We start from the raw sequence: 113,266 nt of genomic DNA, 5'->3' as shown, positions 1-113,266 counted from the left end.
CGCTTCTAACACGGCAAGCTAAGCCGTAGCCGTGTCCCTCCAACCGGGTCCGTACTTCTCGACGTGCCTCGGCCAAGAGTACCTCAGCTGACGTTCGCAAAAACACCAACCCGCGACGTGTGTCATCGTGCACAGCCTGCCAGCCAGGCCTCGTCCACAGGATCTAGACGTTTCTCCTAATTTCGTTTCCCTATGCATCAATGCCTTCCTCTTTAATCCCTGTCGCGAGGAGCTCGGTCACGATCAGAGTTGTACTATTTTAAATATACATCGTAGTTCAATTACGTAATTTAATTACATTGCATTTCATATACACAGTATTTTAATTACATTGTAATCGCATTACATAATTCGAGCCTTTCAACTGCTTTCAAAATCCACAAAAATTTCAGGGAACTTTTTTTTCACGATGAAAAATCATGAGACAGTCTCCAAAATATGACGCTTTCAATACTGAACGATTTTTAAAATTAAGTCTTACATTTAGGTGCTGAGAAAAAATTCCCGAAGCCAAATATTGTCTGAGCGCAATCCCTTAAGGGATTTTAACGCACGAGGAATTAGGAAAATTATTTACTGAAGTTGAAAAATTAATTTTTTTCTAATTCCTCGTGCGTTAAAATCCTTTAAGGGGTTGCACTCGAACAATAGTCAGCTTGAAGAATTTTTTTAAGACTTAATTAAGAACACACAATTTCCCAAATGCAGCGAATAAGGCACAAAATGGTGACTTGAATTTCAAGTTCGTAACGAGTGCAACGAGAGTGCAACGAGAGTGCAAGATTCTTCAGAGGTATTTTTAGTAAGCCAGCAAAAAATCTGTTTTGTCTTATAAATAGACGGCCGGGTACTTAACGGGTGAAGCGCGTCGTGTTGCTAGTTCGACGTATTGATCTCTTATGCAATTCATTCTGTTTTGAGGTTCGTGCCGATTCGTTCTTCTAATTACGTGCTGCTTGAGTACCGACTGCGACGTAATTAATAAATGAAGTACTTCTCGCGCAGCTTCTTAGTGGTCGGTTAATATCGTGGTCCGATTTCATTTCGGCCGTGTGTGGTCCTGTAAATCTGTTCTTCTCGAACCTCGTCCCTTCATTAATACCGACGACGTTTCTACCACAAACGTGTCAACTGTGCCATGATCTCATTCGAATCCTCTCAAACCGCGAATCCCTCTTAATTCTCTGTTCTTTCAATTTTAGTCATTCGGTCTTAGAAGATTTATCAGTTTACTTTAAAGCGAGATTTTATAGGAACTTTCAATTGTGTTTAACATAAAATCGAGACACCCGATCGTTGAGTGACGTCACAGAGTCTTTGACGTAAATGCTTCGTTGCTGGTGATCGAAGAGAAGCTGACAACACTTCGGCCACTTGAGACGAGTTCGATTTCTTAAACGTTACCCCCGCGCCCTTTCTTTACCGCGTCAAATATAGATCTTTCAATTCGATAATACGATGATCCTGCTCCGATAATCTCTTTTTGTTATCTGGGGGACCTTAACCTAGTACCGGAAAGAAATCTGACAGTGCAGGGACTCGGTGTTCCTACCGAAAAAGGGGGTGGAAATTGCTGTCCTTTCATGTCAAATATAATCATTTTTGCACCACTATTTTTTCCTTCTTATTTTTCATTGTGACAATCGTAGTATTATTTTGAGGGGACCAGTGGTCCTCGAAAATGTAAGGGGGTTGTCCACAACGCCGAGCAACCCCCAGTTCCTAAGGAATCGATCTCGAACAGAAAACTGCATATTATCGAAAGAAGCGACGACAGGCGGAACACTATTCAGTTCTGGAAATACCGCAGACATCATCCTCGTATTGGGGGGGACTCGTGGTAACGAACCATCGAGAGCAGCTTCTTTTTACCTCGACAATCAGGTCATTGGGCCTGTAACACCACTGGGAATAGCAGAATGCCGCGAACCACTCGAACCGCTCCTTCAGCAATCCATTTCTCGGCTCTTTCCTTTCTAACGGCAGCCAGCCGCAGTATCGACGTCAGTACTACGAAAAATGACGTCATCAGACGCATGGAAATATATCAGGTCATCCGATAAGCGATTTCAACGGTTTTTTCCCCCTTTTGTTCTACTGGAACTGACCAATCCTCGAGTAAACTGTACCTGAAAATTTTCTTCGCACAGTCGTCTTCTTCGTCTTTCCAGAATAAATTTAATATTTTGTTCCAGGATCTCTCAAATTAACCATATTTTGAAAATTGCGCGAGTTAGATTGGCAATTTTGAAAAGAAAAGATTTTTAATGATTTGTATCTATACTTGGATTCTCGAGGAGGAAAATGGAGCTGCGTTGTACACCGTCTGGATGCATCGAAGCTGTTTTTCATTTGAGAGAATTCTTTTCGGAACAGTGAAAATAATTTTTTATTAACAGTGGTTCAAGTGGAATTAAAGAAAGAATGTACATTATCCGTGGAACAGTGTCTAAATGTTTCTACAATTATAATTCCGATGGTTTGTCCTCCGATGGAGTCGTCGCGTCACCGTATCAAGCACTCGACAATTAGAAAGGCATTGTTGCAACGTGCTTTTCAAAGAGACTGGTCGATACTACGACTTAGAATCAGTGAAGGGAAAAGGAATTCGTTCTTATCATTCTCAAGGTAATGCCACCGAGGTCAAGGTAAAAGTAAATACATTCACCCTGAGGGCGTATTACTAGATTAGCTTCCCACAATCTCTGTTAATGCGCCTTCGAGACTCGATGTCAAGGATTTTTAAAGTAAAACGATTCCTCTTGGCTAAATTCTCGGAACATTAGTAATTTTAACAAATTTTCAATTAGTTAGGACATCTAACTTTTAGTTAGTTGCTAGGGGCGAGTATAGGTCGAATCTACGCGGTGTCATCCGACGGTTCTACGTAAATTATCAAGAAGGTTCAAGGGTGGTAATGTTATTAATTGTGCCGGTACTAATGAGAGCGTCCGTGGCTTCTTTCTCACGTGTCACGTGGTAAAGGAGTGTCGTTTCATGAAAAAAACACTGATTTTCAGTTATCCTCGACCGCTTCTGTATTAATGATATTTATCCGCGTCATATCTTTAACGAGGCCAGTTAATTCCGGTAACGAATACCGTCAAATTCAGAACAGAAACAAAACTGTCACCAATGAAACCGGTCGATTTTTCAAAACCCAAATATACCATAAAAAATACCATAATTGTCTTTCATCAATTTCATTTTTCTTAGAATTGAGAAATGCAGATTTGGAGTTAAATCTTGAGTACTAAATTGTGAGCTAATTGGTAGAAGTAGTCACGTCAGTTTTGTTAAGGTAGAAGGGTTGACAAAACGGACAATAATAATTAACTCTTGTTACATGCTCGTGTTCATTGCCTCGCAGTTTACCACTTTTCATCCCTGTCGGCTGACACCGTCATTGTTCGACAGTGTTAGAAAGCACCCTCTTGTCACATAGTGTCCCTCGTGGCTACACTTTCCTCCCTTTTTGCGGTACGCGGCCACGTGTTCGTGGAACCGCACACATGTGATTTAGGGAAGCTGCACGCGTACGAATCGATGGGTGCATATACCGGATGACTGTAATCCGAACTACCGTGAAAAAATATTTTATCCTCCAGAGCAACCGAATCACACCGACAAAATAAAAAAGTAGAATGTGGTAAAATATAGACTACAATATACAGTACAGATCAGAGTATATTGAATCATGTGTGATTAGCCTAATACCTAATTCAGAAGAATGGTCTCAAAAAAATCCCAAAAACAAGGAGCCATTGTAGGATATTTTGGGTTCAAAATAAAAAAAAATGGATGTAGCATGAAATATGGAGTAGAATAATACAGTACAGATCAGAGTATAATGAATCACGTGATCAGCCTAATTCTTAATTCAGAAAAATCTTCGCAAGAAAATTCAAAAAATAAAGAGCCATTGTACAATATTTTGAGTTCAAAATAAAAAAAGTAGGATGTAGTGTAAAATACACAGAATATACAATACAGATCAGAGTATAATGAATCACGTGATTAGCCTAATTCCTAATTCAGAAAAATTATCAAGAAAATCCCAAAAATAAGGAGCCGTTGTAGAATATTTTGGGTTCAAAATAAAAAAGTAGGATGTAGCGTAAAATATAGAGTAAAATATAGAGTAGAATATACAGTACAGATCAGAGATTATATGTATTGAATCACGTGATTACCCTAATTCCTAATTCAGAGAAATGGTTGCAGAAAATCCCAAAAATAAGGAGCCATTGTAGAATATATTGGGTTCAAAATAAAAAAAGGTAGAATGTAGCGTAAAATACATAGAATATACAGTACAGATCAGAGTATATTGAATCACGTGATTATAGCCTAATTCCTAATTCAGAAAAATGGTCGCAAGAAAATTCCAAAAGTAAGAAGCCATTATAGAATATTTCGAGTTCCATTTTGAAAGGTCTTGTTGCCCCTAAAGCCGTGCCAGCGTATACCTGGAACACCCTGTATAGGTTCTCGAAGAGCGGCCACTTCAGGATGCACGAGCACCGCGTGAACACGTAGCATTCTATTCGCGGCACAATTTTCGAGGATCGATATATCGAGCGGCGTGTCCCGTCGGTCGACAACGATGTCTTCAAATAGCACGGTAGTTAACGTCTCTGAGAGTCACCCTCAAGAAGGGTGGCGCGAGAGCGAGAGGAGACACTGCAGGATTCTTTCTTTTCCTCCTCGGTTCTTTCGTTTCCTCTTGCTCGTCATCGGTGACGTTTCTCTCTCATTCTTCCTTCCAACCCCTAGCCGCGACGCCGGCTATTGCCATAATCTATCCCCCCAGGTGGAGATCGTTTCACCATTCCAATGCACCGTGATTGCATGGGCTCTGAAGTCGAGGGTTGTAAGTAGCAAAACGACCGCTAAATACTTCGTATTTGCATCGATGATGGTCCGCGGGCTCCGGAGTTGCGGAGAATCATGGAATCAACCCTGGGAAAATGAAAATTCTCCAATAACATCACCTTCTTCGCGTTACATTTTCAAATGTCACTCAATTTGGTCGTCATTAGTCTCATTAATCTAATGAATTGCCCACGATCTCTTACCCAAGGTCAAATTCTATCAACCCGCTACCCTCAACTTTACCAAACGCTCGAATAAATTACGAATCATATTTTCGCATAGATCACACATAATAAATGCAAATAAATTCTTCGCGGAATGATGACACTCGGCGTTAACCGCATCGGACCGGTTCTCACGTACCTGCCCCGTTCTCTTTCTTTTCTTCTTTCCGCTAATGATAGCGGTTGAACCACGGGAGAATTAGTTTTCAGCTGCTTCAAGATTTCAGTCGCGAAGATCAAAGGGACCTACTGGTACACTCGCCTTGATGTTTTGTTCGTTGTTACTCGTTACCGCGTACCCTCCCTGGAGGGTTGCAACGTTGCAACGAGCACCACACGTGTCCGGTGCAACGTGCACCCGACATGACGTAGAGAATTAATTCGACGGCTTCATTCACGCTATCATTCTCCTGTGAGGAAAACTAGCCTACTTACCTCCGCTGAAAAGACCACGACTCGTCGCACAGTGGGGTGTTTGGCCGAAAAGCCGGAAAAATGAAGATCATTTTGATTTTCCAAATGTTAAAATGCATTTTTTAATTCAACGATCTACTACGTTATGACTAGACCGCGGATCTTTATGTAAAATAAAAATGTTTTGCAACGATTCTGGGCAGCAGGAGTTAAATAAGAATATTCTTAGATTTTTCTAATCTTTTGCTGTCTTATATATTTCAAACAGCTAAAATTTCTTGATAAACGCATCAAAATCCGCAGTCTAGTTATGACCATGTCAATGTCAAAAATGTCAATAACAACAAACAAACAATCTGCAGACGAATACAACACCCTGATACAAAGTTCCTCGACGATGTCCTCCACGTTGACCTCGAAAAATCCACCCAGCTACAATTTCTCGCAGCGTCCCTAACAAATCCGCCGATCCCACCCCTAATCAACAGCCAACCAACCAAATAGAAGAAGTTGCCCACGTGCAAGGTGTCTCTCTAGCCCGGTTATTCTTCCTAGCCTTGATCGTCGCAATTAGCGTGTGTCCGAAGTGGTGGATTACGCCAGCAGCATGAAGATGCCGCATTGGGGGGTGAGTGAGTAGCTATAGTAGTTATAGTGGGCACCGTGTACGAACCCGGAGGGATTACCACCACCATTTTTCCTCGACGACGACGACCACGACGTTCCTCCGCGATACTCTCGACCCTTTCCCAAACCTGTCTTCGTGTACGTCACGAGCGTGAGTTACCCCTTCTATATCCCATTCTTCTTCCCTCTGTATCGAGTTAAGAGGGTAGAAGGGGTTGGGAAGAGGAAGAGGAACGCCGAGGGGGTATATCGATGCTGGACCACCACCTCTATCGCCACCACCACCGCTACCAACTTTGCCACCACCTCCACCTCTCTCTCTACCTCTCTACATCGGCGACGATGAGGATTCTGCAGCTTCGGCAAAGTCGTTTGAAGAAGTCAGTCGACGGTCGTACGTCCTCGCGATTCGGGGAATAACGATCTAGAAGAGAGAGAGAGAGATAGATAGAAAGAGGGTTCGGAAAGGTTCGAGGGTTACCTGGAACCCTTTTCTCACTGCTGAAGAACAAGTGAAGAGAACTTGTCGAGCTCTTTTTCTACGGTCTTTCTCCTCCCCGTATCGTCTTCTTGTTGTCTGGTGGTCTCTCTATTGGTGATCGTCTAGGTGCATCGTTCCTCCACTTCTGGTACCAAGAACATGCATTGAGAGACATTCAAGAATGTCGATGGACGAGGCGCATGGGGCCGGCATGGTCTCCGCAATCTTATCCTCGGGTGTTCTCCTTCTGCTTCTTATGGGACGTACGGCGGACGCTCAGTAAGAATTCTTAAAGAGAGAATCATGATTTTCGCCTTTGCGACTCGATGACCGAGGCTTCGGCCATCTTAGATCCACACGGAACTCGTCGTGCTTGGATTTATCGTGCTGTGCGGTCCGCACTTCTCTACCGTGCGTTCGGTTTTCAAGTTTCATTTCGGAGTCATTTCTGTTCTATAATGATTAGCTGAAGGAGGCTTGATAGAGGAAAAGCTTTATTTTTGGCATTAAACATTGAAGTTAATGTTGAGGATATCTTCTGAGGTATATTTATGTTTACTTTTAATTATAACGTAGGGAAAGTTAATTGGAAAAAGATCTTTACAGTATTTTTGATAAAAATTAAATTGAATCAAAAAGTTCAATGTACATTGAATCGAGTCCTGTCCACAAAATGGAATCACCACGATTTCCAAATGTTCTCATAATTTCACCAAGATGTAAACATAAGAACTAACAACATTCAACTAAGTTCTATACACTAACTACCAATAGAAGCGTAGATAACAATAGTTTCCACGAAATCACCCAGAAACAGTGAAGATCGAAGTGTGGTAATCCAGAAATCAAAATGGTGGCCGCGACGTGCCAGTGTTTCTGTTAAAGGAATATCACAGTGAGAATTTTCTTGTTAAAGTGCAGTGTATTAATCGTGACGAAGTTCTCTCTGTTAAAGTTCTGTTTCAAGTTTGATGTTCGTCACGTAAATTGCTATTGTTCTTCGCATAAACGTCGCGGAGATGTGTCGTTCTCGGTGAGTTTCCGAGAAGAATCAACGAGCTGTGACAAAGGAGAGCTACGTTTTGTTAGATGAGCTACCGTTCCGGACTTTTGTGATTTCAATAGTGACTGGATGTATTATGTGATTCGTGGGTGGTGCGTTATTTGAGCAGAATGAAACACGCACAGTGACACTCCTTTTTTGTCTTTTTGCCTTGACGAGAATGAGTTGCACGATGAAAACTGTGGTTGTCGTTGTTCCTTATGATACAGCTTTAATATTGAGAAAGGAACATTTTCTAATTCCTAATTAATTTTGTATAAAAATGACGACTGCAAAAGTCCATAGTAAAGACTGTAACAATGTGTTTCTAGATTCTAGAGTTGGAACTCTTCGTGTAAAACGAGTTAAATAAATGATTGTAAATATCTAACCGTAGTTGACAAATTTTCCAAGAGACTATATTAAAATTGCATTCAATATTCATGGTTATTGTATTTTAATACTTCTTAAACTTTAAATCTTTACGAGCTACAAACGCATAAAGATTTCCAGTCTGTTCGCAAGGATTTTCTTTAGTTTAAAATTGTTGTACGATAAGGTGCGTCAAGGAGCAATGTGCAATTTTAGGAGGAGCTTGGAGTTCTATGATCTCCTGCCAGAAGACCCTAAGCTCTACGACAAAATGCGGCCGCCGAAGAAAGATGGACAGGCAACCGTCGTCTACTTTCATGTTACCGTAATGGGTCTCGATTCTATTGACGAGACTTCAATGGTACTAACGTTTTACAAAAATATCCAGCATCTAGACTCGTTAAAATTAGAACGATTAGAACCCAATCTAGAAACACTTTATCTTTACCGTTTCATTGCTTGCGAGTAGCGAAAAATTTAGATCAGTCAACAAACTCGTAATTTATACAGAAAGCAACCGATCGTAAAATTACCGTGACACGTTTTCCGTAGACTTATGCAGCCGATATATTTTTCGCTCAAACCTGGAAGGACAACAGATTGCGATTGCCAGAAAACATGACGTCTGAATATAGGTATGTTTCATGAACTAGAACGTGAAGAATCGTTTTTATTTAAACTTGATCGGAGGAAGATTATTGTGAACTGTGACTAGATTACTAGAAGTGGACTGGTTGAAGAACATGTGGCGGCCTGACTCGTTCTTCAAGAACGCTAAATCCGTGACCTTCCAGACGATGACCATTCCTAATCACTACTTGTGGCTGTACAAAGACAAGACTATTTTATACATGGTCAAGTAAGAGTTCCTTCATTAACCGTTCCTTTCGTTACTCTTTTGAAATATTCGAGAAACAATCAACGAGCTTATAAACATTTCTGTTAAACACAAATATGTATTTTCCATGTTTCAGACTAACACTGAAACTGTCCTGCGCCATGAACTTCCTGATCTATCCCCACGACACGCAGGAGTGCAAGCTGCAGATGGAAAGCTGTGAGTTCTCATAAATATTTTTCATAAATCCCCAGCATTTTTATCATTTTTGCGCAGTAACCATCGCTTGGCACATTCTTGTTATTTTTATAAAGTAGTGTAAAAGCACTTTTACAAGGGAAGAACCCCAAGTGTCCGACTTCGATTTTGATAATCTTTTGTGAGATGATGGTATATGGATCCCTATTTCCCTAATGATGTCTGCAAAATATTAGGTGTAGTTAGTCAATGGTTTTAAAGATATAAACAATTGATCTTTCACCCAATTTGCTTACACGGCTAATGGAACTTGGAAAACTACAGCTGAAAGGTATGAAACTTTAATTGTTTATATCTTTAAAACTATTGAGTAACTACACCTAATATTTTGCATACGTAATTAGGGATCCATATACCATTACCTCACAAAAAATTATCAAGTTAGTGCCGTGTATTAGGATGTCCCAAAAGTTTCTTTCACTACGTGCACATTCCTGTCTTCTGTTCATTAATGTTTTATTATTCCTTAAGCTTCCCCTTTCTTAATTAACCATGCTATTGGTTTTCTTAAAAACTACTCTGAATCTGCACTGAGCACATTCATTGAGAACGATACGAGCTTTCGGGACAACCTAATATTCTCAAGAAAGAGTGTGTCTGATAAATTGCAAACGAAGGTTGAGTCTCGGAACGTCGAATTTCACGTCGCGTCCCACTGTCAACCTAACAATGTTCGTTTCCGACCCGCTGACTACGATTGAATGTCAATCGTGTCCCCTCGGATTGAAAAGTCGATGAAGCGGTCGCTCGCATGAATGTCCCTGGTTCGGTGGTGGTTCCCCGGGAAAAGCGGGATCTTTAGAATCCTCTAGGCAATTTTACGAAGGACAAAATAACTCGGTCAACAGTGTCGCACACGACGGACGAGATGATCTTCCAGTGGGATCCTGATGTGCCACTCGTCGTCGATGAGAACATCGAGCTGCCGCAGCTGCAACTGGTTAAGAATTACACGGCCGACTGCACGCAGGTCTATTCGACTGGTGAGTCACTAAAGAGAGTCACTTTGTTCCCACCCTTAATTAATTGAATCTGCGAGCGAACCCATTCGCGAATCGTTTCGCGCCCGAACGATTCCCGAAACGATACAACGGTGACGCAAACAACGTGCTTAATTCGCCGAGACTCTAATTCAGGACTTCACTAAAGCTCGCGCGACGGTTGTGATGAATAGAGTCTACAGAAACTCCGAACAGGGTCGATGCCAATAATTAGACGAAATTAACCCCTTGCCGTATTTTAACGAGCCAGACTCGTCATAAAGATTTGAACAAAGTCTAACAAATATAAATGTTATGTGTTTCTTTTTAGATGAAATAAAATTTAGCATTCAATTAAGCATTAAGATAAATGTAGCCATGCAAAGAATATTTTTCATTTCCCTTCTTCTCGACATGTTTGGAGATAAAGACGTTTGAAGGGAGTCTTCCCGGAGTTTCTCCTGGATTGCAAGGGTGCGGGATTCGCCTTCTCATTTCTCGATAATACAAACACGGGGTCTTTTAGTAGTGAAAAACGCTAGGTAAAAGATCGATCTAGGGCGCTATCTCCCTCAGAAGTCCTATTTCTTCGTTTACGAGGCGTAATTTGCATTATTTGGCAGCACACTATAATTTGCATTGTTCGAAAGCATACAACTGCGCATGTAGCCATGAAAATAGCTGCCGAATAATGCAAATTACGCCTCGTAAACGAAAAAATATAACTTTTCACGGAGATAGCGCCCTAGATCGATCTTTTATCTAGCGTTTTGTCACTACTGAAAAACCCCGTGTATGCAATCCTGGAAAAAGGAGTCTACCCCTTTAATCACTGCAACCGTAAAGAAAATAGTACGTCAAGGGGTTCCGTTCGAGGATGATGAACCCTTGTGTTAAGGGATGCTGTGATTTGTTTATTATTTTGCAGGTAATTTCACCTGCCTCGAGGTCATCTTTGTTCTCAAACGTAGGCTTGGCTATTACTTGTTTCACACCTACGTTCCTACTTGCTTGATCGTCATCATGTCGGTGAGTGAATACGCGTCTTGTATTCTTCTTCTTTCAGAAACGTTGTGATACGTTCAGATACATCTTTGTGTCTTCGAGATGAATTGAATCCATGTTTTTCTGTGCAGTGGGTCTCCTTTTGGATAAAACCAGAAGCAGCACCAGCAAGAGTGACGCTAGGTGTCACTTCATTGCTAACCCTTTCGACACAACACGCGAAAAGTCAAGCGTCCCTGCCTCCAGTGTCATACTTGAAGGCAGTGGACGCGTTTATGTCTGTCTGCACGATATTCGTGTTCATGGCATTGATGGAGTATTGTCTGGTGAACATCGTTCTTGGAGATTCAGATGCTCCAGCTGCGAAACCACCGCCTCCACCTCCACCTCCTACTTGCGGTGGTCCGGATACTGCGAAATTGGATAAAATATTCGATATCGCCACCAAGGTAACGCTTAGATGAAGATTATTGTATCGAACAGACACCTTCTGTGTCCCGGAGACAAACTTTCAGCAATACTCCAATTTTCTCAATGTTTATCTTCTTCGGTAAAATGTTTCTTGTGGACGTAGCTAAAGAAAATGGTTTTTATCTCCAACAATGTCGTAGAAGGGAAAGAAAATTTATATTTTTCGTATGGCTACATTTATTTGAATGCTTAAATATTGATCGCAAACGAATCAAATGTCATTTCACCTAGAAAGTAACGCGCAACATTCATATTTGTTAGACCTTGTTTAAGTCTTCATCACGAAGGGGAAAGAAAATTTATATTTTTGGTATGGCTACATTTATTTGAATGCTAAAATATTGATTGAAAACAAATGAAATTTTATTTCACCTAAAAAGAAGCGCGCAACGTTCATATTTGTTAGACCTTGTTAAAGTCTTCATCACGAAGGGGAAAGAAAATTTATATTTGTTTCTATGGCTACATTTATTTGAATGCTTAAATATTGATCGCAAACGAATCAAATGTCATTTCACCTAGAAAGTAACGCGCAACATTCATATTTGTTAGAGCTTGTTAAAGTCTTCATCACGAAGGGGAAAGAAAATTTATATTTTTGGTATGGCTACATTTATTTGAATGCTAAAATATTGACTGAATACAAATCAAATTTTATTTCACCTAAAAAGAAGCGCGCAACGTTCATATTTGTTAGACTGTGTTAGAATCTTCATCACGAGTCTGACTTGTTAAAATACAAGGCAAGTTAAAATATGAATCAAGATAATCGATCACCTGGGATCCGATGATCCTGCCACCCAAGCGTCGAAGTCTCCGAGGCACGGAAGCTCGTGCCGCCCGCTGCGCTGTTCAAGTTTCGATCTCTGTCACGCAGGAGAACACAATACTGTTGACCGGTCGATCGCAGAATTCGTCAGCAGGTCCAGCACCTCCGATCCCAGGTCCTTTACCAGGTCCAGCACGAGGTGTTCCACCTGGCCCAGCAAAAGGTCCTCCAGGCCCTCCACCGGGCCCTACACCCGCGCAAAAGGCTCGAATGCGAGCGTTGAACATCGATCGAGTTTCACGGGTCTTCTTCCCATTCCTATTCGCTTTGCTAAACGTGACCTACTGGATAATGTTTGCCGAGTACATTTAAAACTGCGGACCGGAAGCTGACTACCCCCAAAACCGGCCTCTCTATCAACTAGCTCGAAAAAGAAGAAGAAGATTCGATAGATCTTCGATGGATCTTGAATAAATTGTCGCACTCTCGCGAACATTGGATTGTGGGCGACTCGACGTCCTCCAGGATGTCCAGAGTTATCATTATTAATAAGGTTGTTTTTTCAGACCGTCGTTGTAATTAATCGAACAGTGATACAGAAGATAGAAGACGTTGAAGGGTTTCGGGCCGGTAGATCGGAAAGTCTGGTACAATCGGATTGAGAATGATCGAGAAGATCTTGGATGGTCTCTGTTGAATGGAGGAAGAGTTTATGATGTTGTTGTTGCACTTGTATTCTTTCTGTACAGTCTGTAAATATGAATTATCGGATATATTGTGTTTCGTTGGGTAGGAACAACGAGAGTCACGTTTTCGAGAAGGAGTATTCTGAAGATTTCGGTTCGATCGTTTTGTTTGTAACATAAAGCACTAGTTTTGTACTAGATCGTTGTGATATATAGAATCGGACGATTTCTTGCATTGATTATTGGTGGATCGAACGAGAACGATCGTGCGATGACGGCTACGTAGGAATAAAATACCAAATATTGTGTTTATCCTCGATCTGAAGCAATAAGCGTTTCGAAAGAGGAATATGTTCATCGTTTGATTTCCTTATAGTTTGTATCGAGGAGCAATAGTTTTGTACTAGATTGTTATGATTAGACTGCGGATCTTTATGCATTTATAGAAAAATTGAGCAGATGAAATTGAAAATTGTAGGAAAATTTTGAAAATTGAAGATGTCAATATATGATTTCTCTTGTATCAAAATTATTAAGGAAGGAAATAGTATTCTATTCGGTTTCTATTTCTAGCAATCGACGCAGACCATTTTTATTTTGCATAAAGATCCGCAGTCTAGTTATGATATTCAGGATTTAATTAAACAAAAACATACTCACGATGAAGGAAACGTAGGAATAAATTACAAAGAAAATTGAATTTGTTCATCAGAAGCAATATAAGCGTTTCGAAAGAGGAATATTCTTTAAATAATTTACATCTACTAATTGATTTAGTTGCTACAATGATTGTTATAATATTCAGAAACAGCTGTTTGTGTTAACCTAATAACGGAACGTAATCGAGTGAGAAGTAAGAAATAAGAAAGAACTGATAAATGGAGTTTCAATATGAATTGAAAGAATGACAAAAATAAATGACAGCAATACGATAATCTAGTCACTGTTCCTTGACTGTACCATGATTTTCAATCTATCTCGACAAAGCAGCGCGACATAGTGCTCGCATAATAAGTTCGTTTTCAGCTAACTGATTTCCGCGAGAATTCGAGCGTTCGAATAGGCTGCGAGTTCCAAGTGCGAAATAAATTGAATGGAAGAAGATAAGTTCGATGATTGAATCATCGAATGTACAATGCTAACTGCCGACTGTGGTGGTCGATTCTTTAGTTCCCGATCGAATGGAATTGAGGTGTTTAAAAAGAAAGAGAAAAATGAGAGATGCTGCACCGAGCAAATTGAATTCAGCTTGATTGCACCCGAATGAGTAATTACTGTAATAATGATCGTAACAGAAGCTTGTATCGTTAGTGAAGCATAAGAAAATCGAAGTATCAGAACATTTGCACGCATGGTTTGTTACCTCTAACAAAGCGTTAGGCGATTGAGAATCGTTTCATCTTTCGTTCCGACGAACAATTTTAAGCTTACTGTGGGTGACAAAATATTCCTACACCTTTCAAAACCGAACAACTTTTCCAAAATTGGACGCAACAGCTTGAGTTTTTTTGTGACGTTAGAAATAATTAATTTCTCGTCTTCGTTTAATTCATTAAAAAGGAATTATTTACACATTTGCTAGTAAACGAACCCTTCTAACGCCTCAGGAAAACTCGAGTTACAATATCGAAAAAGTTATTCGTTTTTATAAAAGTACGAATACTTGGTACACTCGCTGTAAGTACGTTTGATCACTTTAATCGAGAGCTATTACGAAACGTTACTATTAAAGAATAATTCGATTTGGTTTGTAACAACTGTATATTGATTGTATATAATTTCTTTAAAGATTTATAACTAACTGCTAATTTTCCGAAATAAACGATATAGTTCGAATAAAGCCGATTCAATTGTGTTGTCTGTCTCGAGCGTAATCGATGTGTTATTTTTCGTTTTCGAACAAAGTTACTCGCTATGATACTTCCAATATCGTTACTAACGGCATTTACACGCGAAACTAAAAATATTTTAACGTATATGTACAAAGATCTCTATAATGATCGACGAGATCTGACAAACTAAATAATTACGTATGTATACCACGCTATTCGTTAAGTTTGTTACGAATTGAAAATTCCAAACCCGCAGATTTTTGTAGTAGCGATTTAAAAACATCATTCCGAAATTCGACGATGACTATGTGCGACGAGTAAAATGAAAACCGGTGCACCGCTGCACATTAAATCGTGTAGGATATTCAATTGATAATTTCGAACGAGAGTTGGAGTAATTTTTGGATAATTGTTAGCAATGGGATCGAATTAATTTCGATTATAATCGTATAGTTAACGCTGGTTCGTTTTCCAATCGATTTATTTTAGTCATAGTATGGTTATCGAATAAAAAGTACCCGGTCCCATTGTTAATAATTATTGAATATCGAGTGGAGGGCCACGTGTACAGCTAATAGATAAAGTAGACACATGTTTCGTGTAGAGAGAATTATAGCAAAAAACTATATGTATCTGCGAATCCGAACGAGCTTTCGCGTCGTCCATGAACGAATGTGGCAAATTTCAATTACTCTTTTCTTTTCCCTACACTTCTTCGCCACCATAAATCTCTTTGTGAAATATTTTAGATCTTCTATGGTGTTACATTTAAATATTAAACGAAAGTGATTGAAGTCTGTATGCGCTTTGTGGATATTCGTCTAAATTTCACCCCTATGCACTCTCATCTATCATATTTAGACTGCGGATTTTAGGCATTTATGGCAAAAATAGGTACGTACAATTTAAAGCAGTGAACATATTAAAGTGTATATTAGTTTCAACTGTATAAGATAATTAGAAGAAGAAGAAATGGTCTAAGTGGCCCCTGTTATTTTGCATAAAGATCCGCAGTCTAATCATATTATATAATTGATTTCCTCGTTTTAGAAAACTATAATATAGTTTGTAAACTTCAGAGATTTAAGTTTCCCACAATGTTGTTCGTGCCGCCATCTTTCTGCTCACCATCAAACCACAGACGAGGTATATAAGTCTAGAGTCTAGATGTCAGTACAGGTTTTGTCTATAATTAAATAACAATTATAAATGACTGCAGAAACTATCCTTAATTTGTGTTAATAGCTTTGAGAAATAATAACAATGTTGTACACGAATGAATTAACACATAAATTTAATACACAGATCATTGAAAATATTTATAAAATATCCGTTCGAAGATTCTTTAAACAACCAGGAAACTATAATAAGAAATTCTTGATTATCAGATAAAATTTTAATGAATTTTGATAGAAATGTTATAAATGTCCACTGTAAAATGCATTGATTTTGCCTGAGTTTACGAGATACAAGAGGGTAAACCATATACGAGGAAGTATGTTATTATTTCCTAATGAAAAAATACGTACCCTCCACAATTTAAAATAAACTTTGTTTCCCATTTTTCTTATATTATTTACTAATTTGGTCAACGTTAATTTCTTATCAATTTTATATTCTTTCAGTATTGCATTAGTCAGAGTCAGAGTAGTCGAGAATAACCACCTGTGGAGATAAGATTTCGTGATAAATAGACCGGATGTTTATGCGAAATAAAAAGTTTGTGCATCAATTCCGAAGCCTAGCAATAAAGATAACAACAATGCGCAATATAGAGATAAAAGCGAAAATCAGTGATCCAGAGAACGTAATTAATTTAACTAAACAAATTACAGACTCTGAATGCAAAATCATAAAGCAGCATGACACGTTTTTCAAAGTAGCAGAAGGTCGGTTAAAATTGCGAGAATTCGAAGTAAGTTAATATTTATTTTCCAACACGTACTGCTTTTTATTTTACTCATAATTATGTGTACTACTTCTATTTTATTCATAATTGTATATACTACTTCTATTGTATATATATCTACTTTATTTATAGTTGTATATATGTTACAATTGTTTATGTATGAATGCAAAACACATGTTGAGTTTGTGTATACTCTATTTAGTATTAATGTTAGATACTCAAGAAAATAAATGTGTTACAGGATGGATCAGGTGAATTATTGTTCTACAGAAGATCCAATACGCTGGGTCCAAAGTTATGCGACTACAAGAAGACGTCTTTAGATTCTGAGGCTTGCACCGGAGTTAGAAATATTTTAACCGAGTCAAACGGTTGTTTAGGCATTGTGAAGAAGACTAGAAAATTGTACATGGTTGGTCAGACCCGTGTGCACATTGATGAAGTCGAAGGCTTAGGAAGTTTTATGGAATTGGAGGTACCAAGTAGCAGAATAATTTTAGCTGCTGTTCTTATATCAACTAAATTATAGACACTAATTTATATTAATGGATTGTTAATGTTTCAGGTTGTGCTGACTGATGATCAGGATATCAAGGCAGGAGAAAAAATTGCCGAGGATTTAATGACCAAATTGGACATACAGAAAGAAGATTTAATTGCGAATGCTTACATAGACTTATTGCTCAGTAAATAAACTTTGTAATTGCTGAAATATATATTTTGTACACTTGTATCCATAGCATTACTTTCTCAGATGGACTGGTATTGAGATTTCAGAACTGTTCATGTGTGGTGAATAGAGAATTAGTTTTTGTATTGTAAACTAGCTTTAATTAACGAATTAAAGAATAGGTTCTATATATTGTAATTTAAGAGAGAAGGAAAAGGAAGGAAGACGCGAAAATGAAGAGGCAGTGGTATTCTATTATCGTAACCGGGATACGTTATAGTGATAACGCTGCCCACGCTTCTCTTCCTTCCTTTTCGTTGATCGTATTCGCTGGTTACATTTCGCGTGTGCGAGATTTAATTTAACGCTGTCGACCATAAGGACGACGCACTGTAACTCCTTCGTTACGAATTTTTCCGCATTGTCTTCATTTAATATTGAATTTAGTTAAATACTTTAACATAATTTATTTAAATTATTTGTTTAAATGCTGTTTCTTGCAATCGAAGCAGAAAAATTTTATGTTGATTATGTTGAAAGCTATTGTTGAAAGACGTTCCGGAATTTGAAGAGAAAATTTCCGAAATATGACCCGAGGGAACTGGTCAGTTTGAAAGGCGTGACGTGCCTGCTATAAACCATTCTGAAGGGACCCAAAGGAAAATGTATACAAGTGTTCTGCACGTGTGACGAACGACCAGCCGACCAGCTGGCTGTTTCAATGGACATCGTGCAGCTTCAGCTTTCGAGTATTCTGTGAGAAACAGTGCAATACTATCTGAACATTTCTTATTGCACAGAAATCGTATTTTTACGCATCGACAATCTTTTTAAACATTTAATGAAAATCGATCAATTCAACCCCCTGTGAAGCACCAATTTCAATCTTCGAATTAGAGCAATTGCTTTAACAAATTTAATTCTTCAATTCTTCCGTAATTCTCTTCTTTTTTCGTAACATAAGACTAAAAAATATTTGCTTTAAAATTCATCTCTGAATAAAATAGAAGAAACCGCTAGATTTTTCATTTGATTTACGCAAGACGGCCGATTATACTTAAAATACAGGAAGCACGAGAAGGAAAAAGCAAAGATCAATTTTTAAACAATTACAGTACATTTATTTGAAACCCCACCCTGACCAGTGTATAAATTATGCGATTACGAACTCTAATAACAATTAAAGACTATACTAAATCTCTAGTCCAAGTTCATCCGAGCAAGACCGACATAAAAAATAGGAAATCCCAAGCAATCAGTCGTAAACGGGAAAGCGGAGCGTAAGAATGAAATTGCGGATCGTTTGAAAACCTTTTCATAGCGTTCGCCCCCGCATCGTTTCATTTCGTTCCCCTTCTCCATGGTTCTGGTTGCCACTGCCTTTCCCCTCGGCCTGAATCAGCACCCTGGTTCTCTCTCGAGAAGAAAGGAGCCTCATTCTACGTACGGCACTGGCCGTTTGCGGAGGTTCTCCTTACAGAGAGAAACTGTGCGAGGGACGCGTCATCAGTCACCAGGCGTCCGACGGCGTCGTTCTCGTTCATTTTTTATCTTTGTCTCGTCCGACGGTGCCGTACCGTCCGACGTCGGTGATCGACAGTGTCTGTGGATCGTTCGATCGATCGGTTTTTTTTACCTGTGCTGGATCACAACCCTGCTGGAACCTCTTAGCAGTTGCATCGCGAAACAATCTTCGATCTACCTTTAGGAGATACACACACTGGGTTAGGTAAGAGACTGATGATCTCGTGGCTTGCTCTCCAGGCATTGCTATGCTCGTTTTGCATGATAGTGTCGGCTGCACCGTGCATTTCGAGCGGATGCAGCCGGCGAAAAGTGCAACGGTGCAGCATGCGAACGGCCTGATCGATCTTCTAGCTATTTAGCGAGGACTTTGACAAGATACCGTGCGATTTTTGCGGTTAGGCTCGACGTGATCGCTGTGATTTCTACTCGTTTAGAGCAATTTTTCACGAATAAACAAGCTGGATTACTTTTGGGGGTGGTCCTCGAACGGAACAGTGGATGGAGTCTGAGAGTGTACAGATTTCCGAGGAAGAGATTTAGGGGAAGATCTATTTGGGGTGGTCTTTTATTTTTAATTTTATTACATGGTCGAAATATACAGCTACGATGTACGTAATTTATTGCAATGTTTTATATGGAGTAGAAAGAACAATTTTAAATAACTGGTTGTAAACATTATCTGGCAGTACAAAATAAACATATAATATTAATATTTTCAAATCACTGCTCTTCTTTCCAAATGCACTTAGCCGTGTAATGCAATTATTCATTTTTATGTCAACCCTCGGAAAGTGAAATGTAGCAACACTTAGATTTATTCAAAAATATTTTATCAAGTCCAGATTAAATTAATTATCAGTAGACTGCGGATTTTATGCATTTACGACAAAAACGAGTATGTGTAATTTAAAGCAGTGGACAGATTGAAAGGATTTAAAAATATCAATGTACTTGTGTGTTTCAGCTAATTAGAAAAAAATTATTAGAGAAAAAATTATATTTCTATTTGGCTCCTATGTTGTACAATTTATGAAGACAATTTTTATTTTGCATAAAGATTCGCAATCTAATTATCAGAAATCCTAAGTTTCTGAACGTTTTTATGTTTTATGTAGAACAGTACTATTGACAACTAGGTCGTTAAACTGCAAGCGATAAACATTAGATAACAGTTAGGTGCGGCACGGTCTCGAGTACAAGAATAGAGAAGCAAACGAAGAATGAAATAGTATTTCCAGAAGTTGTCCCAATGCAACAATAGATTTGATCATTTGAATAAAGATTAGCTACTGTTTCTGGTTCCTCTTTCGAGCGGTAATAAATTACGAAAGAATAGCAAGCTTTTAACGACCGAACCCTACCTTTCTTCGAAGTGATTGCAATATTAGGGATCATTCAGGAGGGTCAATAAACCGGACAATGGCAACGGTTACCTTTGTGACTCATTCACTGCCGGAAACAATAGTAAATCGTAGATCTTGAATTTATTTGTGGCAATTCATCATTGCTAACACAATTTAGCCGTCAATGTTTCGAAACTTCGAGTCGTCTTAGGATTAGCTTGATGATTCTTGAAACATCGATAAGAATATCAATGTTGGAACGAATGTATACTACCATTCATAAGATTAGAGCTTCTGTTTAAAGTTGAAGTTGCATTTTTCCAACTGTGATACATTTTATTCGATTTATAAGTAGAAGAGAATTGTAACTAATAAATTTCAGAGAACAATATCTAACAAAATGATATCTTTTCGCTTTCAGATGGAACATCACGCCAATGGCTTAGCTTCCGTCCGATAATTTCAACCGAGGGGAGGAGAGTAAAATGGCACAAATATTTTCTTGCGAGACGGTTCTCGCGGCACTTCTATTTTTATTAACTATTGCATCCAGTAAGTGTATACTTCTAATTTTATATCATCCAGTTTTCACGCGCTCGTCCAGTTATCTCTGATGTTACATCACTTGACCATCTAGGACATTAATATCTCCGACAAAAATTCCGCGGAACTGCCCAACGCAAAAGTATAATTGAACAACTTTAAAAAGCACAATGTACTCCGGAAAATTTAATTTATGGCAGGACTCCATTTTTCAAATATAGCGTGCTTCACTTCTTCATTGCGCCTTTCAATTGCGAAAATAAATTTTGCTCTATTACGCCTTTTCATTGTTTTTTCAAAAATGATGGAACACAATTTGCAACGCTTTCGAGCGTCTTCGAATTGAATGCTGCGAGAAAGGAATTTCGTTGGAAACGACATAGCTACGGCTCATCTATCTACGATCGCAACGTGCTTTCCATTCATTCCTCTTACGAGAAGACACTTTATCCATTACGATTAGATAGCGATTCGACCCCTCGACCTGCCTCTCTTCGGAACTCCTCCAGTTTATTTCGGTCTCCAAAATCTAAGCGCCTTAGAATCTTAAAACGCGAACACCCAGAAGCCATTAAAAACATTACTCGTCGTACATTTCTACCAAATTTCCAATTCTATCGAACAAATTCTCTACTCAAATCGATTTGTTCAATCTCTTCGATCTCCGATGTTCCTCGTTAAAACAATGAATGTTCAAAATCTGTTGTACGATTCTCCTTTTAGTTTGGATTATGTTTTAAAAAATAATTTCCGTCCAGTTTAGGGGTTCCCATTCATTTTAACGATTAGATCCAGAAACGCCACATCATAAACATCCGGTTGTCCTCGCGATAGCCTCTACCGGTAGTAGAATCGAGCTTGATAACTACACATTCTAGATTCGGTTAAAATTTTCATGAATTACAGTTTCCTCGTCTCTAAAAAAAAATCTTGAAATATTCCTGCCCGGAGACCGCTGGATCCCAATCAATTTTATCTTTCCAACAAAATTGTGGACGACGAAGAAATTCTTCCAGTTCGATTAACATTTTAAACACCTCCTCCGTCTCACTAAAAAAGTTTAACATATTCTCGCCAGTCCTCAGATAAGTAAACAGAATTCTATTTTTAGATGCTGCGGAACCGCAATATGGCAGGGATAGACATACGCTTAGGGGTAAGTTAATTAATTAAACAATATAGTATAGAAACACGTGCGATATATAATCTGAACAAATTACACTGTCCAACAAATTCCAACTTTTTTTTTGTATTTCGATTCGTATGGTGTTTTTCGCGCTGATTCCGAATCTGTCCTTAATTTTTCTCCTAGACGTACAGTTTTTGAGAAAATTGAGTTTTAAAAAAAGACATATTTTCCAACTTTGAACAAATATTGTGATGTTATTATAAAACATGTTTAAACAATCATTAAAGACGGAGAGACACCGCTTTTGCACCAATTTTTGCGGATATTTTTGAATTTATCTAAAAAAATAAGGGTCTAGCGAAGAATCGAACTATACCACGCGATACAGCAGACTTTTATCTTGAGGAATCACCCTTTCAAGTTTGCGTGGTCGCCGTTTTCTTGGAATCAGAAAGCAAAATATCTTCGCCCGACATGAGTTACCGCCATGCCAGTGGTGCACAGGGGGACCTTTCGTCCAAATCGGAAACAAAATCAAAGAACTTCCGATAGAAATGAGATAGAGCGCTGAAATTTTTTTTAATTACAGCTGAAACTTGACAGAATATGGGAAAAATAGGGAGATTATGGTACGAACGTTTGTTAACCTTGAAAAAATGCGTCAAACTTGCACAATGTCAAGAAAATTGCAGTTTTTTCAATACCACGTGCGGAAGTTTTTTTTTAACATGCTACACATCATTTCCTGTAGATTTTTTCACGCTGATTTCAAATCTGATCTCGAAATTTGTCTACGATCTCAGGATTTTGCAAGAAATCGATTTTTGTGAACAGAACTAATGCAATAATTTTTTCGTTGAAATGATTGTACGTCTAGGAGAAAAATTAAGGACAGATTTGTAATCAGCGCGAAAAACTCTATAAGAATCGTATAGTGGGAATCGAAATACTTTTCGGCTGTTGGACAGTGTTATGTACTAGACTGCGGATTTTCTGCATTTATGAAGAAATTGGTTGGGCGAGAAATATAAAACAGTAAAAGATTTGAAACATTCTAGAATGTTGCAAGTCCCATGGCATATGTCTTTCGTAAGCCTAGGTATGTGTGAGTAAGCATTCGAGATAAAAACGGGGGTGTTATAGGATCAGTCCAGAGAGGAGATATGTCACCCATGGAGGTGACGGCAGAACGCCATAATTGGCCAAGGCTGACCGTTCCTAGTTCAAGAGGTAGCATTCTCGTCGGTTCAATAAGAAATATCAATAAAAAACAACCTGATAACGAGCATGACGATGTTACACGATATTAAAAAATTAATCCACCCTTTTCTTCTTCCGCTACGTGCATTCGATGTGTTAACAATACCGCTCGAAAATATAAAAATCGGTAGCTAAACTGTTCGTTCCTCCAGAATGTTCGTCGGAGAACGCGTCTACTCCGTTTAACACTTGGACGGCGGACCTCTTATATAACTATAATAATTACAGCTTCAACTATTAATTTTTCCAAGTACATACATCTTTAAAGCTATTTCTTGTAGTCACGCTAGTTTTTCTGTTATTCCCGACATACATTTAGAGTTGAACCTACTACTACAAATTATAAATATCTTTCTTCCCACATTTTTCGAAAATGAAGACCCAGGCACCGCCGTCGGAGGGTTAATTGATTTAACGTGGTTGAGGTGGTGTCGATCGTGGTTTCTGAGAACTAACAACGGCCTCTGGACGTTTCGTTAACTGTTACACCAGTGTAAATAACAAACATTCACCGTCGTAGCTGGTACTAGTAAAAATACCGAAGCTGGCTGAAGGGAAAGGAGATACTATAATCAACCGTGGCTAACTCGATAATTACACCTAAGAACAATTCTCTGAAATCGTTCTTCACGTTCCTTAGGTCCGAACATGAAGAGAAAGCATCCTTGCGAACAGAGCTCTTGTTATCCAGCGACTGGGAATCTGTTAATCGGTCGGAAAAATCGATTAACAGCTTCGTCGACTTGCGGTCAAACCGAACCGGAAAGATATTGCATCGTAACGCATCTGAAGGACCGGAAGAAATGCTTCTTCTGCGATGCGTCGCACCCGAAGCAACAGCACAATATCGAGAATATCGTCAGCGGGTGAGAAATAATGTTTAAAAGATTTTCAAAAACACGCAATATACCAAAGCATGTCCGTTCGGTTGATTAAACTTGAAATAAAAATTTCAGGACATGGTGGCAGTCGGAGAATGGCGTGGAGGACGTGTCGATTCGTTTCGATCCCGAGTCGGAATTCCACATCACTCACATCATCATCAGCTTCCAAACATTCCGGCCAGCTGCGATGCTGATCGAACGATCGTACGACTTCGGCAAGACCTGGAACGTTTATCGATACTTCGCGCACAATTGCGAGCAATATTTCCCTGGTGTCTCGACGGAACCACCTCAGAGACTGACAGACGTTATCTGCGAGACGAGATACTCTGCCGTGGCGCCGTCAACCATGGGAGATGTTATCTTCAGGTATGTAAACATTGATAAACAGGGGGGTCTTATGGTCAGCATGCGTGAGTGTTATAACTAGACTGCGGATCTTTAGGATAAAATAAAGATTGTCTGCAGCGATTACAATAGAACCGAAATTGATCTTTATTTCTTTGCTTAATGATTTTAACACTTGGTTTACGAAGCACTGGGAATAACTATTTCACATTATTTTATAAACATAACAAATATGTGCCTATCCAAATTTTTTGGCCATTTTTCAGGGTAAATAATTCCTCAGGGAAGCATCGTTACAATCTTGTTAATCGCAAATTAAGGCGGTAGGATACCCTTGGATTGTAACTAGCAAATAACTAGAATCGTACTAAAAAAAATGGGTCGAAACATGGGTCTGAGCCCAGACATTTTTTGTCCTTATTTCAACAAATTTTGGGCTAGGTGAGGGCTCATTCTAAAGAGGAAGGTTAGATGCAGTGCGCTCTGGTCATGATTTTAACGAGATTATGTTTACATCTAATAGTATGAGGGCCCAAAGTAGAGAAAAAATCTAGGAAAACAACCCGCACATTTCAATGCATTTTTCTCTCTCTAAAAGACTTTTTTGACTTATATGATGACCAGAGCGCACTGTGATGAACCTTCCTCTTTAGAATGAGCCCTCACCCAGCCCAAAATCTGCTCAAATAAGGTCAAACAACCGAAGCGCGCAAACCCATGTTTCGACCCAAAATCTAGTAAGATTCTAGTTATTTGCTAGTTACAATCCGAGGGTATCCTACCGCCTTAAGAATATTAGTACCTCGTAAACCTATTAGTGTTAAGTTCAATTTTTAAGATTTTTCGACAATCTTGAATATCATCTTGTCAATTTTGCCATAAACCCAGGATCATTGACAACGTCACACCAACTGAGCTGTTCTTTCTAACTTCCCTCTTCATCTTTCCAGAGTACTACCCCAGAACCTGGAGATCGACAACCCCTATTCGAAAGAGGTGCAGAACCTGCTGAAGATAACGAATCTGCGTATCAACATGACAAGATTGCACACACTAGGAGACGATCTCCTAGACGATCGTCGTGAGATTCGCGAGAAGTATTACTACGCGATCCAGAACATGGTGATCCGAGGATCATGTTCCTGTTACGGTCACGCTTCGAAATGCGTCCCCCTACCCGGAGTCCCTCATGAAGACGGAATGGTACACGGCAGGTGCGAATGTACACACAACACGACAGGTCTGAACTGCGAGAAATGTCAGGACTTCTACAATGATTTACCTTGGAAGCCAGCGGTGGGAAAATGGACGAACGCTTGCAGGCCTTGCAACTGCAACAACCACACAAACTCCTGCCACTTCGACGAGGCCGTCTACGAGCGATCCGGCAGAGTATCTGGCGGAGTCTGCGACAACTGTCAGCACGATACCACTGGTCAGAATTGCGAGCAGTGCAAGCCTTTCTTCTACCACGATCCCAGCAAAGACATCTCCCACCCTGAAGCCTGTGTCCCCTGCGACTGTGACCTTGGAGGGACGTTGGACGACGGCATTTGCGACTCCTACACCGATACTCTAACCGGTGAAGAGCCAGGTCGCTGTCATTGTAAGAGCAACGTCGAAGGACGTCGTTGCGATCGCTGTAAAAATGGTTTCTGGGACTACGACCCTGAGAACCCTGAAGGCTGCAAAGCCTGTACTTGCAACACTCTCGGCACAGTCGATAATCGAGGATGCAACACGAACACTGGCGAATGCACCTGCAAGAGATTCGTCACCGCTCGAGACTGCAACCAGTGTCTACCAGAGTACTGGGGACTCTCTGAAGATCTTGATGGTTGCAAACCTTGCGATTGCGATCCTGGAGGCTCGTACGAGAATTCCTGCGACGTTGTGACAGGTCAATGTCGCTGCAGACCTCACATAAGCGGAAGAACCTGCAATCAGCCCGAACAGAATTATTATACTGGCTCGTTGGACTTCTTGATCTACGAAGGAGAGCTGTCAAAAGCTACTGACAATTGCCAGGTGGTTATCAGGGAGCCCTATCGCGACCACAGGAATAGTACATGGACTGGCACCGGGTTCATGAAGGTTCTAGAAGGGTCCATGCTAAATTTCACTATCGACGATGTCAGGAAAACCTTGTGGTACGAGGTGATCGTTAGATACGAGCCGGTGCAGCCTGGACCCTGGGAGGATGTCCAGATTATTATCGAGAGAGATCCTATGGATCCCGTGGATCCTAATGGATTATGTAGGGATTGGAGACCTGAGAATGATCAGCTGTGGGCACAGCTGCCTGTTAGGTCCAGGAGCGTTGTTGCTCAACCTGCTGTTTGTCTCGAGGCTGGAAAACGGTACAATGTTGTTCTGCAGTTCAGGAAGTTCAACAGTCACGTGGACACGCCCTCGGCGTCCATCTTGGTTGACTCGGTGAGTGGACACGGAATCATTTTCCCAAAGTTTTTGATTTCGTTTAGAAATTGATTTTCGTCTGATGTTTGTGGTTTTTGTAGATTATACTGAGGCCAAGGATAGAGGCCATTCCTTTCTTCAGCACACCAGGTGTCGGAGAGCTTCGTCGCCAGGAATACGAACGATATCGCTGCAGCGATTACTTTAACGACATCAATACTGTTTGGCCCAACGTTCCTGATCTTTGCAAGAACTACCAGAAGAGCATCGGGTACTACGCTTACGACGGGGCTCATTGTAAGTGGTCAAATTAATGCAAAAAAATCGTTCATAGTCAAATTGATCGATCTCCAATGGATAGAAAATGCTTATTAACCAGCAACAATTAATTGCAGCTTGCGAGTGCAACCCAACAGGATCGCACAGTCTCCTCTGCGAGAACTATGGCGGCACGTGTCCTTGCAAGCCTAACGTGGTCGGAAGAAGATGCGAGCGTTGCGCACCAGGAATGTACGGTTTTGGTCCCGAGGGTTGCATCCCCTGCGATTGCGACAGCGTCGGTGCATTGGACAATTTCTGCGATGTGGAAACCGGTCGTTGTAAATGTCGTCCGAACACTTATGGCAGGACCTGTGGTCAGTGCGAGCCTGGTTTCTGGAATTTCCCGCATTGCCAACGATGCGAATGCAACGGTCATGCTGAGAGCTGCGACTCTAAGACTGGAGCTTGCATCAATTGCCGTAACTTCACCACTGGACACAACTGCGACCGATGCGTCGAGACTTACTATGGAGATCCCAGGATTGGCGTGGATATCCCGTGCAGGGCTTGTCCTTGTCCAGGTGAGATCATCTCGATGTCTTCTCAAATCCTGAGTCTCAACTTTTGCTTTATCTTCTAGGAACCCTAGATTCCGGCCACTCGTACGCTAACAGCTGTTCCTTGGACTCAGTGACCCACGACGTAATCTGCGAGTGTTTCCTCGGTTATACTGGTTCTCGCTGCGAGAACTGCGCCGAGAACTACTTCGGTAACCCCGAAGTCCCCGGTGGAACCTGTGAACCTTGTAACTGTAACAACAACACGGATCTACGAACACCTGGAAACTGTAATCCTCACACTGGTCGTTGTCTACAATGTCTACACAACACCGACGGTGCAAACTGTCAAATCTGCAAAGCGGGATTCTACGGAAACGCGTTGCAACAGGATTGTCAAGAATGCGAATGCAATCCTCTGGGAACTGATAGCGAAGCTGGAACCTGCAATCATCGAAGCGGTCAGTGTCCTTGCCTGCCTCACGTGATTGGACAATTGTGTGACTCCTGCGAGGAGAACCATTGGAGGATCGCCAGCGGGAAAGGCTGCGACGCTTGCGAGTGCGACGCTGTTGGAAGCGTTTCTGATAGGTAATTGTTCTTCGATCATCTTATGAAGTTCAAGTTCAAGTTCAAGGTGCCTACATTTCCATTTATGTTTCCAGGTGCAATCCATTTGACGGCACTTGCGAGTGCAAGCCAGGCTTCGGCGGAAGGCAGTGCAACGAGTGTCAGACGAACCATTGGGGCAACCCTAACGTCGAGTGCTATCCTTGCGACTGCGATTTGACCGGGTCCTCGAGCCAGCAGTGTAACAGAGAGACCGGGATGTGCGTGTGTAAACAAGGGATCGGCGGTGAAAAATGCGATCAATGTTATCGAGGTTACTATGGCAACGCACCCCAATGCAATCCCTGTGGAGAATGTTTCGATAATTGGGATTTAACATTGTCCGGTTTGAAGAACAAGACAAACCTGGTGATCCAGGAAGCATCTAGAATCCAGAAGGTCGGGACAACAGGAGTGTACAGCGAAGAGTTCGATGACATGGTCAATGCGTTGGATCAGGTGCAGAGTCTGATCAACAGCACATCCATCAGGACCCAGGATCTGGATGAACTCAGTGATTTAGCTGCCACGATGATGCAGAACGTCTCGAACTCTGCCAAGCAGCTAGAGGTTGCTAACAATCTTTTGGAGGCGGTGAATCAGCGAGTGAATTTAGGAGACACTGCTCTCAAGTATCTGAAGAATAAAACGAACAACTTGCATCAAGCTGCAGCGAATCTGAAAGAGAATGCGACCAGGCTGCAAGAGGAGAACGTTCTAGGAGCTTTGAACGTCACTCAGCAAATGGCGGAGCAGTCCAGGCAGGCAGAGAAAATGGCAAACGATACTAGCAACGTTTTAGCTGATGCGGAAAGGTTCAGCAAACACACGGAGAGTCTCCTGGCTAAGAATAGAGACATCGTCGAGGAGGTCCAAGAGGCTAATAAAGACGCCTTGGCTAGGATAAATGATAAATTGAAGACGTTTAATAGCATCATGCCTGAGTTAAATCTTCAGATGTGCGGTGGCAATGTTACCGATTGCAGCAGCGTTTGCGGAGGAGCTGGATGTGGATTCTGTGGAGGCTCGTCTTGCGATGATGGAGCTGTGACCAAGGCCAATCAGGCGTTAGATGTTGCCACTCAACAGGCTGCGAAGATCAAGACTTACAAGGACGAGGCTGAGCAGCTGTTACGCAATGTGAGTTCGATGTTTCTCGGTGCGGATGCTTTTCTTTTTCACTGTCCAACAAAATTAAACTTTATTGATAGACTACTTTTACTTTCGGATTTAGTTTTAAAATGACAAACTCAAATTGCCGAATGTTTCTAGCAATTTCCCTCCACTAATAAACAAATCATTGTTATCTTCAGCTGGCCCAGGTGGCTCGGGACGGGGTCACAGCAAGGTCGAACGCTCAGGACGCCTTCAACTTCGCCTGGAAGGCTCGCAACCTGTCGGACAACGTGACGAAGGACCTCTCCGACAACAACAAACGCATCAAAAGCACGTTGGACGAGGATCAACCAACCCCAACGATGGTGAGAGACCTGGCGAACGAGGTTCTAGCAAAGAATATCCAGTTAAGACCTGATGAGATCAAACAGTTAGCGGAGAAGATTAACAGTATCGTCGGCTCGTTAACCGACCCTGAAAAGATCCTCGCTGACACTAGGGACGATCTTCACCGAGCTATGCAGCTGAAAGAGAGAGCAGACAGAGCTAAGGAGTATGCTCTGGGAAATCAAACGCAGGTTAACGACGTGATAGTACTTTTGAACGACGCGCAAAAGGCGCTGGACTTGGCGCAGGTGGCGATCGATCAAGCAGAGAGGGACGTGAAGAAGTCGGAGAAAGATCTAGAGGAGATCGCCGAAGTGACCAGAGGAGCCTTGATGCAGGCAAATAGCACCACTCAGACCGTGGACGATCTGGAAGCCCGTTTAGGCTTGTTGCAGAAGCAGCAGGTCAAGAACAACTTCGTCATGAACCAGGAGATCAGCGACCAGGTGAAGAAGGTCGTCGACAAGGCGCAGGATGTTGATACAAAGACCAAGACACTTGCGAAAGAGTATCGCAAGGTGGATCAATCTCTAGATCTCAGCGTGAATAAGAGCAAGGATAATATTCAAAGGGCCAAAGAGCTTCTGCGAAGGGCTACAGAGCTCACTGTCGACACGTCCACCAAGTTCAAGGATCTTGATGGCATGGAAAGCGTTTACAGGGATAACGAGAGGATGCTGTCCGAACTGATGAACGAGGTTGACAGTCTATCCGAGGAGATGCGGAAACATCTCACGGAGATCGATCAGAAGGCGATGCGCTATCGACAGTGCACCTCCTGAACACCGAATTTTTTTTTATGGATTTGGATTTTGATGGAAAATGGTTGATGGTTTTTTTTTCGTCGGAATTCTTTTAACGCGTTGACTGCCGTGTAAATTATACACGACTTTGGGTAATAAGTAGACAGCGGATTTAACGCATTTATGAGAAAAATGAAACACAAAACATTTGACGATTTTAAAAATACGATAGGAGAAGGAATAAATGTTTATGTAGCTCCTATTTCTAGCAATTGACATGGAAAACTTTTATTCTGCATAAAGATCCGCTGTCTAGTAATAAGATTGAATCTGCTCGGCACAATGATTTTATTTTTTCGTTAAGGTAACATGAATTCTCCTGAAATTTTTTGTGTTACGATAAATCACATATACACATGGCCGGTAGTTAATACAGTGATCGTTTCTTTGATCCTTCTAGATTCTACTAGTTCGAACAACTTTCATTTCACGCGACTACATTCCTACAAAAATTAATTTTAAAACATAAATGGTCAATTATTCTCTTATAGAATCACCCAGTTACTTTTAAAAATTCATTTTTGAAGACGACAACCGGCGTTACACGCATAAAACTACAATGGCAGTCAACGTGTTAATGTTAGGGGTTGATCAACCCCCAAATGTGTACATTAACGAGCGTCGGTTTTGTCGGCGCTGAGCTTACCATGGCGTAATCGTATTTCGATAGAGTAGGAACGATCGAATTTAGAAAATAGGTAATTTAAAGGATCTTAATCGAATCGGTGACTTTAGATTTGACAGGGAGCAATTGCACAGTGCCATAATTGTAACGATGGGGCCACATAATTGTTAGAGCGTATCTGTAGATATTTGTAACATTTTTACAGGACGGTCAGGGCCGTCTCTTTTTTTGGAACTTTTTGAATATTGTTACGGAACTCGATATATTAAGAGGATCAGCCTTTTTCTGCATTTATTACAAGATAACGAATGTCGATTGTTATAGCAATAAACGAGAAATTAGAATTACGATTCAGACATTGAGAACCTCTTCGGGAGCAGCCGGGAGAGGCGGACAAGTATCATTGATCTGATGAGTCAGAGATGCGTGTACAAAACGAATTGATAAGAGCATGAATGCCTTTCCATCGAGAACGTAGCGTGTCGTTTAACCGGAGAGACGATTTTGGTAGATTGTTGTTAACTATCCGACAGATATCTCAGCCCAGCAATGTTCAAAATAATTCGTAAGGATTTAGAGATAGACTTTTTTGTAATTAAATCGGTCGTCATTTTTTAATACGCAACAGTTTTCTTTTTAAACGATAACATTGCCAGGAATTGATCGAGGACTTTTTCAATTGTTCTAACGCTTGCTTACCGATCTATTTTTCACATTAAGTTAGCACTGCAGAATTTTTATACTACTCAAGAGAGATGACTGAACTTAGTTGTAGCGCAGAGATAAGCCATGAATATATCGATACTAATTGCGCAATAGAGTTTTTGTACTTATTTTCGATATATTTACGATTCAGTTATTTTATTCGACACGGTGCAATAGTTATTACTATAGAGTTCTTTTTTTTATCTTCGGTAGCCTGTAAATATACCACTATGCCTTCTCATAATTATTCTAAGATCATCCATAATTGCAGCAACTATACGGTCTTTTATAATATTCGAATTTCGAAATTCGAGAGCGCATTTTTTGATAACGTGCAAGATCTACGAACAGCTCGGATAGTTTTTGAAAACGGAGAAAACAAAAATTTGTACCGGGAGGAGCATGGGTAATTTCTAGCGACGTGAAAAAGAGAATTGTTTAACGATTATAGTAAGTTAAAGATCTATATGTATATTAGACTACAATCGAGGCATTGATATTGTCAGCGGTGGCCATTGACGAAAAATGCCGCACCGCTATAACCACACCAAAAGTTTTCAATTGTATTTAACGACTAGTTATGTTTATGCGTTGATATAGAGAATTATATATTAGATAAATAAATAAACTGAAACAGTTCACGTCGAGTTATTTTCTTATATCTAACTCCATTCAAAGCCCGAAGAAGAGGAATCTTATCCAAATGATAAATTTTTGATAGTGAGAATATACAACAAACGTGGGTTTGGGTCCGATAACAATATTTCCTTAGAGTCAGCTTTATCGTTGGTAAAAAGACGGAAAAAGCCGGCCGGAAATACATGGGAACAGGAATGATAATACGTTCATAGCATTTCCTGTTAGAAGCTGTTTTAACGAAAATTGTTGACGGTCTTCCATCGTTCTCGTACTTTTCACAATATTTGTGCGATAAAATTGGAACGAAAACAAACAATTCGTAAGAAAATAAACAGTCTTATTGCACGGTGCGGCGAAACGTCGTCGCTAAATAATGACTGAACTGCTTTTTTTGTATAATATCTTTGATCTTTCAAACTCGCCCTAAAAACATATTTTTTCCATTTTACGATTAAAATCGGTGATTTAGAAACACAGATCCCTTCTTTTATAGACTGCCCAGTAATTCGAGAAGCAATGTGTCAAACGAGGGAGAAGTTGCTCTACAGCGAAGGTATATTTTGTTTCAACCGAAACAGCTTCTGTAGACAGCGCACCTTTATAAAAATAGTATTTATAGTTTATTATCGTAGAGTCTGGTTTCGATCTACACGTGCTTCCCCATCGCGTTCTATGCCCTTGTCAAGAAGCTTGACGTGTCCTGCAACGCTAGCAGCAACTTCCTGAACCAGCTACTGGTATCTATGGAGCAGAGATCTCCGGCTGATAGATCTGTCACAGCATTAATCATCGTACAAAAGGATCTGTTCGTTGACGTAGAACGAAACAAGCTGTGTGAAAAATTTCTTGAAAAATTTCTTGAAAAACACAGATAAATAAAAAAGAATTAATTAGAAGATTGTAGATAATTAACTTTTAATTCACATTTAATCAACTTTTAACTTAAAATATCTATTGGGTTGGCAAGAAAGCAATTTCGGTATTTTAAGGTGAAATAGAGCTAAATATTTTTGTTCAAGCAAGCAACTTTAATGAACAAGATATTTTCCATTTTGTTCGATGATCTTTTGCCAAAAAGTACAAATAAGAATTGATTGATTAACGCTAGGTTTATATCATGGAAAAATGGCCAAAAAACATTCTTGTTACGTTTCTAAAATAATGTGAAATAGTAATTTCTAGACCTCCGTAAACCTAGTGTTAAAGTTCACTGCTTGATTAAAAAGCTGGGTTTTACTTCGCCTTAAAATACCGAAATTACTTTCTTGCCAACCCGATACATAGTAAGAAGCTTCCGGTAGCGAAAGGGCAAGAGAAGTTGAAGATCCCTGGGCAAGGGAATTCTTTTTTACTTGTTACTTCACCTCCGCCCTTAAGTCGCCCTTTTGGCTTTCAGTGGCATGTACAGACGCCGTAGGGCTTCGTGAATAGACAGCACTGTTGAATCGAAATGGTGTATGGGCTCATGGGTCTATGCATAATGAGTTCATTCAGGACAGCAGACAGTGGTTGTCCAACGAGTGACTTTGGTGCAACTAGAATTTCGGAGTAGATCGCACAAAAAGAATGAGAACCGACACTTAAAGAGGCTGGGAAAAATTCTGGAAGAACGGAAGATTGTGAAAATAAACGTTGAAGAAAAGATCTCTTCATGAACCGCTGTTAACAGTACCTGAAGCGTTTATGTGCGTGTTTCGTTAATTGGACCATAATGTGAGAAACATATAAAGCCCCCTCGTTATTATTTATCGTTTTTCCATGCGTAATTCAAGGTCCTTATCTTTGCCTCGGCTGACCGCCGAGATTTATTGCCGACGGCCATTTTTATTCGCCGAAGATTAGGGTATCTGGAGAAGTGTATTAATCGATTCCACTCGCGCGCTGATTTTTCGTGTTTCCGGTCGAAATGTAATCGCGGAGGAAATTGCTAATTAAACATGTGTCGTTAACTGTCTCGTCCTGATTCTTATCGGTTCTCCAACACCCTTAAATTATCACCGAGAGAATTGTATATATTCACATAGTTTAAACTTAAACCGTAAGGAATTTACTAATCCAGTAAAGCAGTGAAGAATTTGAAGAAAATACGAAAGAAAAGTTTCACAGGAAGTGCAAGAAAAATTGTGGAACATTTGTGGCACAGTGTTTGTAGACACGGAAACAACGTGGACCAAACAACCGGGCTATGTAAATCGAGGATTGTTTTCGAAGGAACAACCGGCAGATAACGAGACGAATTTTCCCTCGGAAAGATGAAATATTACCGTGACGATTAGGCGACGAGGTAGAAGGGCCTCTGTGTGCACAGCCCGATTACGCGAACCTTTCCTCCCAGGAAATGTTTAGGCCTCTGTTGTCCTGAAGACCGTCGAAGAATGCTCTTCTTCTCAACGGTGCATTCCTCTTTTCCACGAGCAGGTTACACGAACCGGTCTGAAACGGGGTTGGTTATGCAAAGCAGCTCGTTGTTGAACACTTTTGGGGCCATTCGTGGATTTAGAAACTTCCCTGTCACTCTGTTTAGGAGACGTAAACGATTTAAACGTGGATGGAGACAGGAGAAGTAGCGAAGAAATACGAGCTAACTCTTAAGAGTGCTTCAAGATAATCGGAGATTATGTTCGAAGAGTTTTAGTGAAAATTGCTGGGCTGGGAAGGAAGAAATATCTTCGTCGCTTTCTGCAAATTACAGCAGCGACGTTCATTCCTCGAGATTACGTTTAATCGCAGGGTTGGAAGCCAGGTGAAACGTATCGTAGGGATGAAAGGGGGGACGAGGGGGTTAGTTTTGTTTGTTGGGCCCTTCCTTTCGATTGTTGGGTCGTGGCTTTGTGCCAGGACTTGCGACCACGTAGGCCAGCTGCTGGCAGCAGTTCTCTCTATGGCTATCTTCACAATTAAGCATCGACAGGGGGTTGACTCGCATTCAGAATTATTTCTGAAAAACGTCTTGCTGTAATGGAATTTACTGTGCACGACTGGAATCACAATATGCAAACGTCTGCGTTGAAAATTCATTAAAAATGCGACAAATTAAACAATTCAAGTACGATTTCGCGTGGAACGACCCACAAGTAAATTAACAATTAAAGTACGACTGCGTACTTTCTACATCATGCAATTTTAATTTTGAAAAACGTCGTGCTACAATGCAATTTACTGTGCACAACTGGAATCTCAATATGCAAACGTCTGCGTTGAAAATTCATTAAAAACATGACAAATTAAACAATTCAAGTACGATTTCGCGTGGAACGACCCACAAGTAAATTAACAATTAAAGTACGACTGTGTACAAGTGTCTGCGTACTTTCTACATCATGCAATTTTAATTTGGAAAAACGTCTTGCTATATTGCAATTTACTATGCAGAACTGGAATCCCAATATGCAAACGCCTGCGTTGAAAATTCATTAAAAATACAACAAATTAAAGAATTCAAGTACGATTTCGCGTGGAACAATCTACATGTAAATTACACCAATTAAGTACGACTGTGTACAAGTGCCTGCATACTTTCTACATTATGTAATTTTAATTTTGCAAACAAATTTAATTTGCAATTTTAATTTTGAAAAACGTCTTGCTAAAATGAAATTTACTGTGCACGACTGGAATCCCAATATGCAAACGTCTTGCTATAATGAAATTTACTGTGCTCGACTGGAATCCCAATATGCAAACGTCTGCGTTGAAAATTCATTAAAAATGCGACAAATTGAACAATTGAAGTACAATTTCGCGTGGAACAATCCACATGTAAATTAACAATTCAGGTACGACTGTGTACAAGTGTCTGCGTACTTTCTACATCATGTAATTTTAGTTTTGCACAAAAATCCACAGTTGTGGGTTGGTCGTAGCTGTAAATGATTTCCTGTTAGCGAAAGGGGAACGTTCCCACTGGATCCACGTGCTGCAGCCGTGTTAATTGTTAATCGATATTGATGAAACCGTTCGATTGGCCGGTCAATTGAAGAATTAATGGATCGCAGGGAAAGAGCTGTCTGTCTTCACCCCCTTCGCACCCTGTCGACGAACATTAATACGAGCGCGTGCCAATGCTGTTTCGACCACCGGGCCATCGACCATTTCTAGCATTTCTATACTCACTACCATACTCTCGGAGGAACAGCCGGCAGTCGGCGGTGCGTGTGACAAGGAGAAGGGCGTACCTGAAGAATCACAGGGTGCAGTATGCAGTTCCGAGTGCAGCTTCGCGGAACTTTCAAATATTGAAATTGCCGGAGCCGTGAAAATTAATAATTTCACTTGAGAAACTTTTCCATCGTCTCCGGAGCAGAATAAATTGATGGGAAATTGATGGGGCGACTTCTGAGGGATGAATTTGGCTTGCAATTCAGGTAGAACATTTTTATTTTGCGTGACATTTTGTCACTGAAAATAGTTCGTTTATCCTTTACTTTAATTTATATATTTCTACTTCTGAGTACTCGGTCGCATAATGCGAGTTATGTCTTATGTTTCCATGGAAGATAAGAGGTCCTGGATATATGGAAACCGCGATGAGACATCGAGGAAGCGTTGAAAGGATACGAAAATTCCCACAGTGTTCGCCCGGCGAACAGGAGTATCATTTCGGCCGATTACACTCGAGTCTCGTCTTAACAATGATCCTCTCAATGAGATTAATTAATTAGGATTCCTTGGTGGCCAGTGGTGCTTGAGAAGGTTGGATCGGCCGGCTGGTGATCGAGGCTTGTCGGCGGAATATGAAAGAGCTGAGAAAAAGGCAGCGGGAGAGGAAGCGGGAGAGTTAAATCAAGAAGTGGCAGATAAGAAGGCTTCGTGTACGATCGTTGTAAAAGGGGAGCGAAAGATCGACGAGGAGAGTCCCGTCAGTCCCCGAGGAGCGCTCGTTGCGACAGCTACTGCTCCTGTACCCTTCTAGAAAAACTGACAAGGATCCAAATCACCTCGGACACTCCGAAAAAGATTTTCTTGTACTCGAGAAAAATTCTAAATACACTTTTCCTTAAGAAAGTACCTTCTATGAATATATCAGAAACATTAATAACACGGTTGTAATGAAGAAGTGGTCGCGGGATCAGCAAGGATGAAGAGAGAAGAAATTCGGTAGTTGTTTCGGAGAATTTCCTGTCGAGGTAATCTGTTCCCGATTAATTATCGCGATGCATTTTTCAGTTCGACGGTTTACTTGTGATTTGTGATCCGGTTCGATTTTCTGTGCGTCCAATGGAATAATGAGTTGAATAATTGCTAGAAATTCGGAAGATAATTGACGTAGCAAGGAACTGGAACGAGCGGATGATAAATTGGAACGTTTTTCAGGGCATCGCGTACAATCTGAGTGATTAATTAGTGCACTCTGGTTGGTCAGGACACAGTGCTATGGTTTTTTCGTTCGTAAATAAGTGAGTGAACAAGTAAGTTTCCACGGGGAAGAACAAGAAGACGAGAGTGACGTATTAAATGAATCGACACGACGAGCGAAGAGGAAAATTTTAATTAATCAACTCTGCGAACACTGTGTTAATTAGAATAAATTCATCAAGAGCGGAATACAAGACCAAAATGATTCGAGATAGATCGGGATCTACATCCAGTCACTGTAGATTCAATTAGGACCATTTTCGGGCGACTAAAAATCAATTAATATTAATAAAGCAGGACGAAAACCTTTGTACAGTGTACAGATGAAATTGGGACACTTGGGGCCACAAAGAATCAATTAATTCCAATGACGTCGTGTCAAAGTTCATCAAGCTCCTGATAATCCTGAGCCACAGTTATCACTGGAAGGTCCCGAATGGTTTTTCCGAGTGAAAGGTCAAAGCCCTTGAGTTTTCAAGAAAATTGCAAGGGAAATTTTTTGGAAATGAGAGAGGCGAGGTTAAAGGTCAGGATTTCCTGATTGTCGCAACAAGTTCAAAGCTCATTGGCCGATAGCTTTTTTCCTCGCGGCAGGGTACGACGAGAAGGAGCTCTCACGCAGAGAGGAGAGAGGAGAGAATCTTATGTTTTTTCGATGTCGCGGGAGATCGTGGTCGTCGCAAGAAAATCAGAGGATAGACCGCTCTGCAGCCACTAACGAACGGGCAAAAAGAAGAAACGAAGAGAGAACGAATTCAAGTGGCTCGCTGGATACGGAACCCTCGTGTATTTAATCGTTCCAGACATTGCCGGGGATCGTCCGACAGACGAACGCATGTAAATCGCGAACGGTTCGCTCGCCGATGAAAGATTTTCCACGGCGGATTTGCGGAATCCGCTTCCCGGGACACACGTGGTCGCTCCGATAAGTTTGAATCGAGTAAACGAAGATTCTTGATAGGCGGATTTTCTGAATGAATTTTATATGTGCCGGGTCAGACTTGGGTCGATTTGTTAAAATTCTCCCGTAATCTTATCTCATCTGTGTAATGTGATTTGATGCTCCGGAAACTGGGTGGTAGTGTCTTTAACTCTTGTTTCTTTCTGTGTCTAGGTGTCGATAATTGAACGGAGGATCGTGAAGAAGAACACAGAAAGGAACCAATGTAGTATTATTAAAAAGGTTGACGACACGGAGAATCCTAAGGGAATCATTATTTTGAAGGATTTACACGATGATAGATATCAGGAGGACGACGTAAGTAATTATCAAAGTATTTAAATAAAGTATCAAAGTATTTAAAGAAAAAGAGAACGTTTGTAAATTTCGAGCGACAGGTTGACGTTCGATTTCATTGACGATTTAAACGAGTTAAGATTGGAATGTGTTCTTGCGTAGAGCACGTAGTAAATAAGCTCTCGTTATTAAGCGCAGGTGTTCGTTAATGACGTCTCGTTTTCACGGAAGCGTGCCCGCCCGGTTTTGCATTTCACGTGCTGGAAAGGAGCCGCGACGAAAGAGTGCGTGAACATTATAAAAATGGACGGATCTGTGACGAACGACACAATTATCGGAGTGGCATTGGGAGGCGAGAGTGTGAAACACTTTCCTCGATGGGTCACCATCGTTGCAGCTGTTTGCGCGATTATTTTCAGCGTCGTTGGAGTCGCGGGTAAATGTTTATTTCCATTAGTACAAATCCATTTAGGGGAGGATACTCGATACTCGAGGATTCCGGAGACAGTCTCTAGTTTCCCTAACAATAGGCTATATTATTCATGATTCAGTCCATCAAGGAATTAGAGTACGCTTGTGTGCTCGCGATGGTTGATTCTTTAATTAAACGTTCCAATTCTGCGGTCAGACTAACTTCTGTTGACCCATGGCTATTAACACCCTTAACTCGGGCCACTGGAGTGTCAGGAATTGGGATTATTAATGTCTCCTTTTTAAATTATCCACTTGGGTGCAATTTGTATGCTCCTCCAAGGTGCTGGCTACTCTTTAATTCTTTGCGCGATCATTAAAACGCACTGTTGGCTTATTAAGACAGAAATGTTGTACAGGGTGTCACAAAATTATATGTCGCGGACAGCATAGCGCGATTCTACACCCCCGATTTAGTCGAAAATGACATAAGGTACGCAAAATTGATATTTAACGTGAAAAACAAGGCAAAAAAAGAACAAAAAACTTTTAAGATTAAAGATTTTTTTCAATTTAAGATTTTTAATCGTAAAATAATTTGGTGTTCTTTTACCTTGTTTTTTCACGTTCAAGGTCAATTTTTCGGGGGGTTCCTTATGTCATTTTCCGTAGAATCGCGCTATGGTGTCCGCGATATATAATTTTGTGACACCTTGTACGTGGACTGCAGATCTTCATACAATTATAGATTCAGAAAATTTTCAAAAATACTGACAATATCAAATTCTACCGAATGTAGTACGATTTTTAATTATTTCAGATCTGAAAAGGCTGCTGCCACGGAAAATAAGATTTTGCTTGATTCGACTTTCTTAAAAGTCGTCTACAAAAATTGCAAATTGCAACTTGTAAATCTACTAATAAAATTTTATACAAATAGCAAATTGCAACTTGCAAATCTACTAATAACATTTTTATACAAATTACAGGTAATCTGGTGACAGTGATCGCGCTGCTAAAATACACAAGACTGAGAAGACACGCGACAACAGCGTTCGTGATCAGTCTCAGCATCTCCGATCTAATTTTCTCGGCAGTGAATCTCCCACTGACTGCGAGCAGATTTCTGCGAGAGGCCTGGGTGTTGGGCGAAACACTGTGTAAAATATTCCCGCTATTGTTTTACGGGAATGTCGCTGTCTCGTTGCTCAGTATGGTGGCGATCACGGTCAATAGGTTCGTATGTAAATCTTACGATGTTTGATACCGTGCACGTGTTTATAATTTCGCTTACTTTTAAATACGCTGACTGAAATTTTTCCGCAAGATCCATTACACGAACTCAGCATATTCTTTTCCTTTACTAGGAACCTAATCACCCTCTGCTCATCCCAATAGTATCAAATGCGCGATGAATCAGGTTCGATGATGCGCGCTGATCGATCACGTGTGCTCGCTCATATACATAGATCAATACCTAATAAGCTATGTCCTTGTGATGTAGCATGTTCTCAGATATTTTCGAACAAATTTTAATCTCTGCCAACTTCTTCTCTTGTTTTTTAACACTAAACCTACCTTTTAGCTTACAAATATGGCAAGGCTCTATTTATTTCGATTTTGTGCCATTTTCAAAATTAATTTCCATGTAAGCAACTTCATAATTTGAATCTCCGGCTGATAGATCTGTCACAGCGTTAATCATCGTACAAAAGAATCTATTCGTCGATGTAAAAAGAAACAAGCTGTGTGACAAATTTCTTGAAACACAGAAAAATAAAAAAGAATTAGTTCTTAAATCAACTCTTAATTCATTTAATCAACTTTTAATTCGTTAAATCGAATGACACGGCAATTATAAAAAATCTATTGGGTTGGCGAGAAAGTAATTTCAGTATATTTTTAATCAAGCAATAAAATAATTCAATAATTGTAAGATGAAACATATAAAATCGTCTAGTATAAAACTAACTTCTTAATTTTTATTTTGCATAAACCCGCAGCCTGTTAACGCCACCGTTTCATTCCAGGTACATCCTAATATCAAGATCGGAGATGTACGCGCAATTGTACACAACGAAGCGCATAATAATCATGTTAATCACGATCTGGACCGTCAGTTTCTCTATCCTCCTCCCACCATTGCTAGGAATCTGGGGTCAAATGGGCTTAGACACGACAACCTTCTCTTGTACGATCCTGAAGAAAGATGGTCGCAGTCCGAAGAAGTTCCTTTTCGTTCTAGCGTTCCTCGTACCTTGTGTAGTGATTAGCGTGTCTTACCTGTGCATCTACTGGCGTGTAAGAAAGAGCAGGAAGAACCTTGAAGCTCATGGAGGCATTTCTCGAAGAAAAACCAACGGTTTCCAGCGAAGAGAGGACTCCAGAGTAACAAGACTGATGCTGACTATTTTCCTCTGCTTCATTCTTTGCTTTATGCCTCTGATGCTGGCGAACGTGATCGACGACAAGATCCACGTACCGATTCTCCACGTGATCGCCTCGATCCTCGCCTGGGCATCATCTGTGATCAACCCTTTTATTTATGCAGGCACTAATAAATTGTACAGAGAGGCCTACAAACAAGTTTTGTGTCCAGTGTCCAGCAAAACGCCCACAATCGGACCTAAACCCACCCATTCGCATTCGAGCAAGATTTCCACGCCTCAGGGAACCTGAGATCGATTATGGTTTCGGGATTTCAGTGCTGAGAGTGTCTTTCTAAAGGCGTGCAAGTGTTTCGCGAACTTTGAACGCTTTCAGACTTATGTGTCCGAAGATTTTTGCGGAAACCGAATGTTTTGTTTAGTTTAGCGTGAATGGAGAACTTACGCGGTTTGCTGTTGTATAATCGTTAATTAAAATAATAATGAACGTGGTTGTGAAATTGCACGGACAATGTTCAATATTGAAAATGAGAAATGATAGCGAAGAAGTGACGGGATCTATTAATTTATAGCGGACTATTAATTTATAGCTCTGTTTTAAGTAGTGGATAAATAAACTTTTCTATTCGCCTTTAGCGTACAATTATTCGACAATTTCTGTAGAAAAAGGTACTTACGCTCTGCAGTAGATTGGGATAGATATTGTACACGTAATAAATGATCCATAATTTGGTAACTACGGACACCGACGAGATACTATTAAGCACCCGTCAAAGGCACGGACAATTATGTATATACCTCATAGAGGCACTTTGTTCTGGAAAGAAATATTAGATAGAGTTGAATTAAAAATCGAAAAGCGCAATCTGCAACTTACGCTCGTTAACCTAAGTCTACTGACCGCCTATTTGGGTCCTCCCCATGCGTAGGGGTGACTGGGCACGGCGTGTATTGCTTAGTAAAGCTTATTAGAGCTTATTACTATGTGCCAAATGTTGGCTACATACCGTTCTACTAAAGAAATGGCAACGGCCCGGTAATAAATTAATAATGGTACAGTAAAAAAGAAATTACTGAAAAACTACCAGGTGGTCGATTGTACCATAAAGTCATTCCAAGAGTAAAATTCGCGAGAATGTAAGAGGAATTTCTGGATCATAGAATGTTTCCCCGTAGGAATGTTTAAACGTTCCACGACTCATGGATACCACCACATGAATAAAACAATAGAATTCCATCGTCAGCTCGAACAATATTGACTCGATAAAATTTTTTACGAAATAGAATCACAAGCCTAAAAGAAAAAGTTGGAAATAGTGTCAAACAATTGTTCAATTTTTGCAGCATCTCCGCTGATCGTTGGGGCGACGAGGCCTGCCCATGTGTATCTGCAACTAACTATTTCTACTAATATATCTACAGACGAGTATAGTGACAAGGTAGTAACGAATGAAATGACTTCGCATCCGAAGATGCGTGGCCATTGTAGTTGCCCTCTTGAGCGACAGTTTGTCGAGGCCACTTCGGCATATAGAGACGTATCACAAGTCTCGAGAGAAGCCGATTGTTCCGCTGGTGCAATCGAGCAGGTGCGCAACGTTTCGAAACCCTAATTCGCGCGCGTTCGCGTCCACGTCCGCGAAAAGCTACACGACCAGGAAGAATCGAGCCCGAAGCATCAATTCGAACGTCATGCCTCGTTCTATTTAGCTTCGAGTCGAAACTTCCAGCTCTTCCGGTGACTGACTACCGCGCGAATCGCGGCCTACCCGAAAGAGAAAGCAATAGCCAGCCCCGGCCCCTACCTATGTACTTAGAACGAACAGTCACACCAAGAAGGTAAGCTACCTACCTACCTAGCCCTGCCCTCTACTAGACGCGGTTTTCTTACCAATGGTGGTTGACTTTTCTTCAACTGCCGAACATTTTTCATGAAGCGCATTGTACAACATTTGTGCTTCATTTTTATTTCCTATCATTTCCGTTATTTCTTCCTGCAAAAATAAGGAACGTGTAAAAAATAAGAATATCCGTTTGTTATTATTAGACAGCGTGTCTTTAATTTATTTTCTTTCTTAATATGTTTAACAAGTTGTGAAAATAATATCAGATGATTGCATAAGTTTGTGCCCGATATGTATAGTCACCATTCTTTTCTACAATTAGAAAAGAATAGTGTCTATATAATTTTTTTTACTGAAAATCGGGCACGAATTTATGCAATCATCTAATATAATAGTATTTTAAAATTCTTCTAATGCGTTTACTGTTTTAAATTACAACCACTCATTTTTGTCGTAAACGCATAAAATCCGCTGTCTAATTATTTTGCGCGAGTTGTTCGCTCGAATATAAAAGTATATACAGTAATTTCTCGTTCGTTGCGAATAATGTACTACGCGCTCGTTGCGACGTGCCTACCCACTCCACTGCCTGTCAACGCCGAGTAGGCGGAGTCGCTCCGCACGGCGGCAACGACTGTCCGCTGTCTCTTTCTTTCCCATACGCTCTTCTTCGTTGCGTTCGAAACTTTCATCGTCGATTAAACCACTAAATTGGCCAAATTATATCGTGTTTGGTATCATTTTAATCAGAAAAATGCCAGAAATGAGTTAGTGAAAGTCCCATAAAAGCCTAATGGAAAATTAACAATTCCATCACTGCCATTACATACATTGTAAGAACTCACGGGCCTTTAAATTGTGCCGGCGACGGCGACACGCTTCGGTCACCCGATCCGTATTTCATTCTGTCCTTCTCTATGTCCGGCTCCCTATTGAAGTCTCGCTCGGCGCGGTCGGCGTGTGTCTGGACGCAGTCATAAATCACAAAAGGCTTCCCTATTTGCTCGTTGCGAACTCAAACCCCCGGCAGTTTCGCAACGAACGAGAAATTACTGTACTTTTGTAAGTTTGTTAAGATGGTCTAGCGATTGTCCTTTACTCAAAATTGAATACAAATTTTTAGTGGTCACTCCCGGTAGTTTCGCGATAAAATCGTGAATGTACGAATTAAATTTGTCTGTATCTATCTGCTTGTTTTCTTCAACTCCGACCTGGGAAGCTGTAATCGAGTTTGGTTGGGGTCTTCCTTGATGCAATATTTTATGGAACATTAACAAACGCGATAAAATATGTTTATTATGTTTTATGAGATGTTTGCTTTATTACCTTCAACTCGAGCTGTTGCGTGAGGTCCTGGCGACCATATAAGTTCCAATCGTGGAAAATGTACAGTCAACAGTTGCAATTTCGAAGTTATCGCCATGTTTTGTACATCTAAGCTGGCGTAATAGTGTCCCTGTAATTAGATAATTCATTTTTTCAAATGAGGTAACAATAGAATAGAAAAACCTTCTTTACAATTCCTACTACTGGCTATTCTAATAATATTTCTTATCTGTAAAATGCAGAAATCAATCTACCTGGAAACAGAATGCTTTGTTCGGATCAAACTCAATTAAAAGCATCGGTTGGGCATAATGTCTTGTCATGGAAACAGCCTGATTGTATAATCTGCCGCTGATTAATGAACCAATTAAATCAGAAATACTTTTCCTTTCCACGCATATTTCCGGCGACAAAATATAATCGCCAACCTAGAAATTCAAAATGGGATTTAGGTTCAATAATATATTCACCCCTTGCTGTATCCTTTTCTTTCAAATATGTCTTAAAAAAGAACATTTATATTTTTCGTATGGCTACATTTATTTTAAGGCGTAACAGTCATATTTGTTAAACTTTCTCTAAAACCTTCACACGAGTGTGACTCGTTAAAATTCTCGATACCAGCAACGTTATAGGTTCAACTTTTATCCCCCTCGTATAAAGTATCGCAGAAAGTTCACTTCTGAATTCCCTTATATCAACTATCACATAGTGTTGGTAACTTCAGACGGAGCAGATAATCCACCTTTCTGTGTATTCTCTTCAGTATTCGCATCTGTTTGCACTGAAAGATTGAAACAATCTCCAGTTTTACCATCTTGGTCTTCCGGTACAACCGTTATTTAAAATCGGGCGAAAACAGAATATATTAATGCACAAACGGACAGAGTAATATACAATAAGTATAACATTACCTTTTTGACATTGATCAATTTGTCGAATGCTTCCTTTTCTCGGCGCAACGATGTGAGATATTCTTGTTCTTCCACAGCACACACCTCCGTAGATTAAAAAATACACTTTCAAATCTATCGATGGATTATCATTTTGGTAGACCTACAGAATATTACTTGTTCAGACGTGTAACTTTGTTTAGAAAGTAACAAAATCTTTTCTTTTATACATACTTCGATTTGCCGCACAGCAGAAATGTCACCTACATACATGATAATATTTCTTGGCGTATGTACTTCTAAAGCACGCTGCAAAAACATTGGATCATCGTTCTTTTTCAAAGACTGTATTAAAACAATGGGTGCGTCCACTGTCCTGTTGGTTAAATCTAATTCTCCGATCTGTTGAAATATTACGATACATAACGATCTAACAATGTAAAATACATTACTCGATTTCCAGAAAACAATGTAGTGAAATATTACTTGCGAGCATTCTTCAAATAAAGTTTGATGACCGTCCCTTTCTTCCGCTGAATCCGTTGACTACCTTTGGAAACTTTTTGACTTAATGTTAACATGTAAGTATCTTGCTCGTTCTCGTCTGTATCGTTGTTAGCGTTCTCTTCCGATGTGGATACTTTCTCAGCAGTTTTTTTCTCTGTTTGTAATAATTATAATGTATAATTATAATAATTAGACTGCGGATCTTTATTTATTCCGGAACTACAAGACTACTACCACTGAAAATAATAATTTTAATATTATTTAATCTTAAGATTCTACATGATTCTACTTTCTTAAAATTTGCCTACAAAAATGAAAAATTGCATAACCGTCCGCAGTTTAATAATTAGACTGCAGATCTTTATGCATTTATGGCTGAATTTTGTAGAATTTTTATTTGGTTTGGATGGAGAAGGATAAGGGAGTCGAGGTATAACGGGTGGTATAAGGTGATAAAAGGTGAAGGTATACCAGGGTACTTGAAGAAAAATTGGGAGGAAGAGAGGTGGCAACTAGTAGCGGGGCATAGGTTGGGGAGTAGAATGAAAGGGGGAAGGTACTGGGAGGAGGAGGATAGAAGGAGATGTAGAATATGTGGAAGAGGGATAGAGTCGTGGGAGCATATATGGGAGGAATGTACTGATTGGGGGAGAGATAGAGGGTGGCAAGAAGTGGTGGCAGAGGTGTTAGGGGAGGAAGGGGAAGGGGAGGCATGGATGAAGAGAGTGGAAGAGATGAGAGAAAGAGTGAGCAGCGGAACCGGGGGTCCAGTGTGTGTGAATGTGTGAGGAATGAGTGAACGGTGTGCTCTCTCTCTCTCTCTCGATTAAGTACAAAGTAAGTTTAAGTTAAGTTAAGTATGAAGAGTCAGGAAAGGAGAAGCTTGTAAGCGGAGCGGAGGTCCGCGTTTGTACTCCGAAAAGAGAATAAAATATTATTATTATTATTATTATTATTATTATTATTATTATTTGGTTTGGATCTCCAAAGGCTGTTTCGATTAAAAATAGGATTTTATTTCATTCCGCTTTCTTACAATTGAAAAATGCTTATTATTACCTTGTGTTTTGCATTTGCTTCTGGGAAAGTTTCTTCATTGACTCGTACAGCAAATACTCGTTAGGACCCATGATTAAGTAATTTTTTAATTGGTGGCATGTATTACGATCGTGTACCACAACAAGAATTTTCTCACCATTTTCGTTGTCTTTTCTCATTTCAATTTGATTTTGAATTTCCAAAAGTATTTCGGTCAAGGCAGCCCATTTAGGATTTGGCTCTGGTTTCAATTTTATTTAAGAGCGACAGAATTATCATCGCATTCAATCGATTTCGCATGGAACAATCCTGTTATATCTATAATCTGTACACAGTACACACTTACCACCAGTTTCCTCATTGTAAACCCTATTCTTTGCATTTTTGAATACATAATACGTCCACAGCATCTAAGATTAACCAACCACTGTTTTTCACAGCATACTCCATGGTGCGTAGACGATTCAACATCGAATAAAATGAGACGCAATCCTCGTATGTCAAAGCGAGCTGTACAGTTTCGCACAATATTCTCTCATTGATCAAATATTAACTTGTTAGATAATATTTTATATATAAATACTTACGCGAGAAGAGCTCTTAAAGTTTTCAAGTCGGACAACAATTGTTTTGATGTTGGACTAAGTTGATGCCAAATAGGATCTAAGTTGCGATTGCAGTTGTTTGTGGAACTTTTTAGCGATTGCATTTTCAGTGTTCAATTCGTCTAATTCTAACTGTAAAAACACATTATAATTGAATTCTGATGGTAATACATATATGGTACACACACACACACACACACACACACACACACACACACACACACACACACACACACACACGCACGCACGCACACACGCACACACACACACACACACACACACGCAATGGTAGATAATAAATAAATTCAAATTCAACTTTCATGTAATATGATACGAATCAATACTTACATATTTATTGAGTCTTTTCAATTCTTTCTCTACGTAATTCATTAGATCGAGTAAACAATTTTGTATACTCATCATTTTTGGTGTGATCTTTGCATGCAATTCAATCACCTCAGGCTGCAAAATGTAATTAGTAGTTGTCGTTTACAATGCACAGTGTGTGTTGCGTTAAAAAATCATAGACTACATAATTTAGTTACCTTGTGTTTTCCTAAACTGCTATGTACAAGCGAATGGAAGCGTGGCCATAAGTACAACTTCTTAACGAATAAAGCCTTCATTATGCGTTCTACTTGCATATACCCGACAGTGAATGCTAATGCTGAAGTAGTATAAATGCCTTGATGAAGCCTGTCTAGAAAAATTCAATAAAATGAACAATCGTGCTTCATTTTATGTTGTACAGGAATGTATTATGTTTCATTGTTAATACATACTTTATTAGTTTGTCGATATGAACGTAGAATGTTATGCGCTCTATATACAAGAATGCCAGTAATTAAATTTAATGGAACTCTATTTTTCAATAAGTCCACCACAAAAATTCGACCCGATATAAACAAAGCTCCACCTTCTAGATACATTAATGTCCTGTAGTACATACAAAGATTAAAAAGAAATGAGAAGAGCACGTAAAGAAACAAATTTCTATGCTCGAAATGAAAAACTGATTTAAACCCCTCGTCGGAATTGCATTCTGCGGTTACAACACAGGGTAATTGTTCTACACCAAATTTCTTCAATCTATCGATAAAGTACTGTTCGTCGCGTGAGCTGTATAGTTCCTAGGACTATGACCAAATTTCCTGGGTCTATGTAAGCTCTTAGTACATTCGCAAAGACAGTTTCTATGCCAAGTCCCCTAAAATAAATAAGAAATTAAAATGTGAAGAATATTTTATGGTAAAAGCCGAAAAGTGAAAATGTAGTAGGTACTTTGCTGTAACAACGAGACCATCCTCGTGCAGTATTTCTAAAAGCATTTGATTCTCGTATTCCAACATGTTTGCTTTTTAAATTGTTCACTATAATTATTCATTCATCAAAACAGTATTTGTAAAAGTATATCTAAAAGTTGCCACACAATGAACACTGAAACCGGTGAAGTTTGGTCCTGAAAGAAAGCTTTTGGATAATTGGATACTTCAGAAAACATACCTTATTGTTATCGTCTTCTTGGGCATCCTCTGAATTTTTATTGTAAAATATAGTTTCCGTATTCTCTCTGTTTCGTACACTAAGAGAATATATTTACTAACTTCGTGAGACGGATGTCCATAAATTCCTACGCTAACTGGTCTCTGAAAGCTAAAAATTTCCAATTATTAAAATCTTTTGTCGTATAGATGATTTTACACTAATTCGAACAATTACCTGTCAGGTATAACAACTGTGTCTTTTCCACAAGTAGCGGATTGTAGACAATATTAATCATGCTCGTAAGTTGGTTTTGTTGTTATTTGGGAAGCATATATATATCTGCATTCCCAGTGCTGTAAAATGTAAAATAGAAACATTTTGTTCGCATGGAAGTCAAGAAATGTGCGTTGATAAACCGTGCAACTATCTCACTGATGTGTTCGATTATTGAAGTTTCAAATTATTTATCTTGAAGGGGTATTCTCCTTTCCAGGATTGCAAGGGTGCGGTCTGTGCCTTCTCATTTCAGATCGTAGTCGGAAGCACTAGATAAGAGATTAATCTAGACCGCAGTCTCCCTCAAAAGTCCTACTTATACATTTACAATGTGTACTTTGCATTATTCGGAAGTATGTAACTGTCGCAGCTTTACGATAGCTACGTGCTGCCGAATAATGCAAATTACGCGTTGTAAATGTAAAAGTAGGACTTTTGAGGGTGACAGCGGTTTAGGTCAATCTTTTATCTAAAGAGCGCTTTAGCGCTTTTGACTACTCCTTGGATTTCGACAATGCTGGAAAGTGATGAGAGAATGCAATGTGTCTTATATATAATTGAATTATTAAGATTATACAGTATTACTTACTCAGACGTTACTATTATTTTGATGAATCCATCATGCGTTAGGCTATATACTACTTGTACGAACCTCCGGTAACCTCATCAGGTATGTAATGCAGTAGTTTTTCTTGAAATGTTAACACGCAGGGTATATACCAGTATATACTTGCTACAAAAATGATTGTCTTGAAAAAAGCTAACAAATCATCTTACCATCGTCTTATTAAATCAACTTTCTCGTTAATGTCAAAACAATTCGTACTGTGTTACCGATTGAGGAGCGCGATTGTTTGTTTTGTTTTTGTTAGACATTTAGAGTTAGCGAATATATTGTATATATAAATATACATATATATGTATTATCACATAATTAACAACATCATTATCAACATCATTGAATGATGAGAATATATAATATTTATATATATTGTTTATAGTAATCAATAGCCATGATTTATAATTGGATTTGATATTAATCGTAATTTTCTTAATTGGATTACGTTTGGCCCAACTCTGCTGGAAAGTAATTTATATTACTGTTTTATTGTGATATAGCAACTGCTATTAGTTGGGGGGGGGGGGCGGAGACGACCATGCATACTATTGCCAGAGAGTATATCTATTGCATACGAAAATCCAGGAGTAGTATTTCAAGATTGAAATACTACTCACTCTATATTCTATATGTATATATATATATATGCTCGGAGCAACTACGGCCGCTAAGGGGAGCGAGACGCGCGGCCGGGAGAAGTGGGGGTATTCCTTGAGAATCCTTAGCTCGCCAGCTCGCGTGCACGCGTGCTATTGCGTGCTATTTCTGTCCATGCCTGCCCTACTCTCAATGTCCACAGCGTGTTTAGAAAAAAAAGTAAACAGACGCCGCGCCGAAACAGGCTTATTTACATTGTCACGGAGCGTGCATAGTAAGGGGACACTTTTTTTGTGACAGCGTCAACGCACAGTGATCGATTCCTCGATTCTAGGTGGACAAAATTCAAATTTTTGTGTTCTCTTGTAGTAATAACGCTTCATTTCTCAGAAATCATGACAAGTGTATAAAAACTACATGAATTTAAACGAATTATATCATTTATTTAAAATGGACAAATATAACAATTAATTGTAACGTTTGTGAAAATAACATAAATTAAATACTGTATAGTTTTTGTATAAATACGTGAATAAACAATACACAAAATGGAAAGAATTAATCTTAACTCATATTTAAAAATTAGATAAAGTTCTACAAAAATATAATACAAAATTACAAAATTATGATAAGGAATGTGCATGACACAAAGGTGGATATTCTAAATTATTATAAATTATAATTGTCATATGTAATTCTCGCAGTCTGAAGTACATATTTTGTAAACTTTCTATCGTCAATTTCAATACCACATGGAATAGTAGCATACTCCATGTCTTTTCTAAAAAATGATATAAATGACAAACGGGGCAAAACGGGTCAACGATATTTAGTATCATTGTTTTGAAATAAGTATTCTTCAAAACTATCAAAGAACCAAGTCCGGCCGAGTCCGGGAAAACTAAGTTATACTATTTGACCTCTTCTTAAATAATATTATTAGTTAACCTGTTGTATATAATTTACACGGCAAAATAAAATTATACCGATATGTAAAAATGAAATACTTACCTTCGCTTACGCGCTCCATTTTTTACATAATAATTTAAACAACAAACAAGTTATACGATGAAGAAGAATTAGCTTATTTATAGTATTTCGCACAGGCAAAACTTTAGCACCGTATTATTGTCGTAATAACCACGTGCAATGGAAATATTACGTTATATATCGAATAAATTAATATTCGTGAACAAAATAGAACGGCAGCGAAGATATCTGAAGTTGATCAAATTTACCATTTTGTCCACCTAGAATCGAGGAATCGATCACTGTGCAACGTGCCGAACGTCGAGCAATCACATCGAGCGAATGCTACGAAAATAAAACAATTCTTCGACATGATTTCCAACTTTTTCTTTTAGACCTTGTTGTTCGAGCTGACGATATAGGAGTCTATTGTTTTCTCCATGTGCTCTGCTCCTATAGCAAAGTACCAACCTCTAATGAATCTTAAAATTTAAGATTCAGATATTCCAACTGCGCAGAAATAACTTAAGTAACAATAACAACACAAAAAAATATAAACATAGGTTTTGCCGATGTCGCGGATGTCGTTACAATTCAGTCATATTGTAATTTATAATTCTAATTCTTCATTCAATTCAATTACAATGTAATTCGTAATTGCAATTGCAGTATACAATTATAAAACACATTGTAATTAAATGATGTAAAATGTAATCCGTAATTGCAATTGGAGTACAATTATAAAATACTTTGTAATTAAATTACATTAATTACGAATTGCGATGTAATTAAGTTAAAATTAAAAATTAAAGAATAATAAAGTAACAGGTTAGAAGAGGTTGGAAAATCCATGTGAAGGTTTCAAACAAAAACTTCTACGTTACACATTTTCCAAATTTCAAACATAAACATGAAATAGCGTTACGTATTATAAACGAGGACGAGAAATAGAAACTACGCCGCACAGAAAGCAAACAAGTATATATATATGAAAGAAAAACATAAAAATATATCGCACTTCTTCAAAGTTCTGGGTTATAATTTGGAGAGCTGTATTTCAATTATATTGTATTTCAATAGCACATCTACATGATTAAAATACTTATTATTGGTAATTGAATTAATTGCAAGAAAAAAGAAAAATTTTCGAACCTTTTTTTAATGCAACGTATAGCCAATCGAGAACTGATCAACTTTTGTTGAAAATATTTTTTTGTCAGATTATCGCAAGTACTTGAGAAATCGTGAAAAGTGTTACGTGGGACACCCTGTGTATTACACAGAATACAATTCTTCTTTCTCTTAAATCGCATTTCTTAAGTCAAACAATTGCTTTTTCCAATGTAATAACGTTAAAAATTACTTGATATACGCACCCGTGGTAAAATCAACAAGTGTATAACTTTCCTCCTCACAGTAGAAATGTCGAAAAATTCGGTTTTTATTGTTTTTGACAATTATATCCCACAACAAAAATCTGAAATAAATTGACGGCACTGCCTGTTATAGTACTTTATCAGGGAGCCAAACAGTAGAATGGCATGTTTTCATATTTTCGAGAAATCTGCATTTTTCCGATATTTTGGGGGGTTTTTCAATTTTTACGATCACAGTTTGCAACAAAAAAAAATCTGAAAAATTCTCTAAAACGCGCATTAGCACTGTGGGTCGTCAGGGGCGGCCATTACAGTATTTCACGCGTAGATCCGAAGCCCGAGGACTATTCGCGGATTAGGATTCGCGCGTGAAGCGCGCCAATGAGGATAAGTTGTGACTATGGCGGCGGGGGGAAATAGGATCGACGCTCCGCCGCGGAGCGTTACCGAGAAGACGGGATGGCAATTGATGGCAATGTCGCGCTGGCTTTCGTAACGGAAGGTTGTCGCGGTTGTAAAGTGTTGTAATTCATCGATTGAAGAGATCGTGGCCGATTCGGGATTCTACTGACAACGTAAGTACAGACATCTTTTTCTGTAACCATTCTGTACTTGTATCCTTCCACTTTCGTATAAAAATAGTCTTATTACACTATATACATATACACTGTTATGCAAAAGAATGAAGCACCCGGCCATATTTAGTAGAAAAGCGTTAAAAATCAGATAAGAACACAGTAAGCTTTGAAAAAGGATTCCGCTGTTTAATTGAATAGTTCTGAGAATATATGTGTTATTGTGGATTATCTAATACTCTCTTTAAATGCAATAAATCAATCATTGTACAATACAATTTCTATATATAATGATATTATTTGTCATTGTGTCTTATAATTATACTGAGTGCTTGTTTCTTTTGCACAGTGGTGTATATACTTATAAGAAGAATTAGACATAGTCGGTTTATACATATACGTTGTTGTCAAATGATGTTAATATTTTAATATCGAAATGTCTCTAAAAGTCGTTATAGTTAAAGTTGTTGTAGATCAAAGACGTTAACGGTCAAAGTCATTGCAAAAACGCAAGAATTCGGGCCATTTAGATTTGTTATTCCCATAACAGGCGTCTCGGCTAGGGGGAGGTCACCGCGTCCGGCAAGTCGCGTAAATAAATATGTATACCGTACCGAATTCGTGTTTCTAGCCGTTGAATTATTTATTTATTATTAATTGTGATTTAGTTTTTAACTGTTGTCTATATTATATGTAATTGTTGTTGTAATTATAACTATTGTATATGTAATTAATAAATTTGCTCTTTCTGTTGCAGATTCCGAAGAGCAGCTTGGTAGCCGAGATCGCTGATTTCGAACATTGAAAGCGAGACGTAGCGGCAGCGTCGTGTCGTATTTTCTTCAAGGAGGAAAGGACGTGAGCGTGAGTATTTACCTATTATGTACCTTCCAAATTAAATTGTGTTATTGAATATCCACTAATGAACAATTTATTAATTCCATTTAAATTCTTTACTTATTATTAATTCGGATGTAGCCAGAGCTGGGGAAAATAGTATTTTAAATAGTAAATAATCCTATTTATTTTTTAAAATATATGTACAACTCTGAAAAGAAAATATTTTACTTGATGCAGTCATTTTTGAAAATAAAATAATTTATTCGAGGCAGTAATTTTTTTGAAAATAGTATTTCATTTGAAGAATATTGAAAATATTTGTATTTTGTCTTTATACATATATCTTCAATTTCAATTTTTAATATTGCTGAAAATAATGGTACGAATTCTATTGTATTTTATCTTATATCTTAAATAGAAGATTATTTAATATTTTGTTTCCTTTTTTGATCCCAGGACTTCACAACAACTTCACATCAACCCCAACGCAGCTTGACACCAACCTCAACGCAGCTTGACACCAACCCCAATGCTGCTTGACACCAACTCCAACACAGCTTCACTTCACCTCAACAAGTAGTAAGTGAACAAACAACTGTCTTTCTTACTGGTAGATTTTGACGAGTACAATGACTAATCACCGGATCAATCATATTTACCATAACATATATATTTTCTGTCGAAAATCAGATGGACTCAATATATCCCGATGGAATTTTACAATGATTTTTTAATACCTTGTTTCCTTTTTTATTCCAGGATTCTACGCAGCTTCACTTCAATACCTACGTAGCTCGATACCCACTCCAACACAGCTTCACTTCAACACCTACGCAGCTCGACACCAACTCCAACACAGCTTCATTTCAACACCTATGCAGCTCGACACCAACTCCAACACAGCTTCACTTCACCTCAACAAGTAGTAAGTGAACAAACAATTGTCTTTCTTACTGGTAGATTTTGACGAGTACAATGACTAATCACCGGATCAATCATATTTACCGTAACATATATATTTTCTGTCGAAAATCAAATGGACTCGATATATCCCGATGGAATTTTACAATGATTTTTTAATACCTTGTTTCCTTTTTTATTTCAGGATTCTACGCAGCTCGACACCAACTTCAACACAGCTTCACTTCAACACCTACGCAGCTCGATACCAACTCCAACACAGCTTCACTTCAACACCTACGCAGCTCGACACCAACTCCAACACAGCTTCATTTCAACACCTATGCAGCTCGACACCAACTCCAACACAGCTTCACTTCACCTCAACAAGTAGTAAGTGAACAAACAACTGTCTTTCTTATTGGTAGATTTTGACGAGTACAGTGACCGTGGAAACGCTAGGCGTTCCTGCGGTTAATAATCTGTTTCTTAGCTAGGTAGGGTCGCTTTTTGTATGTCGCGTTTGTTTTTATAAATTTAACAATTTCGATAATATGATAGATTCTCGAATTTGTTAAAATATAACAATCTTCCTTAATTTGGTGCATAATTATTAGAGTCGTTTTTTATCATCAAGAATATCATTTGTATTTTAAAATTATTTTAAATTGATCGGAAGCATTAGATATCAGGTACAAAAAGATAATTCGCGACGGATAGATTCTTTAGACAAAACAAGTTAAGATATATTACTTTTATAAGTACTTTATGTTTAGTACTTTTTCCATTAGTTCGAAACGTTGCTTTGTCCAAAGGATCTTCCGAGGGTTTTTGAAATACATATTTTTATAAAAATTGAGAACAAATAAATCAATAAATTATTGAATATTTTTATTAAAATCTTTCTTAGTCTCTTTTCGCTCAACAATTAAATTTTCCTGAGCATTTTCATTAATTTAATATTTGATTTGTAAATTGAGATTATATTTTGAGTTGAAAGTAGAGTCATTTTGCAAAAATGCATGAACGTTAGCCCGTACAAAATCTAACGGATTCTTTTAGTTAGGATTTTCAGAATAATCAGGTTCCCTGCTCGTTGCCCGAATCCTCTCGCGTGCCCAGGTGCTACTCAGGAGGATGACAGCAACGGGCACATGGAATATTATTTTTTAATCGTATGTGTGGCGACTGACAATCGTTAGTGTATCGTGCACGACGCATTTTCCACTTCTGTGTGTGTGTGTGTTAGGCAGTGGAATTGCGTCGGTTTCTTAAACTAGATTCGGTAGCGCATATTCCCGTTAATCTGTGATATGCTACATGGCTTCTCGTGGAATGTGTGTGCGCGTAGCTTTCTCATTTCATTAAAAAATAACATGCAATATTAAAACTTACGCGCGTAATTAAATTCAGCGTTAATTCAGCTGTTATTTCGATTTATCCCGCAATGATTACTAACATTGTCAGTCGATTTCAGGAAAACTGGTACGTAGTACCTTAGAGTGTGCTTGTGATTCGAACGTTAGGGTGTCGGAGGCGTCCCGGGATGTTCTCTCTAGGTGTTAGGCTGTTGCACCCTGGCGTCTGTGTGAAGATCGTGTTGCGAATGTGTTGGAGAGCTCGTCTTTTGCCATTTTTTAAATATAGGGCTAGGTAGGTAGGTAGCTTACCTTTTCTTGGTGTGATTGTTTATTGTAAGTAGGTAGGGGCCGGGGCTGGCTACCGTTTTCTCTTTCGGGTAGGCCGCGATTCGTACGGTAGTCAGTCACTGGAAGAGCTCGAAGTTTCGTCTCGATTCTTCCGGCTCGTGTAGCTTTCGCGGACGCGGACGCGAACGCGCGCGAATTAGGGTTTCGAAACGTTGCGCACCTGCTCGATTGCACCAGCGGAACGATCGGCTTCTATCGAAACTTGTGATTTGTCTCGGAAGTCGTCGATCGTTTTCGCTGTGAGCACGTTTAGGGTTTCAGTTATTTGGTGGAGCGCCGAAGAAAAAGAAGAGGCTATATGCCGAAGTGGCCCCGACAAACTGTCGCTCAAGAGGGCAACTACAATGGCCTCGCATCTTCGGATGCGAGGTCATATCGTTACTACCTTGTCACTGTACTCGTCTGTAGAAATAGTAGTAGTAGAAGTAGTTAGTTGCACATATGGGCAGGCCTTGCCGCCCCAACGATCAGCGGAGATGGACACGTCCGCGATTTGCAGTAGCGTTGCGAAAAAATCACCGAGATCAAAGTTAGCGTTGCGGTTATGCTCGCGATTTCCATTCACTTCAATCAAGTATATTCAATTAACTTCAATTTCCATTGTATTCAATATGTAGCGTTGCGAATGAAATAGTCGCGATTCCCTTTTCCATTTTTACTGTTACTTGAAGCAATTTTGAGATATTCCAATTTTGTAAGAGTAAAGTTTGCATAGTTGATTTGCACAAAATTGACAGTCATCATTTGGATCTATGTGTATGTTCGTTGAATTAGCGTTGCGCAGCAGAAGAATCGCGTTTGCGTTCGAATCTTTCGACATTTCAGGCGCCCATGCTCCAGCTGCAACGAGCCACTGCAAAAGCGGTCCACGTAGTCGATGTGGGAGTCGGGTGCGGTGTAGGTATTTTCGATTTCGGTTAGAGTTGCGAGAAAATCATAATTTGTTGTCGCGAAAAATACCACCGCGTTGTCTATAGGCGGAATTAAAGTGGACGCGATAGTTGAACGATCGCGTTTACACGCATATTGAAAAACGCACCTAAACGATTCGATTTAATTATAAGAGTCGCGACCTCGTATGAGAGTAGAGGATCAAGATGGCGGAACCAGTAGCGCACGGAGCATACGGCCATTAAATTCCAGAGATACTTAATATTACTAGAGTTTTTAATACCGCCAAAAAAATGTGGAGCATACGCCCACCGGACCACTACGTAGAGAAGAAATGTATTGGTACGTTCTCAGGCCAGGTTGCCGTAAGCAGTTAGCGCAAAATCACGGTGCACGTTACTACGTTCAATTCCCCGCGGTGTGCCACAACACGACACGTTTGCCGTTCCAGCAATGGAACAAGTGTTTCCGCTGTCGTTCGACAATACCGTACGCAAAAAGAAGACGTATTAAGTTACGTCACCTGTGGCGGTATGCACGACAATGCCATGGTGAGCATCGTATTAGCATCTAATGCGGTGCAAGCCATGGTGTTGGGCGTGACTTGCGATGGCGGAAAACACTGTAGCTTACCTGAACGTAGCGACGCGTGCCTTTGGCCATTTGATGGTGTGTGAGCGCTAAATGCAGGGAACGGACCACTGCGTTTCACCAGCATGTATACTTTTCGGACTAATCCCCCACGACGTAGTGGTTCGATCGCGTTGATAGACATACAGGATGTGTATGTAAAACGCATCGAACGCCTCGTCGGCCCGTAAGGTAAAAGACGAGGTATCATTGCGGTAAGCGAAGTAGTTTTATCGATGGAATTTCATCGCGCCACTGGTTTTTGCAATTCTGCAATAATATTCGAGGTCGCGAAGTATTGTAGTCCCCTTCTCGTATGTTACTGTGAGAATTTGCAGAATCGAATCAGTTCAATGTGTCAGTTTTCAATAAGTGGTAGACAATTCTGCCTCCTAGAGTTGCAATAAATCAAATGCCGCACTGCACCTCAACACGCGACTGCTTCTAAAATAGAACAGCAATAGTTGTTCCGTATCATCGTTTTACTATATTTTTGTGATTTAAAGGTGCGCCTCTCCCTTTATTACTGCGATATTTACTGCGATATTTACTGCATTCGCATAATGGTAAATACACATCTGCGTACAGTATGCAGCAAAATGTTTCAGAATCATGTGCTTTCTCGTACCGCGGGCTAATCAGTCGGGAGAATCGCTTAAGTAATACGAATAAAGCTATATGGACGCTTTTTTTTAATGACAAAGAGAAAGGAAAACGACAGAACTGTACTAAGGTAAGGGAAGGGGGAAGAAAGGAAGCGAGGAATATATACACACACATACATATATGTTAAAAATTGAAAAAGACTCGCCCGCTTCGAAGGTTCTGGGGTAAGTGCAGGTAAGTGCCGTGGGGTCTAACACAGTCCTCTCACCAAAAGGCACCCTTGCCTTCCCCACTCCGTGGCCAGATCCTCTTGGAACAAAGTCTCAATTCTTTAGGGCAGCGTGGTCTTGGGTTGCATACCCTCGGCAAGTTTCACTCGTCACATCCTCATAAACATGACCTTCCCGAACGATAGCTGGATGGCCCAAAGTGCCCACCCGCCATCGTCCGAGGAAGGTTCTGTTTATTCTCATCCGTCTCTATTCAGGGCATCACGTACGCCCAGGTCCTACCATAAATCCTTCCAATCTTAAAGGTCGCCTCGATATCAGCCCTTGACTTTGCTTAAAACACGTTGACGCTAACATATATATATATATATATATATATATATATATATATATATATATATATATATATATATATATATATAATCAAAATTTATTCGAACGGCTAGAAACACGAATTCGGTACGGTATACACAGGCCCGGCTTACCTTTTGCTGGTCTCGGTTCAAAAATTTTGCGGGACCAGAATACACATTCAAATACTATACTTAAATTTCATAATAAGGAATTATTTATTACAAATACAAAGAATGTAACATATATATATTTTGTAAGATGAATATTATATAATTTTTCTTGCTTTTTTCGCCGCAAATTCTTGGATTACGTCATCAAAATTGATTGTGTTTGCTAGTTCGCATTCTATTGAAAGAATAGCCAGAGATGTAAATCGTTCTTGGCTTATTGTCGATCGAAGATATTTTTTGATTAGTTTCAATCGCGAGAAACTTCATTCAACTGAAGCCACGGTTACTGGCGTAGTTAACATTATTTGTAATGCAATTAATAAATTTGGATACGCTTCCGAAAGATTGTTTTTTATAATGTATCTCATCGCATCTAGAGCCGAATAATTGGCTTGCGTTATCGATCGGAACATCTTAATCTCTTCATACATTTCAGTTCCGTCGATATCTCCTTCCAAATGTAAGTGAAGATCTTGACAACGTTTTAATAAATATTCGTCATCTAAATTCGTAATCTCATTCATATATAGAAAACCAAAAATATTCTGGTGATTTGCATATATTGCATAAAAGCGAATAGCCCTTACACTATCAAAACGGCATTCCCACCTAGTTTCCGATAATGGTTTAGGTGTAATTTTTTCAACATGATTTTTTAAAACATCTCAACGTGATGTTAATGCTGCAAATATGGTATAAATCTTTTGTAAAACACCAAAAAAATGTAGTGCTTGGGTTGATGATTTTGCTACATCTCCCAGTAACAAATTCAAGTTGTGACTACCGCATGGCATATAAAACGCTTTATGATTTTTACGTAATATATTTATTTGCTTGTACTCTCCCTGATACGTTCCCCTTATATTGGCACCGTTATATTATCCTTGTCCGCGACAGTCAGATATGTTTCGAAGATCCGAAGGGCCGCTCTGAAATAGTTCCACCAAGCTTGATTTTGGTAGCTGAACCATTGAGAGCATCATGAACCCTTTCTATAAGTCTGTTGTTTAGACAGAACCTTCCTCTTCCACCGAACGCGTCATTCGTGATGCCGGCGTCTTCTATGTAGACACGCTGGTCCGTGGAAAGTTGCGTAGCTCTATTCCAAACCAGAAGGTTGGCAGTCGGAAGCCCTGGTCGTACTAAACGATCTGGGTGCGCTGGATCGGGTGCAAATGGCTGAGGTCTTAATGCCTCAGGAATGTCCCAATCACGCTGGTTGTCAACACCAGATGTATATCTTAGGTCCTGGACCACGGCTTGTGCCAAAATTCTTGGAGCCGGAAGCGCCATGTATTGCCAATGTGTATTATGGTCAACACGTCCGTAGTCTCCAGTGGCGTTAGGCCATACTGGAATTTCCAATTGATGATGTTTACCATCTATCTGGAAGTCACCGATGCACCGTAGATATGAATCTATTGCTGGTGCTGTAGAATAATTCTTGTCTTTAAGATAGTTTAAAAGACTTTGCTCCTTCGGATCAAAATGACCCCTGAGGTGCCTTATTTGTGCGTATCGGGCATACAAATGCATGCACATGACATATCGATAACAAGAGCGTGATACTACTGTAGCAAACCGTTTGTCAGTGGCTGCTCTTAAATCATACTCCTTATCAACAAGTGGTATAAACGACTCGTTTGTTACCGTAAATGTACGTCGTGCTCTTAGCTCGTTGTAGCCTGCGAAATCGTCACAATCAAATTCTATATTCATCGGATCGTTTGACAATGGACTTGGCTTTGTACTTAACTTCACGTTATCCTGCGCCCTCCTACCCGCTTCGGGCCTAGGCAATGGAGAAGCGACTGCTGGTCTAAGACCAGTTTGTTTCTGAAAGTTTTTCTTCTGAAACGGACCTTTCGGTTTTAGTTTTACATCGGTTGTACTTGATGTTTCTGTTTCGTCTACTTCCTCTTGACGGGCTTTTTCAGTGTGTTTTGACATTGTGAGAGTTTTGTAATTGTTGCGTATCTTCGCGAGTTTCACCAAAGTAAATTTGGGTCCCAACGGATCCAGAATAAGCATTATTGTTTCGGATAGTCCTTTTCCTGTTGTATCGTGAACTATTTCAAATTTGATAAAACGTTCTTTTATTTCTACGTCATCGTCTGTTATGTTAACATAACGAAGGACAGCCGATAGTTACTCTTGATGGCTCACATCTGGTGTACAATCCAATAAAATGGAATAATATTTTGCTCTCTTTATTGCATCGATAATTACTCTTTGTACTTTATTTGCCATTGCACTTATTAATTCGTTTTGAATTGAATGAGATAAATAATGATGCCCTTTTATGGCTGTTTTGTTTAAATGGTCATTTAGAACAGAATCAAATTTTGCAATTAACTGTATTAAACCCAAAAAATTACCATTTTGCGGCGTGTACAAAGTATCGGAACTTCCTCGGAAAGCTAAATTGTGTTGCGCCAAATATAAAATACTAGCAGATATTCTTTGGAAAACTTGTTCGCAAGGTGCCATTTCAAGTTTTAAAAGTTTTTCTAACTCTTTATCGATTAGATTGCCAGTGCGAAAATTTTGTTCAGTCTGAAGCCACATGTTTATTGCTTGTAAATGTACCGCAGATCGTTCGTGCATTTTGACTCGCTGTGTTAAGTGACGCCAATCGCAAAATCCATCCCAATGAAACATCAGTTGTGGAAAATAATTTACAAGCGAAACAGTACACCTTATCTTTAGATTTAGAATAAATTAGCCATCTTCGTGATTTCCTTTGCCCATTCGCCAGTATTCTTGTAAAATATGTTGCAGAAAAACTCCTTTTATTTTCGTTCTTAGGGAAGTTAAATTGATTAACTTGTACAGGACCATATGTTGAACTATTAAATTTACTGTTTGCTGTATTTTTTTAATTGGCCACGTGCTAGGATCTTCAATGTCGAAATTCCTGTTGTCTTCTTTTTGTTCTTCAATTTCCATATCTTCAATGTCTTTTTCTCGACGAGTTTCACAATCGCTCGTTTTCCTATTGTTTTCATTTTCGTCCATTTCAGTTTCGTTGGTGTCTCCTTGTTTTTCCTTCACGGGTGTATTCAACTGTTGCTTTCCTTCTTCCAAAGGGATCTGATACATTGCCGAATGTTCTTCATCTTCGTTTGGCTGTCGTGAATGACCAGTAGTTTCAATTACGTATTTCATAATATTGTTTGTTTGCTGCTTAATATAACCGTCTCGCTGCTTCTTCCTTTTCAGTTTTTCAGCCTCACTCATATATTTCCTTCCACGATCTCTATCTCTGCTAGCCATAACGGTTCTTTAAAAAAAAAAAACATATTTCTGTACATAAAAGTTTATGTCTGTTACAAAAATGAATAAAACCGCATGCAAAAAAAACAATTACTGCAAAAAGATAGGATAAACTACATATTTCATTAGTTTGTATGTAGTTAAAACATTTATATGTTATTGCTTACTGTTCGGCGGCGACCGACGCGATGCGACGGTCGGATGCGCCTGAGGCCGGGACCGCTCAGAGTTGAGCACGCGAAGTCAAGAAAGAAGTCAATAAAGAACAGTACACTGTTCTCCCGAATCCTCTTACTGCTTTCGGCTTATTTGTTGATCACCCTCATTATTCATTTCCCTTACGATTATCCGCTGCTTATAACTGTATCATCAAACTAAATATGAAGGATTTTAATAATTTATTTACGTCAATTCTCGTTAACGTACAGAAGACAACTGATTATTTATAAATCATTAGAAACGAAAGAAAAATTTAATTCTCACGCACATTCACACGCATTCACACATCTTCACACACATTCACACTCAGAGATGCCGCTGTTTCGATTCTCGATTCTCCCCCCCCCATTTCTCGATATTCCCACAAATACATATAGTTCATCTGTGGGCGCCGCGCCGCGCCGCACAGTGTTGCGAAATGGCCAAAAGGTGGCAAAAAATCCGTAAAGGTGAAACTACGTTATTCATACCGTAGAACCATCACTGGGATTTCCCCGCAATCTTCTCCTAACAATACTTGGAAATTCAGAATAACTGGATTCTTGAATGTATCACTTTCAGGGAGTAAAAGTTCATGTTTTAGGTGAAATTTTTAAGGGGCATAACATAAATAAAAAAAAAATTGTGAAATTCATAATTAAAAGAATATTTATTCTTTCTTTTTTTAATATTGTTATTACAATTTTTTGTTAAATAAACAAAGTTCTCGTTTAATTTGCGACCACTGTCACAAAAAATTCAATAGGCATTTTTCTGACAATATACATATAGTGACCTCTATAAAAATAATTTATGTAATTATTGGAAATATGGGTTAAATAAACTGAACTATGTTTAGAATCAACAAACTATCATTTATTTGATATGCAAGGAAGGACGTCTTGACACGTTGAATGACAGAATGAAAGTGAAGCATGAAACAAAAATTAACTATGAAGTTGTATTCAATTATATAAAACAAATTTATTTTTGTTTTATTGATTATATAATTTCAAATACACCAACAGTAATACAAAAAAATTGTTATTAACATTTTTTATACAAAAAGGATTAATAAATCATATACATTTCACATTTTTCTTTATTATTTAGAGGTTGATATTTAAACTTAAATTGCGGCCAAGGTAGCCGAAGTTGGCCGAGATTTTTTACACAAAATTACTTCAATATAACACCTTACTAATACAAGTAGTGCCATACCGTAGCTCCTTAACACTTTTAAGATTTGCTTCCATAAATAAACAATGAGCGTTACGCAAAGATGCTTCCGATTAATGCATATTAATTAATGTTAAACAACTTTATTGAAAAATTGTTTGTGCCAGTTAATAGTTTAAAGCATGCATAATAACCCCTATAAATTGCAGAGCTGTAAGTATTCACTTATAGACGCAATAATTAAATAACTATGGCATTGAAAACTGATGATTTCCCAAGAGAGAAAAATAGGTTACTTGCCATGCGTATATCTCCGTAAAAATTTTTTTTTAAAAATCGGACTTTGGCACATTATACATTCACTATTTGGTAATACAAAAATAATATTTTTTTTTTAAATAAAAAATTTATAAAATCGATTTTTGGCCGCCTCTGTACCACTGTGCGCCGCACCGTGGTTATCCCAATCGCTTACATGGGACATTACCCAGCTTGAAGACACCGATTTTACTGACATTCTTATAGAATATTGGTATCTTAAGGAAATGAAAGTCATATTTTTTCGCATCCATAATTCGCTTTCAAGGGGCAAAAAATTCAATGAAAGTACAAAATCTGTAATTATATATGACTTTCGCTGGTTATTGATTCGTTGGTTATTCGAATGAAATCATTCGGCCAGGATTGTGGCGAAAACGTGGCGAGAACGACTTGTGCCGAGATCGTGTCGAGGCAAAACTACGAGCCCTCACGCGCAAGTATGGCGTGGCCACAATCTAGTCATCGTGTGTTTAGAACAGCTGCGAGCGACGTTCGGCCACTGTAGTGCCCGTTAGGTGGCCTCGGCCCGCTGGGCTCGAGATGTGGCTATCGGCACGCTTTGCTGTATGGGGGGGAGTCCTGAAATAAAAAAATAAAACAAAAACATATTAAAATCGGTTCGTACAATGTCATTGGCATATAAAAACATTTTAATTTAAATGCTATTTAAATGATTTCCGGAATAGAACTTGTAGGATGTACAATTTTTCAGTAATACTTTGAAAGGAAATGTTCTATAATAAAGATTAATTGTAAAAATGTGTTGGTAGTACCAAGTTGGTACTCACATTCTCTCCCCCTTGAAGACAACACAACACGTTGCTCTCGATCTCAGTATCGATGTCGTTTTTGTTGGAATTTATATAGTAACAAAAATAATCTACTATTAGTTAGAATGTTATACTATTCCTTTACTTTCGAGAACGCTCGAATGGTACATTGTATCTATGCGGCTCACGCCATGAGACCCTCAACCTCCAAGTATTTCTGAGATCGTCATTCGTTTTTCAGAACGATTCTCACTCGTGTTCTAAATCTTGTAGAGTAAAGACGTGCCTCTCTGCGTAGCTTCAAATATAAAGTTGAATAAATTCCATTTATAGTTTATTGTATAGTCTTTTAGTTTATTTGTTTATACCCATATTCCAATAGTTTTTGGTCGTCAAGGTAGGCAGAATTAGACATCCAGCATTAGACAGCATTAGGCATCCACCATTAGACAGCATTAGACAATAGGTTCAAAATATTTTGTACCCTTAGGGCTCTGTAACAGAAAGAATAAATCCATTTAATCTCAATAGGAATTAAATAATTGAAGTTGAATATTTATTAATTGTACTTACGCTCGCGTCCTCTCTTGCTTGAAGAAGACACCGAGTAGCATCGAGTAGTCTCGTTAAACGATATTTTAATATCGAATAATACTGCCGTATTATAGTGTAATAAGACTATTTCTATACGAAAGTGAAGGATGCAAGTATAGAATAGTTAAAGAAAAAGATATCTGTACTTACGTTGTCGGTAAAATCCCGAATCGGCCATGATCTCTTGAATCGGTGAATCATAACACTATACAGGGTGTCCCAAACTAAGTGGAAGTCCCGGAAATGGGAGGTTCCTGAGACCATTCTAAGAGACATTTTCCTTTGCACCAATGTCAACTTCGGCTTTGTTTAGGAGTTATTAACGAAAAACACGGACCAATCAGAGCGCGCCCTGGGCCGCCGCGCCACGCCGTGTCGCGCCTTGCCGGCAAGCGAGTGTCGGTGGTACGCCGCGACATCGCAACGAACAAGAGTTTCTCGATTATGTGAATGCTCTCCGATTTCAATGAGCTTTGGATATGTGGTCAAGATCATTATTCTGAACAACATTTCTCTGTAGACTTTTTGGCGATCGGCTTTAGTTTACGAGATTATCGCGAGAAACTTTACTTGTAAATCCATGGGATCGATGTACTACTAGCTTCTATCCGATTTCGATGAGCTTTGGATATGTGGTCAAGATCAGTATTCTGAACAACATTTCTCTTTAGACTATTTGGCGGTTGGCATTAGTTTACGAGGTTATCGTAAAAAAAGAGAAGAAGCAGAAACTGATTGTATTAAAAACTCACGTATTCAGCCGTAAATCCATTTGCTGCTTCGAAATGTGTGTCTTGAAATTTCTCCACACTCACAACCACTGTTCACATTTGTCAACACATAGTTATGCACTAATAATAATTGCCATATCCCTTGTACTGCTGCACAAATCACAACAATCAGGTAATGCAATCACTAGACCGCGGGTTTCATGCATTTGTAGCAAACATGAGTAGGTGCATTTTAATACAGTAGAGAGATTAAAATAATTTCAAAACACCATAGTATTATTTTCAACTTCTTAAAATGATCACAGTGAGAATCAAATATCTGTCTGGCTCCTGTCCCTTGTAATAGCGGCAGCCAACATTAATTTTCATAAAGATCCGCAATCTAGTGATTAGTTTAAATATCACTATCAAAAACACAGCTAATAGCAACCGTTAGCTTTGAATTGACAAGTCTTTGGAGATGTTCTCTCTACCGTGGCTCGAACGACACTGATTTTCCGCAAGATTTTTCTAAAGAATTTAGGAAGGGCATTTAGAGTGTCGAAATTCGAAATGCACGCTGTAGCACGAGAACGACGGGACGGTTAGACGAAAAACAGAACGCGAGAAGGACCGCTGTAAGATTTACGGCAAACACATGTTTAGTTTTTCCTGCAGATTGGTACGCAGAGTCGATGGGTAACCGCGCGTTCGAAAACGTCATCCGTCCTTTTACCCAGCAAGGGGTAAAAATGTCAGGTCAGCGTAGCATCCCTATTGTCGATTATCGAACGTCGAATGGTTGACGGTCGGCGTGAATGCCGACCGATTTCAATGAGCTTTGGATATGTGATCAAGACCATTATTCTGAACAACATTTCTCTTTATAATTTGTGGCTGTAGGCTTTAGTTTACGAGATTATCGCGAGAAACTTTACTTGTAAATTCATTATGGGTGTTGTTTGAAAATGTTGTTTGAAATATCGATCGCAAGATAATGAAATGTATAATATTCAAATGTTCTCGGCGCAACGGTTCGATCAGTTAATAGGAAAAAAGCAAAATTTGCACGTTAGTTAGGAACTTTCAACGTTTCGATCTTCATTCAGATCATTTTCAAGAAAGTAGAAAAAACTGCGTCTGAAAAATATATTTTCACAATGTAAAACCAGAAACTTTAAAATATCTGCGTAACCAGAATGTAACAATGTAACAAGATACTGCAATAATTTACTTACATTGCTTTATAAAAATTATAAATACGGAATTGAAATTGTCTTAGCACATGCTGCTTTCATGTCGTCAGACAGGATACTGGATCATAGACCATCAAAGTCATTAGACACAGAACGTAACCGGTCGATCGATCAAAACAAAGTCAATCGTCGATCGATGTTTGGCGGTTATTTCAAACCGTGAAAAACGTCAAAAACCCAAACTTACCACATGTTCGTGACCATATGATGAAAAACTTTTATTAAATATATGATAAAGATGTAATTTATATAACATGTAATAGGAAAATAGTTGTTATTAGGAAGTGATTCATCATAACACACTACTGATTCAGTAGTGTTGCGTAATATTCTTGAATCGTAGGAGTTTCATACCTAAGATTCACGCTATGATGTTTAATCATATGAATCGTTTCCAGTAAAATCCTATTGTTCAAATTACTTTCTTTCTCAATTGCCTTAACATTTTCAAAGTCAAAGGCGTGGTCATACTCCATAGAGTGTTTAGTTAGTGCCGTATGTTGTGTTGGGTTAAAAAAAATGTTACGTTTATGTTCTTTTATTCTTGTCTCTAATAACCTAGATGTCTGTCCTATGTAAACCTGACTACATCCCTTACATGGAATTAAATATACTACATTGCAGTTTTTACAAAGTGGTAGTTTATCTTTAATTGGTGGAAAAAATGTTTTAATATACTGAGGTATCTTGTAAATTGTATGCATTCCTATTTTTCTAAAAATCCTCCTTATGTCTTCAGATATGTTCTCAACATAAGGGACGACAACAGTATTCTTCCAGTTTTTTGGACCCGCATTTTTGAATTTTTCCTCTTTTCGTTTATCGACGAGAAGAGGGTGATAAATATCAACAATGCGTTTCTTGATTATACGAGAAGTAAGTTCAACCGGGTAACCGTTTCGCCTTAATACATCCTTAATAATTTTTAAATTATCAGATCTAAATTCTGGATTAGCTAATAGGATAGCACGATCAATCAACCCTTTTACCAGACCAATTTTATGTTGCAAGGGATGGTGAGAATGAAAGTTGACGTATCTCCCCGACCAACTAGTTTTGTGAAACCAGTTCGTTTTGAGTTTGTTACCGTCTCTCAACACGCTAACGTCAAGGAAGCTCAGACATGAATCGTTCTCAATTTCGTGTGTGAATTGAATTCTATCATGAAAACTGTTGAACGTGTCCAACACAGTTTGCAATTGTTGTGGTTTTAAACATGTAATAACGTCATCGACATATCTCTTATAAAAAACTAATTCAAATGGTAATTTTGAAATAGAAGCCTGTTCTAATTTTTCCATCACAAGGTTTGCAATTACAGGAGAAATGGGCGATCCCATGGCAGTACCAAATACTTGTTTGTAGTATGTACCGTTAAACATAAATACATTTGCCTCCAGAACAAATTTAACCGCTTGAATGAATTCCTCACGTTTAATGGTGGTATGTTCTTTGAGTTCATCCCACCTGCTATCTAAAACTTCTAACGCCAAACCTATTGGAACGTTGGTGAATAAAGCTGTCACGTCAAGTGAAACCAGCTGCATGGAATCCTCAGGGATTACAATTGTCCTAATCTCTTTCACAAATTGCCAACTATCCACGGTGTGAAAAGGGGATTTTCCAATGATTTTAGAAAGAATACCGGCCAGGAATTTCGACAGTTTGTACGTTGGACCACCAATAGATGAAACAATGATCCTCCAACTCAAAACAGATTTATGTGTTTTTGGTAAAGCATATGCTCTGGGTACTATCGCATTGTAAGTTTTTAAACGTTTCCCCAATCTCTCATCAATTTGTTTCTTTTTTACCAAATTGTTAACGATGGAATTGGCTTCCTTTTCAAAAGTACTGGTATATTGGAATTTACTAACCTTGTATGTGTTATTGTCATTTAACATATTTATTACTTCATTATTATACATGTCCCTATCCACCAATACCGTGGTATTACCTTTGTCAGATTTAAGCAATAAAAGATTTTGGTTTTCTTTCAAAAAATGTTTTGTTTCCTTGATATCAGTTTTTGATACCGTTGCATCGTTAGTAAACCTTAAGTGTGTAGTGTAGTTCAAAATTTTGTTAACTAGTTTAATTCTAGTTGATGTTTGTAGGTTACCAATATTGGTGACTTTCATTAAACCTGTTTCCAACGATGCAATGAATCTGGGGGACGAGAGGTAATTTCTTGGAACTTCAAGTGCAAATTTGGGTCCCAGTTTCAAAACTTTTTCAACATTCTTTGGTGCAAATTTTGCTTTTTTCCTATTAACTGATCGAACCGTTGCGCCGAGAACATTTGAATATTATACATTCATTATGGGTGTTCATGATAGCGGACACGGCCTGCTAATGTCTCCGAAACTAAAGCCGACCGTCAACCATTTCAAAGGAAAAAGATATTTAAAACGTCGAGATTTATAACATTATTTCAAGGTCATTGAAATCGATGACGACCCGGATCATCCTTACCCGACTTACGGCAACTTTACCCGAACGAGAAAAGAGGCAGAAACTGATTGTTTTAAAAACTTACTTATTCAGCCGTAAATCCATTTGCTGCTTCGAAATGTGTGTCAATGGGTCAGTCGGTGACGAACTGCACAGGTGTCTTCAGGTATACGACAGCACCGCAATCCAAGGGGCGTACAGCCAAGTCAACGAACTGCACACCTGGTGGTAGATAGCAGGTATACGACACCCTGACGGATACGCGGTCAACGATCTGGACTTTTCACTTCCACTTTCAAATCGATAAATAAATCACATGTCTTTCTCACACAGATGCACTAATAACAATTGCAATATCACTTGTATTGCAGCTCAATAAAATTTAAATCACAACTTTCTAAAAGAAGAACATCCCGAATTTTTCTTTCACGTTTCTCTGTACGGTCAAACGTACGTCTCCACACTGGGAATATTTCACGGCGACAGTCGATCGTCCAGGTCAACGCACCTGTCACTTCAGCACGTACCAGGTAGTTCCTACGTGATTCCTGCGTTAAATATTTGGGGCCCTGAAAAGGGCCGATTACAATTGGACTCAACGCCTTAATTGTTCGAAATGTCCTCCGTTTTGTTCGATACATAGTCTGGCTCGCCGGATCGTCTCCCGCATGACGCGGCGAAGGGTGGCCGGCGTTATGTTCGCGATCGCACCGTGAAGTCGTGCCACCATCTCCTCAGGCGTGGTTAACGGGCGCTTGTAGACCTCGTCCTGTGAAATGATATTTATAAAAGAAAAACAACACGTAAGTATACACGTATACGATAACGATTAAAAAATACCTGAAGAAATAAATGAAAATTGAAATTACCTTCAAGTAGCCCCAGAGGAAAAAATCCAGCGGATTCAGATCAGGTGACCGCGGGGGCCACGCAACAGGACCACCGCGGCCGATCCACCTGTCCTGGAAGGCTTCATTCAAATGGGCGCGGACATTTGCGGCGTAATGCGCTGGCGCACCGTCCATTTGAAAGTACATGTTCTGCCGGATCGCATAAGGAACATCGTCCATGAGATCCGGCAGAGCATGTTCTAAAAATGTCAAAAACGCCGAGCCGTCCAGTCTAGCAGGTAGCATGTACGGCCCGATAACATACTCGCCACAAATACCGGCCCATAAGTTGACCGACCAGCGGGTCTGTGATGCGCGTTGCCGAACTGCCCTCGGATTCTCGGCGCTCCACATATGCAAATTGTGGCCGTTGAAGCACCCTTCTCTTGTGAAGAGTGATTCGTCGGTCCACAATATGCACGGGAGGAACGCCGGATTTCGTGACAGTTCATCCACCAGCCACCTGCAATACTCAAGCCGCCGGTTGAAATCCGCTGGTAGCAATTCTTGCACCCGCACAAATTTGAATGGGTGCATCGATTCGAGCCTCAAAATTCTGTGTACGCTCGACCGGCTGATACTGTGTAGAACGACAACATTATTTAAATAACATTTCTTTTCGCTTTAATGAAATATCATAGCGGTGTACTTTGACTTACCCTGTTTGGCGACTGACGTCGCGCACGCTTACGGTGCCATACTCTTGCACAATTTCGCGGACACGATCCACATTCAGCCTGGATCTCGTTATTCTTCCTGTTCCGGTGTCCCGTGTACGGCGATCGAAACACCCCGTCGAATATAATCGGTTCGCCAAACGCCGGATGTAATTCGCTGACGAGAGTCGGATGTGTGGCCGCTCTCGCCTGATACGCCTGAACGCGGCCTCAGCATCGCCCTCGCAGCGGCCGTAAGTGAGAATTATGTAAAAATTGTCTTGCGAACTAAGCATGATACGACAGAGACTTAGACTTTAGACTGACTGCAGCTTCCCAAAAAAGCTGCGAACACCCCCGAATATCCCCACCACGAAGGAAAACTGAGGATAAAGGAACATTCTAAAAAATCACGTGTTTTGCAGGCGTTGAAAGTGCAGCAGTGTGACTCTTGCCTTTCCTCCACGATAGAAAACAGGCATCCTCGTCTCCGCGGAAGGGATCGAGTCATAAATCAGAAATGTGCAGTTACTCGGGAGTGTCCGCTGGATACCGGAACGGAAAAATTTTCTCCTGCACATGTCGAGTTTACGAATTCTTTTTCGACCGTGCAATTAAGTCCTCAAAGATTTCTGGTGTGCGCCGCTTGATCTTTACCCGCGACGTCTGAGGCACGATGCAGGACTTTCGAACGATAGAAAACAGGGATCCTCGTCTCCGCGGAAGGGATCGAGCCATAAATCAGAACTCTCCAGTGTCCGTGGGACACGGTAACGGAAAATTCACCAACAGTGCAATTCGACATACGCGGAGGAACATTTACGAGTGATTGCGAATATTGAATAATGAAAATGAATAACGAGACTACCGCCTATTGAAGATGTCAATATGATTTCTCCTCTATTAAAACTTACGAAAGAATTAACATTCAATTTAGTTTCTATTCTAGCAATCAATGCAAATGTAATGAATAGACTGCGGATCTTTATGCAACTAAATTTAAAAAACTAAATTGAATGTTAATTCTTTCGTTAGTTTTAATAGAGGAGAAATCATACGTATGTATTGACATCTTCAAGAGGTGTCATCTTCCGCACGAGTAAGTGATTAGCATTGCGGTTGATATTACGAATTAGAAAGCACGCGTTCCGTTCTGCTCTGCTTGCACGCCGATCGGGATCGGGGAATCCGATGGCTCGACTATCAACGACGAAGCGCAGTCGCCACCGCTGCCGGCCCCGTCGCGTCGTCGCTGCTCAATACGATCGTACCGCCGCTGCTGACGGTGATGACACTGCGTCCGCTCGGCGGTGTTCTGGACGATACCATCAGCGACTCGGTACTGCTCGACTGATCGTCATTTCTGCCGAGAAGGTTGTGGTCGCGAATGCTGCTTCGGCCGCTGCTTCGGATGTTGTTCGAACGCACCAGCCGCGACCACAACCTTTTCTTCTTCCTTATGTCCGAGGGTGTCGACGTTGTAGGCGCCATTACATCAAGCCTAATGTGAAAAATAGTCAAAACAAAAAAAAGAGATCAATTCATTTCGAAAAATTTCATACGCGCTATTCTACATGTGTGTATGTATATACATATATATATCAATTAATTATCTTTTTTCAACAATGATAACAGACAGTAAATAGAGAATAAAATAACAACAAATTACACGTGTTACGTCCCGGGTCGGAAATGATCCGACGGAATGAGGCGGACCGGGCGGGAACGTAACCGAGTAATTTAATGAGACGATCTTAGATCCACGTGGCGCGTAACGTCCACGTCTGATCAGGGACCCGATACCGGTGTTCGTCGTTAAAAGGGCGAAGAGTGAAACGGAGGGCGAAACGCGGATGCCGCTGACGATCTGTTGAGTATGGGGGGGGGGGTGGGGTCAGCTGAGGAAACTCCAATTCCAACGTCGGACGACGTCACACCTTCCTCCTGGGGGCGGCGGCTCTTCGGGCGCGATGGCCTCCTAATTGCTGGCCGAAGGCGGGAGCGGGCCGTTGGTTCGGTAACTGGGCGCCGGGTTGTTGGCTCTCGGTGGGAGCAGCTATTGCCGGAGTTCCTCGTGATGGATGGGGGCTGTTTCTGAATATGGTTTTGGCCATGACTATATTCAGCCTTGCCCCACATTCGTAGCAGTCCATTGGGGATTGCGTGTGGAACAGTGGCCCCTTGCAGCTCGAGCAAGTGTTCTTCATCCATCTTATCCACTGGATGGAGTGGACATGGAACGCCTCTCCGGTCCCCCGGATGTGCAGGCTGCAATGCTGGCAGAACTCTCGGCCGTTGATGTCGGAGTAAATGGTCCCCTGGTAACACAGGTGCCAGTCGAAGGGAGAGATGAATCTGACCGCTTTCTCCCTGGCGGTGGTGCGTGGTTTTGTTTGAAGACACATGTTGACTTGGTGATGGGTCTTCGTCAAGTGCCGGGGTGTCGTCGTGTCGAGGGCACGACGACCAATCGGAGGGGGGTATGAAGTGGTAGAGGTTTGGGGGGTGGGAGGGAATAAGCCATGGGAAGCTGGGGGAAGGGCGAATCAGCCGCAAGATTTATTGCGGAGACGAAACGGGAGGCATTTCGCGGTGTTCCATCGCCCGTGGAACGGTTCTCGGAGTCGGGGCCTCCCGTCCGGACGCTGGCGCGGGCGGGAGGCTGGTCCCGTTTCCCTGCCTCAAATTATTATTGTACTCCCTCTTACGACATTCGTGAATGTCGTGGCCCGGGTTTTTGCAGTACCTGCAAAATTTTGCCGGCTCGGAGGGGAAACGGTCGCGAGGTTCTCGAGATGGGGGCGTCGGGGCCCGGGCAACGAGAGGAGTCGGGGGTGCGGGGCGTCGGACATCCTCGCTCTGACTTCCGAAATTCGGAGCTCGCCAAGCAGATGGCTCGGTGTAGGAATGGCGTTCGGGTGTACGGTTTCGAGGTTCGCGGTAACCGCGAGACTCGTAAGGGGGGAATCGTACCGGTCGCGATTCTCTGGGGCGCGGCGTCGAGGTTCGGGGGAGTAATGATCGCGGCGATCGGACGTGCTAGGACGCGCCTCCGTGTAATGTACGCGGCGATAATCGTCGCGAGGGGTTTCCCTATATCGTAGTTTGTCGAGTTCATACTGTTTGTAGGCGGAGATGGCCTCGTTGAAAACGACTCGTAACGGTTCGTTTCGAAATGGTCGGACCTCGGCGCGTAAGGTGGGGATGAGGCCGCGAATGAAGCTGTCGATGGTGAGGGTATCGACTTCGTCGACATTGTTCCCGTCGCGGTGACAGTCAAGGATAGCGGTGCGTAAATCCTTTACGCGGCTAATGAAGTCGAGCATGTGCTCGGCGGGACCCTGTGAGATGCTCGCCAGTTCACCTCGGTACTGGTCGACGAAGCGATGGGGGCCCAGCACGTCTTTAAGACGGCTGCAGAGGTCAGAGACCGTGGAACAGTCCTCGTCCTCCACGGCAGCATAAGCGCGACCGCGGAGCTTATTACAAATGAGCTTTATCAGCGTGCGTTCCGCGTACGCGGGGATGACTTCGCGTGCGCGTTTACACGCTCGGACGAATTGAAGGACAGATATGTTGCTGCCATCGAAGGTGGGCACGAATTCGACCGGTTGTTTAACCGTGAAATTCACGGGATCGGGGCGAGGAGTTTCGATGAGGGGGGTCGAATCATAACGGGGGCGGAAACGTGTAGCATTCTAGTCGATGCTGTTCATCCGCATGTCGTGAAGCTCGCGACGCATTGCCAATAGCTCGTTTTCCCACGCGCGTTGCTCCGATTCGCGTAGGTTCGCCGCGGTTTCAAGGGCGGCGGCGCGCATCTTGAAGGGTGGCTTCCTTCTTGGCGAGCTCCAATTGGAACGCGAACAGGTCCTCCTCAGAGAGGGGCGAGGGCACGTTAGAACTTAATTTTGAGTTCGCGGAATCCATCGTGAAGAGGAAGGGTTAGGCGATACAGGACCGCCAAAGGGCGGGAAAGAAATAGAATTTCGATTAAAGTTTCAGCAACTAGCAACCGGTTTTACTCGGCGATCGTCGTGTCCTACCGACTGCGCCAAAATTCTCTCCTGTTACGTCCCGGGTCGGAAATGATCCGACGGAATGAGGCGGACCGGGCGGGAACGTAACCGAGTAATTTAATGAGACGATCTTAGATCCACGTGGCGCGTAACGTCCACGTCTGATCAGGGACCCGATACCGGTGTTGGTCGTTAAAAGGGCGAAGAGTGGAATAAATGCGAACCGAGACGGACGTCGTCCGTCGTGAACACCGCGTAGAACTAACACACGTCGCGGTGGTAGTGGCGGTTCCCAGTGGTCGAAGTGTCGCTACGTGGGTGTGTGCAACCCTTTCGAACGCGCGGGTTTGCTCGATTCGTGGCAGGAGATTTCGATCGAAGGGAATTAGTGTTCTCTCGGTACCGAGCACCCGCTGGGCTCAGACGTACACGATTGAAACACCAATTTTAGGGTTAGAGGAACGAATGTAGAGTCTGAGGAATTTGAGGAATAGGTCGGAGTCGAACAACCCGATGAACCACCACACGCACACACACCTTCGCGATCACTTTTAACCGGTCACTGGGAACGACACTTTAGAAGTACCACCGTAGAGTGAGGATTCTCCGGACGACGTAGCGCTCGTACCGCGGGTCCTCTATACAAATCTTTTCCAATGGAGGAAGACTCGGGACGATCTGAAGCGGTATCAACCTCCACGGAGGAGGAGGCGCGGAGTCGGACCGTTCGATGGCCGTTTCTTCGCGTCGCGGGGATGCTCCGGTGCTCCGATTGTCCACTACGGTGACTTTGCGCGAAAAGGCGGTGTCGCGGATGACCCTGGGTCGCTTGGCGATTCCCAGATAGGGATTATAGACGGTACCCTCGCCTTTGGCTTGGAGTTGTCGTACCAATTTCCCGATTTGGTAACTCCTACCGGCGCGACGAGGCATGAATAGTATCGAGGAATAGGGTAAAAGCTAAATGAAGTAGAAAAGAATAGAGTTAGACAAGAAAGTATAATTGCCAGAATATATGAGCCAATTTGACAGAACTGGCAAGCCAGTACAAAGAACAAATGCGTATGACGAAATAATATACATATGTGGAACGTAAGAAAATACGAGCGAACTCGAACAAAATATATATAACAATGTAATATACGTGAAACGTAAGAAAATGTGAGCGAGCTCGAACAAAATATATATATAACAAATAATATATGTGAAAGATGAGAAAGGCACGAGCAAGCTCGAACAAAAATATATATGTTAAAAATTGTAAAAGGACTCGTTCGCTTCGAAGGTTCTGGGGTAAGTGCCGTGGGGTCTAACACAGTCCTCTCACCAAAAGGCACCCTTGCCTTCCCCACTCCGTGGCCAGATCCTCTTGGAACAAAGTCCCAATTCTTTAGGACAGCGTGGCCTTGGGTTGCATACCCTCGGCAAGTTTCACTCGTCACGTCCTCATAAACATGACCTTCCCGAACGATAGCTGGATGGCCCAAAGTGCCCACCCGCCATCGTCCGAGGACGGTTCTGTTTATTCTCATCCGTCTCTATTCAGGGCATCACGTACGCCCAGGTCCTACCATAAATCCTTCCAATCTTAAGGGTCGCCTCGACATCAGCCCTTGACTTTGCTTAAAACACGTTGACGCTAACACGGCCAATTCTGACCTGCTTCACGTTCTCGGGAAGCAATATTCCATAGTTTATAACATATTTTAGTGTCCCTTGTTTTACGATATTAGTAACAATCAGTCCACAGAACAGAATAGCGCTGCGCGCCAGAACAGTACGAATGTTTCTTTTCAGACGTAGCAAATCTCCATGACTAGTAGTCACCAATAACAGACAATATTAGAAAATACTTCTGAGCAGCGCCACACGCAACAATGTTCCAATTGTTTTACAGACGTAACACGTCTTCATGACTAGCAGTCATCAATAACAGACAGTATTACAAAATACTTCTGAACAGCGCCACACGCCACAATGTTCCAAATGTTTTTCGGTAGGAAGTCTATTATTAATATTAAATAACTTCCATGTTAGAACAATCCTTTTATTACGTAATATTAGAGGAAACAATTTTCCTCTTCTTCTCTCCTTACAGTAACAAAAACATAATTAGAAATAGACTGGGTAGAACAAAAACATTATTGCATCGCTAACACGGTTCATTCGGATCTTCGTCATCGCTCAGCATCCCGTCACCAGTCCATTCGCCCTTCCACAAACGTAGCCTATCTTTCGGTGCTATTTGAGGTCTACCGGTTTTTCCTACAATTTCGTATCGATCATTAGGTAAGATTTTTGAAATCGTATAAGGACCAAGGTATTTTCGGTCTAATTTAGCACGGCGTGTAACCGCGGGTTTCAAGAATATAGTGTCCTTCTCCTTAAAGTCAATGTTCGTTCTCCTTTTCTTATTAAATCGTTCATTTTGTTTTTGCGCATTTTCTAACAATCTTTTATGAGCGATTTCTCTATCGTGAGAAACATCAATTTTTTCGCTTAAATTTGGTAAATCAGACTCGATTTGAACTGCGCTACCTGCACTTCGTTCTACGCCGAACAACAAACGAGTGGGCGAAAACCCAGTCGTAGCTTGTAATGTAGTGTTCAATGTATCTTGAATTTTAATAAGTTTGCTCGGCCATTCTGTAGTTTTTAACATTTCTACGGTTAATAAATTGGTTACGGTTGCAACATATCGTTCGGCTTGTCCGTTCGCTCGTGGGGCACCCGTGGCAATGTAATGCACTTCCACATTTTGCTTTTTAAAAAACTGCTGTAACGATTTAAACGTGAAATTTGTACCACGATCTAATACTACTACTCGTGGTCTACCAAATAACGACAAGCGTTCCTTAAAAACTTGTAAGGTTTCTTCTCCCGTTAAAGACGTCAAAGGTACGAGGTGAACGTACTTAGTAAAAGCATCCAAAATGATCAAAACATGCTGATAGCCGGTTTTTGTTTTAACGAATGGACCAACACAGTCACAATGTATCGTATCAAATGGAATTGGTTTCTTTTCTATAGAGTGAAGTAAGCCTTGTTTAGGTCCCGTTTGGCGTTTCGCGACAATGCAGGTGAGGCAATGGTCGATATATTTTTTGATAAATGCTCTCATTCTGGGGAACCAGTATTTGCGATTGATACGATCCAAAACTTTATCTGGTCCTACATGGCAATTTTCGTCATGATACAATCGCAACAACCCGATACGACTTCCTTTTGGCACATAGAAGAGAGTCAATTTCTTTCCACTAGGATTACACAATTTACGACATAATAAATTGTTTACAACTACGAAATCACTACTGATCGAGTCGTTAGTGTTAACTTTTTCAATTATGGCTTTTGTCTCTACGTCGTTGCTTTGTGAAATTTCTAACCAGGAGTTTTCGCAAATAACATTTACGCGACAGATCCTGTCTTTAGGGGGGTTACGACTCAAATAATCGGCGTGTTCGATGGATTTACCTTTTCGATATTCAATTGTGTAATCGAAGTCTTGGAGGTAAACCCACCACCTGGCTACTCGAGGCAGTAAATCTCGCTTGGTATTTGTGGCTTTCAGAGCATTGCAGTCCGTCACTATTTTGAATTTTATACCTAGGAGGTAGACGCGAAAATGTTTCAAGGCATTTACAACGGCCAACGTCTCAAGTTCATAAGAATGGTATCGCGATTCCTCCGTGGTTGTTCGACGACTATAATATGCAACCACCCGTTGTTCTCCCGAATGTTTTTGGAGTAGGATGGCCCCGTAACCGATGGCGCTCGCGTCCGTGTGTAACTCCGTCTCTTTGTCGGGATCAAATACCACTAGTAACGGTTCAGAAGTGAGTTTATTAATAATGTATTGTCTAGCCTCTTCCTGTTCGGTACCCCAAACCCAGGGTTCATTATTTTTTGTAAGCTTGGTGATACAGGCGGCGCGAACTGCAAATTCCGGCACGAACTTGCGGAAATACCCGGCAAGTCCCATAAATTGTCTTACTTGTCGAACATTAGATGGTACCGGTGATTCTATTAATGCCTGGACTTTTGCTTTCCCAGGTTTAACACCTTCGCTCGACACTACTCTGCCTAAATATTCTATTTCGGTTTCAAGGAATTTGCATTTATTAATGTTCAGAGAAAATCCTGCACGATGTAATGCCTGCAGCACGCTTTCCAACTTATCTAAACCTTCCTCTTTCGTCGATGACGGAATCAAAATATCATCCAAATAAACTAGAGCCACATTATTGCGAAGATTTCCAAGCGCGGTATTTATTGCGCGCTGAAAGACTGCAGGAGCATTAGCTAAACCAAACGGCATGCGTTGATATTCATAATGCCCATCTGGGGTGACGAAAGCGGTTTTGGCAATTGACTCTTCCGCTACGGGAATTTGATGAAAGCCGGAAGCCATATCGAGTATCGTGAAATATTTATTTATACCTAAACGATCTAGTTGATCTTCAATCAACGGCAATGGATATCGATCCTTAACAGTTATTCGATTTAAAGCGCGATAGTCGACACACATTCTGTCTTGACCATTCTTTTTCTTGACGAGGATTACTGGACTCGCGTACGGTGAAACGCTTTCGCGTATAATACCGTTTTGTAACAATTCGTTAACGATGGAACGTACCTTCTCGCGTTCAAATATTGACAAACGGTAGGGATGATAATTTACGATCTTGTCCTCTTTAAGAATAATTTTGATTTCGCCTGTGGTTACCTTTTGTCCCGCAACGCCGTCGCTTAGTATCATGGTTTCAAACCGTCTTAGCAGCCCAGAGAGTTGCTGCGCCACGGTTCCGTCGACGCTCGTGAAGGTGTAGTTCGCCTGCATCCTTTCCGTTAACCCTCTCTCCTTCGTCGAACTTCGCTGCAGCTTGGAGATTCCGTCTTCTCCCGTAACCATTTGCAGGTTCCCGTCCACCAACACATTTCTTCCGATGATGACAGCATACGGGGTGTTCTGGTCCGGAACCACGAGCAAATCCGTTTCGAAAGTTGCATCCTCCGTCTGTACTATTGCAGTCGTTATTCCGGTGGATGTCATCACCGCACCTCCAATGCCTTTTATTAATACCGATTTCGGTTCCACTTTGCAGTTTGCTCGTCTCGCCACAGATTCTTTTATGAGAGAGCACGTTGCGCCCGAGTCAATCAAGCACTCCCGTACAACCAAATCACGCAAAATAATCGGTGAGAGATGATGCGGAAGCGAATAGCACGCATTGACTTCGGGTTTGCCTTTATGTGATTTGCCAGAACCGTTACGGGGGTGATTCATAGAAGCGTTGGTGTTATACCGCTGAGCACGCTGCTTCATCCAACAGTCGGTTTCCGCGTGACCTCGTTTAGCGCAGTAAGTGCAGGTCGTGGAATGTCCAGGTGTCGGTTGCGCACTTGTCGATGCCATCCTTCGGCGTTTGGGGCAGTCAAGCTGCACGTGATCAGCACTGTTGCAGGTAAAACAGCGTTTTACAGCACGAGGAGGGATTTGAGGACGTTTCGCTGAAAATTTACGACGATCTTCTTCCTTCTTTTCCCTATGTGGCTTCTCATAATCCGCCATTCCTGCTATTAGTTCAGCTGTAGTCGAGAATCGAGCGTTTGTCAATGATTGACGGGTCGTAGTGTCGGAGATATCCGTAATTATCAGCCGTACCAATTCCGTTGTCTTAAACGACACTTTTGTCTGTTGCAAATATTTTAGTTTCGTGCGAGCATATTCTGCATAGCTGGGAGCATCCTCACTCGTGTACAAAACTGCTCGGCGAAGTAATTGACCGATGCGGTCGTCCGTGGTGAAAATAGAGCACAGGTCTTCTCGAAACGTCTTCCAGTTCCTTGGGTTTCCTTGCCACGTACGGTACCACTCTTTGGCCGGTCCTGCGAGAGAGTGGGTAGCACAACACAATCGCTGCGACGCACTAAGGTCCTTTGTAATGTTTTCCACTGTGTCACACCACGAATCCGAACTTTCACCGAGTTCATCGCCACGAAAAGATGGGATCATTTCCACTAGATAACGTGTAGATCGATGGCCCGCCAATAGTTCACTCGCGGCGCGCTCTTCTTCGAGTTTTCTTATGCGTTCTAATAAATACGTAATGTTCACTGTATCTAGCTGTTGGTCAGTCATAGCGATAGATTCTTTATTTTTTTTTTTTTTTTTTTTTTTTATATTGTTTGTTCTAATAGCCTTAAACGCGCGACGATTCACTTTGTGGGCGATAAGTGATGAAAAGTAAGAACTTTTCGCGTATCCCAGTTCTGATGTTAAAAATTGTAAAAGGACTCGTTCGCTTCGAAGGTTCTGGGGTAAGTGCCGTGGGGTCTAACACAGTCCTCTCACCAAAAGGCACCCTTGCCTTCCCCACTCCGTGGCCAGATCCTCTTGGAACAAAGTCCCAATTCTTTAGGACAGCGTGGCCTTGGGTTGCATACCCTCGGCAAGTTTCACTCGTCACGTCCTCATAAACATGACCTTCCCGAACGATAGCTGGATGGCCCAAAGTGCCCACCCGCCATCGTCCGAGGACGGTTCTGTTTATTCTCATCCGTCTCTATTCAGGGCATCACGTACGCCCAGGTCCTACCATAAATCCTTCCAATCTTAAGGGTCGCCTCGACATCAGCCCTTGACTTTGCTTAAAACACGTTGACGCTAACATATATAATAATTAATATATGTATGAAACGTAAGAAAATACGAACGAGCTCAAACAAAATACATATAAATCAATATAATTAGAAATGGTAAGATGCAATACGACCTGTATCCCGTGGATAATTCGTAAATGAAACAGAGTCTGAAAACGCGAGGAAATGATTGAACTGAACTCGACTGAAGACGCTAGAGAACTGGAAGGTAGAAATTCCGAAACTGGAAGAGAGCGATTCGCGCGATTTCGTCTTATTTATAATGAGAGCGCGGACCATAGGGATTCGGTGAACCGTGAAGTCCTTTGTCTAAATCGTACGAGGTACGGCCGAATATGTTATTGCCGAATGTATACTTTTCGCTGTTTGAACAGGACAACGGTTTAGATGTACATACGTACACCTGTACTCGCGGTTGCCATGCTGGCGTTCGCTTGTACCGGTGGCTATCGCGCGTCTTTTCCGATTCCCTATGTTCGCGCTCGCGGGGATATGTGTATTTGCTCGTTCGAACAAAGCCGACGCAACACGTCGGTACGACGTTACACTTTAATGTACACGCGTACACTTAATCTTACAAGTGAAAAGGTTAGAAATTCATACACACAGTTTCAAATAAAATTAAATATTTATTATAAAGTTTTTTTTTGACGTTTACACGCACGTTTCGCATAATAATTACATGCAGCGTCGAATAGTAGTGTTCCTGAGTTTTTAACATTTTTCAATTTACCAGTTACTATCTGGTTTGCATGATGTATGTACATTTGTAAAATATACTGAAAAATTCACTGGGATTCACTTGGATTCACGTGGATGCGTAGCTGGTAGCAATCGTAGCAATGCGTAGTGATGCGTAGACATTGGTAGACATCAGTAGCATCAGTAGACATTGTTAGACATGCGTAGATCACGTACGTACCGCGTTCTGCGCGTGCGCCCCCATCACGTGATGGACAACACCAGCGCCGCTGGTGTCCGGAGGCCGAAAAATAGTGGTCAAGCTATTTCCATTATAGCTTAAGCCCCCTGAGTCATACCCGCGAGGAGACACGCCGCCTCACCGGAGATGGTGCGATAGCCCCGTATGGTCCGAATGGCCAGCCGTCGTTGCACGCGGTTTGCGTGCAACATGTTACGCCGGCTGGCCAGTAGCTGTTCGGACCACACGGGGGCTCCATAAAGGAACTTAGCATGCACCACCCCCGAGTAGAGGCTACGTATCCGATCATCGGGCCCCCCGATATTGGGCAGCAGCCGTCCTATAGACCGCGGACTAACCCTAACCCAAACCCGGTTAACCGAGCGAGGTTTTTCTAACCCACACTAACCCAGAGAGACCGGGCCTTAGAGCCCAGAGAATGCCGGTTAACCCCGCTCGGAAGCGGGTTAACCTGCACGGAGCGGGTTTCACAGCCTAGAGACACCGGGTTAACCGGGTTACTATTGAGATAAGATAGATACTTTTACACAGTTTACTTCAGAGTTCAGAGATATACGAATATATGTACATGTATTATGGAAAAAAGAGATCCCTCAACAAAATTAATAATTCAATTAGTCTTATAATGAACTTGATTATTACTAAATATATTTACTTATACTTCGTCATCGTGGTACGATCGCTTCTGGTGGTAAAGGAACATTTGGCAGCTTTTCTTTTTCTATTCTATGTAAGTCGAGCTTCCATGAATATTTGTTTTACAGAAGCTATGTATTATACTTTATTGACCAATGGAAAGTGCATTCGTATTTCCTCCGCTATTCTGTGCAATTCATGTGCTACACATATTATACGTACCACACACATATTGGGATAAAATAATCATTATTATTAACGATATAATGATATTATTAACTGTTTCTTAGGCCGTGTTTATACAGAGAGCAACAAGCGGCATAGCAATTTATTTTTGATTATTGTTGCATGAGAAAAATGCAAAAAATATGCACTATGCGCAAAATAAAAAATACATTTTTGGAATCACCTAATTAAGACATAAATTTCTGTCCAGGTCCCATTTGTCTACCCATTTTTTATAAAAATATGCATTCGCATAAACATCCTTTTTTTTAACATTGGCCACGACCACACGGGTCGCACCTCGTGGGTCTCAATTTCCTCTTCCACTAAGAAGAAATTGGTTTGTTCCTGCATAAACGTGACGCATAAACCGTTGGTTTGTATTTAAGAATGATGTCCGGGACTTAAAAATGATGTTTGAAAATCACTTAATTGGGGGTACATCTGGAAGGTCTTTGGTTTATAACGTTTTATTACGGACACAGTAGATACATTGTCAGTGGAGAGTTTACGACAGTTTACGTACCTGAATTCGGATCCGCGCTTATTCCTTCGCGCGGAGGCGCGGTGGGCTTTACGGGTTTTACGAAGCGACGTTTTACCTTTTACTATTTATTAAGTTGTTGTTATTAGACCTTATCCTTGCGAGTGTTAACTATTTCGGTTTTTTCCATTTTGGCACTATTTCGGTTTCAATATAGCAGCATACTGTCGAGCGGACAGTCGTTGAATTTCGGGGGTCCCATGGAAATCACCGACACAGATTTCTCCGACACGGTTTTCACCGACAACATTTCATTAATTTTTTATTAATTAATTAATTATTTAATTAATTAATGTGGATTGAATGAAAATCAGTGGAACAACGAAATATGAAACCTAGTGTTCTTGAATTAATTAATTAATAAATAAAAAATTAATGAAATGTCGGTGAAAACCGTGTCGGAGAAATCTGTGTCGATGATTTCCATGGGACCCGAATTTCGGATGGTGACCGTAGCAGGCAATAAAATAACGAAGCGCTTCGGTCCTAACAAAAAGCATACTGACAAGGGAACATTTTCAGTTGGTACAAGTCGATTTTGATGAAACTTATGTGAGATATAGTTCTTGATTGGTTGATTGGTTCATTTGCGGCACACGAAATTTGTGGAACGTTCATCAGTCGACTAGTTATCCATACCTGACAAAGTTGCGGCTCCGTTGATTTTCAAACAGCAACACGACGGAGGCGATCCGACGACTTTATTTGTAAACACGCGTTTAGTTTAGTATCGTGTAGTTCATAGTTTAACAACTAGATCTCGAAGTTGTGACAATTATCCCGTTTGTTGCATTGTGTTGATTTGGAATTTTTACGAAAATGTCTGTGCCGGTGATGTGGATTAGAAAAAACATACTGACCTGCGACCAACACGTAAGTGTTTGTTTAAATACTATTATTACACTATGGATTTTATGCATTTATAATAAAAATTGGCAGGTCTAATTTCTCACTGTAAAAAAATTTGAATGATTTAAACGTACTACTATACTAGTTTTAACCTATTAAACATATTCAACAAGAAATTAAATATTTACAATTTCACCCCAGCTTGTTGCAATTCAGATAGAAAGTTTCTATTTTGCATAAAGATCTGCAGTCTAACTATTGTAAATGGACTGCTACATTTGTTTGTTAATTTTCACCTTGATACTCATGGTAATTTTATATTTTCCTTTCTAACAATAAATGAACTCATTTTTGCGGGATTAGTCTTTTGCTATTGTAGCATTCGCAATCATTTAACATTCAGTTACTCGCACTCCACTTTCTACACAATTTCTATTAAATAGAATAACTTCTTCAATGCGCAAAATGAATAGTTGTCAGTGTAGTAGTCGACATCTTTGTTCACGCTTGTAACAAAGGTTGTGAGGCTAAAAGTATTTTACGCGAGTAATTAAAAGTTAAATATTCGATATACTATGTTTATTATAACAAAATTTAGCGTGATTTCGAAGTGAAATTATTTCCGGCTAACCTCAAAAATGAGTATTTTCGTAAATTCTGGATGATCGTTATACTGATTATTGATTATGTTTACCGGCGACTATCACACCTGTATGAAAACATGCTTGCGAGGTTCAACGTATTCGAGAGTTACATGGCAAAGAAACAAACAGTGACACTGCCTTCTTAGACATTGTTTTTATTAAAATAACTTGTTTTTATATTTTATACCCGAGCTCATAAGATTGCCATTTAATCAAATAATATTTTCATTCATGATTTGAACATGGAAACAATTGACAGAGGCGGAATTGAAGGTTCAGAGATCTCTAGATAGTCTTTCCATTGCGGAGTGGTATCTGAACAAACGCTCGAACCCGGCTAAAATTTTAACCAACATCCCGGTTGATTGTCGGCCACCATCTTGGAAGCATCCTGATTGGAAAAGAACTTCTATGACGAATTTGAACACATACAAGATTCAACGCCACCAAAAATCTCCGAACGCGAAACAGCAGAAACCTCCATCAACAGGGACAGAAAAGATGGACACAAGAGAGAGAGAGAGGGAGAGAGAGGAGAGAGAGAGAGAGAGGAGAGAGAGAGAGAGAGAGCAACCGCGGAAGACAACATCCAATCTCCAGAGCCGATCTACGCTCAAGTAACATCACAAACAAAATCGAAATTCAGAGTCCGCACGGCTTCGACACCAAAATTCTCTCCGGGTAGCCTCCTCTCGTCAACAATCCTTGAAGAATCTCCAAAAGGAAAAAGACGCCTTCCGAGGACATTCTGAGGAAACTCTCAATCTTCGAGGACAGCTGGAAGGACACATCGATCCGCGATGACTGTAAGAAGGCCTCGCAGAGTATGGAACATAGAACTTTGACTTTGAAATCAGAGTGTGATAAACCACTATCGGTCAGCTACGAGGAAACATGTAAAGGTAACCAGAGACTGAGAAACTTGTTAGACAAGAACATCCGGTCAATCGAACCAGTCCTCTTCGAGCCAGTGGCCTCTCCTAATTCATCAACTTCGGTTCGAGAGATCGTGAAGAAGATGGAGAACATTAGTATCAGCGAGAGCACTCCTGTGAAGCGATCCCATCTGGAATGGAAGAAACCGATGGTTCCTGAAGATTGGAAGAGCATTGAAGAGGTTTGGTAACGAGGCTTGGTAAAGAGGCTGTGGAAGGACAAGGAGATGGAGAAGAAGAAGATGGAGTCTTCCAGTACTAGAATCTCGAAGGCACTGTGTATTGGAAATGAGTGGTAGTATAAACGAAAACAGCGTATACTGTTAAAACTCTCGTGTATTTGACTGAGCTCGGAAGGACGTCGTATCGCGTTGAAGGCTATACTCGAAGTGAAGAGAAGCGAAAAATGCAACGTGGAAAAGTCCGTTGTCCACTTGAAATAATGGACCAGGCCTGTGTTCTGCCTTTTTCCCAGGCGGTTAGGTATGCTGAGAAGTCACAGGCCCATGGGTCCAAAAGCCAAGAATATGAGTGGCGTCACTCGGGAATGCGCCGAGGGGTGAATTGAAGAAAAGGCCTCCCTTGACGTTCCGAGTAAGCTGGAGTTGTTTCCTGTTGGAATGAAAAAAAGGCCCATGGGTCCGCTGACATCTGGTTTATTGTTAAAGCCGGTGATTCTCACACGAAACTAATTTCGTTTTTGCATTTGGACTGACGCAGTGTTACAAACAATCCAACACTGTGGACGTTCTCCGAGGACTGCGCAAACATATCGCAGATCTGCGGTGTACCTTACAGCTCTACGTACGTTACATTGGCCACGTTGATCTCTGTAGATTCCAACATCCCAATTGCATAATAATGGAGGACATAGTCACTAGCGGTAGCAGTATTATAGAGACCGCACAAACTCTAAAGAAAGAGGGCTTGAAGGTGACGGATGCTTTTGTGGTGATCGACAGAGAACAGGGTTGCAAGAAACACATCGAAACCCATGGTATAAACACGACGAGTCTGTACTCGATCACTAGTATCCTCGCTCACCTCCTGGAATGTAAGAAGATCACACCGAAAGTTGTGAAGAAAGTAAAAGACTACTGGTTGGAGTTCCAAGCTCCTGTTATGCCTGCTCAGGGTAAATACTTTGCAGAATATTTTCTGTTTTGAGAGGATGCTGGCGCAACAGAGGAAGGAGATGGAGAGAAGTAATGCAGACTCTCCCGCTACTAAATTCTTCAACTCCAGAAGAACGTCATGGGGGTCTCCCTCTCTCTCTCTGTCTCTTGCGAGATAAAGAACATTGAAGAGTCCTCGAAGGGGAAGAACACTGGCCAGGATCCTGATCGGGCAAACTATCCGAGCACCAGGTTCCTGAACTCAAGGAGGAAGTCGATGGATCTTGAGAATTTGGTGAGGAGCAAACAGCCTCCTAAACAGAAGAGCGTGGTTCGAGAGATCATCACAGCTATGACAGCGAGGGCTATCAAGAAAGCCCTGTTGCGAAAACAGCACAACGTTCCTGGAGCACAGCAGAATTTTGTGAAGACCGTGGTGGACGCTTTGGAGAAAGGGAACTCGTCGCTCTTGGATGACACTATTGAGGAATCGTTCACTTCGACGATCAGAAATGAAGACGATTTAGAAAGTGCTAGCGAGTCAGATGCCAAATTCTGTTCAATGGCAGTGTTTTCCAACGGCACCGAGAGCAGCGACTCTGAAGGAAGGTCTCCAATTTTGGTGGAAACCGATGACAGTCGCAAAACCTTCGACTTCGATATGTCTTTGGACACCGGCAAGGCTTCGGAGCAGAAATATCGCAAGCAGAAATATATCAGCAATATATTATCTACTATTAAGAAAACAGACTTTTAATGTTTGTAATCTTTGTAATGAGTACCCTCCTGAGAATGAGGGTAGTAGAAGACTATTTTTAGATCTATAGATCATTGTAAAAACCAGAATCATCCCCCACGGGGCAATGTTTTTTCTGCGTTCGCGTTTTGCGGTTTTTCTGCGAGTTTCTTGTAATATTAGATTTGCTTGCGATCGAGTATTGATAGATTTAGAAACGTTCTTGCAAGGTTTCTAAGCTGCGTTTTGCGTTTCGTCGTTGAACGGACCGCTGATTATCATATTTTAATCCGCCGAGGACGAGTTAACTCGTCGATTGTCATCGACTCGGACTTCCTAGATATCATTGATGTTATTATATGCTAAAACAAGTCACACTACAGTGGCCGAAATAATGATAGGTTCACTTCAATTTGTTGACATAATTTAAGGGAGAACTGTACCCTCAGATTTTGGGGTATTTATCAATGTTATCAACCTCTGTGCAGAAAAATGTTTGGTAACATTGATAAACACGCAACTGCCTAATGAACACGAGATTGAGTTACTTGCTATTTCCATATTGTATTCAGCTCGTCGCGAATGCTGTTATACAGGGCATGATTTTGCTATGATTTCACGTTGACAGCAGTGCAGCAGTGAAATGTTGCACCATATCGCAGTTCTGATTGACAGTCTTCCTGACTAGGCGCCATCTCGCCTAAACTAACTGAACTAAAATTGGCTCTAGACTGGCTCTGCATCAGAAAGGACCTCTGTATTCATGAACGTAATATGGGGAAATCTCTGCTATGTGAATAAAATCACGCGCCTCGGTTTTTTCTCCTTATACGATCATATTTTGAGCTGCACGAAGTTTCATTTAATAGAGGAAGGTTCATCGCGGCGCGCTCTGCTCATCACATCAGTCAAAAAAGTCTTTTGGAGACAGAAAAATGCATTGAAATCTGCGGTTGTTTTTCTCGATTTTTTCTCTACTTTGGGAACTCATATTATTAGATATAAACATAATCTCGTTAAATCAATAGCAGAGCGCGCTGCGGTTAACCTTCCTCTATAGAACGAGCCCTCACCCAGCCCAAAATCTGTTCAAATAAGGACAAAAAACCGAGGCGCGCAAACCCATGTTTCGACCCAAAATCTAGTAAGATTCCAGTTCCTTTCTAGTTACTTCATTAGGGTACAGTTCCCCCTTTTAATGCAGCATATTTGATTTTACTTAACAAAATTATTATTATTACTTAACAAAATTAACAAAATACACAGCTCAATTGAATAACACAATGTTAATTAATGTTAATTACAACAGTCGAATTTTTAGTTGCGAAATAAACATAGGTTCATTATATATTTTTACATAAAAAATTTAAAAAATCCTAATGAAGCGACAACAAGATCAGGAACAACTAATAATTAATAATGAACGATCAAAATTTGCGATGCAAAGAAGGAGAGCATATGGGAAATGCTATGAACTATGTCTCTTTCTTTCCCATACGCTCTTTTTTGATCGTTCATTTTTTGAAATGAAACTTTTTCTATGATTTTTTTCGTATTAGTTGTTCCTGATCTTGTTGTCGCTTCATAAGGATTATTTACCATTTCCAATCTTAATTTACTTCTAAACATTACCAGACTGCGAGAAGTTTTACTTCTGCCGTGCGTGGTTTTCCACGCGTATGTTTTTTATTTTTCATTGTCTTTTTATGGGTCTTTAACCAACATATTCGTAATATTTTTCTAATGAAAATGATACCAAATATGATATAATTCCAATTATATTTTACATACTTTCGATGAAAGTTTCGATGAAAGTTTTGATGCGAAGAAGAACAGCGCATAGGAAAGAAAGAAATGCGGAGAGACGCAGCGCACCGGCACTGTTCAAAGTATAATATTTCCCATATATGCTGTTCTTCCTTGCGTCCGAAACTTTCATCGTTTATTACTAGACTGCACAGATCTTTATGCAAAATAAAAATTCTCAGCATCGATTGCAAGAGATGGAAGCTAAGTTTAAAATGTCCCCATGTAAAAAAAAAAACAGTGTGGTATAAGGGAAAAGAAAATTTATATTTTTTCTATAGCTACATTTATTTTAATGCTACAACATTGATTATACGCGAATTAAATTTTCTTTCATCTGAACAGAAACGCAACAAAACTAAATACACCAATCATGAATTTCATCTATTTAATTTTAAAGTTATTATATTAACGCGCGCGGTAGCGCGCGCACCAAGTTCCCCTCCCGCCACCTCTAAGCTGCCGAGTAGTTATTCTCGTACGATAGTTTAGCGCTTTTTAGCCATATTGCCACCGCCACTGCCGCTCTCCCCGGTAACCGAGGTCAACCAAAACTTTTAATGCAAAAGCAGAATTATATAGGACCGCTGATTATGTAGCAGGCTTATTAAAAGGTGTTATGAACCAATATAGTATAATTTATTTTCAGTACAATGTATTAATTCTTGTTAGCAGAGGAGCTACCTAAGCGACCGGAAAGTGGACCAGCAGCTGTAGACTATAATGTTACGTCCCGCGCCGGATATGATCCGACGAAACGAGCCCAGACGGGGCGGGGACGTAACCGACCAATTTATTTAAGACGATCTTAGATCCACGTGGCGCGTAACGTCCACGTCTGATCAGGGACCCGATACCGGTGCGTGTTGCGAAAGGGGCGAAGAGGGAAATGAATGTAAACGGGACGGACGTCGTCCGGCGGGGATGTCGCGACGGAGCGACGAACTGCGCGATGACGGTGACAGCTCCCTGCGATCAGAGTGTCACTATGTGGGCGTGTGTGTTACTCGTCCGAACGCGTGGGTTGTTCGATTCGTGACAGGATTCTCGACCGAAGGGAAATTAGTGTTCTCTCGGTACCGAGCACCCTCTGGGCTCAGACGCACACGATTGAAACACCGATTCGGGGTTATAGGAACGAATGTGAGGAATATGAGGGATGTGAGGAATCGATCGGCGGGCCGATCTGGATTGAACAACCCGGAGACGCACACGCACACACTCGCGATCACTCCACTCGGTCACTGATCGACGAAACTTTAATAATACCACCTTAGGGTGAGTATTCTGCGGACGACGTAGCGTTCGTAACGCGGGTCCTCGATGCTGATTTCCTCTAGTGGAGGGAGACTCGGAAGGAATCGGATCGGTATCAACCTCCACGGGGGAGGAGGCGCGGAATCTGGCCGTCCGACGGTCGTTTCTTCGCTGCGCGGAGGCGTTTCAGCGCGGTCAGCGGTTCCTTCTTCGCGTCGCGGGGGTATCGCGATCTTTCGACGGTCCACTATTTTCACCCGACGGAGAAAGGGGACGTCGCGAATGATCCTGGGCCGTTTGGCGATTCCCAGGTACGGGTTATAAGCGGTGCCTCTTCCTTCGGCGCGTAGCTGTCGCACCAATTTACCGATTTGGTAGCTTCTACCGGCGCGACGAGGCATTGGAGATAGCGAGGAGCAAGGTGTTGCTGAATTAAAGCTGCTAAATAATATGTTTAACAACAAGGTATAATGAGCCAGAATATATACAAAATAACGGTTTGCGAGCGAACTCGTACAAATCAAAATGGCACCAAAAATAAGAAATTACGAGCTTGAAAGATGATGCGAGCAAGCTCGTACAAACAAGATAGCACAAAAGTAACAATTGTAATATGAAAGGTAGTGCGAGCGAGCTCGTACAAACAAAATAGCGCAAAAAAAGCAATTATAATGTGAAAGATAATGCGAACAAGCTCGTATGAACGAAAATAGCGCAGAAAAGGCAATTATAATATGAAAGATAATGCGAGCAAGCTCGTATAAACTAAATAGCACAGAGAAAGCAATTATAATACGAAAAGTAATGCGAGCAAGCTCGTATAAACAAAATAGCGCAGAGAAAGCAATTATAATATGAAAGATAATGCGAGCAAGCTCGTATAAACAAAATAGCGCAGAGAAATATCTGTAAACTTGGTATAAATGTCTACGAGCAAACTCGACGGATAATTTAGAACAATTGAGATATAACTGTAATGAAAATGGTAGAAATGGTAAGATGCAATACGACCTGAGTATCGTGAGCGATTTGGAACAGAGTCCGAAAACGCGAGAAAATGGACTAAACTAGATTAAAGTCCGAAAACGCGATTTGAACTCGACTGACGACGCTAGAGAACTGAACTGTATAAATTCCGAAACTGGAAGAGAGCGATTCGCGCGATTTCGTCTTATTTATAATAAGAGCGCGGACCATAGGGATTCGGTGAACCGTGAAGTCCTTTTGTCTAAATCGTACGAGGTACGGACGAATATGTTGTCGTCGATGTATACTTTTCGCAGTTTGAACGAGACGACGGTTTAGATGTACGTACACCTGTACTCGCGGTTGCCATGCTGGCGTCCGCTTGTACCGGTGACTATCGCTTCTTTCCCGATTCCCTATGTTCACGCTCACGGGGATATGTATATATATATAAATACGCGTAAGATATATATACATATCGCTGTGTACGGATTTAAACGCGATTTCGGTTTGGATTTTACGAAGGAGGTATACGTATACCATATATACATATATATATATATATATATATGTATGTATATACGACGAGAATTTGCTCATATGAACAAAACAGACGCAACACGTCGGTACGACGTTACAATAACTAATCGACAAGAGCATGCGCGTGGTTTCGGGATCGAGACAGGGATTCGGGCGTAATACGAACATTTGGTCCCCGGATTCCCACCTCGATCAATAGTCGATGTGTAGAGGGCCGGTCCATTGACCATCCATTGAGTTTAGGTGTTTAGTGGGTATGGGTACGCCGACGAACCGCGGCCCGAGACCCAGCTTGCGCGGAAGCTGCCCAATATCGGGGGGCCGCAGTTGAGTGTCTGCCGCCTCTATTTGGGGGTGGTGCGGTCCATTGATTGCCCTGTATGGGGCCCCCGTGTGGCACCGCTCCACAGTGGGACGGATGGCCATTCTCGGTGGACAAAAATCCTACACATTAGATGCGGCTAGTGATATCAACGTATGTGGTGTCGTTGTAAAGAGGAGATCTCAATCTTTATGTTTATGGTAATTTTAATCGAAAAAATTTTTGAAAAATTTTTTGAATTATATGTAATTTTTTATAGATAAAGTATCATCAATTTAGCACTCGATTTTTAATATAAAGGAAATTTTAAGAAAATTGAACTTGGTGGAGAAAAATCATAGATCACGCTTCTTGAAACCGATTCAACTTTTGTGTTAGGCGAAGAAATTAGATTTAACATATATACAGCCTTTAAAAATAATATTTATGTAAAAAATATTATATAAATTACATAAACAAATATAAAAAGGGATAAAAAATGCAATAATAATATTAAATAATAAATAAATAATGTAACAGTAATATTAAACAAGTATAACAATAAAATCTAAATATAACAATATAACTACAAAAAAAATATAACTATAGTTCTTTGGTAATATCACTGTCGCTGTAAACTAAGAATACTATCACTATTACTACTATTATAATACTTCGGTATTAGACGGTACTTTAGCTGGTATATTTATTTACAAAGATATTCTTCTTTCTGTGGCAAGTTACCCATTTGTTCTTAAAGTCACGAAATAATCTTTCCAATTTACATTTCATTGAGCTTTCAGAACTATGTGTGACATCTTTGATATCAAATTTATTTACGATATAATTGTATATTGAATTTATATTTTTGGAATGTCTATCCGATTGTAAGATAATAGCCTACTAACTAGACTATTTTAAAGGTGTGGGCGGTAAATGATACAACGATCGACGGTGAAGCCGTCCGCAAAGGTGCGTGCGATTTATTAAGAGAATCTTTCAGTACTTGACACTCCGAGCGTCACTGGAAGAGTGACCGCTCAGGTAAACTCTAGTCTTAAGGACACCTTGTTGCCAGCGTGTTTTCTACCTGCACCCCCCAATGTGCACTGGGTTTTTACCTGAAGGGTACGCGTCGCGCTGTCGAGCCGCACGCTGTCCGCTCTCGACATTCGCAATTTCGATATTCCTTACACGATATCCATAATTCAAAAATTTCTAGTTTCGATACTGAAACAGTTGAATCTAAAAAATAAAATACAAACAATGTAGAAGATGTCAGCAGCTAATTTCTGTGGGAATTTGTTTTAAACAGTCTAAAGTAACTTCTATGCAAATTTTATGGCAAGATCTTTTAGCATTTTTCAGTTATTCAATTTTCAAGTGGGTTATATGGCATACAAAAATGGTATTTGTAAAACCAACAAAATCTTTACGAAAAACATTATTTAAATAACTTATATATGATCAAATAGGTACTTACGGGTAGTAACATTCTGCATGGCACTTAGAAAAAATGTTTAACGGAAAATGACTTGCTTAAAGGCAAGTTTTCTAAGCAAGCTAGCTGAAGAAAATAATTTCGATCGCTGCAGTCTAACAAAGTGATACTTTCAGTTTCACGTCTCTGAAGGCACTAAATGAATTTCTTCTATGGCTCTTAGAAGAAGTAAACATTTCTGAGTTATCTCTGCGTGTGTTTATATGACGTTTTCCCGGCTAGCATGCCCATTCAGTCCACTACTGCAGCGCACCGTATGCACCGTACGCACGCGGCGCGCACGGTGATACAGAAATTTAAAAAATTGTAGCAGGCGGATCCGCAGCATTCCGCAGGGTTTTTTTGTCAGAATCTCTTTAGTATAGTTTGAACTTTAAAACAAAAAAAGTTTCACCCCGGCTATCCCTGGCGGTTTTTAGTTCTGCTCCGTTAAAGTCAAGTAAATTACGTAGAAAACTGGTACTTAAACAATGTCTAAAAATTATTAGTAAAGGACTTTACTAACAAACTTTGTGAACATTAATGTAAACTTTTATATTAATATAGAAAATCGTGTATAGAAGCTTAAAGAATCTTATTTATTGCTCTGACACAAGTTTCTTTGTAACGAATATAAACGTACGATTTCGCCGTATTACGGTTCGGAGTTTTCACGTATTGATTTCTATGCTTATATCACTGTTAAATGAATTACTATGGGTATAATTAGGGTCAGTGAACATTCCCAAAGAAGTATACATATATGAATGTTATATCTATTTTCTGACATGACTTTTTTCCACCTAAGGGTACGATCACAGTGGGTCCTACATCAGACAGACTTGGTGACGTCAGAGCCGTCTGGCAGACATTTCAAATGTGTGGGTAGGCCCAGGTAGGCCCGTCTGTGAGACCCTTCTAGTTTCGTCCTACATCGACCGACAGGACGGCCCACAGTGGTCGGAACGTATGGGAAAATGGAAAAAACTCCATAACTTCGGCAATTCTCAATATTTTTGAATAATTCTTTTTTTATTGCTTCTCTCAATCTTCAAACTTCTCATATTATTAAACGAAATATTAAACAACGAACTTAACATAATTGTTTATACATAATATTGTTTATTACATTACGAACTCTTATTTCAGCATACTAAAATTGAATACTTGAAATAGTATTAAAACAAACAGACTAGAAATAGAATTAAACAAAAAAACTTCAAATAGTATTAAACAAACAAACTTGAAATAGTATTAGACAAACAAACTTGAAATAGTATTAAACAAAATAATATTATTAACGAATAGTATTATATTAGTATAATAATATTTACATAATATACATGAACCCTATTTCATTAGAGACTGCGCTTGTTCACTAAGTGGCAGTGATTTGGTCTTCGGTTCTGGTCTCAAAAGATTAATATATGGATCCGAAGTTATTAAAAGCATGTGTAACATGTCCTCATTTGTTGCTAAACGAGAGCACTTTCTGGTGTGGTGTATTCTGTAGTATCTGTAATCTTTATTCCTACCCTCCTGGGCCTCTTCCGATAGCGAACCCATAGGCAAAACAGCGTATTCGATTATTTCCTTGCCATGCATTAAAATTTTATGCACAGTTGCTGGCATGTAATACCAAGGATACAACGATATCGCTAAATTAGCTGTTTCGCGAGCATAAATCTCAAATTTATTTGCATCAATGGTAAAGTTGCTAGAAATAACTTCTAAAATAACAGCTAACCTTTTTATTAACGTTTCGTCAATCTTTGTTATTTGGGCTGTTACAGCTGGATTTTCAAAAAACCTTCTGGAAGTGTTGCCAGTATTTGTTGTGCCCATCCCTTGCTTGACCCTATCGACCACTATTCCTATTTTGTCCTTAAATTCCGTCTGTATCCGCTTCTTTGTTTCTTCCTTGATGGCTCGGGTTGCTTCCGTGGTTTTCCAGGTCTTAAAAGTTAAATTATAAGCCACATGTAAAATGTAGTCCATGAACCTTATACGCGCATGTAATGGAGACATTCCAAGTCGTAGCGCTTCTTCATTTAATGATCGCTGCCCATTTTTAATACTTGAAATGTCGTTCATTTGCGATGGTTTGGCTCTGCAAATGACACAATTACTTGCCGATGTCGTATTAGTCACAACTTGAGCAACTTTGCCATCTATCATGGTAAAATAAAGCGCATGTTTAATTTTAAAAATGCGCCCATGCAGGTGTATCTGTGTTTCCTGCAACTTTTCTATTTCGTTATCGACGCGAGATTTCTCCTCTCGTATTACGCCTGGAGTCTCCTGGATAAATTCAAACTTTAAAGGTCTACAATACCTCGTTGAAGATGGTCGACAGTTTTTCCAGACGTCTTTGGTGTTGTTTTTCTGCAGTGTCATCTTCAAAGATACAACTGATGTCATGAACAAATAGCTGTCAGAAGTATCTTCTTCTGGATCCGAAAATTTCTGCATAAATTCATTTTGATTCGATGCACCATCACAGCCCCATTTCGAGTGCAGTACGAGATCTTCTTCTTCCAATTCTTCGATTTCTGCTTGACTTTTAGCTTGAAAGATCCTTTTGGCAGTGTGATCAAGCAAGTCCTGTAGACTGGTTTGTGCCGATTTTTCCGTAATAACCATATTACAGGGATAACATTTTTTCTTAGATTCTATTATTTTCTCATAGCTTGGATATATATCATGTCCAATACCTGCAGCAGCTGTCCTGATAATATTGTATTGATCCTTTGACAGTTTCTCTTGCGTTATTAATGCCAGACTAGAATCAGCATCAAAGGTCGTATTGTTAACCGGAACAGATGAAGCAGCAGCATTAATAAGGTCCTGAGAAAACGACTCCTGGTGTTCACGTACTTTATATTTCTTCGCTCGGTCACAGCAATCTTCAAAATTTTTCTTTGGCCTGCCTCCACTACTTTGCGATGACACCACAGGTTGTACATCAGTGCTTTCTAAATTTACCAAAAACACATGTTCTAGCCAATCACGATATTTTTCATTAAACCTTGGTTTCATGTGATGTACAGCACGAAATCTTTTATTAAATTGTGGCACGAATCTTTTATTAATTTCACCCACTATTTTATCAATTTGCTCATCATGCAAAACTGGGTAACTCTCGCGCAAGAATTGTTCTAATGATTTGCTTTCTTCAAAGAGAAAATCACAAAGAACTTTGTACGAAACCACGAAATTGTTCATGATGCTAACAGAAATCAAAACAGAAATGAGTGAATACTAGAAATCGTGGTTTTGTACGTTATTTTGTTTGTGCAACATTTGTTATGACAAATGAAATGAAATTAAATGAAATGAAGACGACAAATTATATATGTATACAGGGTGTCCCAAAATTTCTGTTAGACGGGATATCTCTATCCATCGTATTTAGAAAAAAATACTTCCAATGAAATTTGTATGGTTTTCAAACAGCTAAGACGCAGAAAGTTAAACATCTTAGACTTGTAGAGAACCGGCAAGAAAATATTTAAACATATTCTAAGAATATGCTAAGAATATTGGTATCCCAAAAAACTCGTTTATTGTTAGAACATTAAAACATCAGATTCTTCTCTAATACACTACATGATTACATTTTTTGTAATTGGAGTGGTTTTCAAATTAAATTTTGTATCTATTTTATATACCCACACTTTGCTTTCGAAAATTAGTAACTGTATCCTAAAAATTAATTCGAAATAAAAAAAAAATAATAATAATAAATAAATAAAAAAATAATAATAATAACAATAATAATAATTCCTATGAGAATAACAATTCGGTACAGGGATCATAATCCTTCGAACCGTTTAGCGAAGTGCCGCGCTCTTATTCAGGAATCCTGCTTCGTTGCTGAAACTTCATGCGCTCTCAAACTTTAAACGTTAATATCAGCTAAACGTGGAAAAACGTGGCGCTGATTTTTGCAGGACTATTGTGTGATGGTGTCTTCTTTCAAAAGATGCCACTCAGAGAATGTAGGAACGTGTAGCTTTTTTTGTACAGCTACAGAAAGCAGCTGTAATATGAAATTATACGTATCCTACTTTCGGGCTTTATACTGTTATTTTGGTTGTGAGTTTTCGAAAATTATTAACATCGGGCATAAGCTGAGACTATATACATTTATAATATATAGCATATATGGTTATAAATGTCCCCAAAAATGAAAGAATAACGTCGAACGTGTGGTTAGAAATCTGTAAGATTCCAACTAGAATCTGAGAGGTCTACTTTAGATCTATTTTTCTCCGTTATTAAAGAGAAAAATATAGATCCATTTTCATAGCAAGATACATTGGTTTATGGAGTATCAGGAAATAGTGGTCGATATTTTAAATAACGACTTTCATAATTTAGGGTTTTTTCCTGCTTCCGACCACTGTGCGGCCCTCGTTATGGAAACTCGGAGTTTATTGTACCAGCATTTGCTGGCCGTTCCCGGGGTTGTTCTCTATGGAGAGGTTTATGACAGGTCATTACTATTGAGCTGGAAGTCGACACTTTCTCGGACAACGCGTGTTGACACAGTAAAAAATTATGAATTGGACGCGCTACAAACAGCTTTTTGAAAAATATCTTTGCCGTCGATCGCCCAATAATGCAAATGACCCGTCCATTTGCATGCCCAATGTTTTATTGCACGTGGCGATAGCCGCTACGCTATCGTACGTCGCACAGTGGTGCAAAATCCCCAAGACGTGGCAATAATTCGTTTATTATGGCAATGTCATTTTGAAAAATCTATGTGTATTGAAATACATTGCAGTATTAATACGTTACAGTATTAATGCAACGATTGTAATAAATTATAATAGAACCTAAGCACAAACACTGACATTGGAAACAACTGCGACATATACTATTGAAGAAAAAAATTTTTTCTCATTTCTTTGTTGTTTTTGTGTACATGCACTCCTTGATTTTCAAAAGTTTCATAGTGTAAATTTTATTCAGTGCGGTGAGTACATTAACGCCGGACCTCGTTCAGCGAAGCCTTTTAGAAACTCGGGGTTTATTGCACCAGCATTTGCTGGTGTAGCAAAGTTTCTATTTTCTACAATGACCATTATCATAATGTTTTTAGCGCGTCCAATTCATAATGTTGGACAAAGCATGCTCCGTTCTTTACAATAGTTTGTTTTCGGCTGTACCAGCAAATGCTGGTACAATAAACTCCGAGTTTCCAAAAGGCTACGCTGAAAGGCGTGCCAGGAAAAACCATTTGCATCTTGTATGATTCATCTTGAATCAAAGTAACAAAAATCAGATTGAAGCACTATACATATGCCCCCTAGGAACCATGCAACATTTGTTTGAACATTTTTTTCGCACGAGAAATAGCTTGCGAATTATTTGAGATCGTCGTGTTGTCAGGCTCACCCTGCAAACTACAAACAGCTGTTAGATTTGAATTGTTTGTTATTTTGAGTCCATAAAATTGCTGAATATTCTCTAGGCATGCTGAAATAAGGGTCTACAGCGTTTGTCCTAAAATTACACCTTTCACGTAGTGAAAAATCATTTTTAATCGGTTTATGTTCAACAAGTAGTCGAATACACTGCCCCGTACGAGCGATTATACCGTTACCGCCCACTACTACGCGATTGCAGGGGGTGGCAAGGCGCCATCTCGTATGGGTCCGAACTAGTGTCATTGTATTCATGCGAGCCTGAGAAGAAGCTGTTCAGGGCAGGAGTACGGTGACGTGTCTAGGTTTGAATGCGCGGCCGATTGGGTCAGAGTGGAGGAGGCAGGCCTCGTTTCACACGCATTTGCGGCTGTGTCGTCGAAGCATTGGCTACAGCGACCACACATACCATGTAGCGTGCAACGTGGAAGCCAAAACATTGGGACTACGGGCGCGGCTGTGGTGGGGATAGGCAGACCTAGCAATGATAGGCTCGATTTGTTTATGTGCCGTTCCCGGGGCTGTTCTCTATGGAGAGGTGTATCACAGTTCATTACTATTGAGTTGGAAGTCGGCACTTTCTCGGGCAACATGTGTTGACTGTAAAATAATTTGTAGGCGCCCCGACTTCTCCGGAGGAAAATAAATGTAAAAATGCTACATACAGCGACTCCCACTAATATTCGGACGCTCAAAAAAAGACGATGACTTTTTAAATATTCTACTATACGATTTTAACTTTTTTGTGAAGCTAGAGCAATTAGTTTACTACAGGATGGGAAAAGAAATTTGTTAAAAAATTGCAATTGATCGGAATTGTAGAAAAAATACTAAAAGTTGCATTTTACAATTTTTTTATGTGGGCCTATATTGAAAATTTAAAAAGTACGTTTTGTAGGTCTGTGTCAATTGTGAAAGTTTCATCGAAATCGGTTAAAATTCGTGAAAAATTAAAATTTTCAACATCTTTGAACGTTTGCAGCTTATTGCAACATCGACTGATTTTGAAGGAATTTTCAGAATTGACACAGATCTACAAAACGTATGTTTTAAATTTTCAATATAGGCCCACGTAGAAAAGAAAAAATTTCCTTTCGCGTCATGTAGTAAACTAATTGATCTGGCTTTCCAAAAAAGCTCAAATCATATAGTCCAATATTTGGAAAGTTATCGTCTTTTTTAGAGTGTCCAAATATTAGTGGGAGTCATTGTATGTAGTCTTCGAGAATACACGTAGAGGGGAGTATGCACAGGAAAGTAGTAAGTAAATTGTTCATTTTACACTGCGACACTTTGCAACTTGATTGACCTTGTACACACCGTTTAAAAATTTCATACGGTACACATGGAATGTGAAACACCCCAATAACTACAAACAGCTGCACATAGAAGGTGTTCTCCTGTTCGTCCGTTACCTTAAGTCCATAAATTTTATTACAGGTAAAGACAGGTATAAATGAGGGTAGCGTAAAAATAAGTTTCGTTGACGAGCATAAATTACTTTATGACCACCGTCCGACAAAAGCACGAAGGAAAACACGTGGCCAACACGTGTTGGAAGGGACTTCCACATTCTAAATTATAATGTACCAGCTCAAAAATCACACCAATAGATTGCAACGTTGCCCGAAAAGGCGTGTTGTGTTGCTCGCGGATTTGTTTATGTTCTGACTAGTTCAAAACACTGCCCCGTACGAATGATAGCGGGACAGCTGTGGGCTAAGATATGAAAACCGCTACCCGCGAGTTTAATTTTTTTGAAAAGTTAGTACAATTAATTGACAACATGACGTGAAAAAGATTTGTAGACAATTGCAATTGGTCGGAATTGCAGAGGAAATACTAACAGTTGTATTTCGCAATTTTTTTGAGGTGGCCCTTTATTGAAAATTTGAAGAGCACGTTGTGTGGATCTACAGGTTGTTTCACACTATTCCTGGCCAGCGTTTTTCTTGCAAATTATTAGAAAAACATGAAAGAGGAAAAAGTAGTATATACTGTTTTTTATACGCACAACGCAACGACATATGTAATTTTTTTGTGTTTATGATATTTTGTTAGATATGAAGGTGACCTTCAATTTTTTAAAATAGAATGCTTTATTATTTCTTATGTCACATGAGAGCGCGTGTCTAGTCGAATTCATTCTGTACATACTGTGCAGTGACCCTCAAGGTCATGCAAGGTCAGAAACGAAAGAAGCATTTTGAAATACTTGCAAACACATTGGTATTAAATATTCAAAATGCTTCTTTCGTTTCCGAGCTTGCATGACCTTGAGGGTCGCTGTACAATATACGGATTTACATCTAACAAAATATCATAAACACAAAAAAATTACATATGTCGTTGCGTTGCGTATAAAAAACAGTATGTACTACTTTTTCCTCTTTCATGTTTTTCTAATAATTTGCAAGAGAAACGCTGGCCAGGAATAGATCCACACAACGTGCTCTTCAAATTTTCAATAAAGAGCCACCCCAAAAAAATTGCGAAATACAACTGTTAGTATTTCCTCTGCAATTCCGACCAATTGCATTTTCCACAAATCTTTTTCCACGTCATGTAATCAATTAATAATTGAACTAACTTTTCAAAAAAATCAAACTCTTTGTTATAACGTTTAAATTCCTTAACAACGTATTCGCCACCTATTGACACGACAAACTCTGACAAGTTCTAGTCAATAGCTTTTTAAATAGTTACAGCATGTTATATTCTGCCTGTGCCACGCCGGAGCGGCGGCCGGAAAAATTTCGGAGAGCTTGGAATTTCTCCGGCGACGGACCGGCGACGGACCGGCTCTAGGATAGGCATCTCCTGAGGTGTAGAGGGGAGTAAAAGATTCAGGGAACCCCTGGGGTTTGTCCGCGAACCCCTGGGGTAAGACACGATCCCCAGCGCTTGGCCTTTGTGCGAGCCTCACGAATTACGACCAGCCCACCGGACACCAAACTAAATGGTCCAACATGTCCGCGCGCCGGAGACGGTGCAAACTAAAGGGTCCTTAAAGGATTTACGCACCGCTATCCTTGACTGTCACCGCGACGGGAACAATGTCGACGAAGTCGATACCCTCACCATCGACAGCTTCATTCGCGGCCTCATCCCCACCTTACGCGCCGAGGTCCGACCATTTCGAAACGAACCGTTACGTGTCGTTTTCAACGAGGCCATCTCCGCCTACAAACAGTATGAACTCGACAAACTACGATATAGGGAAACCCCTCGCGACGATTATCGCCGCGTACATTTCACGGAGGCGCGTCCTAGCACGTCCGATCGCCGCGATCATTACTCCCCCGAACCTCGACGCCGCGCCCCAGAGAATCGCGACCGGTACGATTCCCCCCCTTACGAGTCTCGCGGTTACCGCGAACCTCGAAACCGTACTCCCGAACGCCATTCCTACACCGAGCCATCTGCTTGGCGAGCTCCGAATTTCGGAAGTCAGAGCGAGGGTGTCCGACGCCCCGCACCCCCGACTCCTCTCGTTGCCCGGGCCCCGACACCCCCATCTCGAGAACCTCGCGACCGCTTCCCCTCCGAGCCCGCAAAATTTTGCAGGTACTGCAAAAACCGGGGCCACAACATTCACGAATGTCGTAAGAGGGAGTACAATAATAATTTGAGGCAGGGAAACGGGGCCAGCCTCCCGCCCGCGCCAGCGTCCGGACGGGAGGCCCCGACTCCGAGAACCGTTCCACGGGCGATGGAACACCGCGAAATGCCTCCCGTTTCGTCTCCGCAATAAATCTTGCGGCTGATTCGCCCTTCCCCCAGCTTCCCATGGCTTATTCCCTCCCACCCCCCAAACCTCTACCACTTCATACCCCCCTCCGATTGGTCGTCGTGCCCTCGACACGATGACACCCCGGCACTTGACGAAGACCCATCACCAAGTCAACATGTGTCTTCAAACAAAACCACGCACCACCGCCAGGGAGAAAGCGGTCAGATTCGTCTCTCCCTTCGACTGGCACCTGTGTTACCAGGGGACCATTTACTCCGACATCAACGGCCGAGAGTTCTGCCAGCATTGCAGCCTGCACATCCGAGGGACCGGAGAGGCGTTCCATATCCACTCCATCCAGTGGATAAGATAGATGAAGAACACTTGCTCGAGCTGCAAGGGGCCACTGTTCCACACGCAACCCCCAATGGACTGCTACGAATGTGGGGCAAGGCTGAATATAGTCATGGCCAAAACCATATTCAGAAACAGCCCCCATCCATCACGAGGAACTCCGGCAATACCTGCTCCCACCGAGAGCCAACAACCCGGCGCCCAGTTACCGAACCAACGGCCCGCTCCCGCCTTCGGCCAGCAATTAGGAGGCCACCGCGCCCGAAGAGCCGCCGCCCCCAGGAGGAAGGTGTGACGTCGTCCGACGTTGGAATTTGAGTTTCCTCAGCTGACCCCCCCTCCCCCCATACTCAACAGATCGTCAGCGGCATCCGCGTTTCGCCCTCCGTTTCACTCTTCGCCCTTTTAACGACGAACACCGGTATCGGGTCCCTGATCAGACGTGGACGTTACGCGCCACATGGATCTAAGATCGTCTCATTAAATTACTCGGTTACGTTCCCGCCCGGTCCGCCTCATTCCGTCGGATCATTTCCGACCCGGGACGTAACACGTGTAATTTGTTGTTATTTTATTCTCTATTTACTGTCTGTTATCATTGTTGAAAAAAGATAATTAATTGATATATATATATATGTATATACATACACACATGTAGAATAGCGCGTATGAAATTTTTCGAAATGAATTGATCTCTTTTTTTTGTTTTGACTATTTTTCACATTAGGCTTGATGTAATGGCGCCTACAACGTCGACACCCTAGGACATAAGGAAGAAGAAAAGGTTGTGGTCGCGGCTGGTGCGTTCGAACAACATCCGAAGCAGCGGCCGAAGCAGCATTCGCGACCACAACTTTCTCGGCAGAAATGACGATCAGTCGAGCAGTACCGAGTCGCTGATGGTATCGTCCAGAACACCGCCGAGCGGACGCAGTGTCATCACCGTCAGCAGCGGCGGTACAATCGTGTTGAGCAGCGACGACGCGACGGGGCCGGCAGCGGTGGCGACTGCGGTTCGTCGTTGATAGTCGAGCCATCGGATTCCCCGATCCCGCTTGGCGTGCAAGCAGAGCAGAACGGAACGCGTGCTTTCTAATTCGTAATATCAATCGCAATGTTAATGACTTACTCGCGCGGATAAACCGCTCTACCCCCGTCGCACGATTAATGTTTCCGGAAGCGGCCGATTACTAGCGACAAACGGTTATGGCGCGGCGTGGAAGACGATACAGGCTGCGATACCGACCTGCATTCTAGTTTTTCACGATGTGATTGCACGCCGATCATGCTCGCTTTGCGAATCCAGTTCTCGATAGTAGAAATGTTAAGGATGTGCGGGTACCCGAAATTTCAGGATCGGATCGGGATCCTGAATGTATAGGTATATTGTAACAATTAGCTATTACCAATCTACATTTCAAGAACCGAAAATATTGAGTTGGGTCAGAACCCAATTCATAAAATTTTCTCCGGTAATCCCGACATTTTTATGTCGCGTTGAGACACCCGCCTAAGGTGGCCCGACCTGACTTATTCGATCCAACGAGAGTCCGTATAGCTAAACAAAACAAGTGGTTACAATTACGAATTATTTCTGATAATTAGACTGCGGAGAAAAGTTGGGTCAAATCGAAGCACAAACAGCACATTCCCTCTACATCAGCAGCGACATTCGTCGAGGAAAGAACTCGAGTTGATTTTGACAGGTATGAAGAAACGTATTATAATTATTATTATTTATTGAAGTGAAACTTGTTTTATAAACGGAATGTTTTTATTTTTGTAATAGATTATACACATAAAACCAACATGAACGCGGGAAATGAAAACGATGTTACCCAATCGAGGGAATCAATTTATTTGAGCTGCGAGGATATCCATTTCGCGGATGCAACCAGTCAAACAAGTGAAAATGAAATCATAAACTATGATACATTATCGCGCCGGGCCCACGGAATGTTCGACGGCGCCATGCTAACTGGAAATATGTATCGGCGTCGAGGTTCGGGGGAGTAATGATCGCGGCGATCGGACGTGCTAGGACGCGCCTCCGTGAAATGTACGCGGCGATAATCGTCGCGAGGGGTTTCCCTATATCGTAGTTTGTCGAGTTCATACTGTTTGTAGGCGGAGATGGCCTCGTTGAAAACGACACGTAACGGTTCGTTTCGAAATGGTCGGACCTCGGCGCGTAAGGTGGGGATGAGGCCGCGAATGAAGCTGTCGATGGTGAGGGTATCGACTTCGTCGACATTGTTCCCGTCGCGGTGACAGTCAAGGATAGCGGTGCGTAAATCCTTTAAGGACCCTTTAGTTTGCACCGTCTCCGGCGCGCGGACATGTTGGACCATTTAGTTTGGTGTCCGGTGGGCTGGTCGTAATTCGTGAGGCACGCACAAAGGCCAAGCGCTGGGGATCGTGTCTAACCCCAGGGGTTCGCGGACAAACCCCAGGGGTTCCCTGAATCTTTTACTCCCCTCTACACCTCAGGAGATGCCTATCCTAGAGCCGGTCCGTCGCCGGTCCGTCGCCGGAGAAATTCCAAGCTCTCCGAAATTTTTCCGGCCGCCGGTCATTACATTAGTTAAACATGTTTAAACAATCATAATGTAGTAGTATTGCACAAGAACAATACAATATCTTTTATAATAACATCACAATATTTGTTTAAAGTTGAAAAATACGTTTTTTTTTTCAAAACCATTTTTTTCAAAAACTGTGCGTGTAGGGAAAAAATTAAGGCCAGATTCGGAATCAGCGCAAAAAACTCTATAACATCCACCCAACAGTTATGTGAACAAAAATTTGGTGTTGGACAGTAAATAATAGAAGGGATTCCTTTATTTTTGTTGTTGTTTTTTATTTCTCTTGTAGAGTGTAGTGTATGGAATACTATAGGCCCGTGCAGCCTCCCGTATTGTGGATGCATTTCTGAAACACGGAAACGGTACGCATAAGTATTAAAAGCCGATTCCTTCCTCGATTTTAATTTAAAATAAAGTATATTACTTTATGGCGGTTAGCGCCTTCATCATCGTCTCCTCCTTCCATACGGGTTTCCTACCCGGTTTGGTGGCTTCTGAAACCATATAATCAAACATAAATCCTAGATGAATAAAAATAAATTTTTAAAAAATACCACGTTTTTAAAAATCAATTGCAAAATTTGCCACCGAACAAACAAACAAACAAACAAACAAGAAAGCGAGCTAATAAAAACGTGAACCAAGATCATACCATTCTTTTTTTGTGTTGCGACGTTCGGCGTAACGGCGCGCGGCGTAACGGGGCGTGGCGTAACGGGGCGCGGCGTAACAGGGCGCGGCGTAACGGCGCACAGTGGGCTGGATCGAGAAATTTAGTGACATTTCACGAAAGAGTCGACTTTCTCATATCGATTTCTAATAAATTCGTATTGCTTCCTAAATGTCCATCAACATCGAAGCGGAAAATATTAATGTTCGTTCACAAAAACTGCAGTTAATATAAATTGACAAAGACAGACATTTGGGATGCAGTATTTTTCAGCGAAAAATTGCTTCTTTTCATCGAGGTGTCCTGATTACCCTATTTAATATTTCTTCTGGGTCTTTTGTGTAAATGAAAAACAGTCCTTTGCGGTAACAATTAACGCTGTTAGTTGAGGATGGTTGCTCGCAATCTATTAACAATTAATATTTAATGAAATGAATAAAATCTATATACTTTCTTAGAATTTGCAAGGTGTATCTTTTAGGGAACCTAACGGAACCTAATCGGATAAGTCAGATCATTTTCATTGGACCTTCCTCTACATATCCCCACAAAAATCATATCCGAACCGATCCGATATTGGAAGTTATGATTGTTTAAAGTTATCGGGACGTGCCACCTGACGCATAGCAACTCACATATAGTACTTAAATACCATCCAAATATGAATATTTTTGCAATTGCATTGAAAGTTCGTACCTACCTAAAACAAGTATGTAATTTTTAACAATTAATTAAATAAAAAAAAAAATATTGTTAAAAATATAATGAACGGTAATAATATAACTAGACTAAGAGTTTCTTAAATAAGTATATGTATAGTTTATTAAGTGTATTTAAGTATTATTAAGTTTATTAAGTGTATTTAAGCGTTATTAAGTTTATCAAGTATTGACACATTTGTAATATTAATATACATAATACATAAATATACATAAATATATAAATTTGGAAATTTAGTAAGTACAATGACGTTTAAGCATTTGTTATAACAAAGACGATAATATGCTCATGCATAGTGCAGATATTGTAAAATATGCCTTAGTACCAATTGGCCAACTTAGCGAAGAAGCACAAGAAACTCGGCACAAAGATTTTAAGAAATTTAGGAGCAGAAATAGTAGGAAAAATTCAAGAACAAATACAAATAAAGACATATTTTTATTTATTTTTTTTTTAATTTTTTTTTCTTGTTTTTTTTATTAGTGATACTCACTAAGAAAAACTAAGAGACTCTTAGTCTAGTTATATTATTACCGTTCATTATATTTTTAACAATAAATTTTTTTTTATTTAATTAATTGTTAAAAATTACATACTTGTTTTAGGTAGGTACGAACTTTCAATGCAATTGCAAAAATATTCATATTTGGATGGTATTTAAGTACTATATGTGAGTTGCTATGCGTCAGGTGGCACGTCTCGATAACTTTAAACAATCATAATTTCCAATATCGGATCGGTTCGGATATGATTTTTGTGGGGATATGTAGAGGAAGGTCCAATGAAAATGATCTGACTTATCCGATTAGGTGCCGTTAGGTCCTCTAATTATTATTATTATTATTACTAAACAAATTGACCAAAAGTTTACCAGTTACCATCAATTTAAAAACGTTTTGGTAAGATAATTGGATTATCTTTTATATTTGTTATCTTTTTGTTGATATTTTTATCTTTTATAAACACATTACACATACATGAAATAATACGACATAACAAAGGTCGTAATATATAGAATAGACATGATTTTAAAACAATTAAATTGAAAAATTATTTATAATTATTATAAATTATTATAAAAAATATCTTTTGACACGCTTGTGAGACGTTTTTACCTCCTCAGTACATTTTGTATGCGTTGATTATAAAAAGATTTCTTGAATTTATATTTTACGTATTCTATAAAACATTACATGTATGAAATGTAAATATAAAATACATATTTAGTAAGTAAAAAATAGTTTGGAAGATTATACTTAAACAATTTTATTTTAATACAAAAATTCAATGAAAATTAATTAACAATTATTGTTTAACAAAATAGAAAAAATTTTATTTGTTTACAGTTAAAATTCACTATTTTTTTAATGAATTTTAGTGCAAATTTCATCCCGATATCTCTTATGGTTCAAGAGTTATAACAAGATGTCACTAAATTTCTCGATCCAGCCCACTGTGCGGCGCGCGGCGTAACGGGGTGCGGCGTAGCGGGGCGCAGCGTAACGCGCGGCGATTTATGCGACGGTAAACGCGGCCAGAATAGGTCGCGCGGCTGTATAATACACGGAGACTTCGTGCTAATAAAGCTCGTGATGCATTCCTGCAACAAAAAAAATAAATTATACTTTTACAAGTGATCATACGGGATTGTTGAAATTTGAAAGTTAAATCTCGCGCCAACATGCCATAGGCTCGAAATGGGTGTTTAGTATTAAAGCAAATAACAATATAAAAAATATTCCTCGCTTCAAGGCAAGATTGTGTGCTAAAGGATATGCACAGAGAAAGGGTGTTGACTACACTGACACTTTCTCACCAACCGCAAGATACGATTCCATAAGGATTTTACTAGCGCTAGCGGTACAACAAGATTTAAAAATGAAGCAGTTTGATGTTAAAACCACATTCCTCAATAGGGAACTACACGATGAGCTATACATTAGGGCTGTTCGAGTACTCGCAAAATGCGAGCCGAGCTAAGCTCGACTCGATTGGTCGAGTCGAGTCGAGTACTCGCACGAAGCGAGCGGCTCGCACCGATGCAAGCTACCCGCATCGAAGCGAGCTACTCGCGCCGACGTCATCGGCTCGCATCGGTGCGAGTTACTTGCATCGATGCGAGTACTCGACCGGCTCGATCAATCCAGTCGAGCTTAGCTCAGCTCGCACCGATCCACAGTGCGCCGGAATGCCTGTTTCTTGGACAAAATTCAATAACTTTTGTTCTGTTTATGATAGAGACATGAAACAAAGTGGTTTTTTATTTATATTGAGAGCAATCACAATATGATATTATTATAAATATAGTATTTATTTAAACATTAAAAAACGATATTTGTTCAGTTCTTCCGAAACTGAAACTTCGTTTTAAATTAAATTTTTTTCATAAATAGCAACTGATCGGAATTGTGGAAGAAATACTAAAAGTTACATTATACAACTTCTTCATGTGGACCTATATTGAAAATTTAACAAATACGTTTTGTAGATCTGTGTTAATTGAACAACAAACGTCTACTATTTGATCTTCCTAAAATTCGCGTACAGATTCGCTTGTAACTAATTTCCTACTGAATTTTTTAAATCTTTTTCTCAAAAACTGATTTATTTTGACATAGTATGAACATTGTTTTAAATCGATATGAAGCAGTGACTTTTTCGATTTTTGTCAATGGTTCGGCGCACTGTGGCGAGCGTGCGATTCGTACGAAACGAACGGCATGCATGAAGGAATTGATTCGAAATAAATTCAAGCGTAATACGACATTGAAGTTCTCGCCGTGCCACGTTTAAATTATTATATTGTACAAGCTTTAAAAAACGCAATACTCTTAAAAAAATAATTTTAAAAATATTTTATTTGTCTATATTTCAATATATGAACAATACTTCCAGCAGATACGATTAGAATCCCACACCGAATGATTTTCTTTTTCGTTAAACACTTTTTTTTCTTCTTTCTTAACCATATAATTGTTGTAGTGATATTTCTCAAATATATTGTCAAAGCAATATTTATATTGCATTTTTACGTTTGTTAAAAATGTTCAATATTACATAATACACATACAAAAGGTAAAGAAATATCGAAAAAGTTGATTTTTATTTTTTATATATATATATATATATGGTATATATAAAATTCTGAAAAACATTAAGAAAAATGATTTCGACAATATCCCATTACTGAATTTTTATAAAACTGTTATCTCCCATACTTCAATAGGAAATATGCATTTTTTTCGAATGTTTTAAAATATGCAATTTTTTAAAGACGTTCGCATAATTCGAAAATCTGAAAAGCATATGCATTAATAATCACGATGGGACACAACTAACATATTAATATAAATAAACGAGTTATGTACT

At 40.2% G+C, this 113,266-nt stretch overlaps 5 protein-coding genes and 1 pseudogene across 11 annotated transcripts; 4 read left to right on the top strand and 2 right to left on the bottom strand.

Moving 5' to 3' along the window:
* The first annotated feature begins 4,754 nt into the window (after positions 1 to 4,754).
* On the top strand, positions 4,755 to 12,740 carry Ort (glycine receptor ora transientless). 2 transcript variants are annotated; one of them, XM_076433374.1, is made up of 9 exons: positions 4,755 to 6,900; positions 8,252 to 8,396; positions 8,588 to 8,670; positions 8,751 to 8,894; positions 9,010 to 9,092; positions 9,980 to 10,114; positions 11,040 to 11,140; positions 11,248 to 11,565; positions 12,498 to 12,740. In XM_076433374.1, the coding sequence occupies exons 1-9, from the start codon at positions 6,803 to 6,805 to the stop codon at positions 12,726 to 12,728; spliced, it is 1,338 nt and encodes a 445-aa protein (XP_076289489.1). In that variant the 5' UTR covers positions 4,755 to 6,802; the 3' UTR covers positions 12,729 to 12,740. The 2 variants fall into 2 exon arrangements, with proteins under 2 accessions (XP_076289489.1, XP_076289488.1); XM_076433373.1 differs by having other exon boundaries at positions 12,465 to 12,740.
* A 3,636-nt stretch (positions 12,741 to 16,376) lies between these two features.
* LOC143213495 (uncharacterized) lies at positions 16,377 to 17,516 on the top strand. The gene is made up of 3 exons (XM_076433403.1): positions 16,377 to 16,789; positions 17,025 to 17,258; positions 17,349 to 17,516. Exons 1-3 carry the CDS (start codon positions 16,574 to 16,576, stop codon positions 17,475 to 17,477), a joined length of 579 nt encoding a protein of 192 aa, XP_076289518.1. The 5' UTR covers positions 16,377 to 16,573; the 3' UTR covers positions 17,478 to 17,516.
* Positions 17,517 to 18,883: 1,367 nt separating this feature from the next.
* Lanb1 (laminin subunit beta-1) lies at positions 18,884 to 32,607 on the top strand. Of its 2 annotated transcripts, XM_076433367.1 has the most exons (12): positions 18,884 to 19,182; positions 20,745 to 20,875; positions 21,978 to 22,022; positions 23,139 to 23,225; positions 23,896 to 24,121; positions 24,212 to 24,508; positions 25,438 to 26,923; positions 27,007 to 27,202; positions 27,301 to 27,747; positions 27,807 to 28,314; positions 28,389 to 29,472; positions 29,646 to 32,607. In XM_076433367.1, the coding sequence occupies exons 2-12, from the start codon at positions 20,809 to 20,811 to the stop codon at positions 30,615 to 30,617; spliced, it is 5,415 nt and encodes a 1,804-aa protein (XP_076289482.1). In that variant the 5' UTR covers positions 18,884 to 19,182; positions 20,745 to 20,808; the 3' UTR covers positions 30,618 to 32,607. The 2 variants fall into 2 exon arrangements, with proteins under 2 accessions (XP_076289482.1, XP_076289483.1); XM_076433368.1 differs by lacking the exon at positions 23,139 to 23,225.
* Positions 32,608 to 37,072: 4,465 nt separating this feature from the next.
* Tre1 (Trapped in endoderm 1) lies at positions 37,073 to 44,128 on the top strand. Of its 5 annotated transcripts, none has more exons than XM_076433386.1 (5): positions 37,073 to 37,733; positions 39,077 to 39,220; positions 39,393 to 39,635; positions 40,600 to 40,846; positions 41,641 to 44,128. In XM_076433386.1, exons 3-5 carry the CDS (start codon positions 39,503 to 39,505, stop codon positions 42,287 to 42,289), a joined length of 1,029 nt encoding a protein of 342 aa, XP_076289501.1. In that variant the 5' UTR covers positions 37,073 to 37,733; positions 39,077 to 39,220; positions 39,393 to 39,502; the 3' UTR covers positions 42,290 to 44,128. The 5 variants fall into 5 exon arrangements, with proteins under 5 accessions (XP_076289501.1, XP_076289496.1, XP_076289500.1 ...); XM_076433381.1 differs by having other exon boundaries at positions 37,075 to 37,733; positions 39,398 to 39,635; positions 41,641 to 44,104; XM_076433385.1 differs by having other exon boundaries at positions 37,075 to 38,748; positions 39,398 to 39,635; positions 41,641 to 44,104.
* On the bottom strand, positions 44,031 to 50,849 carry LOC143213501 (DNA repair endonuclease XPF-like). Its single transcript, XM_076433405.1, is given in 24 exon segments — positions 44,031 to 45,087; positions 45,168 to 45,297; positions 45,422 to 45,595; positions 45,789 to 45,875; positions 45,878 to 46,162; positions 46,164 to 46,223; positions 46,295 to 46,462; positions 46,547 to 46,593; positions 46,596 to 46,727; positions 47,533 to 47,549; positions 47,639 to 47,858; positions 47,955 to 47,997; positions 47,999 to 48,115; positions 48,195 to 48,272; positions 48,274 to 48,342; positions 48,559 to 48,672; positions 48,756 to 48,887; positions 48,890 to 48,910; positions 48,993 to 49,417; positions 49,492 to 49,623; positions 49,714 to 49,863; positions 49,930 to 50,048; positions 50,128 to 50,488; positions 50,561 to 50,849. Coding segments are annotated over 19 exon segments (2,256 nt in total). The 5' UTR covers positions 49,158 to 49,417; positions 49,492 to 49,623; positions 49,714 to 49,863; positions 49,930 to 50,048; positions 50,128 to 50,488; positions 50,561 to 50,849; the 3' UTR covers positions 44,031 to 44,890.
* Positions 50,850 to 63,280: 12,431 nt separating this feature from the next.
* On the bottom strand, positions 63,281 to 64,422 carry LOC143213498 (uncharacterized; annotated as a pseudogene).
* Between the last annotated feature and the right edge of the window lie 48,844 nt (positions 64,423 to 113,266).

Source organism: Lasioglossum baleicum, chromosome 11, assembly GCF_051020765.1.
Source record: "Lasioglossum baleicum chromosome 11, iyLasBale1, whole genome shotgun sequence".
Classification (NCBI taxonomy): Eukaryota; Metazoa; Arthropoda; class Insecta; order Hymenoptera; family Halictidae; genus Lasioglossum; species Lasioglossum baleicum.
This window is presented reverse-complemented; position numbering and strand designations above follow the sequence as displayed.

Coding starts and splice junctions, on each gene's coding strand:
- LOC143213495 (XM_076433403.1), top strand. CDS start 16,574: ATGTTTATGCGAAATAAAAAGTTTGTGCATCAATTCCGAAGCCTAGCA. Junction 16,790..17,024: donor TAAAATTGCGAGAATTCGAA/GTAAGTTAATAT, acceptor AATGTGTTACAG/GATGGATCAGGTGAATTATT. Junction 17,259..17,348: donor GAAGTTTTATGGAATTGGAG/GTACCAAGTAGC, acceptor TTAATGTTTCAG/GTTGTGCTGACTGATGATCA.
- Tre1 (XM_076433386.1), top strand. CDS start 39,503: ATGGACGGATCTGTGACGAACGACACAATTATCGGAGTGGCATTGGGA. Junction 39,636..40,599: donor CAGCGTCGTTGGAGTCGCGG/GTAAATGTTTAT, acceptor TACAAATTACAG/GTAATCTGGTGACAGTGATC. Junction 40,847..41,640: donor GTGGCGATCACGGTCAATAG/GTTCGTATGTAA, acceptor GTTTCATTCCAG/GTACATCCTAATATCAAGAT.
- Lanb1 (XM_076433367.1), top strand. CDS start 20,809: ATGGCACAAATATTTTCTTGCGAGACGGTTCTCGCGGCACTTCTATTT. Junction 24,122..24,211: donor ATCGAGAATATCGTCAGCGG/GTGAGAAATAAT, acceptor TAAAAATTTCAG/GACATGGTGGCAGTCGGAGA. Junction 27,203..27,300: donor CGCTTACGACGGGGCTCATT/GTAAGTGGTCAA, acceptor AATTAATTGCAG/CTTGCGAGTGCAACCCAACA.
- Ort (XM_076433373.1), top strand. CDS start 6,803: ATGTCGATGGACGAGGCGCATGGGGCCGGCATGGTCTCCGCAATCTTA. Junction 8,397..8,587: donor CTATTGACGAGACTTCAATG/GTACTAACGTTT, acceptor CGTTTTCCGTAG/ACTTATGCAGCCGATATATT. Junction 11,141..11,247: donor GCTTGATCGTCATCATGTCG/GTGAGTGAATAC, acceptor TTTTCTGTGCAG/TGGGTCTCCTTTTGGATAAA.